General features: G+C 35.5%; 4 protein-coding genes, 1 long non-coding RNA gene, 1 other non-coding gene and 2 pseudogenes across 8 annotated transcripts; 3 read left to right on the forward strand and 5 right to left on the reverse strand.

The window, feature by feature from the left end:
- The first annotated feature begins 4,559 nt into the window (after positions 1 to 4,559).
- LOC145559496 (uncharacterized) lies at positions 4,560 to 7,502 on the forward strand. The gene is made up of 3 exons (XR_014092735.1): positions 4,560 to 4,741; positions 5,977 to 6,137; positions 7,190 to 7,502. It is a non-coding gene; the product is annotated as an uncharacterized LOC145559496 (long non-coding RNA).
- Positions 7,503 to 11,010: 3,508 nt separating this feature from the next.
- Positions 11,011 to 12,825, forward strand: LOC145559497 (benzyl alcohol O-benzoyltransferase-like). Its single transcript, XM_081620914.1, has 2 exons — positions 11,011 to 11,563; positions 11,906 to 12,825. Exons 1-2 carry the CDS (start codon positions 11,111 to 11,113, stop codon positions 12,812 to 12,814), a joined length of 1,362 nt encoding a protein of 453 aa, XP_081477040.1. The 5' UTR covers positions 11,011 to 11,110; the 3' UTR covers positions 12,815 to 12,825.
- A 3,521-nt stretch (positions 12,826 to 16,346) lies between these two features.
- On the reverse strand, positions 16,347 to 67,833 carry LOC145557386 (benzyl alcohol O-benzoyltransferase pseudogene; annotated as a pseudogene).
- Positions 67,834 to 80,740: 12,907 nt separating this feature from the next.
- LOC145557387 (DNA polymerase epsilon subunit B-like) lies at positions 80,741 to 82,016 on the reverse strand. The gene is made up of 5 exons (XM_081618568.1): positions 81,924 to 82,016; positions 81,314 to 81,409; positions 81,101 to 81,231; positions 80,900 to 80,998; positions 80,741 to 80,813 (listed from the first exon to the last, which is right to left on the reverse strand). Exons 2-5 carry the CDS (start codon positions 81,353 to 81,355, stop codon positions 80,741 to 80,743), a joined length of 345 nt encoding a protein of 114 aa, XP_081474694.1. The 5' UTR covers positions 81,356 to 81,409; positions 81,924 to 82,016.
- Positions 82,017 to 86,011: 3,995 nt separating this feature from the next.
- On the reverse strand, positions 86,012 to 86,118 carry LOC145560966 (small nucleolar RNA R71). Its single transcript, XR_014093554.1, has one exon. It is a non-coding gene; the product is annotated as a small nucleolar RNA R71 (small nucleolar RNA).
- Positions 86,119 to 95,702: 9,584 nt separating this feature from the next.
- LOC145557388 (uncharacterized) lies at positions 95,703 to 96,927 on the reverse strand. Its single transcript, XM_081618569.1, has 2 exons — positions 96,804 to 96,927; positions 95,703 to 96,448 (listed from the first exon to the last, which is right to left on the reverse strand). Exons 1-2 carry the CDS (start codon positions 96,925 to 96,927, stop codon positions 95,703 to 95,705), a joined length of 870 nt encoding a protein of 289 aa, XP_081474695.1.
- A 6,553-nt stretch (positions 96,928 to 103,480) lies between these two features.
- LOC145559498 (benzyl alcohol O-benzoyltransferase pseudogene) lies at positions 103,481 to 105,081 on the forward strand (annotated as a pseudogene).
- A 7,948-nt stretch (positions 105,082 to 113,029) lies between these two features.
- On the reverse strand, positions 113,030 to 117,903 carry LOC145558334 (protein SOSEKI 3-like). 3 transcript variants are annotated; one of them, XM_081619547.1, is made up of 7 exons: positions 117,694 to 117,903; positions 116,849 to 117,145; positions 116,689 to 116,758; positions 115,776 to 115,891; positions 114,719 to 115,613; positions 113,710 to 114,014; positions 113,030 to 113,619 (listed from the first exon to the last, which is right to left on the reverse strand). In XM_081619547.1, the coding sequence occupies exons 2-7, from the start codon at positions 117,036 to 117,038 to the stop codon at positions 113,459 to 113,461; spliced, it is 1,737 nt and encodes a 578-aa protein (XP_081475673.1). In that variant the 5' UTR covers positions 117,039 to 117,145; positions 117,694 to 117,903; the 3' UTR covers positions 113,030 to 113,458. The 3 variants fall into 3 exon arrangements, with proteins under 3 accessions (XP_081475673.1, XP_081475674.1, XP_081475675.1); XM_081619548.1 differs by lacking the exon at positions 117,694 to 117,903 and adding an exon at positions 117,502 to 117,674; XM_081619549.1 differs by lacking the exon at positions 113,030 to 113,619 and having other exon boundaries at positions 113,705 to 114,014.
- Positions 117,904 to 125,153: the final 7,250 nt, after the last annotated feature.

Raw genomic sequence — 125,153 nt, forward strand, 5'->3', positions numbered from 1 at the left:
TGGGCTAACATTTTTACTAATTATCACACGACACGAAAAACCCCAAAAAAGCGGGTTATTGTTAAGAGCTTTCGACACGTTTAGTTTATGGGTCAATACAACATGTTTATTAAATAGGTCGGGTTAGTGTTGAGATCCTCAAACCCGTTTAACATCAAACATGAACACAAAACGAGTGACACAACACATCACGTTTACCAACTCTAGTGGAAGTATTAGCATTAGCAACATAACATCAACAACCACTACTAGAAAATAAGCGATTTCCAACGAATTATTCCGTTCGAAACACCCAATTTTCCGTTGGAAAATGTGTTTCAACGGAATTTCATCGAAAATTGTAATTGTAAAAGTTGTCGGTAAAACGAACTTTTTCGATAGAATTTTCATCGAAAACACTTTTTTGACAGCATTTACACTTTTCAGCCAGAAATTTCTGACGAAATTCCGTCACAAAATGTTACAAAAAAAAAAAAAAAAAAAAACCCTACATCACCCCTACCAGCACCCCTAACCCGTACCACCACCCTATTAGACGCCCAACACCACCCACCACCCGACCACCAAAATCTCCATCAGATTCCCACTACGACCCCTATCCCCTCCCAAACCACATCCCAACCCACCAAAACCAGATCCGCACAAAACAACTAGCCCACTCTTACCCTAACAACTGGCCTAGATCCACCCAAAAGTTCCCCAAACACAAACCAAACACCACCATCACCACAATTCCCCAAACACAAACCACCAACCACCACCGCAATTCCATGATCATAAACCACCCACCACCACCGCAATTCAACCACACATTACCATAAAATTTAAAAAAAATCTCAAAAACCAAAATAAAAGAAAGAAAGAAAAAAGAACATGCCTTGAATTTCACAAACAAAACCTTGAAATTTGCTTGAATTTGGGTTTTAAAGGTCAAATTCAACCTTAAAAACTCTAGGAGGGTTTTAAAGGTCAAATTCAATCATGAAAACTCTATGCAATGGTTAAAGTTGACATGAAAAACCTTAGCTTGTTCAAACAATTAAAACCCTAGTCGAGTTTTTGTGCGTGAGGTGTTGTTGCGAACTTTTAACGGTGCGATTTTTTTAGAAAGAAAGAAGAAAGGGGAAAAAATCGAGTAGGGTTAGGGGTTTAGGTCTGGGCCTATGGTATTTTGGGGTGGAGAAGGAGAAACCCTTGAAATATAAAAAAAAAATAAAAAAAAATAAAAATAATAAAAATAAAAAAATATAGGAAAGAAAAAAAAAAAAAAAAAAGAGAGAGAGAAGGAGAAGAAGGGAAACATAGAAGTGATCAAAGAAGGGGGCTGACTGAGTTCTCGGTTAGGTTACAGAGTTTTTAAGGTTTTTTGTATTTTTTAATTAATCCGTCGAAAATTTTAATTTATGACATAATTAATCCAATAGGAAATTTCCAAAATATGAATCCGTCAGATTGTACATATATTTCGATATGATGGATTAATATTCCATCGAAATTTTCTGACAGTTTTTTGACAGAATATTTGAGTTTGTCAGAAATTCATGATGAATTATATTTCCGTCGAAATTTTCGGTTTTTCCGACAAAATTATATGTCTTTCGAAACTTGTACAACGACAATCGATTATTTTCTTATAGTTAACAACAACAGACAGGAGGAGTGTGTGGTAAGAGTAGTAGTAGTAGTAGCAGCAGCGGCAGTAGTAGTACTAGTCATGTCTAAAGAGCTACTTTGGCTTGGCTTTTGGTATATACATTGATAGTAAGTACTAGAGCTACACTGCGTTATAGCCATTTGAAAGCATTTTTGCGTAGCTATAGATTCCCATGTTGTAGCTTGAGTTAAACTTAGGCCCTGTTCACCTTATTTTTGCTAAATTGAAATTATTTTTACTGAATTGAAATTATTTTTTGCAGAACTTAAATTAATTTTTACTAAATTGAAATTAATTTTACTGAACTAAAATTATTTTTGCTAAACTTAAATTATTTTTACTGAATCTCTATTATATTCCTTCTTTAAAGTTACTAATTTTTACTTAACTGAAATTATTTTTACTAAACTGAAATAAAATTTAATAAACTGAACTTATTTTTACTAAACTAAAATTATTTTTATAGTTTTTTTTTTTTTTTTTTTTTTTTTTTTTTTTTTTTTTTTTTTTTTTTTTTTAAGTGAAGTGAACAGGGCCTTAGGCTATATCTGCAACAGTAATTATAATGGAGCTAAACTGGTAAGTTGTTGAAACTGTTAAGGTAGTTGATTGAATGAATTATTTGACAGTATTAAGGGGATAAAATAATGTACATTTAATATTTATTTGTTAGTAACCTTAATAAAGGAAAATATGTATACAAATCATTTTAGGGGTATAAATGACTACACACTATTTTTAAAAGTTTTTTTAAAAAAAGTTGTTAACATTAATGAGGGCAATTAAGTAAATAAATATTTAGAGGTTCTAGTTGTTCAAACACTATTCATAAGATTGTCCAAACACTATTAATAAAAGTTATCTCATACTTTTTAAATGTAGGGAAACGATGATAGAAAATGAGGAAGTTTATGGTTCTTAAATTGAGATGAAAAGCAACAGGGAGAGATAGCTCAAGTTGTTAGAGCTCTCTTCCAATTTCAGGAGATCTTAGGTTCAATTCTCATCACTCACCCTAAAGACTGTTGAACACCTAAAAAATTGAGATGAAAATAAAGCGAGTTACAAAGGCTTGCTTGTCCATATTATGAGCACCAGCCACGATATTTCTTGGTGCCTACTGCCTAGTACTTGATTCTTATGTCGCATATGTTGGAATAGTGTCTTAGCTTTAATTCATAGACCTTGTCAAACTAGTAGACGTGAACAACCAAGAACCTAACTAGTTTGCAAGTTGCAAGTTTCAATAATATCTAAGAAAGAACTCTATATCATGAATGTCAACTAATTAAAAACAATACGAGTATTCATTATTGGTCAACATACTGGCCATGGATGGCGTCAACAGTCAACGGCAAGAGGAACATAGATTAGGCAACAACTTCTAGTTCTAGCTTGTAAAAAAACCCAACTTCTTGACTTTTCACCATGGACAAACAATAATTGTGACTATATTCGTAGTAACTAATTTGGATCCTTGGCATACATTTTTATATAAACTAGGGCGGTTAATGTATGTGATGTGCGCCTCATAGACTCATAGCTAGTCCTGTTCGATGAGCAGTTTCGATTAGACATTATGCAACAAAGTTAATTATTGGCAACTTTAACAAGAGAAAAAATATTAATAAATTATTTTTAAGGATAAAATGTCTGCACACTATAATTATAAGTTAAAAAAAACAATTAACATTAATGGAGGCAAATAAGTAAACAAACAATTTAGAGGATTAATTGTCCAAACACTATTCAAAAGATTTATCTCATACTTTTTAGGTAGACAAGTATTGTTAAACAACAACTATTTACATTAGTACTATTTTTACTCTCCATATTTTTTTACAAATTTACTTTTTGTGGCATGGCCTTAATCCTAATGTTGAAGATTTAAAATCAATTGTATGTAGTTTTGCCTTCTTCAAATAATAAGGAAGAAATATTTATAATACTCAACCTTTGTTTAGCAAATTGGTAGCATTTTTTTTTTAACCATCTCTATTCTCTAATGCATACAAACCTTTGATCATTAATATTTTAAAATTAATATCGGTACCAATAAAATAATAAACAAAACAAAATATAGTTTTCGACAGTGTAATTTTGTTAGATTTGTTTCGATGAGTAGAATCAAAATTTTCGCTTTGTAACTTATAATTATTATTGTTTGTGATTAAATATACTATTGGTCAATGTTTAAGCATTGGATCCGTGCATAAAGCAAATAATGGGACAAACATAAAACAACAAATTTGAATGGCAATATGATAGTATAGGCAATCAATATACCTCAAAGAAAATTTAACTCTAGATTAATTAAGGGTAATGCTAAACATAACCTTAATAGACTATGTATAAGCATTAAAAACATTCATGAAAATTGTATAATATTAGGCATTCAAGACAAAAACATGCGAAGATCAGTGTAATTAGTGTATTTTGGTCATGATTTTCTAAATTTAAACAATTTTTAAGAGTATCCCTAAGCGATATATAGCATTTTTCATTAATTAATTACACTCTCTACTCTTTCTTTTTGTCCCACACTACACCAAAAACTAGATTAGAGATCGCAAAATATAGAACGGTTACCAAAGATAGGCGTTCTCCAAAAAAATATAGAACGTATTTATATAAGAGGCGTTCTGTATGTAAATACATATGTAACAGTTAACATAGTTAACCGTTCTCTATTTCTTTTTACCTAAATAATTTTAAAAAATAAATAATTATTATAGATGATATAGAACGGCCATCTTGACAACCGTTTTGTATTGTATTAATTAATTGTTTTTTTTTTAAAAAATTATTAGAAGGAAAAAATATACGGAGTAATAATTTGCCCAAATTAATTAAAGGCGGCTAAAAGGAATATTGAACCCTATTTCACTTTCACGTTCATTTTCACTTTCACCTTAACTAATACCTTAAAAAAATGAAAAGTACTGCGTGTATTGTTTATTGCTTCGTGAAACCTCCATAGTATAACCTCAGCCACTGACTGTTCGCCGCGCCGCCGTACCACCGCTCCAGCGCCGCACCACCGATCCACCGCCGCACAACTTCTGAGCATCGCACCACTCTCCTGAGGTAGGTTCGAATCTTCTTGTTATAGTGTAATTTAATTGAATTTTGATTACTTGCCAATCGAACCGCATGAATCATTCGAAATATGAAGGAAACATAATTAAATTCATAGTTTTCATCTTTTAAATTAATATGCAATTTGAATTTTAGGTGATTGACAAAAACTTCAAAGTTCTAGTTTTAGGGTTGAATTCAATCGATTGTTTGTATGCAAATATTTCAGTTGAATTGCAGTAAGTTCAATCAAATTACCCTTAATTTTGTCGAATTTACATTTATTTCAATAGTAATCAAAATAATTTTAGCCAAATTAATCTTACCTAAGTTCAATTTAAAACCCTAAGTTCAAAATCCCCTTGGAATGGAATGAAAAAACAGTTCGTTGGTGAGTTGTTAGTTGCTTGTAGAAAATAAGGAGGCAGAATTACTTACTTGTTCTTTGTTTATGTTATCCAAATTCTGGGATTCCGGGATATTTTAATGATGTAGAACAAGAATAACAATAATAGTTATTGTTGTTAGCAACCTAAGGTGAACGAGGAGGAGGAATTGGTGGTTCTTAAGCATTGTTGGGAATTCTTTAGGCTGCTCTGCTTCAGGGTTAGGTTATGTACAAAATAATGTACAATTATTGAAACAGTTTATTTTTTTTATATATAAAACTTGTTCTTTTTATCACTGCACAATGAATGATATTTGAACTTATAATCTTCAATAAGAAAATCAACAATAAAAATAACACTAAACATACGAAAAAGTTGGTTCTGCTAGGTATCAGTTCAGATTATCAGAATTTTGCACATATAGTTAAGACTTCATAGCTTTTCCTCATTCTTTTCCTGTCATTAACAACTTTAAAGGATCCAAATTGAAAAGAAATCATTTATAATTAAAAGATCGAAATAAGCTAACTTCTTTCTCAGTTTGTAACAATTTATTTGTAATTCAATATCAGTAGACAGCAACTACATGATCAAATTATTTGTAACAATTTATCTGTAATTCAATTTATTTGTCACAACACATGATCACATCATAAGATTAAGCACATATAAGCCTATGAACAAAGGTTGAATTCGAAATGCTTGAACCTGGTGTAAGAAATTTTAATATGGAAAGGTAATTTACCTGTCCATTATCCAAACGACCCTTATAAACCTTCCCAAAGCCACCTTCTCCGATCAAATTAGACTCCCTAAAATTGATGAAGTTCTTAAGCATTTTTGGGAATTCTGTAGGCTGCTCTACCTCAGGAGAACTCCTGGTTTCGGCTGCTAGAGATGGTGATTTACAGGAAGCCAAAGCGTTGTTGGAGTACAATCCTCATCTTGTGAGGCATTCGACTTTTGGTGTTAGGAACTCCCCTTTGTATTACTCTGCAGCTCAGGGCCACCATGAGGTAATAGATTGCCTCTCAGGATTTGTAAAATTCTTGTGTGCTTTTTAAATATGCAAGTGTTTGAGACTTTAATTGATTTGATGCTTAGATTGTTACTCTTCTGCTCGAGACTGGTGTTGATATCAATATTAGGAATTATCGTATTATCTATGATTATTATAATACTCTTTAATCAGTTGTAATTCTCAATAGTCGATAGATTGTATGGAATATCATTTCAACTTGCTTGTGAGGATCCTACATGCTAGTTATGTAGGAAAGAATCCTTGTTATCATTCTTTTCATTATGTTAAAACTTGATAAATGGCAGTATATAGTTTTTACAACGCACATTTATTCATGTTAGATTAGCTATTCAATCTTCTGTGCTGAAAAGAAAATACGATTTGATGTACAGACTGCTCTGATGCAAGCATGTCAGCATGGTCATTGGGAGGTTGTACAGACTCTGGTTCTTTTCAAAGCCAATGTATTTTCACTTCTTCTGCTTTAGGTTTTGGGAACTAAAACAGAATTAACTACTCTTAGGAGTGGGTGTATGCAAGTTAATTAATGCTCTGTAGTTATTTGAGATGTAGATTCACATAGCAGATTATCTTAATGGGGGTACTGCTCTTCATCTAGCTTCTCTGTAGGTTGGCATGTTTACCTCCAAGGCCCAATCCTATCATAGAAAGATATGTGATAACAATTGAGCCATAGGAAACCTTTTAATGAATTGCACAAGGAAGATCAGTTGACAGAGCTAGGCATGGCAGTGATACTACGTACTTATCGGGTTTGATAAAAGCTCAAAACCAAAATAACTATACATGTGTGTGTGTTCAATATTTCCCCTTCTAGCTAATTTTCATTTGGAAAATAAGGATGGGCTAAGAGTCAGAGTTGGTTAAGTGATCTTCTTACCGGTTTTAATCTGATGTTCAGACTCGCCAGTTTTATCTGATGTTCTGACTCACAGAGTGAAGGATTGTTGTGCTTGTTTGTATATTATTAGATGAATTTATTATATATTATTAACTAATATGTATGTATTTTACATTGTTTTGTAGTATTTTAAGCAAGTTCTTCATACATATTCTCAACAAATGAGCGATGAGCTTAGGGAAAGGTGGATTTCATATGTTACCGGGTACCATCAACCAAATGACGACGACGATGATTGATGTGAATGGTAGATCAATATGGTATTGGTATATCTAAACATAATTTTTTTTAAAAATCAACATTAACTAGGAAGGTGTTTTGATATTTAACTGACGTATTTGTTTGTATAGAACAAATTTTGTATGAATGATTCAATTTAATTGTGGTTGGATAAATTAAATTATATATATGAAGTATATTTTGATGGCTTTCATCGTACCTGGAAATATTGTTGTTAATTTTATTATACAGAAATTTATATTGCACGTATACAAGATCATGGATTTATTTTAGATAGGAAATGTGGAATTTTTCTTACAAGATAAATGTACAAGATACAGAACAGGAATAATACAACAAATACATGTCTAAAATGAAATACAAAAATAATACAGATTATTAAAATACAGGAATAATACAATATAAAATACGTACGAGGGTAATTCGAATAATTATGGCCGGATTTTTTTTTTTTTTAAAAAAAAAAAACATTAAAGAACTGTTATCTAACTTAACCGTTCTCTATTGTAATGCAATATAGAACGGTTAAGTGGCCTAAACCGTTCTTTATTCCTTCCTTAGTGTACGAATTTAAGAAGGGAAAAGAGAACGGTTGTGACTAACAACCGTTCTCTATTTGTTATTATATAAATCGCCTAAACGACCCGTTCTCTATACTTTATACATCGCTTAGCAGAAGAACGCCCCTAAGACGATCCATAAAGCCTATTATAACAGTTCTCTAAGGCCTTTTTTGTTAATAACGTTTTTTTTTTTTTTTTTTTTTTTTTGTGTGCAGGTAACAATGCAACATTATATTGTAGCTAGTTAAAAAATATAAAAATAAAATATAAAAATAAAATGAAATAAAATTAGACATTTATTTTAAAAAGAATGCACCTTTCAGTATACAATTAATATATTTTCTCTGTGTTTTTTTTAAGTGTTACAGTTTGACTGACACATAGTTTTAGGCAATTTAATTGACTTAAATAAAATAAAAGGTAAGTGGGGTAGTTGGAGTATTAAAAAATTATACAAGAAAGATAGTGGGGTTAATAGTTTATTGAAAAGTAATGAATGTGATAGGAAAGATTAAGGGGGTTACTAAATGCCACAATAGAATTACTTAGGGCGCGGTATTAAATTACTCATTTACCCTTATAACTTATATGTTTAACATCATTCCATTTTTCTCACCAACCATACTCCTTCCACCACCATCACCCTAAACACCATCACCACTACCACCCTAAGGTTGCCGGAATCACCATCACGTTAAACACCACCACCACCACCACCCTAAGGTCGCCGGAATCATCCAATTTTCTCACTATCTATCACACCAAATCAACCACTTATCATACCAAATCAACCGGAAAAAGGAAGAGGCCGACGACAATGGAATCGCGGCGTGGGAAGGGGGTTCATTTGCCGGGAAATGTGGGGAAAACACCGGTAATTTTTTTTTCGCACAAAAACCATAGTCGCGTGCTATATGCGACTCCACCACGGCATAGTCGCATATAGCATGCGATTACACCGTGGTGGAGTCGCATATAGCGTGCGACTACGCCACGGTACAGTCGCATATAGCGTGCGACTCTACCACGGTGTAGTCGCATGTAACATGCATGCGACTACACCGTGGTATAGTCGCATATAACATGCGACCGGGTACAACGAAAATTGAAAAAAGAAGTCTGACATATACTTGACTCGACGGTTGTCGTCCCCACCAAGTGCCTCCGATATGAACGCCGACCGTCGTCGACTCATTTTATATGTTGTGGGTGGTGGACCATTCAAGGTGGAGCTGTGGTGTATGATGGTCAAGGTGGAGTCGTGGTGGACCGGTCAAGGTGGAGTCGTGGTGGTGGCCCAGTCAAAGGTGAGTGGTGGTATGGGTGGTGGAGTTAAGACAAAGTTCGTAGTTAATAATGGTTGGATTGTTAAGTAATTTTCAAAATTATAAGGGGCATAAAAGTCTTTTAATACTATAGCTTGAGTAATTTCATTGTGGCAAATAGCAATTCACAAGATTAAGGGTGAGCATAACAGGGTACCCTGTAAAAATTTTAGGAACCGGAACATGTTGCAACAGGTTTCTCAAAATGGGAACCGGAACTATAATTGGGTACCCTGTACTATAATATACTCACTAACTTTTTTGCGAATTTTTTAATTAAAAAAACCGGTTGGTTACTAATTTATAATGTTTGCAACTTGCAAATAAGACAAACTAATAGTAGTTGTCTAACAAATTTAATATATATATTTTTATAATTGTAATTTTGATATTAATTATTTTAAAACCGAGTAAGAATTAGTGTATAATTTGAAATTAAGTGATACTTTTATCAGGTACAGGGTACCCTACAGGTTTCGGTTCCAAAAAATTGAGAACCTGAGGCGGAACCTATTACAACAGGTTTTCCAATTTGCTACCCGGAACCGAAACCTCTTGTACAGGTTCCGGTTCCTAACAGGTTCTGGTTTCTATTCAGGGCACCCTGATTTTTTGCTCATCCCTAGGAAAAATATAATGATAAAAAAAAAAAAAGTAGTTGTGAGTTTGGGTGGGGACCATGAAAGAAGAGAGATATATAATATTTTAATGTAACTTTTTGCCAAAAAAGAATTGTAACATCTTCAAAAACACGGTCGGAAATTAGAAGTGTAACACTTAAAAAAACGGAGGGAGTATGCATATTTAAACCTTTTCGTCTTTCTTATATTAATTAATAAACTTTTTTTTTGGCCCTATATCTATATAATAAAAACAAATCTAAAATTTTCCACATGACCATATACTTAAAGAGTTTATATAAAAAATTTAAATTGTAATTAAATCTCTCAAAATTTTAAATGAGATAAACATATCCAAAACATATTTTTTAAGATATAATCCATCCATTCCACAACGATATTCTTGTTTTTTTAACAAATATAGTCATGTGGGATCTAGTTTGATTCATCTTGGTGAGTAGATTATTAATATCTAACCTTTATAATTTTTGCTCATGTGAGATTAAATATATTTGCGCCAAACATGGGTAAAAATTTGTATCGATTACGAAAAAGGAACATCATTTTGAAACGGAGGGAGTATATAAGGTGGTGGTCCATATTAATCATATAGGTTAGAAATATAAAATGGATTACTAGATGCCTAATCATGTTCAAAAAATAAATAAAGGTTGATTATACTCCATATGGTTAATTTGCTTTAATACATGTATACTTCATATCATCATATGGTTCATATTGCTTTGAATAAATATTTCTTACTTACATAAATATATTGTTGGTTCAATTTTGACTATTCTTATGAGATCCCACGGTTTTTTCAATATTTTTTTCTCTGGTAAATACGGATGAAATGCATGCAACTTGCAATATTACTCCGTATTATTGTTTTGGTCTTTATATGAATTGCACCTATCCAACTTTGAAGAAAAAAAATATCATCCACGTACTGGCGCAGCCACGCACATGAAAGTTCAATTCCACCAAGTTTTGTTAATTATCCAATCTTATTTGCTCAATTATTTGTATTGTTCACGTGTCCTAAAACACTAACCTACCTAATCTTGACTCCAATCATAATGAATTTACTTTACTTTTTGTTGACTTAATAAATATTAAACAGCCCACTTACTACACCTATAGCCCACTTACTACACCTATAAATAGACGTGAATACATGCATTTATCTTACACCATCAAAGTTCATTACAAATTAGCTTGATTGTACTCTCATTCTATACTCCTAAGCTAGTAAAATAATCTTCTCATTCAAAACCCAAACAATCATTATATATATTATGGCTCTCATGGCACAAGATACGACTCCCCTAGTGTTAAACGTAACACGAGGGGAGCCAGAGCTAGTGTGCCCGGCTGAGCCTACACCACAAGAGCTAAAACCGCTCTCAGACATCGATGACCAAGAGGGTCTTCGATTTCAGATGCCGGGCATAATGTTTTACTGGGCTGATCCCTCCAGGGAGGGAAAAGATCCGGTGAAGGTGGTTAAGGATGCTTTGGCTAAGGCTCTTGTGTTTTTCTACCCTTATGCTGGCCGGTTAGTAGAACGGCCTAAGAGGAAGCTCATTGTTGATTGCAATGGTGAAGGCGTGCCCTTTATCGAGGCTGAGGCGGATGCAACACTAGAGGATTTCGGAGATGAAATTCATCCTCCATTTCCTTTGGAGGATTTGCTTTATGACATTCCTGGCACTGATGGAATGCTTGGCACTCCCTTGCTCATTGTTCAGGTACTTATTTTTTGTTACTCCCTACCCTGTTTCATACTATTTGTAACGATTTAATATAGGTGTGAGAGAAATGTCTAATTGTGGTAAATAATATGAAACAGATACTGTACTACTTTTTAGTACTTCATTACGAAGTATTAAGTTATTATGCGGCATACATTAACAAAGGTTGATGAATGATGTATAAATTCCATTAATTATAGTGAACACGGTAATTACTATTGATTATCTTTGGTATGTAATGTTAAGATTACGTATGTTTTCTTCAAATAAAAAAAATACTATCTTCTAGTTTAATTCTTTGATAATATGCTAACATACGACATACTCTTTGGTGTATAGGTAACCCGTCTTAGATGTGGTGGATTCATAGTAGCCATTCGAGGAAACCATGTCATCGCCGATGGCACAGGCGTAATGCAACTAATGAACGCGGTAGGCGAGCTAGCGAGAGGCTTCACCACCCCATCCGTCCCTCCAGTTTGGGATCGCGAACGCTTAACCGCGAAAGAACCCACGAATGTCACCTTCCCTCACCCCGAGTACGACCAACACGAAGAAGTTGATCACCATCATTCCGATCATGATCAAGCAGCCAACCTTGTCCAACAATCCTTCCTCTTTGGACCAACCGAGCTTGCAGCCCTTCGTCGTAATGTCCCTCCACACATCAAACAATTCTCCTCTTTCGACATCCTTAGTGCCTCCCTATGGCGTTGTCGTACCATAGCACTTGAACTAGACCCCGAGGAAGAGGTCCGTCTACTCTTCGCTGTCAATGCAAGGAACAAGTTTAACCCGCCCTTAGCGAAAGGATACTACGGAAATGCGTGTGCATTTCCAGCAGTTTGCGCTAGGGCGGGCGATATATGCAACAATGACATGGCATATATATTGGACCTCATTAGGTCTACCAAAAAAGAAGTGAATGAGGAATATATGAGATCTATTATGAACCTTATGGTAACAAATGATAGGCCTGAATTTTCGGTACGTCAAACATACGTGGTGTCCGACCTTAGGCATTTAGGGTTTGCAGACGTGGATTTCGGGTGGGGAAAACCCGTTTACGGAGGGCCGGCTAGTAACGGGTCAGTACCGGATGCAAGCTTCTTTATTACCTTTAAGAACAAGAAAGGTGATAATATGATTATGGTGCCCATTTCCTTGCCTCCTACGGCAATGGATGTTTTTATTAAGGAACTACGAGGTATGATTGACATTTACCCCTCAACATTCAACCATTTTTAGAATTTAGGCATTGGAGTGTTATGATTATTAATTTATCAATTGTTGTAGACCAAATTTATTTACATTCTTTTAATGATTTCTTGTAATTTAATTGGAATAACTGTATTGTAATACACAAAGTATAATTGAAAGAAATCCTCAAAAGTTCCGGGATTCTACTCTTTTTGTTTCTCTACTTTATGCTTGAATTATACAGTGAACGCTTAGAGTCTAATATTATTTTTATAAAAAAATAATTAAAAAATAATTAAAAAAAAAATTAAAAAGGTATTCTATTACACCCTCTGTTTTATTTTGTTAGTCTCATATACTATTTTAAACATATACCCATATGGAATATATTTCTTCTTTAATTATATTTTCATAATTCATGAATAATTAATCTATCTAATTGGGTATTTAAAGACTCAAATAATTCTGATTGATTAATATATGTGCTAGTGGATTGCTGATATGACAAATTTTTCCAAATCAAGATTAATTATTGGATTTGCTTGATTACAGCCAAATCCCATAAATAAAACAGGAAAAGACAAAATATTAATTTCAAAGTTGCAATCAAATGTCAGATTATTAAGATTTCTCCTTTTTTTTAGTGATTGATTTTAAAGGGGACCAAAAAGTAAAACAGATGGAGTATTATAAAATAATTGTAGGCCAATTTCTATTCATCTTATCTTTGCTGAATTAAAATTATTTTGACTAAACTAAAATTATGTTTACCAATTAAAACTTATTAAAAATGATTCTCTATCATATTTATTATTTTAAGTTAATAATATTTATAGATTATATTTTTTTTTTACTGAATTGAATTTAAATTTTGTTTGATTACAATTATCTTTATCAAACTGAAACTATTTTTACTAAACTGAATTTATTTTAACTAAAATAAAATTATTTTTATTACATATTATTATTTTCAGGTGACGAAGAAAACAAAACCTTAATTAGTTTTTCATCCTTATGTGCACTATTTGCACTTTAAATACAAGTATTTCTTTAAATTTATATACACTTCCTCTTTTTCATACTTGTTATCTTCTCACTTAAAAATCTTTTTGTGAGACAAAATTTGTCAAAGTCAAAAAATCAATATGAAACAAAGAGAGTATTAAAAATGTTATATTGAGTTGTATTTACTAAAAGTTAATTATCTATGCTACATTAAAATTATTTTACAAAAATAATGTTATTTTTTTAACTTAAAATTTAATTATTTTTAATAATTAAGATCTATTTTTATTGACTCGCTATTATGTTTTCATGTTTTCAAATTATTGATTTTACTAGGGGAGTCTACGCGCGTGATGCGCACGGTACAACTAACCATCGTGGGAAAGCTATGCATTTGAACCTTGGGAAACGGTCCATGCATTCCTTACCTGACTGTTGGTAGCTCACACCTCCATTCCAATATCATCTCTTACAATCACACTAAGGCCAACACTAATATCCTTATAAATTTATAAAGTGTAGCATCAACATCAATCTTTAACATACCTAACTCTGTAGAATGCTCAAAATCTCATAGAGAGATGAGAGAGGAAATCTTAATAAGTAATCGTGGATGAAAAATTTAACTGAAGTTATTGATTACGAATTGAAGTTTAATTTTTAGAGGAGAATTGAATTGGAAGCTAGTAGGCTACGTACTAAAGTCTAAAGAAGGGAAAAGACTGAGGCATTGAATTTGAAGGGAAGAATTATGGATATTGTAAATTTAAGGTTGAATTAAACATCAATTTAGAAATTAATAGTTGTAAAGAGAGCGGAAGAATAACCTCAATGAGATAGAAGATGAACTATGCAAAAGTCTATAACGATAATTTTTTATTTGGAAAAATTAGAAATAATAATCCCAACTTTGATGAATTTTGCTAGAATAATCTCAACTTTAAATTATTCTGGAATAATCCGAACTTTATGCGTTTGTCTTTTTTTTCAATCCCAAAAACTGGTGACCGGTTGAATGGGTTAAATTTTTTTTTTTTTTTTTAAAGTGACACGTTTCATAAGTGAATTGGCTAAAACAATATATAAACAAAAAAAAATAAAAACCCCAAAATCCCAAACACCAGCCAACCCCAAAAACCACCAGCCTAATCCCAAAAACAACCGATCAAACCCTGGCCTAAACGGCGACGCTAATTCCCCTCCCCTGCGCCGGTTTCCCCTGCCCCCTCCCCCTACGTCGTTTTCCCCCTCCCCACTTGCCAGTTCTTCTTTTCCCCAATCTCCTCCACTCGAAAATCGCCACATAAAACCATACCTCAGCTCCCACTCCCGAAAACCCCAAAATATCCTCCCCACCGTCAAAAACCCTAATTACTTAGGGTTTCGAGGTGGTGGGAAGAGCGATTTGGGGTTTTTGGCAGTGGGGAGGGGTTTCATTGGTGGGTTCGAAGTTTCAGGGCGGTGGTTTCGGGGCTGTGGTTTTGTGGGGAATGGGGGGTTGTTTCGGGGAAGGAGGAAGGTGGCGACACAGCGGAGGTTGTTTCACTCGTCTCCCGCCGAGAAAGGGGCGGTAGGTTGGGTAATTGGGTGGTCGTTAGGGTGGTCTGGTGGGGGAGGGGAGGCTAATTGGTGGTTTGGTGATTTTTTTTTTTTTTTAAAAAAAAAAATACCTCATCCGTTTCACAATGATGTTCCCGTTTCGTAAATCAATGCAATTTTTTACGCATCTTTGACCGCAAATATCTTTAATCTCACAGTAGCAATTATAAAAATTAGATATTAATAATCTATTCGCCAAGACGAATCAAACTAGATCCCACATGACTATATTTTCTCTTATAGATTAAGAAAAATTTAGAAGATTATCTCTTTTTAAAAAAATTCAAGGATTCCAAACAAAAACATCATTGTGGTACAGATGAAGCAATTTTTTTGGACCAATCAGGGCTTGACACGTGTCAAATGACCTTATATAGTAGGTCATTCTCTTTTGTAGACCGGTTAGGGATTGAAGAAAAAGAAGAACCCCCAATGTTCGGATTATTCCAGAATAATCTAAAGTTGGGATTATTCTAGTAAAATTCATTAAAGTTGAGATTATTATTTCTAATTTTTCCTATTTATTTTGTGTAATAATATACAATTACTACGTACGTAGCTTTATAAATTTTTAATTATAATTTTTTTAATTGTTGACTAATTAATTACTTACCTTTGTTTGATGTTGAATTAAAAAGATAATAGTGCACACGTGGCACATTAGGTTGGAATAATAAACATGTGGCACATTGGATTGAAATAATGAACACTTGACACATGGAATTGTAAAAGAGAATATAGGACGGAGACATGTGCGTATCATGGCTTGAGTTTTTAAATACCAAGTATGGATTTTTATTTATTTCAACCATATTGTTTGAGTTATTTAAAATTTTTAATACAATTACAAGAAATCTTTACAAGGATGTAAATAAATTTGGTCAACAATTGAAAAATTAAGAACCAAAATACTCGAAGGCACCTTGCAAATTTGCAATACTTAAATTCTAAAAATGGTTGAATGTTGAGGGGTAGATCAGAAGTCAATCATAGCTCGTAGTTCCTTAACAAAAACATCCATTATCGTAGGGGGCAAGGAAATGGGCACCATAATCATAGCCTCTCCTTTCTTGTTCTTAAAGGTAATAAAGAAGCTTGCATCTGGTACTGACCCGTTACTAGCTGGGCCTCCGTAAATGGGTTTTCCCCAACCAAAATCCACATCTGCAAACCCTAAATGTCTTAGGTCGGACACCACGTATGTTTGACGTACCGTAAATGCTGACCTATCATTTTTTATCATAAGGTTCATAATTGACCTCATGTATTCCTCATTCACTTCTTTTTTGGTAGACCTAATGAGGTCCAATATATATTCTACGCTATTGTGACATATATCACTCGCCCTAGCGCAAACTGCCGGAAATGCACACGCATTTTCGTAGTATCCCTTCGCTAAGGGCGGGTTAAACTTGTTCCTTGCATTAACAGCGAACAGTAGACAGACCTCTTCCTCGGGGTCTAGACCAAGTGCTATGGTACGACACCGCCAAAGGGAGGCGCTAAGGATGTCGAAAGTGGAGAATTGTTCAATATAAGGAGGGACATGGCAGCGTAGGGCAGCAAGCTCGGATGGTCCAAAGAGGAAGGATTGTTGGACAAGGTTGGCTTGATCATTATCGGAGTGATGTTGATCGACTTCTTCGTGTTGGTCATACTCGGGGTGAGAAAAGGTGACATTTGTGGATTCTTTCGTGGTTAAGCGTTCAAGATCCCAAACTGGGGGGACGGATAGGGTGGTGAAGCCTCTCCCTAGTTCGCCTACCGCGTTCATTAGTTGCATTACATCTGTGCCATCGGCGATAACATGGTTTCCTCGAATGGCCACTATGAATCCACCACATCTAAGACGGGTTACCTGTATATGATAATTCATAAAATAAAAAGAAAATTTTGACAATTACCACCTTCTGTTTAGTCCATTTTAGCAATTATCACCTTTATTTTTTTTTTTTTTGAAAATTACCACCTTCTATTTTCAAAAACATCAAAAGTTACCACCTTCTTGCCTCCCAACTACCACATGACGTCATTTTGGGCTCATTCTTTCCCTTTCCTCTCTATTTCCCTCACATTTCTCATTCCTAACTCGATTCTCATCCCCCCTTTCACTTTTTTTCCCCCAAACAATCAAAAACACTTCAATTCACTCCTCCAAATCAAAATTGACGAACAATTATTGGTGGTTTGGGGGAAAAAAGTGAAAGGGGAGATGAGAATCCAAATAAGAATGAGAAATGTGAGGGAAATAGGGAGGGAAGGAAAAGAATGGGCCCAAAATGACGCCATGTGGTAGTTGGGGGGCAAGAAGGTGATAACTTTTGATGTTTTTGATAGTAGAAGGTGGTAATTTTCAAAAAAAAAAAAAAAAAAACAAGGTGGTAATTGCTAAAATGGACATAATAGAAGGTGGTAATTGTCAAAATTTCCAAATAAAAATTAGTGATTTCTCTTTAAATCTAACTAGGTTAAGTCCCGTGCCATGCACGGTTATAATTAAACTTTACAACAAAATTTATAAAGAATGGTTTTTAATTATTTTTTATTTTTATTTTTGAGGGGAATAAAGAATGGTTGTTAATTTAACAATTTATCAAAAAAAGAATATTTGTGACAAAATAACTTGAATTTTAATTTATACCAAATGCGTAAAGGTTATTGTTTTGAATTTTATAAAAAATAATTTATTAATAGAAATTTAGAAACTATTGGGTTTTATATAAGAAAACGAAAATATAAGCTTAGGTTAGTACCCGTATATGTCTTCAAAAAAAAAGGGAAAAAAAATAAAAGGTTAGTACCCGTATACGAACTCATATACATTTGTCCTTATATTTTTGTTGACACACTTTGACCGGCATTAAATGAATATTTAGTTGATTTATATTACTTTAGGATAATTAGTATTCCATAATCAAATTTTTTAAAATGTATTTATAGTGAGTAGTAGTGGCTTTTTTTTTTTAATTATAATAATCACATTGCATAACGATTAATGTCAAATGATTAATGTTGGAGCTTGGAGGAAAAAATTGATACTCCTTAATATTTAATACCTGATTTTTAATCTATGTTTGTATACTTGTAACTACAAGATTAATAGTATATAGAATATATGTTAAAAAAAATATTAATTGAGTATAAATGGATTAGATATGTTGTCAAAATAGAAATAAGTATTATTGTAGCTTATAAAATGGAAGTCATTAAAATTTGGTAAAAAAAAAAAAAAAGGAAAGTGCAAAAAGGAGGGAAAATTATTAATGACATCGTGACAAATGTCATCTTAGGTTCGCTTTTAGTATAGGTTAATTGATGATATCTTGAATAGTCAAAGTAGTTTTGATATCAACCCAGCAACGTATTCTTATGGTATTTGCGGACAGTTTTTATTTGACTATAATAAAATTGGCCATTGTATGTGAGTGAATCTTAACCCTCTAATTGATAAAGTTCATCAAATCCATCAATTTAGCTAACTTTAAAATACACCTTATAAAAAAAAAAAAAAAAATATATACAAGATTTTTTGTCAAAAACTACCTAATATAACCCAAATTTTGTGAAAAACTACCTGTTAAAAAGAATGTTGTAGTTAAGAAACTACCTAATTGAAGGTCAGAGGTTGTAAGAAACTACCCATTTAAAGGTAAAATGTTGTAAAATACTACCTCTACCAGATTTCCACGGTTGACCCACCTCAAAACACCCCAGAAACCACCACTTTCATCTCCAAAACCAACACAATTAATTGCTTGAAATTGCCTCCACCATGCCGAATTCACCCTCCAACCGTCGAAACCACCACCTCTAACCCCAAAAACCAACATCCTGAATCACGAAATTACCCTCACCAATTCAGAATATCCTCCCACCATCTCAAAAATAACCTTGCCACCTTGAAAATCAACCCCCACAATGGTTTTTGAGGGTGTTTTGAGGTGGTCAACGCCATAAAATTAAGTCAATGGTAAAAATTCGATTAAAGGTAGTATCCTACAATTTTTTTTACCTTTTATTACTTAGTTTCTTACAACATTTTTTATTCGGTAGTTTCTTAAAAAATTTAGGTTTGATTAGATAGCTTCTGACAAAAAAAAAACCCAAAAATAAATATTATTAAATGAGATTAAAAAAAAAATCAACCTTTTTAATACACTAGAGAAGTTGATACAAAACCTATGGACCTTGTAATGTACAATGCCATGAACTACTAGGTTTATTGTTAATAAACTATAATCAAATGTTGGTATTTAATGAGATGGGAGAATCCTTTGAACTTAGAAATTGCAAGTATATGCGCTAATGGTAATTAGTTTAGTCCAATTTTTTGTTTAGAAACTGAAATTTTTTTTTTTTTAGGAAATTTTGACAATTATTATCTACTATTCTTTCCATTTTAGCAATTACCGTATGCTATTATTTTTTTTGAAAATTACCACCTACTCTTTTATAAAACATCAAAAATTCTCACCTAGTTTCCTCCCAACCATCTTATGACGTCATGTGGGCCTCATTTTTTTTTACCTTCCTTCTTCTTTTCCCTCCCTTTTCTCATTTCTCACTCGATTTTCATCTCCTTTAACTCATTTTTTCACTCAAAAAATAACCACCTAGTTGGGCCCCAATTTATTTTTTCGCTCAAAAAATGTGTCAAGGGAGATAAAAATCGAGTGAGAAATGAAAAAAAGGGAGGTAAAAGAAGAGGGAAGGTAAAAAGTAGGGTCCACATGACGTCATAAGGTAGTGGATTATTTTACAGTAGTCGTTTGAAAAATTACTACCATACTATTTTAATAGTATATAATCAAATTGGTTTAATTTTTTCACCTTATATCTACTATGCATACATATTTATTGAAAATTTTAATCCAATATAATAATAATTTTTTTTCAAGAAACTATAAAATAAGAATAAAAATTACATTTTTTTTTTGAAACCATAAAAATTACATAAATGTTGCTAAAAATTTGATAAATCCAAAAAATGTTGATAATACTATTTTATACCTAAAATTAAGTAAAATAATTAATTATCTGGAAAAAAATATATCAATTATAAACTTTATAATCATGAAAACATTATGGTAGTCATATTTCAAATGACTACTGTAAAATTTTCATAAGGTAGTTGGGAGGCAAATAGGTGGGAATTTTTTATGTTTTATAAAAGAGTAGGTGGTAATTTTTTTTAAAAAATAATAGCATGTGGTAATTGCTAAATTGGAAAGAATAATAGTTGGTAATTGTCAAATTTTCTTTTTTTTTTATTAAAAATTAAATTGAATAGGATATATGTACAAGATTGATCATATCATTAAAAATAGGAAAATTTATCTGAGACAACCATTTAAAAGACATTTTTTGTCTGGGACAACCTTTAAAAAGTTTTTTGGCAAAGTCAGACCCGTTAAAATTTTTTTTTGTTAAAGACGACCAACCCTCACTTTCAGGCCATTGACCACCGGAATCCGGCATTGACTTGCACACGGATACCCCTATCGAACCTCCTTATATTTATTTTTTTTTTTTTGCAAATCAATATTTTTTTTTGCAAAACCATACCTTTATGCCGGAAAATGGGGTTAGACACTTTTTTCGAAGTTAACTACCCTAATCCACCCACAAAACCATCTCCCTCCCTAGCCCCACCCACAAAACCATCTCCCTCCCTAGCCCCACCCACAAAAAATCACCCTTTCACAACATCACCACGTACCCCTTTAACGATGTTGACCACCCTAAACCCTCCTCTATAGCCCTAGCTACCTACCTTTTTCCCGTCCATTGTCAGCGCCGGCACCACTAGATGCGCTCCCCAAACCCTAAATTAACACACGCACCACCCTAAACCCAGATTTCGCGGGGTGGTGGAGAGAAGAGAGTTCGATTTCGTTGGTGGAGATGAGGAGGGGAGGCGGTTTCGTGGGTGGAGCTAAGGGGATGATTTTGTGAATAAGGCTAGTGGGGAGGGGCGGTTTCATGGGTGGGTTTGGGATAGTCAACGCTGGAAAATGGGGTTCCGGCATAAAGGTATGATTTTGCAAAAAAAAAAAAATTAATTAAGGTATGTTTGACTCCACTTTCCGGCATAAAGGTATAGTTTTGAAAAATAAAATTATTAAAGGTGTGCAAAATTTCTTTTTTTATATATAAATATATTTACTATATGTAGGTCGGTTTGTGTAAAAGCTGTCACATCAAATGACATGAGCCACAAAGCCCACAATGATTAAGAGTAGTACTTGGATGAGTGACCTCCTTAAAAGGCCTTATGTTGGTTCATGACTTCATGTAGCTAAGTTCAAGCAAGTTTTTTTTTTTTTTTTTTTTTTTAATTTTTATTATTATTTTTTGTTTACATACGAAATTGAAAATATGGGCATGCATAACTTAATTAATGAAGTACTGAATATATTAACCGAAAACAAGGGCGAATTCCCTGTTTCTCACCGTGAGAAACAGGTCTTGTATCTCATAGGGGTACAAACGACATTTCGCACATTATAAGTCACTTGCTGGACGATTGAGCTGGCCCAATTAATCTTACGTGTTTAGAATTCGTTTGCCAGCTGTTATACTTGCTGGCATACGCCGTTATTCTTCGACGGAGATTTGAATTCGAAACTGGGCGAATTCATGGGTAAAAATACAAGTTCGAATCTGGGCGACCTGGATTTCAAACTTTTTCTCACTGCCGAATTGAAGTCGAAGACGAAGAGGAGAATCTCCAATTTGGGCGGAAACATTGTATCCAGGTTCTCACTGACTTCTATTTCAATTTTTTGATTTCAATTTTCTGATTTCAATTCGAACTGGCTTCTTGTTTTTTCTCAATTCGAACTGGCTTGTTTTTTCTCAATTCGTACTGGGCGCTTGGTTCTTGTTTCTTCGAATGTTGTAGGGTTGAGGGTCGATTTTCGGTGATTGTTTCAATTGACAGAATTAGGGTTGCAGTTACAAGATTTGTTAGGGTTGCAGATGCAGAACCAAAGCTACAAAAGGTATTAATTTGTCCGGAATTATATAATGGAATTATTGCGATTACGCTGCTATTAAATATTGGAAATGTTGATGTTCGGTGAATGGGGTGAATTACGCTGTTGGGATGTTCATTTTATTTGATTGAATGAGGTGAATTGTGCATTCATTAGTGACGATTATTCGTTCTATCTATGTGATATTGTGTTAAATCAGGTGAATTATTGATTCATTGGTGCTCATTATTCTTTCTATATATGTGATATTGTGTTATGGTGGACTGTTCAGTTGACTGAATGATGTAATTTATGTTGTATTGTAATGTTCATTTGATGGAATGAGTTGAATTATGCATTCACTGGTGCTCATTACTCATTATATCTATGTGATATTGTGTTAATTAAATGAGGTGAATTATGCAGTCATTAATTGTTTGTGGGTAGATTGAGTTTTGTGGCAGCAAATTTGATATAATCGTTCTTCGGACAGGATTATCAAAATGTCGGCGGGGAATGGTAAGAATAAACGTACAATGGTGAGGGGTTTTGGGATGAAGATTGGGGCTGTGGTTGAAGATGTTGAAGAGGGGTATGGGCTCAGTAAGAAGCGTAAGGTATGTGAGCAGAAGACCATGCATTTGTATCCAGAATTGTTTAAGGTACTACAATACTCAATCTAAGATTGTTCTCACTGTGTTTTTGCATGATTAATGTTTACGAATGAATTAAGTATACTGTTTTTTTTGTGTGATTAGGATGACAGATTAAGTTATGGAGGGACTGTAAAAGGTAGAGCGGAGGTGATGGCTGAACATACCAAGGCATCAAGTCGGGTAAGTTTGCTTCCTGATTAAGTGGTCAGTGGGTCTAGGAGAGGAACATTAACTTTATTAATGTGATTTCATTGGCAGCCTCCTAACATGGGTTGCCGCATCGAGTCATTTGGGCGCATATGTCAGAAATTTGATGATAAGAGAAGACGTTGGGTTTGTGAGATGGGATTTGGTAGTCTTTTACATCTTGCTTTAGATATGCATTTACCAAGACAATTGGCATATTGGGTCATGACACGGATGGATCCAATTGGTGAAATGTTTAGAAGTCCCAACGGTATAGAGTTTAAGTTTTCAAAGAATCAGGTTAGGTGGGTACTAGGGATACCAATGGGTTCTAGGACTGTTCCTTGTACAAAAACCATGACCCATCATGAACATGTAAAGGTTCAGAATATAATTTTGAAGTATGGTAAATCGTGGGAGTCCAAGTCTGGGGGACAGTCTGGTCAGATCTACACGTCTGTAGGCATACCATTAAGTTCAGATATGATGAGTCGCTTGGAGGGGTACTTCGATGCTGGAGAGGAAGAGGAATTCAAGACGTTGTTCTTGATAATTGCTTTAGAGATGGTGTTGTGTCCCACTCAGTCACCCCGGCTTGCGTCTGACCTACTACCTGCAATAAGCTGTGCTATGGAGGCAGTTGAGTATGACTGGGGCTCTTTAGTGCTGTCGAAGTTGCTGAAGAGCGTACAAAGTTTTGCTCGACGTTTCTATGCTAATGGGTTTGCAAGTGGATGCGGCGGGTGTGCAATATTTGCTGTAGTATGTGTGTTTCAGTGTATTATTGCTTGTTTTGTTTTTTCTTTGTGGTTCCTTTCTTAGTAATTGCTTGTTTTCAACATATTGGCAGATATTGTACTTGGATCGGTTGGATAGGGATCCTATTCAGTGGGGTGTTTTTCCTAGAATTAAAGTGTGGACTATGCAGCAGATTGGGATGGCAGCAAAGTCGGACAAATTGTTGTCTGGCGACTACGGGAAACTTGGGGTAAGCACTTTTGTATGTTTTTTATTGCACAGTCCTTCAAACAAATATGGTGTAGAGAGGAGTAACCAATTTTCATTTGTGTGGTCTTTCCTTGTGGTGGATCAAGCTATTGGATATTGCCTATGGTGAACAACACCCAAGGGATGCACGGGATAGCGTTGGACCCCAAGCTGGAGTGAATAATGTGAGGTTTGATCTTATAGTACTACCTCCGTTTCTTATTAGTTGCAACTTTGGGGTATTATTTGTGAGATATAAAATATTCCAAAGTTGCAACTAATACGAAACAGAGGTAGTAGTTGTTTCACCTGTGTACGTTGAATCTGAATCTCTGTTGTGTGGATGCAGATGCATGATTTACCAGTGCCTGGGGTTAACTTCAAGGCTAAGCAAAGAAGGGTCCTGTAGACACCCATTTGTGTCTCCCCAAAACCCGACCCAGTGATGAGTGCCTTTCACGTCGAATCATAATCGAATGAAACGAAAGTGTGGAAAGGTCTAGTGTTGCGGAAAGTTTTATTTCTTTTTCTCTTCTCTCTGTTTTTGAAAACTTTATTTTAAGAAAACAGACAATCCAGTTTGGTTGGTCCATGATATGGGTCCAATAGTGGTGTAGTTGGATGGGGCTTGCAAAGACCTTTCCAACGATATATTATAAGCCCAATTCCGATGAATATTGAGGAATTCATGGCCAATTTACTAAACTGGGCCCGGTTTGAGTTTTAAGTACGGCCTAATGATCTAGGGGAGGGCCTAATATAATTTATCATTCCTATTGCAATTAGGAATGGTTTTAGTCTTCTAGAACATTCTAGAAGGTCTTATCATTCTTAATTCAATTAGGACTCTTCAGAGTTTTAATTAGATCAAATAGCATTTTCGACTGAAATTATATTATTTTATCTTCCAGTACGGTAAATTTATCAAATTTTCGAAAACGTGTTGAAATCCAAATTGGCGTCCAACCCCAAGCCTTGGCGCCTGGAATCAGGATTGGCGCCAGACGCTAGCATTGGCGCCTGGCGCTAGCCACTGGTCCTGGCGCCAAAGTGGTTTTGTGGTCTTCAGACTCTGTTTTGATAAATTATCTTTTTTGGATGATTTTCTCTATAAATATCATATCAAAAACTCCGTTTTCATTCACCAATTACGGATTATCAATATTCATTCACCAAGAATCTTCAATTCTCTTCTTAAAATCATTCATTCTTTCTTTTCTAAAACTTTGTTTTCTCGAATACAAAATTCCGCATTCATTAGATCTAGAAACACTTAGCCATATTCGAAGTTGCCTTCGCCCTAGACGTGAAAGGTTTTAATTTCTGAGGGTTTGGTCCCAAATCTCTCTTTCAATTATTTAATTTAATTGCTTTGATTATTATTTTCCTTGAAGTTACTAACGTGTGTATTTTGTTATTAGAAAGAGGTACGGGGCATCCAAGTAAGTACTTTAAGGGATTTTATTGATTAATTGATTTATGATGTAAATATCATGTTTAGATTGTTATTATGATTCCTAGTATCATGTCTAGGTTAATTTTAATATTAAATATGATTGTTATGATGCCTTTTATTCTCTTCCTAGTATTTATTCATGTTAGTATCATGTTAGGGCTAAAGGTTTGATTTTTAATGCTTAGTGACATGCTAGGATTTGTTATTAATCTTGTTAGTATCATGCCTAGGATCTTGCTATTTCTATTATGCTTTAATATTAACATGAACATGATTATGAGCATGATTATGATTATAATTGTTATAATTTATGATTATTATTATTATTATTATTATTATTTTGATGATGATTATTTTATTTATGGTGATATTATTATTATTATAATTATTATTCATGATATTGATTATTTATTATGTTGCTTGATATTTATTTATTGCTTGATCACCTTTTATTGAATGCTTAAAGGGAATTGGTATTTGCAATCACGCTTAATAAGATAATTAATAATCTTGTTTAGGGTTAATTGTGATTATAATTTCAAGTGATCGCCAATAATAGTTTATTTGTGCATTAATATTCAACCAACATAGATTAAACAGGTTTAGGGTTAATCTATTGATTGTATGTTAGTCAGAAAGCGCACATGAATACGAGCAGAATAAAGTAGAGGCCTATTATTAGGGCAGGTTCAATCTCTTTTAGGTTGGATTTGTACCATCATCCCCGAACCCTTATTTGGTTCATGACCTTATGGAGTTGACGATCTCTTGGATCGTTAAGGGGTGTAACCTTCACCTCGTGAACGGTTTACAAGTTCCTTAAAAACTTGTTGGCGACTCTTTTGCTCTATCTTCTTCCCTTTTGGACGCCACCGTACTTTAGTGTATGATCACAGTGGGGTTCAAGCTAGTGGGATTTAAAGGCTTGAAACTATTCCCTACAGTTTTTGGCGACTCCACTGGGGAGGATTTCTATTTTAATTCCTGAATTTGTTTCGGCAATGATTTAGAATGAGTGGATGAGACTCGAAAATTTCTAAGTATTTCATGTGCGTAATTTTGATTAACATTGTGGCATATGCATAAAAAGGTTCTCATTGGAAAGACCATCCGTAATGAGTCAAAAACATAGGATTTTACACGTAGGAAATTTGAGAAATGTCTTTCACAACTAGGACTGAAATAACACCGCGCGAAACTGGGTGATTTTATTGAGCACAGAAAGCTGCTGAGGCATGTGGGAAGTAGCGTCAGGGGCCAGAGCTTGGCGCCAAACTTTTAGCCGTAGCGCCAGACGCCAGTATTGGCGCCAGGCGCTACAGTTAAAAGTTGGCGCCAGTCTCTGTTTGCTGGCGCCAATTTCCCCCAATACCGAGCCAGAAATATGCGTTCTAATTTCGACCGGTTTTTCGTATTGTTTGCTCGATCCTACTTCCTGATTGAATTTTTTCTCACTTTTCTGAAACCCATATGTGTTCTACATATGGACAAAACCCTCTGGGAATTCATGCTCTATCTACCTGATTGAACGCTCCTGGCAACAAAGGGTACATCTGAGAGGTTGAATTCACCAAACCATGGAAGTGAGTTTTTTTCTAAAAACTCGCGGTGTTCTATCCACGCGTGTTAACCCTTCACGGTTAGGCTTCTACGCGGTGCATCTGGACAATTAACCATGGACCCTATTTGACTAAACCATATCCCGAACTTTAGAGAACTAGAGCCATGGTTAGGTTGCGAACTCATTGCATCATATTGTGCTTACTTGACTAATTGTGCATTATTTGTTGTGCATATATATCCTATGCTCCTCTTAACCGTTTGTTGATTTGTGTTGAGATTATAATTAATGACTTAAAGAACTTTGCCTAATTAATTAATTAATTAATTAATTTGAGTCAATAAAGTTTTTTCTTCTTTTAATCGGAATCGACCTAGTACGACTTTAGGCATACCCAAGTTGACTAATAATACCGAAAACAGTCCCAGACCGAGGCTCCAACATTGGTGCCAAAATCTGAGCTGTAGCGCCACTGTATGGTGTGTAGCGCCAGAAATTTACTAAAAAGTCTGGCGCCAATCACCATATTCTGACGCCAGTCCTGTCGCTTGGCCGACAGTTCGGATTATTTGTCCAGTCATCACCTAGGGTCTAATTAACCAGTTTATTAATTAATTCGGTTAATTTTCGCTGTCAATAACACCTTGTCAAGTCATTAATCGAGTGTTGGTCACATAGTCTAGCCACATGGTCATGATACGAGTCTTAACGCACCATTTACACTCACTAGTCTTAGCACACACTTTGAGTACACATCACCATGACCATGTAGTAGGTCCATGCATGAGTCGGTCTTTCCGTCATTTGAGTTGGGGGGTACATTCTATTCCTAATTCTTCATATCCTTCCATCTAAATCTTTCTTCACATTCTTCCATCTTTCTTCACCTCCTCCATCCATTGCATGTTGAATAAAGTTTGAGTCAAATAATTAACAATAAATATCCCCAATTTCCTTTTCCACAGTACTCGGTCGAGGAGAGAAGGGCGATTAATCAAGGACAACCGCTTTATTCAAGTCTCGCTTTTTGATAAACCGATTCGTCAAAAGAGGAAGGCTAAGAAGATAATGGCAACTCAAGAAGAAGTCAATGAGCTTAGGAATCAATTGGTTACCATGACTGAAACACTGAAGCTACTCACCCTCAAGGTTGATAATCCCGTGAAGCAACAACAGATGGACCTCATGCAAGAGAGCCTAAGCAAGTTGTCTAGCGATTACAAGTTTCAAGAGCTTACATCACAAGGGGTCTCGGTGGACAAAGATATTCTTCCGCAGAAGTTCAATGCCAACGACATCCCAAAATTCAAGGCAACAGATAATCCTTACTTCCATCTAAGAGCTTTCGAAACTATAATGACCATTAAGGGTATCGATAAGAAGGTTTTCCCCTCTCTGTTCCCACTATCTCTTGAAACCGTTTGCCAACAATGGTTCTTCTCCCTTGACAAGGAGAAAACCTCTACCTGGGAATCGATAGTAAACGCTTTCGTTGATAGGTACAAGTGCAATATCCAAGTTGAAACCGATCATAGACAACTTGAGACGCTAAGACAAAAAGAAAATGAAGGCTTTACTTCTTTCTTTAATAAGTGGAGGGAAACTTCCACTAAGATGATTGAAGTCCCCACCGAAAAGGAATCTGTGAGGATGTTTATCAAGAATCTCCAAGAAAAGTATTCGAAGCACCTAAAATATCAACACAATTTGAATACTTTCAAGGTCGTTTATGACATCAGAATTGAAATCGAAGATGACCTTGCAAAGCAAAAAGCTACTAAAAATAGTAACCACGGTGGCTGGAAAGGAAAGAAGAACGACAATCCTTCTTCTTCCGAAAACGCCCACTCTAGTAACAATGTTAGTACCTTTGATCTCAGTGAAGTTTTAGCCATAGATAACAAAGGATTTAAGAAGCAACTAAGGAAAGACTTCACCCCCATTGGGATGAGCTACGATACTGCCTTTGATCGACTCCATGCCAAAGGACTCATTACTCCCATTGGACCTATTCAAGATCCCGCACCTGAAAAGAGATTGCCTAGTTGGAATCCAGACGAACACTGCAAGTACCATCAAGGTAGGGGTCATACTACTGAGAGCTGTTGGAAGCTAAAGGAGGCTATCCAACATTTGATTGATAATAACAAGCTTCCCATGCCTCCAGTTAACAAGAAGAGCGAGTGATGATAAAGGAAACAACACAAGACAAGAGGCGAGCTTCAACGACAAGATTTTATGACCTCTTTTTCTATTTCTTTTTTCATTTACCCCTTCCCCAATAAGTCTAGCATAGGCACCTTTTCCTTTTCCTTTCCTTTCCTCAGATTATTTTTGTAGTCTTTTTTCCTTTCCTTTTAATAAAAATGAGCATTTAATTCATTGCATATGATCATTTCATTACATTCCAAAAAAAAAAAAAAAAAAAAAAAAAAAAAAAAAAAAAAATCCATGTCGAATTAAGCACAAGGTATACTAATGATTTGAGGCACCCCTTGTAGCCACATCATATCTCCTTTCACCTTTCAAATTTACAATCCTTTCTTCATAAACCACTTTGAGCCTCGCCTAACGATAGACCCTTCTTTTTTCAACCTACATCTACCTAACCTTGGGATGGGATGGCGTGCAACTTATGCAATTCTAAAGAAAGCTTGAGCAAATTCAAAAGATAGCAAAAGCAAAAAATAAATAAATAAAAGTGTACAAAAGGGCAAGTGTTCCAATGTCTTTGATATGAAAATATCTTCGATAAGAACACGTCTCAGATTGCGTCTCTTATCGAGTGCTCGGTACCGTGCCTGAGAAACATGAATGCCAAGTGAGTGATAGACCGCATGATCGGGATTGCCCACACTTATAAAAATAAAATAAATGCTAAAGCAAAGAGAGCTAAAAAAGAGTAGAAACTCAAGTATGAAAATACAAATATTCAAAAGCGAGGTTGCACACCTTGGGGGCTTATCTAGGGTCTTGAGCCTTTATCCCCTTCTTCTTCAGCCTTTAGCCTAACCACGTTACAACCCGTAAAAAGACCTTTTTGAGGTATACACACACTTGTGCGAGGTTTGGCTAGAGCTACGTTCGGCCTGATTTCTAACGGATACGTAGGCAACCTCCCATCGAGGTGCGGCCGTAATAAACATGCATTCATATTCACATTCACACACTTACACCATGATCATATCAAGGAATTCCCTATGCTCATCCCTATTCATTTAGAGCTAGACTTGGGGGCTTGATCCCTATATTATTAGCTTACCTAGCCTAAGAGTCACCACCATTTGACTCTTTTCAATATATTTTTCCACACACTTAGCTCTTGCGGCCTAACTTTAGTGTCACTTTCACACACTGCACATATACATGACCAAATATACTTCCCTTAGGAACCCTTTGTCATGAAATCTTAATACAACGCTGAAGCATGCCTTGTCATATCAAAATCGCTCATCAATCGTAATCATCATTGCATCACGAAGTATGAAGTGCTTAGCCTCCGTGCCTAAGTTACCCAAATGCTTTCATCATTGAGTCAACCATTGAGATAGCCTAGGATGGATTAATCCTTGCACCTTGAGAGATAGTATCAAATGACATTTGACTAAGCTCATTCAACATGCATTCAAAAACTTCGATTCTTTCTTCGCGTCTTTCTTTTTCGGGAGAAAGTCGGTACCCTCCACAAAATTGACGGAAAATTTTTGCTTTTGCATTTTTCGAGTCGCACGATCACATTACAATGCACACACGAGTCATTCACACATTGAGTCATGTCGCGCCATATCACTTTGATTTGAGTCTAATACATGTGTCAAACACTTCGAGTCGAGTCAACCTCGAGTCAGTCAATCATATCGAGTCAAGTTTATACCTTGAGTCGTGTCAAGTCGATGAGTCAAGCAACGTTAAGCCTTAGGTCAACCCTAAGATGATTAAAAAGATTGGCAAAGTTCTATAGTCAAAAATAAACACAGGTGCAGCAGAACAGGGAAGACCCTATCACAGCATTCGGCGACAGAGTCAATTCTTGGCTCCAGAAATTTTTTAGCAACGACAGAGCTCGAAGCCTCCCAGAAAGGTGATTTCGACTTCATACAGAAATTTCGGGTTCCTTGGTACGCCAGTTAGCCCCTATAAGCAATTTGACATGATTAAGTAGTCAGTTGGATTACAATTGCAATAAGTGATCGACCTGGTGAAAGATCGTCTCACTTAGCTTAAAGCGCCTAGGCATTGGCTCAAAAGCAGAAAAGGCACCGACGTATAGGTTCAAAGCAACGAAAGCGCCGACGTACAGACATAGCGGAAGCAAAGTTCGAGCGAGCTTTAAAGATCGGCAAGTGTTGGTCTTCGGTAATTTTCTTTGGAATATTATCGCAACAACTGAGGATGACTTCAAGTAAAGTTATTTTCGACGGCATTCGCTAAGATTGTGGAGGTTGTCACCCAAAGATTTGAGAAGATAGCACGAGATGGGCAGTCTTCGACGACTTTTGCTATGATTGGAAAGGTTGTCACTATGATTCAAGAAAAGGCTCAAGATGTAGCAACATTGATCGACGGCGTTCCCTAGATTGCGGAAGATCGTCAAAACAAACAGCAAGGTGGCGTTCCCTAGATTGTGGAGAGTTGTCACAAACAACTGAGGATTGTTTCAAGTGAAGCAATCTTCGATGGTATTCCCTAGGATGTGGAATATTATCAATGCGGATGAGGATTGTTTCGAGAGAAATAATCTTCGATAATGTTCCCTAGGATGTGGAATATTATCAAAGCGGAGGAGGATAGTTTCAGGCGAAGCAATCTTCTAATTTGGAAGCAGTTACAGGCGTAGCAGTTTTCAAGCGGGATGGCATTCTCTAGCTTGCAGGAGGTCATCAAAACAAATCGGTTACTTTCAGAGACGTGTGCTCGACGGTGCAAGATACGCGTTTCTTAACTCTCTTATCTGTTTAACTAACATTGGTTTGCAGGTATCGGCGTTACAAGAGTGATTTAGGATCGCAGAACGTTCTGAATCATTCTCCGCCCCTATCGATACTTTGACTTTCGTTTTCGAAACTTGCGTTTCTCCAAACTCAGTCAAAGTGGGGGCTTCTGTAGACACCCATTTGTGTCTCCCCAAAACCAGACCCAGTGATGAGTGCCTTTCACGTCGAATCATAATCGAATGAAACGAAAGTGTGGAAAGGTCTAGTGTTGCGGAAAGTTTTATTTCTTTTTCTCTTCTCTCTGTTTTTGAAAAATTTATTTTAAGAAAACAGCCAATCTAGTTTGGTTGGTCCATGATATGGGTCCAATAGTGGTGTAGTTGGATGGGGCTTGCAAAGACCTTTCCAACGATATATTATAAGCCCAATTCCGATAAATATTGAGGAATTCATGGCCAATTTACTAAACTGGGCCCGGTTTGAGTTTTAAGTACGGCCTATTGATCTAGGGGAGGGCCTAATATAATTTATCATTCCTAATGCAATTAGGAATGGTTTTAGTCTTCTAGAAAATTCTAGAAGGTCTTATCATTCTTAATTTAATTAGGACTCTTCAGAGTTTTAATTAGATCAAATAGCATTTTCGACTGAAATTATATTATTTTATCTTCCAGTACGGTAAATTTATCGGATTTTCGAAAACGCGTTGAAATCCAAATTGGCGTCCAACCCCAGGCCTTGGCGCCTGGAATCAGGATTGGCGCCAGATGCCAGCATTGGCGCCTGGCGCTAGCCACTGGTCCTGCGCCAATGAGCCAGGGCTGGCGCCAAAGTGGTTTTGTGGTCTTCAGACTCTGTTTTGATAAATTATCTTTTTTGGATGATTTTCTCTATAAATATCGTATCAAAAACTCCGTTTTCATTCACCAATTACGGATTATCAATATTCATTCACCAAGAATCTTCAATTCTCTTCTTAAAATCATTCATTCTTTCTATTCTAAAACTTTGTTTTCTCGAATACAAAATTCCGCATTCATTAGATCTAGAAACACTTAGCCATATTCGAAGTTGCCTTCGCCCTAGACGTGAAAGGTTTTAATTTCTGAGGGTTTGGTCCCAAATCTCCCTTTCAATTATTTAATTTTATTGCTTTGATTATTATTTTCCTTGAAGTTACTAACGTGTGTATTTTGTTATTAGAAAGAGGTACGAGGCATCCAAGTAAGTACTTTAAGGGATTTTATTGATTAATTGATTTATGATGTAGATATCATGTTTAGATTGTTATTATGATTCCTAGTATCATGTCTAGGTTAATTTTAATATTAAATATGATTGTTATGATGCCTTTTATTCTCTTCCTAATATTTATTCATGTTAGTATCATGTTAGGGCTAAAGGTTTGATTTTTAATGCTTAGTTACATGCTAGGATTTGTTATTAATCTTGTTAGTATCATGCCTAGGATCTTGCTATTTCTATTATGCTTTAATATTAACATGAACATGATTATGAGCATGATTATGATTATAATTGTTATAATTTATGATTATTATGAATATTATTATTATTATTATTATTATTTTGATGATGATTATTTTATTTATGATGATATTATTATTATTATAATTATTATTCATGATATTGATTATTTATTATGTTGCTTGATATTTATTTATTGCTTGATCACCTTTTATTGAATGCTTAAAGGGAATTGGTATTTGCAATCACGCTTAATAAGATAATTAATAATCTTCTTTAGGGTTAATTGTGATTATAATTTCAAGTGATCGCCAATAATAGTTTATTTGTGCATTAATATTCAACCAACATAGATTAAACATGTTTAGGGTTAATCTATTGATTGTATGTTAGTCAGAAAGCGCACATGAATACGAGCAGAATAAAGTAGAGGCCTATTATTAGGGCAGGTTCAATCTCTTTTAGGTTGGATTTGTACCATCATCCCCGAACCCTTATTTGGTTCATGACCTTATGGAGTTGACGATCTCTTGGATCGTTAAGGGGTGTAACCTTCACCTCGTGAACGGTTTACAAGTTCCTTAAAAACTTGTTGGCGACTCTTTTGCTCTATCTTCTTCCCTTTTGGACGCCACCGTACTTTAGTGTATGATCACAGTGGGGTTCAAGCTAGTGGGATTTAAAAGCTTGAAACTATTCCCTACAGGGCCGAATGCCTGAGGTGATTCTAAACTGCAAGGGAGGTAACAAACTGTACAGTGTGTAATATGTAGCATGTGTTGAACGCAATTCTAAGTTTAGAATGTGTAATGTATTAAGGGTTCTTATATTTGTTGGATTTGGATATTCTTATATTTACTTATTGGTTAATTCTTGGACAAATAATTTCCAGTTTTGTTTTTTTGACATATAATTTGTAGTTTGTTTTGTGACATATAATTTTCAGTTTAGTTAAATACTCAATTTCCAATTTGGAATGTGCAAGGGTAAAGCCCAGAAAATATGCCTGATATCTGGTTTTTTTTGGGCTTATTTTGCTCAGTTTTTAGAATGTGTAATGTTCTGGAATAATGATGATAGTTGTAGGATTTGGATATTCTGAATTACTATTTTAACTTAATTGAATATTCAATTTTCTTTTTTTTTGACAAAAGAATATTCAATTTTCAGTTAAGTTGAAAACTCAGTTTCCAATTTGTGTAAGGGTAAAGCCCAGTAAAAAAAGGCCTTGAATACTCAGTTTCCAATTTGGAATGTGTAAGGGTAAAGCCCAAAAAAAAGGCCCCTGATATCTGGTTTGTGGGTTTGCGGGCTCCTTTGGCCCAATGTATTGGTCAATTTTATTTTTGGCCTTATTTTATGTCAAATGGACTTTGTCATAATTTTATGGCATTGTATAATTTATAATTGTATGTTATAGATTTCATAAGTTGTGCTGAAGTGTATAATTTTTGTGTACTGTATGTTTTCCAAGTTTAATTGTATCAAAGTACACTTTATAGTTATTAAAATTTGAGGTAATGTGATAATTGCAGGGATAATTGTTAATTCAAACAATTGCATATTGTGCTAATTAAAACAACTTAACATCAAGTTCATAAGCAAGTTAAAAGCTTCAAGTTCAAAAGAAATACATCATCATCATAATGCCCATACTAAGGGGACTTTCTAATACATAGGTCCTTCGGGCTTCCTACAAAAGGCGATTGCATTCACTATCTACCCTAGACCCTTAATACATGATTTTGTTCACACATGACCTACTTGTCTGTGAAGCAAAATATTTCATCCCCATTCCTCATGGCCGCACCCCGAACTAGGTGAATTGGAGTAACCTTTTTGTTCTCATGAATCATCAGGATTTTGTTGGGCCTTACATTGACCTCCTCACTCCAAGCTCGAAACAGCCCGTCCAGAGAGTCGTCCAGCTTAACCAACAACTTCTTCTTCACTGACCGTGTTCGCGGCTCTCGAAGAATGACTAGCTTCTTACGAACATCCATGTTGCCATCAGCATGGTTCTACAAATCAAACCAAAGCAGAAATTAACAACTACATTTTAACTAATAAATTTAATGACATAAACTATATTTTTTTTAACCACTTTCATTCATTGATATCTTAACTCAACAACTGTGTTTTAACTCAACTAATATTTTTTTAACCACTTTCATTCATTGCTATCTTAACAACTTTGTTTTAACTCAACTAAACGACATTAAGAACTATAAATTACCGAAATTAACAACTAAAATCCAAAAACGTGTTTTATGTATTTAATTCAGTTTTACAATGGATTTAATCCACTTGAGTTGTTCACATTAACTTAAAATCCATAAAGTACTTCAATAATTAATAACTGAATAATAGTTGCCGAAATTTAAAGACAGTAAGATCTACAAAGTTTATCAAGATTAATAGCTAAAATTTAGCTAAATTAACAACATAAATAATTTAACGACTATTAACAATAAAATTTGAACGAAATTAACTACTTTAAAAATTAGATTTTAACAGGTTTAAAAATTAAATTCGTGTTTAGCAGGTAAAAGTCAACGAGTTTGAAAATTAAATTTTAATGAAATTAACACCTAAAATGACTTATAATTTTAACTTGATGAAGACAAAAGTAAAATAAAATGATTAAGTTACCCGGTGGCCACGAACCCACAGGACAACCCCATTCACAATCCCAGCCGCTATTGGATTGTGAGTACAATAAATGATCCCACGAGCATTCCTTATAATAATATCATCCGAATGACAGTCCACCCTCCTAGCATAATCATAGTAAAATTTCAGGAATGTTTCATTAATCCTAAGCTCATACTCGAGCCCTGGATCGTCGTCGTTTAGGCTGCGAATCCTGAAAGAGATCTTTGGAGCTAATACTCCAGGCCTTTCCTTCCTAAACCTTGGCCCTTTCTTAGAAACAGGCGCTGGCTTAGCAGTAGGAGGTGCCATGACAACCACAGCATCAAGTTCATCATCTTCTATCTCAACAATAACATCCTTAGAAGCAACGGACTTCTTTTGTTCAGCACCATCAACGTCCTTCATCTCCTGATCAGCTACATCCTCCTTGTTTTCTGCGGCAGCAACGACGTCCTTGTTCTCTTCAGCATTAGCAACGACGTCCTCCATCTCTTCAGCAGCACCAACGATGTCCTTGTTCTCTTCAGCAGCAGCAACGACGTCCTTGTTCTCTTCAACATCAGCAACCTTCTCTTCGGCAACAGTTCCTTTTGGTTTCGTAAGGTCATGTACAGGATCTTCAATGAGGTCAGGAACAGAACGATGAGACTGCAGTCTAGCGCGACATTTTCTTCCTCCGACCCTCATGCCACACGCTAACTGCTCCAAGAGGCTGGGACGCCCGCTAGAAGTCTTCCTTTTCCTACGTGGTGGACCGAGTATGGAAGGGGTACCATTAGGGTTAAGATTTGAAGGGGCGGAGGAACTCATTTCGGATGAATATCTATGTGTGGATGATGTTTATGAATAAGTTATTTTGTGAAGTCTTATATAAACCCCCTTGCGTAGGAATACACCTTTTTTTTTCAATTAAAATATTAATTACATTATGCACATGAGAATGAGAGTGCAAAGCAATAGTTCCATACTATATATAATATTTGTTTCCTAATTATACCACGGTCGATGACTGTCTCAATTGGTTTACATTCTACCTACACACTACATTTGGTTCTAGGTTCGAATCCCAGCAGCCGCATTTCCCATCCCCCAAATTTTTTTATTTGTTGCTTTTTACACTCCCCCAATATTTGTTTTGGACTTTTGGGTTTATAAAAAGGTAGTCCAATTTTATCTTTTTAGACATGCAATTACACTAATTGTATCTAATTTTAAAAAGTTACTTTGTATGTATTAGTATAAACAGTTGTATTAAAGATAATTACAAATCATGTCTACAATAATTTAATAATAATAATAATAATAATAATAATAATAATAATAATAATAATAATAATAATAATAATAATAATAATAATAATAATAATAATAATAATAATAATAATAATAATAATTTTGTACTAAAAGGAGTTGTCCTTTATCCGCGAGGTATTAACTAAAGGACATTGTCTACGCTTACAAAATCACATTGAGGCCTGTCAAAATTGTTTAACAGAAAAAGGGAAACATGTATCTTCCTATGAATGTTCAGCACTTCAGCTATAATCCTTTCTAACGTCCCAAAAGCATACTCGTAATAAGTAGCTATCTTAGCTTTATCTTAGGCCAAATCTTATCCTAACACTTCACATTTTACCATTTTACCACGGTGAATCCAATTTCTTTTTACCTCTCCAGTCATACTTCCAAATATCTTACACGCCAAATTGAAAATCGTATATGTACTGTTGCTAATGCAATTTTCACATTGTGATAAATCAATCAACGGCTACAATTTAAAACATCAACGCCTATAAACAAAGAAATTACTTGATTAATCAGCTCGAATTCGATTTCATAGTATTTATTGTAAGTTTATGGAAATATTGCATAACCTTACACCTAAAAGTATGATCTAACATGGTTTTAAAAAAAATATGCTTTAACAATAAAATTGGTTACTGGCAATTATTAGATGTACAATTCCTTTATTTAATATAATGCGGATTTTTATTACAAAAAATTTGTTAGAGATTACTAGAGTTTCTAGGGTTTAGGGTTTCTAGGGTTTAGGGTTTAGGGTTTCTAGGGTTTAGGGTTTAGGGTTTCTAGGTTTTAGGGTTTGTGTATAGGGAATACATGAAATAAAATTATCAAAGTTGTTACGTTTATTGACATAATTAGAGTTCATTTCGATCTCACAAACCAAAGAACAATTGAGCTTCGATGATCAGCTATATAGAGAAACAATATATGAACATCATTACTACGATCGACTACAGAGAAGAATTCGATCACCAAACAAACTATTATAATTACATTTTACTGTCAATTTTAAAATGTACAATTCTATTTTGTAATTAAGGCGGAGAGTTTAATTTTTAAAACAAAAATTAAAATGTACAATTCTATTTTGTAATTAAGGCGGACAGTTTAATTTTTAAAATAAAAAAAAGACGATACAATAAGAATTTAGTATGGCTTATTTAAGGATTTAAGAGGGTTTAGGGTTTAGTGGTTTAGGGTTTAGGGTTTAGATCGGAGGGTTTGACTTCCAATTCTGATTGTTTTAGTTTTGTACAATAAATCTGACAAACCACAGAACAATTGAGGTTCGATGAGTTCATTACTTCGATCAACTACAAAGAATAATTGGAACACCAAGCAAACTACGATTTACTACATAGAAGAATTCGATGTCCAAGCAAACTTATATATTTTTAGAAATATTGTCATTTATAAAATGCATGTACAATTGACAGTTTATAATGCAGATTTAAATTTTTAAATAAAAAGTTGATAGACTACTCAGAAACTTAGAATTTAAATTGTCAATAATTAATTTTTTTAATTACTAGTACTTTAAAATATAAAATAATTTTTATTTTTTAATCTATTGTCATAGAAATGGAAACAAGAATCCAAAAAAATTCACCCACTTCTTTCAAAAAAAAAAAAAAAAAAAAATTCACCCACACCCTTTCCAACGTTTATAAATCATACCTACAACCTACCTAGCCCTAATCATAGCTACCCTACTCCTGACTTACCATGGTGAAACAATGTCCTTTTACCAAACTAAACAATGTCCTTTTTACCAAACTCATACTTTCAAAAATCTCACACAAACATTTGAAAATCGTATCTGTAGTCCTATTAATGCAACTATCACATATTGAATTTTTATTTATTTTTTTTTACTGGACTGTCACATATTGATAAATCAACGACTTTAAATTTAGATCGACTATTCAACGGCTGACGACTGTAATTTGTTTGTGAACACTAAATTTTGTTGTTGATATATATATATATATATATATATATATATATATATATATATATATATATATATATATATATATATATATATATATAAATATATTTTGACTTTACAACAATTTATAGCTAAATATACGGAGTATATAAAAGTTTTACATCATTAGAGGTACATAAGAATTTAATTAGTATGACGATCGATCATATATAAGTGTTTGGGGTTGGAGGAGGGTTTATGGTTTGTAGGGTTTAGGGTTTGAAGGGTCTAGGGTTTGAAGGGTTTAGGGTTTAGAGGGTTTAGGGTTTGAAGGGTTTAGGGTTTGGAAGGTTTAGGGTTTGGAGGGTTTATGGTTTGGAGGGTCTAGGGTTTGAAGGGTTTAGGGTTTGGAGGGTTTAGGGTTTGGAAGGGTTTAGGGTTTGGAGGGTTTGATTTCCAATTTGATCGTTTACAACTTGAGGTGTACATTATTCGGATATACACCGAAATAGGTCAATCTAAACAGAATTATTAATTAGGATCGGATAACTATAAATCGGATCGGATTGGATTGAAATATTTTGAGAAATCGGATTTTCGGATCGGATCGGATTTTGACCTTGTTTGCATCCAATAAATAAATTTCACCGAAATATGAAGCCATGATGTTACAAATGAGGGTTGTTCATCCTAATCATGTGAAATTATTTTTATGATTACGTTGATTGTTTATAACATGCCATTCCATTTAGATTTTAATGCAGATTTAGATTTTAGTTAAAAAAAAAATGATAGATTTGCATAATAATTTACTCCAAATAATGAGTATGGATCATATATATTTAATGATTTCAGGGTTTGAAGGGTTTATGGTTTGTTTAGGGTTTGAATGGCTTAGGGTTTGAAGGGTCTAGGGTGTGAATGGTTTAGGGTTTGAAGGGTTTGATTTCCAATTTGATCGTTTATAGGACAACTTGGGGTGTCCATTATTCGGATTTGGTCCAAAAAAGTCCAATCTAAACCGAAGTATTTATTCGGATCGGATAAATTTAAATCGCATCGGATTGGATTGAAAATTTTTGAGAATTCGGATGTTTCGGATCGGATCGGATTGACCTTGTTTATGAGGATTGTTTATCTTAATCATGTGAAATTTTGTTCATGATTATGTTGATTGCAATGTATGACGCGAATCTTTAAACTAATTAGTGTATATAAATTGTTGCAATTTAATTTATGATTGTAAATGTTGTTAAAAAAAATTAAATACAAATTTTCTGGTATTAACAATTTTTTAAAATAACAAAGGTTAATGAATTTGTTTAGGGTTGTATTGGTTTGGCGCCCAAACAACGGATGAATTTCAGACCTTGTTCATGAGTGTTTTAGCTACTTTATTTGACGAAATGACAAAAGGAGGTTGCTTGTCAAAACTATGCAAAGTTGCAGACCTTCACAAAAGCAAGTACAGAGTATTATCGTAAAAATGGAAACAAGAATCCAAAACATATCCACCCACATCCTTTCCAACGTTCCAAAATCATACCTACCCATACTAGCCCGAATCATAGCTACCCTACTAATTACCATGGTGAAACCGTGTCCTTTTACCAATATCTCATACACCCATTTCAAAATCGTATCTGTAGTCCTACTAATGCAACTGTCACATATTGATAGATCAACGGCTGTAATTAGTTTGTGGAATTCTAAAATTTTGGGGAGTGTATTATTTGTGGTTATGTTTTCACTTAAAACCGTAACAATTAACAAAATCATATTAAGGGCCTGTTCCGATTGACTGAACTCAGCTGAACTGAACTGAACTGAACTGAACTGAATTGAACTGAACTGAACTGAACTTATTAATTAGTGATTTCTAACTACGGATTAGTGATCTTTGATTATTGATTATTTATTACTATACATATGTGTATATACAAATGTACATGTTAATAATAATAATAATAATAATAATAATAATAATAATAATAATAATAATAATAATAATAATAATAATAATAATAATATTATTATTATTATTATTATTATTATTATTATTATTAATTTTGATTATTATTATTATTTATTGATTATTTTTAGTATTATTATTATTATTATTATTATTATTATTTATTGATGATTATTATTATTTATTGATTATTATTATTAGTATTATTATTTCAATGATTATTATTATTATTATTATTATTATTATTATTTATTGATGATTATTATTATTAATTATTACTTATTGATTATTATTATTATTATTATTATTATTATTATTATTATTATTATTATTATTATTATTATTATTATTATTATTATTAGTATTATTATTATTATTATTATTATTATTTGGCTTTATATCATTAGCAATATCATTAGACGTAATTAAGAGCTGAACTGAACTGAACTAAACTGAACTGAACTGAGCTGAGCTGAACTGAACTGAACTGAACTGAATTTCAACGGAAGAGAACAGGCCCTAAATCAACAAAGCTAGAGGCAACTAAATCTATAAGGCAATTAAATCTACAAACATAGTAGGCAACTAAATCATATTCATTCACATAGTTATTCTCATATAAATATTTATGATATGAATACATACGGATTATGTAATGACCGACATTTCAAAGCATGTCAATGTTATCGACTAAACTAGGGGTGTAAATAAGTTGGAGTAAAATTGAAATCCAATCCAATCAATTCAGATCGAAACTCTTAAACGGATTGAATCGGATCGGGTCGGATTGAGACTTTTTGAAAGTTCAGATTAGGGTGTTTGGAGGGTTTAGGGTTTGAAGGGTTTAGAGGGTTAAGGGTTTGAAAGGGTTAAGGTTTTGGAGGGTTTAGGGTTTGAAGGGTTTAGAGGGTTAAGGGTTTGGAAGGGTTTAGGACTTTAGGGTTTGGAGGGTTTAGGGTTTGGAAGGTTTAAGGTTTGGAAGTGTTTAGGGTTTGGAAGGGTTTAGGGTTTGGAGGGTTTAGGTTTTGGAAGGGTATAGCACTTTAGGGTTTGGAGGGTTTAGGGTTTGGAAGGTTTAGGGTTTGGAAGGGTTTAGGGTTTGGAGGGTTTAGGGTTTAGGGTTTGGAGGGTTTAGGGTTTGGAACGGTTTAGGACTTTAGGGTTTGGAGGGTTTAGGGTTTTTTAGGGTTTAGGGTTTGGAGGGTTTAGGGTTTAGGGTTTGGAGGGTTTGATTTCCAATTGTCTTTTAGTGCAGTATATTTTTGGCCCTATAACCAAGAATCATTTCAATTGACTTTATACCTGATCACTTCCTCAAATGCAAATATTTTTGACAATGACTATACAATGGCTAACTTCATGGGAAACAAGCACCAAATATCTGTCAACCCATAACCGTAGCAGTTGTATTTTAACTAAAACTCTGAACTAGGCACGTGCCAGTTTAGTTTACTTTATATTTTTTTTTTTTTTGTCTTTTCCTTTGAGAGGAGTTAACTTACCTTACCAAACCTCGAGTTAACTTACCTTACCTAAGCTAGGGTGTACTATGAGTGGACTTAAGTTAACTACAGTTGCTTTTCAAAAAAAAAAAAAAAAAGAAAAAACTAGAGTTAGCTACTTCATTATCAGAAGTTAAAGTTATCAGACAGAAAAGAAACACACCCCAATACTTTCCTCCTCTCTTCCCCAAGTAATATTTTCATTTCCCACCATGGAACCCAACCAAGAAGTGCCTTACCCTCCTGGGTTCTTCCCGGCTACGGCCACTAATAACGCCAAACACTGTTTCAAGTACAACACGAACACTGAACAAGAAATGAACTTCAATGATTTTGTCTATTTCTATAGTGAAAATGGAAACTTGACCTTGCATGATGTGGAGTACGATATTTTGAGGAAAATTGTTGCCAACCCTAAAGAAGAGCAACACCGTATGGACAAATTGATGATGGTCAATGAGGCTGGTGAGTTTTTTCCGGCGCACTTACCCAACATTGCTGACGTTGTTGGTAAGCCGGAGGTGCAAGCTGCCATTCGTGAGCTGGAAAAGGATGATGTTGTGGAGTACGAGGGTACTACAAAAATAATCCCAAAATTGTTGGTAGACAAGATCGATCCGAAGCCAATTATACCCACGAGTGGCCCTGTTTACTCCCTTGGATTGGCTTGCTTCATCACGGATTTTGGGAGCTACACCGATGATGTTATTTTCCTGCAGGTACCCTTTTAATTAGTAGCCAAATAATAATTTAATTTTAGATAATTTATGTTAATTTTATTGCCTGCTCTTTGATTTAATTTAATTGCCTGCTATTTGATTTAAGTTAATTTAATTTGGGAAATTCATGTGCCATATAATGGTTGAAATTAAGTAGATTAGAGTATTAGAGTCCCATGAACGATTTTTGAATAGATATGTTTGACCAGTGAATGGTAATTTAAATTTGGTATGTAATTTGCTAATATAGATGATGGTTTAATTTTACTCATGGTAATTAAGCATTTTCATTAACTTGTTTACGTAATCATGTTGTTGTTCAAATTAAGTTAATCCTGATAATTTATGTTTTTGTTCAAATTAAGTTCAGGTTATTGTTATCATTCACTTAATTTTTACGTAATCATGCTTTAAATTTTTATCATTCACTTAATTTTTATCGTTAAGTTAATTTTTAAAGTTAAGTATATACGGAGTAAAAAATATATAAAGTTAATTCAGTAGTCAATCATGACAACTATGAACCCGTACATGATAATTTAATTTGATTGAGTAGGTTAATTATGAATATGACATTTACACACAATAGATCGAGCCCCATCCCCCAAAGTTTTTTTTTTTTTTAAAAAAACAATTTTTTTTAAACAATTGATTATAAATTTTGATCCAATAAAATAAGTTGGTTTGAGTAGCTTATAATCTGCACTACATTTAGGTGAGGTCTCCTATCATGGAGATCAATTACTCGGTTGTGAGGGACCAGTTCATCGAAGAAGATCTCACAAGCCGTTACCAATCTATCAGACTTCACCCGTTGGTAGAAGCTAACAAGAAAACAGTGGACATTGGATCTTCTGTTGTGCTATGGAATGGCCGTAGGATCACCCGTCCTTCCTTTGTCGACCACTTTGAAAAAATTGTTGCAACCCATAACCCAATTCTGATGATAGTGACAGAGGTGGGGGCAACATCCACCAATTGTGAAAGGATTCTTGCCAAACTAGGCACAACTATGACTTGGAGGTTCGATGCGGGTGGAGGTGTGCTTGGAGGGACCGTGGTTTTCTTTGACACTCGTAGGGTAGACTCAGTCATCCTCCTAGCTGCAGATGAGTCGAATGATGAGCGTGTCATGGGCACAATTACCCCAGTTGAGGTTGAACTCCCTCACTATAGATCAAAAAAATATTGTTATTATGTTATTTAATTAAATTACTAATCCTTTAATTTTAATGTCCAACACAGGTTTCTGGTGATGGTGATAGTGAGGAGAACTAGTATCAAGTGCAAACGCTGATGGGGAAGGCTGCAATGTGAAGTTAGAAAAACTGTACTGCTACGCGTACTAATCTATGTAAAATAATGTGTGTTGTTAGAGACTTGGAGTTTGCGTGTCATGGAATTGTCTTGCTATGGTTTGTGTCTAAACTTGTTGAGTTTGTGTTGTTTAAACTTGATCTGTTAATGTTTATGTATGAATGTGTTATGAGGCCCTAATTATATTTAATAATTATCTCATTACTACGTTTTGCCCTTTTAAATTTGGCGACTTATAGTTTAAACCCTATGTTTTTTAGATTAGTAACCGAATAGTGATATAAGAAAGATAAATCATAAACACCATTTAGTGATCGATTCTTAAAAAATAAAATAAAACATAAAAAAAAAAAACCTATCTTATAAAAAGTAAAAATTAAAAAGAAATAATGTATATACTTCGTTCACGTTAAATCAGTGATAATTTACACCATTTAATTTTTTTTTTAACTAAACCACCTTTTAAGTTATTTTAAATAATGTATAATCATTTTTTAAAAATAAATATTACAGATAAATCCAAGTTTAATTAATACATCAAATACAAAATTTCATTAATTTAAGAAAAGGACTCCTTTGCATTAATAATTGGACATAGTATGTTGCAATAATTCATAACTTCTAAACATAAAAAAGGATCAGGGGTACAACTCTACCAAATATATTACATTAATTACTACTACTACAACATCCTTCATTAAATGAAAATCAGACAGAATAATTCTCCTAGCTTTTAGGGTTTGAAGTTCAGTCATTACCACCATTACATTAAAGACACTATCACAAAAGTAAAACCAATTGATTTCACCGCCGAATTACATAGGTTAAGTTTAAATACTTGGCTTGAACAAGTCAATTGCACCTCTTCCCACAACATTTGAATGAAGGTTTAGTAATTCCGAGATTGGGTTTCTTCAATGAAGGTTGTGTGCCCTGTGATGGTTAGGGAAAAAAAATTGATTAAATGTACAAGATGGACTATGATTTATCTTAATATAAACGTGTTTAAGAACAAAAGGTAAATAAAGGTAAAAAGTAGTAAAAACTATGGTAATTGGATTTTCAAGTTTACCTGAAGCACCACGTTGATTACGTCAGGCCCGGTAAAGGTAGGGTGCTGGTTGATTTTGATATCCTCTGGCTTCCACAAGACTGCGACATCGCCGGAAAATGCACGAACAGGGGAAGTGATGAAACTAAAGTGGCGTGGAAGCCGACGTATCATCTCAGTGACATTTTCTAAGAAATGCCTTGTCTCAAGTAATATAATCACGGATGGCTGCATAGCTTCATAAATTATTGAGAAATTACGAAGGAAGGACTCCGTAGTGATACCCCGAACATTCCAGGTGAGAATGCGAGTGTTTAATGGCACATTGTTGACATTGGGAACCCATGGAGGGCATGATACCGGATCCAATGCAACATAATGGTAGGGTGCACGCTTCGTAGACTGTGGCGCTAAATGGTGGGGTGCACGCTTCTCAAACTGTGGCGCTTTTAAAACGGTTAAGATTACTACACTTGGATAGCGCGGAACATTGACCACTTGAATGGCGTCTGAGAAGCTGGCCATGAACAAGAACAAAATGTCGAAGTCAAGTTGAAATGTAGGAGAAGTTAGATCAATAACGGGCTCTGGATCAATTAAATGCTGCAAGAAGTAAGGAACGGTGAAATAATTCCTGAGATAGAATTCAAGGATAAATTTTGCGGTTTTAGGCAATGGATAACAATCATCCATGTGTGGTATGTGAGCCGGTCGGAGCTCATCAATGAGATCCTTTAACCGCATTTTCAAGGTCGAGAACTCAGGTGTCACATTAGTGAGATTGAGTATGAAGTTTGCAATAGTTCGTTTGGAGACATATGAGGGGTTGTCATTAGCGTCCCGGCATAATAACAGCTTTGAATCGAGGTCCAATTCCGGGGCTAAGCTACGAGGGGGGTCGAAGAAAAACAGTGCCCGACTACCCTCAGGAGTTACCGCAGCTCTGGGCATGATGGTTGAGTGCTTGGGGTTGAAGATGGGTTCTGTAATTGGGGTTGAAGATGGTGTTATGTAAAGGGTGAGTACTAGTGATTTGTAATGTCAGTATTTGTTACTAAACAATAATAAAATCCTCATGCTTCCCCACGCAAAAAGGACAGCATAAAGGAGGAAAAATTTGTTTTTTATGTGTGGGATTTCTGACTTACTCCAGTAAGGTAAAGGGAAGAGCTCTTCCACTTTCCCACTGACATAGACCCACAAAATTGCAAAAGGACCTCAAAGAAATTATATAGTACATCTATGATATATTGACAAGCTAAGGGTATTGATTTGTAAGTAGGGGTATCCAATCAAATCCAAACTGAATTATCAATTCGGATCGGATCCAAACTTTAAATCGGATCAGATTGGATTGAATTTCATTTTTAATTTGGATTTTCGAATCGGATCGGATTGACCTTGTTCGGATCCAAAAAACTAAAATAACCGAATTATAATTTTTTTTTTAATATTAATCATGTTAAACTAAACTATGTTCATCATTATAATAATATTAATAACGTAAACCTATGTTTTCAATACTGGTAAATAAATCATGTACTACTATACTTTCAAGAATTGTAATTCGGATTGGATTGGATCGGATCGGATTTGGTAAGTAATTCGGATCGGATTGGGTAAGTAATTCGGGTCCAGATTGAATTTAAAAACTAACCGAGTACCCAACTAGTTTCAAATAAAAGTAGTACAACAACAAAAAATATAAATAAGACTAAGTTAAATAGATTATGCTTCAAAGTTAGAGAATTACCATATGACAAAGAAATAAGGTACATGATCTAAATTGTTTCACTGCAACGAACACAAACAGCACATGATCTAAGTCCAACCGCGCGGATTAATTCTAGAAATCCTTTCTTTATCATATGTTTTTTTTAAAAACATTAGATTATTAAAGGAGAAACATTGATTGACGAAAGTTAAAACGAAATTTAAACAGCGTATTATTGAAATTGTAAAGATGAAAAAATTGGAAATAAACAATTACTTATACGGTTAAATGGTTGGTTAAAGATATACTTATATACGTAGTATATAAACAAAACTTGTTCACGTCTCACCTCTATCAAGTCCGACAAGTCATAAACGTAAATAAATCATGTAGTACTATACTTTCAAGAATTATAATTCGGATTGGATCGCAATTCAAGCAAAATATAATGGAGTCGCGCCCATTCTTGCATCGCGCTAAACTTTTATTTAAAATGGTCATTTGGGACCAAAATGATTTGGTGGATTGGACAACCTCGTCTATTGCTTACTCCAAATTAAATTAATGAAATTAAATATAAAGAGTCAAGTGTTTGGAATTGATTAGCAAGTATGTTGAGTCGATTGAATTGTTTAAGTATGGAGTCTTGATTAATGAATTCGTGTTGTATGTTTATTTACTTTAATTAGTTGAGCATCATGCTAGGTTTTGTGCATTGTAGCTAGTATGTACTCAGCTTTGCTGATTGCGTGCTTTTGTGTGTTTTCTTTTGGTCATGGCCTTCGCCTTTCAATGACCCTGTGATGATCCAATTATTACATTGGTATTATTGGGGAGCAGTATTGCACAGGTTAGCTTGATGATGTGAAGTTCGGGGATTTGACATACGCATTGTCAAGGGATTGGTGTGATTGAGAGTATTCGTTCTTTGTGTTGAACTTATTTATGTTTTACTACTTTAATTATGTTTTGGGACTTTGATTATTGGTTTGGTTTCAAATAAGGGCCTTTATGGTTCCAATTTGTAAGCTTTGACTTATTGGTTTTCTAAATTATATTATTTTAAGATTTAAGTTGGATTTCTACTGCAATACTTTGATAAAGCCACCGACTACTTTCAGCTAACTTTCGGATCGGATCGGATTTGGTAAGTAATTCGGATCGGATTGGCTAAGTAATTCGGATCGGATTGGATTTGAAAACTAAAAACGGAAAATTATTTCGGATCGGATTGGATTTGTGCTAAATCCAACCCTAAAACCGAATGGACACCCCTATTTGTAAGCTAAGAAAAGGAAAAGAAAGTGATATTACTTATTGGGTAACTGGGTACCCAATCAAGAATTATAATTCGGATCGGATCGGATGGGATTTGGTAAGTAATTAGGATCGGATTGGCTAAGGATCGGATTGGATTTGAAAACTAAAAACGGAAATTTATTTCGGATCGGATTGGATTTGTGCTAAATCCAAACCTAAAACCGAATGGACACCCCTATTTGTAAGCTAAGCAAAGGAAAAGAAAGTGATATTACTTATTGGGTAACCGGGTACCCAATCAAGAATTATAATTCGGATCGGATCGGATCGGATCGGATTTGGTAAGTAATTCGGATCGGATTGGCTAAGTAATTCGGATCGGATTGGATTTGAAAACTAAAAACGGAAAATTATTTCAGATCGGATTGGATTTGTGCTAAATCCAACCCTAAAACCGAATGGACACCCCTATTTGTAAGCTAAGAAAAGGAAAAGAAAGTGATATTACTTATTGGGTAACCGGGCACCCAATCAAGAATTATAATTCGGATCGGATCGGATCGGATTTGGTAAGTAATTAGGATCGGATTGGCTAAGGATCAGATTGGATTTAAAAACTAAAAACGGAAATTTATTTCGGATCGGATTAGATTTGTGCTAAATCCAAACCTAAAACCGAATGGACACCCCTATTTGTAAGCTAAGCAAAGGAAAAGAAAGTGATATTACTTATTGGGTAACCGGGTACCCAATCAAGAATTATAATTCGGATCGGATCGGATCGGATTTGGTAAGTAATTCGGATCGGATTGGCTAAGTAATTCGGATCGGATTGGATTTGAAAACTAAAAACGGAAAATTATTTCAGATCGGATTGGATTTGTGCTAAATCCAACCCTAAAACCGAATGGACACCCCTATTTGTAAGCTAAGAAAAGGAAAAGAAAGTGATATTACTTATTGGGTAACCGGGTACCCAATCAAGAATTATAATTCGGATCGGATCGGATCGGATTTGGTAAGTAATTAGGATCGGATTGGCTAAGGATCGGATTGGATTTAAAAACTAAAAACGGAAATTTATTTCGGATCGGATTAGATTTGTGCTAAATCCAAACCTAAAACTGAATGGACACCCCTATTTTTAAGCTAAGCAAAGGAAAAGAAAGTGATATTACTTATTGGGTAACCGGGTACCCAATCAAGAATTATAATTCGGATCGGATCGGATTTGGTAAGTAATTCGGATCGGATTGGCTAAGTAATTCGGATCTGATTGGATTTGAAAACTAAAAACGGAAAATTATTTCAGATCGAATTGGATTTGTGATAAATCCAAACCTAAAACCGAATGGACACCCCTATTTGTAAGCAAAGGAAAAGAAAGTGATATTACTTATTGGGTAACCGGGTAACCAATAAAGAATTATAATTCGGATCGGATCGGATTTGCTAAGTAATTCGGATCGGATTGGCTAAGTAATTCGGATCGGATTGGATTTGAAAACTAAAAACGGAAAATTATTTCGGATCGGATTGGATTTGTGCTAAATCCAAACCTAAAACCGAATGGACACCCCTATTTGTAAGCAAAGGAAAAGAAAGTGATATTACTTATTGGGTAACCGGGTACCCAACCGGTTTTGGATCGAAAAGGTTGATAATTGGAATTGGAACCACCTCCGGATCTGCCGGTTCCTACCCGGTGCCAGTTCCAATTGACAGTTACACAGACTTTTTGCTCACCCCTAATAATACTTCAAAATTACACTTGGATTGACTAGTTTCAAAGAAATAAGGTACATGATCTAAATTGTTTCACTGCAACACAAACAGTACATGATCTAAGTCCAACCGCGCGGATTAATTCTAGAAATCCTTTCTTTATATTTAAAATACTTTAACCTTTTAAAATATTTAATTAAAATACTTGAGCCCTTGACAATACATTTTATTAATACTTAAATACTTTATAAAAATACATAAAAATACGGGGTATTACAAAAATAGGTAAGTTTTGTAATAGCCATACGGTGAAATTGAGTTTAGGTGTGGCGGAGTGATTATATATAGATGAAAACAAGTAAAGGTTTGTTGGGTGATGATGTTAATTTCGAGAATGCACTTGAAAAGTTTTAAAGCTTAACCAAAGTGGAGTTATATAGTATTGCTTGTGATTTTGTGGAAAGTAGTGTTTGTCGAACCTAGTTGGTGGTTCACTCAAACTCAAAGCTATTGGACTCAAATCCTCTGCCTTGAACTTTGGCCAAACACCTGAATTTGGCCTATTGTAGCAATTCACATCTTTTTTGAAGTGATGTTAAACCTTCTTGTTCATTTTATTGTAATCATACTTAACACTATATATACTTATGCACGCTTAGTCCTTGTATCAGGGGATATGATGTTGAATGTATGGGATAAAAAGAAAGACTCAATTATTTTAGGTTTTAAGTTTGAAGTAAATTTTGAGGTGGAGATTTTCAATGGTGAGTTAATAATCACATACTACTTCCATAACTATTGTGGAAATTAACCATGCCCTTTAATCTAAGAGTCCTAAGACCAATATCACACAAATTATGAGTTCAACAAACAATAATGATTACAAACAATAATGATTACAAGACTTCTAACATGGACGTATCTATAAGACCACAATCACTAGCCAACAACATAGTACAACATGGTTGTAGAAAATAATTTCTAAATGTGATAGTTACAAATTAATTATTTGTATTTATATTTTAATACGTTTTCTAATCCAATAGTTTGTTACTTGTCGAATATATATATAGGAGTAATAATATTTTAAAACTACTTTTATGAAGTTATCATGATTTTAATTTGATGCTCTCACGGTGTCACCTCAATTTTATAAATTGTCAGGTTGATGTATATACATGTTATTTTTTCGAAATAAATTCATCAATTTGATTTGTACTATATATACACTAAATCTAATTGTATAATAAAAATTACAAAAATAAAATATATATAAAAAGTTTCTTCATTGAGAATATCCAACATCATTTTGTATATTAACATTTGTTTCTTGTGATTTTTTTTATTGGTTACAACACAAACCAAATTTAATATACTAGTATATAAATATAAAAAACGAAAAAGTCAAAGTTATACGTGTATGTGTGTATACGCTAAATGGATTGGCTAAGTAATTCGGATCGGATTGGATTTGAAAACTAAAAACGGAAATTTATTTCAGATCGGATTGGATTTGTGCTAAATCCAAACCTAAAACCGAATGGACACCCCTATTTGTAAGCAAAGTAAAAGAAAGTGATATTACTTATTGGGTAACCGGGTACCCAACCGGTTTTGGATCGAAAAGGTTGATAATTGGAATTGGAACAACCTCCGGATCTGCCGGTTCCTACCCGGTGCCAGTTCCAATTGACAGTTACACAAACTTTTTGCTCACCCCTAATAATACTTCAAAATTACACTTGGATTGACTAGTTTCAAAGAAATAAGGTACATGATCTAAATTGTTTAACTGCAACACAAACAGCACATGATCTAAGTCCAACCACGCGGATTAATTCTAGAAATCCTTTCTTTATCATATTTTTTTTTTTGTAAACATTAGATTATTAAAGGAGAAACATTGATTGACGAAAGTTAAAACGAAATTCAAACATCGTATTATTGAAATTGTAAAGATGACAAAATTGGAAATTAACAATTAATTATACGGTTAAATGGTTGGTTAAAGCTATACTTATATACGTAGTATTAAAAAATGTTTCTAAAACAAAATTTGTTCACGTGTCACCTATTATCAAGTTCGACATGTCATAAACGTGATATGTGAGTATGTGAGTTTCACAAGTATTAAGTTTGACATGTATTAAGTTTACATTTTAAAAATGCTTATAACAAGACTTGAACTGAAGACCAACATGTCTTAAGTTAATTAAGAGTCTTGCCATCTTAGATAAGTTAATTTGTGTCTTCAAATTAAAACAATTCAAATAAAAATTTCTTCAAAGTAAGAAAATGTACAAATAAAAAAAAGAAGCACAAATAAGAAAAAAGTACAAATAAAAAAAAAGCACAAATCAGAAAAGGTACAAATAAAAATAAAGTACAAATTAACAATAAAGTACAAATAAAAATAAAGTACAAATAAAATCCAAAAAATCTTTTAACCTAAATTGAACTCGTATAGTGTTTACTCTCTACAGTCAGTCAATCAAGTGTCATCCACTCATCCTTCTCCCTCTATATCCTTTGATGCGCAGTTAACGTTCTCCCTTGTGTTAGCTTCTGAGGTAAGATGTTACTTTCTTTTTGTCGTAAACCAATTTGAATTGAATTTTGCTTTCACATATTTGCTTTCTTTTTTTTGAATTGTTTGGCTTGTACATATTTCTGTGAATAATCTTGATAATTTTAGGAAATTGTAATTTGGAATTATAAATACGTGAATCTATAGTCACTGCTGATTTTATAATCTTCATATTGAGATTAACCAATATGCAAAATTAGGGTTCAATTCATTTGAATCTAGATCTGAAATTCAATTGCAAGCATTTGGGGATTATTTTACGCGTTAATAGTATTGAAAAACAAACTTACTAGTTTTATTTCATAACAAAGCATACTGGTACATCATAATTTTAAAAAAAAACATAGCAACACCTCAAAACATGGAAATCATAAAAACTAAACAAACAACTACTCAGGGGTGGGGGTCGGCCGATTGTACTTGTTTTCATTTTCTTTCAGAAACTTGTCTAAGGCAAGATGTTCTGCCTTCTGTTTAACACGGCGCCGCTCAGACCCATGTCCCACCCCATGGGCATGTTGTACGAGAGACGTGAAACTGTAGTGCTTAATTTTCTTGCCCAGGCAGAAGGGGCACCTCAATCCCTGTGCTGACTGGCGGATTTTGGTCTTGCCGTCGACTAAACGCTTGTATGGTTTTTCTGCACACTCCTCTATTTCAAATTCACTGTACACACTTTCATCACTTGAACTCCCCATATTCTCCTAAACTTTTTCTTTGTAAGATGATACTCTCTAGTCTCTACAAATGTGAGTCTTTAGTTTATTGGTAGTGAGTATTTATAGGATAGGAGGGTGAATGTTGGTACTTATGCTTTGTAGGATAAGGCAGTAGTCAAATGGTGAACTGTATTCGTCAAAAACTCTTTGAATTCCAGAGTCAATGTTAACTTCGAAGTGTTGAAAAGGGTTCAGGTCTTAGTTTCCAATCTTATCCCAAATCAGTACACGTCATACTCTTTGCAAGCATTACGAATTTTTTTTTTTTTTAAATTTTTTTTGTTAACCTTTAGAAATTCTCATTTTTTGTTTATAGTCTTAATAGAGTATCAATTTTCAAGCAATATCAGCTATTTTTGTTTTGTTTTTTTTTATTTTTTTTTTTGGTTTTTTTTTTATTTTTTTTTTATTTTTTGTTTTTAATCTTGGAAAGGAAAAAGAAAATATAATAAATTTAAATTTTTTTTTATCAATCAACGAAAACTTTAAAAGAAAAAAAAATTGTTTGGGGGTGGGGTGTTGGTAGGAATCGAACCGCTGACCTTATGCGTAGTAGCTCGACCGTGATACATTGGCCTTAAAAAATGTATATGTACCTTAAGAAATTCTCATTTTTGTTTATAGTCTTATATACAGCTGTCAATTCGGGTAAATTGGTCGGGTTTGAGTCGGGTTAGTGTGGGTCGGGTCATCTCGGGTCGGGTCAGTACGGGTTAATGTCGGGACCTATGCGGGTCGGGTTCGGGTTGGGTCATGATTGAGTCGGGTAACGTCGGGTCATACATCTTATCGGGTTTGGGTAGGATTTCGATGGGGTCAATAAAAGGTCGGGTTACATTCGGGTCGGGTAACATTCGGGTTTTTACGGGTTTAAACGAGTTAGGGTCCTGTTTGGGTTCGAGTTGGGTTCGGTTCAAGTCAGTTATTTGGGGGTTATAATCAGGTCGGGTCATTATCGGGTTCGGTTCAAGTCAATAATTTGCGGGTTATAATCAAGTCGGGTCATTTCCTAGTCGGGTCATTCTCGGGTTCGAGTCGGGTTCGGTTCAAGTCAATAATTTTATTTTTTGATTTTTTTTAAAGCTCCAAATCAAATTGCATAATTTAAAACATTTAAAAAAAATTTAAAATAAACAAGTGAATACTAAAATTTGAAAAAAACGGATCAATAAAAGGATTATTAAATTTGAAAAAACATTGGTACTTATTGTGGTTAGCTTACTAAATGATGATTGAATAACATTGGTACTTATTATTTTATTTGGGTTGATCATTATGCCATCTTTGAATTTTCTTGACTTGTAATGATGGTTGGTATGACCATTGGGAAGGAATATTGAAATTAAAGATTCTTTCAGTTACCGAAAAATCTGATTGTTCAAGTCTTTTCTTGTCAAAGTAATATTTAATTGCAATTAATATACTACATAATTTTGACAATAGCTTTGTTATATATATATAGCATAATTCTCCTATCCTGCAGATTAGCTACTGAATTGTGCGAAAAAGCCAAGTATAAATAAAAATCTTAGTAAATTGTTCAGATTATTGAATGGCAAATACTGCGATGACATTTACCATTTGTTATGAAGATCATCACAAAGATAAGCTGGTATGAAACATATAATTATTGCTTTATTATTGCTGTAGTTATGTGTTATGGTGAGATTACTTTCTGACATGTGTATGTTTGGTTGTTGCTTATATTTTGAGCTGGTATTTTGCTAATGTGTATTAATTTACAGCGTATTCCTGATGAATTTAAGAATATCTTGAATGATGGTGATAAAGGGGTTGACTTGCAACTACAACAGTATGGCAGAGTGTGGGAAGCTACAATGGTACATGAAGAAGACAGAGATGGTTGGATGACTATCTTAGCAGGTGGTTGGGTTGATTTTGTTGAAGAAAATGAGATCATGGTTGGCGATGGTCTAAAGTTTACATATAGAGGGAATAGCTGTTTCTTGGTAAAGATTTTAAGGCAATCGGGAAGCAAGAAATCACAAAGATCTGAAACTGCAAAGAGCACTGGTGGCTCGAGCTCGAGTAAGAGGCCAGGACCTGGCTCAAGCTCGAGTAAGAGGCCAGGACGCAGACCTGCTTACCATGGTAGCTTAAAAAATATAATCGAAACAAATGAATGGATTGATGACCTTGCACGTTCCTGTTCTGAGCCACATTTCAAGTTCATTTTCACTGCAGCTTACCTTAAGAAAGGAGTAATTGTATGTGCTGCTAATAACTATTACACTTTTTTGACCTGATAAAATATTTGTACTTATTCCGGTTCAATTATTGCAGAATGTTCCTGTTGACTTTGCTAACAAATGGTTAAGCAACTGTGGTGATTCAACTAATGTGCTACTTCAAAACTCTGATGATGAGCAAATCGCTGCGAAGCTGAAAGTTGTGAAGAAGGATGGTCTCATCACCAAGTGTGAACTAAGTGGTGTTAGGGAATTTACTGATCGGTACAACGTTCAGGTAGAAGAAGGTGCATTGATTAAGTTTCAAGAAGGACAACCTGCAGTGTTTGGTGTAGATCTTGTCTTAGTGTGAGCCACTAAATATGATCAACTGTATTGTTGGCTTTATTATGATTGAATGCAGTTTCAGTTGTTTTTTTTTTTTTTTCTTTTGTTGATTTTGGATCATTTTTTTTTTGTTTATGCATGTATATTCTGTTGATTGTTAATTGTAACATTTAAACATTAAAAAAAATTAATTCTCTTTAATTAAAACCAAATAAAAAATAAAATGAACCGAACGGGTTCAAAGGAATATTAAAAATAAATAATATAACATTAGCTTGTTTAGGAATTAAATTTTATAATTAGCCGTTTTGGTAAATACTTTTGTCAAAATAGCCATTTTGGTAAAAAATCCAATGCTATAGGGCTATATATAAGGATTAATTACATAGTTTATTCTCTTACAATATGACTCAATAAAAATGCATGCAATTGAAATTGGACGAATATAGCCTAATTGAAAAACTTCCATACGAGAACATGAAATTTGGCCTAACTTATTTGACGACTGTTTTTGTTTTCTTTTTTTGTACACGATGGTAGGATATTAGCTACGGAGTAGAATTGTTTATTTTCCTAAACAAGGTAGTTTAGGAAGTGTTATTAAATGTAGTGTTATGAAAATCTATCCTATTAATAACACGAATATGAAAAAGTGCATTAATTATATGAAAATGTTGTTTTTTATATTTATGTTTTGCAAAACCCAAATTAAAATACTCCATCCGTTTCATAATGTTAGTCCCACATACTATTTTTGGGCGTTTCAAAAAGATATACCCATATTGAATATATTTCATTTATAAGTTGATTTATTTTGGAATTAATAAGTTGTGGATTGATGACATGACTCTAAGTAAGGAAATTTTTACCTTAAATTATGCAATTTTGAGTTATGTTTTCCTAATAAAAATTAAAAAAGTTAAACTTATTATTAATTATGTTGTACTTTAATGTTACATTCCTAATATATTTCTTTTCTTATTTCACGTGATTGATTCTATATGGGATTAACATTATGAAACGGAGGGAGTAACAAATTATTAAGCTTTAAAATCTTAAAATCTTTATGTATTCCTAATGAAATTTGGCCTAACTTATTTGACGACTTTTTTTGTTTTCTTTTTTTGTACACGATGGTAGGATATTAGCTACGGAGTAGAATTGTTTATTTTCCAAAAAAAAAGTAGTTTAGGAAGTGTTATTAAATGTAGTGTTATGAAAATCTATCCTATTAATAAAACTATATTAAGTAAATCAGTTGTTTAATTCAATTATAATATTAGATTCCATTGGAATATGAAAAAGTGCATTAATTATATTAAATTGTTGTTTTTTATATTTATGTATAGCAAAACCCAAATTAAAATACGGAGTAACAAATTATTAAGCTTTAAAATCTTAAAATCTTTATGTATTCCTAATGAAATTTCTTGCAAATTATAAGTAACAAAATTGCAAATTATTAAGCTTTAAAATCTTAAAATCTTTATGTATTCCTAATTCCTAATTCCTAATTCCAAAATTGCAAATTATAAGCTAGAACTCGTAATTGTTACTCACAACCATAAAACAATAAAATATGTACTTATTACTCACAATATCTACTTATTACTACTTAATTGTTCAACACATAAAACATAAATTAGACATGCAACAATAACATACCTAGTAATTACTACTTAATTGTTCCACAATATCTACTTAATTGTTCAACACATAAAACATAAAACAGACATGCAACAATAAGATATCTACTAATTACTACTTCATTGTTCAAACTACACACATAAAACATTAAATAAACTTAAAACACTAAACATTAAACATTGAGCATAATTGTACAAACTAGTCAAACTTTTCGATGGTAGAAGCAGAGTGATCGTAAGCACCAGATCCATCGCCAGAAACCTCCGGAGACCAGTGATCACGGACATGATATGGAGTGTGGGGAACTACCTCCGTCGGGCTTGTGGATCTCCTCTGCCTCACTGTCCACTGCCTCGGCCTCCGCCTGTTCCCAACCGGTTGCACTCCTCCTGCAACAGCGGGTCCCTGTCTAGTAGCAACACCCACTGTTGCTTGCCCATCACCAGCCCCACCAAAAACCCTTTTCACAGCCTCCGACTTTGCCCCCTTCGTGGGTCTTTTCCTACCCCTTGTGCCCTGTTCCTTTTCTGTCAGTGCTTCATTGGCCTCTGCCTTATCTTTGTAAATTTTAGATATGGCCGTATCAACATCATCCATTTCTGACTGCAGGGATTTGCACATTAACTGGTAGTCAGCCAATTGATCTCTTATCATTTTCTTCCTCAACTCAAGGAATTGCAATTCAGAGTATTTGGGTTGATCGTGCTCTGACAGAACCATTGGTTGTTTGCCCTTGTTTTGTTTAACCATTTTTGGATTAATAGAGAAAGAAATTAAGAAATTGGGAATAATAGAGAGAAGTTATGTAAAAATGGAGAGCAAATTTAAGGGGAAATTGAAATAAATAATGGAAGTTAGATTTATAGAGAGTGGGAGTGGAAGTTATTTGATCATGGGGATGATGTCATACATACCCTTTCAACTCCCTCTTTCATTCCCTCTTTTTTTTGCGCCAAAAATGAGAGTGCAAAGCAATAGTTCCGTACTATATATAATATTTGTTTCCTAATTATATCACGGTCGATGACTGTCTCAATTGGTTTACATTCTACCTACACACTATATTTGGTTCTAGGTTCGATTCTCAGCAGCCGCATTTCCCATGCCCCATTTTTTTTTTTCCTTTTTTCACTACTCCAATATTTGTTTTGGACTTTTGGGTTTATTGGTTGAAAGGGGTGGCAGAATATGATTAGACATGAAAGGTTGCTTTTTTTTTAATTAATATATTAATTACATTATGCAAATGAGAATGAGAGTGCAAAGCAATAGTTCCGTACTATATATAATATTTGTTTCCTAATTATATCACGGTCGATGACTGTCTCAATTGGTTTACATTCTACCTACACACTATATTTGGTTCTAGGTTGTAGGGAATAATTTCAAGCCTTTAAAATCCCACTAGCTTGAACCCCACTGTGATCATACACTAAAGTACGGTGGCGTCCAAAAAGGAAGAAGATAGAGCAAAAGAGTCGCCAACAAGTTTTTAAGGAACTTGTAAACCATCACGAGGTGAAGGTTACACCCCTTAACAATCCAAGAGATCGTCAACTCCATAAGGTCATGAACCAAATAAGGGTTCGGGGATGATGGTACAAATCCAACCTAAAAGAGATTGAACCTGCCCTAATAATAGGCCTCTACTTTATTCTGCTCGTATTCATGTGCGCTTTCTGACTAACATACAATCAATAGGATTAACCCTAAACCTGTTTAATCTATGCTGGTTGAATATTAATGCACAAATAAACTATTATTGGCGATCACTTGAATTATAATCACGATTAACCTAACAAGATTATTAATTATCTTATTAAGCGTGATTGCAGATACCAATTCCCTTTTAACATGCAATAAAAGGTGATTAAGCAATAAATATAAATAATATGCATATCAAGCAACATAATAAATAATCAATATCATTAATAATAATATTAATCATAATAATCATGTTAAGGCATAGCAAGATCCTAGGCATGATACTAACAAGATTAATAACAAACCCTAGCATGTCACTAAGCAATAAAAATCAAAGCTTTAGCCCTAACATGATACTATCATGAATTAATATTAGGAAGAAAATAGGAAGAATCACAGGAATCATATTTAATATTAAAAATACCCTAGACATGATACTAGGAATACCATAACAACAATGTAAACATGATTTCTACATCATAATATCAATAAATCAATTAAAGTACTTACTTGGATGCCTCGTATCTCTTTCTAATAACAAAATACACACGTTAGTAACTTCAAGGAAAATAATAATCAAAGCAATTAAATTAAATAATTGAAATAGAGATTTGGGACCAAACCCTCAGAAATTAAACCTTTCACGTCTAAGGCGAAGGCAACTTCGAATATGGCTAGGTGTTTCAAGATCTTGTGAATGCGGAATTTTGTGTTAAAAAGCAAGGTTTAAAAAAGAATACCAAAGAATGAATGATGTTGATGAATGATTTGATTGTAGATGAATGCTAATTGATGAATAATTTGTGAATGAAAAGAGTTGATGAATGAATATTGATAATTGGTGAATCTTGGTGAATAAAAACGGAGTTTTTGATACGATATTTATAGAGAAAATCAGCCAAAAAAGATAATTTAACAAAACAAAGTCTGAAGATCGTAAAAACACCTTGGCGCCAGCCTTGGCTAGTTGGCGCCAGGACCAGTGGCTAGCGCCAGGCGCCAATGGCTAGCGCCTGGCGCCAATCCTGGTTCCAGGCGCCAAGGCCTGGGGTTGGACGCCAAACTGATTTTCCATGCGTTTTCGAAAATCTGATAAATTTCCTGTACTGGAAGATAAAATAATATAATTCCAATCGAAAATGCTATTTGATCTTGATTAAAACTCTGAAGAGTCCTAATTGAATTAGGAATGATAAGACCTTCTAGAATGTTCTAGAAGACTAAAACCATTCCTAATTACATTAGGAATGATAAATTATATTAGGCTCTCCCCTAGATCATTGGGCCGTACTTAAAGCTCAAATCAGACCCAGTTTAGTAAATTGGTCATAACTTCCTCAATATTCATCGGAATTGGGCTTATAATATATCGTTGGAAAGGTCTTTGCAAGCCCCATCCAACTACACCACTATTGGACCCATATCATGGACCAACCAAACTGGATTGGCTGTTTTCTTAAAATAAAGTTTTCCAAAACAGGGAGAAGAGAAAAGAAATAAAACTTTCCGCAACACTAGACCTTTCCACACTTCGTTTCATTCGATTATGATTCGACGTGAAAGGCACTCATCACTGGGTTTGGTTTTGGGGAGACACAAATGGGTGTCTACATAGGTTCGATTCCCAGCAGCCGCATTTCCCATCCCCAATTTTTTTTTTTTTTTTTTTTTTTTTTTGCTTTTGCTTTTTTCACTACTCTAATATTTGTTTTGGACTTTTGGGTTTATTGGTTGAAAGGGGTGGCAGAATATGATTAGACATGAAAGGTTGCTTGTTCATGTATTAGATTTTGGTGGCATGTTTATTGAAAAGTTTGTTCTATAATTAAATCTACAAAAGTAAAGTTATTTGTGAAGTCTTATATAACCCCCCTTGGCCCTTGTGTCGGAATACACATTATTTTTTTTTCAATTAATATATTAATTACATTATGCAAATGAGAATGAGAGTGCAAAGCAATAGTTCCGTACTATATATAATATTTGTTTCCTAATTATATCACGGTCGATGACTGTCTCAATTGGTTTACATTCTACCTACACACTATATTTGGTTCTAGATTCGATTTCCAGCAGCCGCATTTCCATCCCTCCCGCCCCCCCCCCCCCCCCCTTTTTTTTTTTTTTTTTTTTTTTTTGCTTTTTTCACTACTCCAATATTTGTTTTGGACTTTTGGGTTTATTGGTTGAAAGGGGTGGCAGAATATGATTAGACATGAAAGGTTGCTTGTTCATGTATTAGATTTTGGTGGCATGTTTATTGAAAAGTTTGTTCTATAATTAAATCTACAAAAGTAAAGTTATTTGTGAAGTCTTATATAACCTCCCTTGCGTAGGAATACACCCTTTTTATTTTCAATTAAAATATTAATTAAATTATGTAAATGAGAATGAGAGTGCAAAAGAAATAGTTCCATACTATATATAATATTTGTTTTCTAATTATATCATGGTCGATGACTGTCTCAATTGGTTTACATTCTATATGCACTATATTTGGTTCTAGGTTCGAATCCCAGCAGCCACATTTCCCATCCCCCATTTTTTTTTTTTAATTTTTTTGCTTTTTTCACTACTCCAATATTTTGGTTTTGTACATATACTGTTGTACAAGAAGGAGTTGCTTATATTTTCAATCTTTGGTAATGTTAATAGCCTGATTAGCAAGTATGCATGTGTTTTGAGCCTCAAGTGTGATATTATAAATCCTAGATTCAAATCATGTTCATACATTAGATTCAACACATAAGACTCAACTCATAATAGATCAGACATTAGGTTTTTGTTAAATATGATAAACGCACGAATCCACATCAGCAAACTTGTTCGCCTCCCGGGAATACGTATGCCTTCCGGTTGAAGTAGTATCCAAACTTACAAGTCACGCCCCGTTGGCCATTAGTTCCACAAGCCTTTTCTGTTTCACCACCTTATGCTTCACCACCTGTGAGTGATATGTTAAATATGATATAAAAAATAATTTAATTGGAATCACATAAATGACTGTATAAACTTACAGGTTCAGCATTGCCCTTGCCCGTGCCCTTTCCCTTATCTGTTTCGGCATTGCCCTTCCCCTTTCCCTTAATTGTTCCTGCCTTGCCCTTGATTGGTTTGCCCTTTCCCTTGCCCTTACATTGTTCTGCCTTTCCCTTTCCCTTTGCCTTTACCTTAACTGTTCCTGCAGTCGGTGCATGTTCATCCTCCTCATTCGCATCCTCTTCACCCTCCTCAGCACCATTTCCTGCATCCTCTTCACCCTCCTCAGCACCATTTCCTGCATCCTATATGATATCCAAGTCAGCTTATTCCATAAATAAAAAGTAATGACAATAAAAGCATAAATCTTACTGGGCTAGGCTTCTTGTTCTTCTTGGGTTTCTTGTAGCCAGTTTCAGCTAACGATTTGTGCCTTGAACCCTTAGGCCTGCCCCTTTTCCTTTTCTTAATTATAGGGTCCTTTATAACAGGCACCATGGCAGATGGACATGGGTCTATAGGATCAGCATGAACTGAGACTGATGAAAACGTTCTGTCTTCTTCAGCGAGTGATGAAAGTGTGCTAACTACAGGAACATGTTCCTGACTCTTCTTGTCCATACAATCATTAACAACTTTTTGAAGCTTTGATAATGCTTCAATTACAATTTGGACTGTTTGATCATTGAGCATGGCAGCAGTGTCACAGATGGGCTCGAACTTTTCCATGATTATGTTGAATCTCTGCACATTCTCTGTGTCGCTCGGATCATGGTAGGACACCTTGACCCTAGTGTGCTTACGGGGTACATCCTTCCGCCAACGGTCTAAAATGTACTTTTGTGGCAGATCTTCAACCTCGTTTTCGTCAAGAATTCTAATACAGTGTTTGCAAAGTATGCCACTTGTCTCAAACTTCCTGCAAACACATTGAACCTCCTTAGTCATAGGATAGTAAGTAACTTGGTAAAGCCTTCGCCTATCTGTAATGACCTCCTCACTAGCACCTGGAGGTACTATCCATACACGATCGATCAGCAAATACTGAATAAGGTTTTCAGACAAAACCTCCTTTCCTCGGAGGCTGCAATACATCAATCTCGAACACTCCGTTTGAACTTCTTGAAACTTGTTGTCTGTGTATAACTTTTGGAAAATTTTTTCGACTTTGAAGCCACTAACCAACCTCCTTAGGTACTTCGAGCAACGCTCATCTGCACTCACTTCATCTGACACGCGTTGAGTTAAGGCCATGTCATATTTCTGGGGAAACTCGTGGAGTTTAGTTTTGTGGTTTACGTAGCCATCAAAAAACCGATTGATGCTCTCCACCCTTTGTGTGGTCTTCATACCAGCCCAGAAATATTTCTTCATGTACGCAGGCACCCACATATGACTCTCCTTGTGGAGGCTATGCAGCCATTCATTGTCCTCCAAGTTATACTCCGCTATGAACTCAGCCCATCGGGTATTGAACTCCTCGGGATCAAAACTCTCATACACCACCTCTTTCAGGGGGCTGACAAAGTCTTGGTACCTAGACAAAAATTAATTTACCATCACAATATATACAATGTCTTAAAAAACTATGGTCTAAAACTATAACATCTTGAAAAAAACACAAATGCAAGCAAATTATATTTAACAAAACAGCACATGTGTTCTGTATACCACCAAGCCTCCTGATCATTTTGCTACTGTATATATCTGCTCTAAAGGCCTAATAGATCAGACTCCCCTTCACAAAAAAAATAACAGAAAAAATTTACTCTGGCTCTGATAGTTCATATATTTTTATCCTGCACCCAACTTGGCATATCATTAAACTATTACATCAGATTTGAAGGCCAAATATTAGCCAGCATCAGTCACAACAGATCATATATCATTAAACTTATATTGTACTCACAACAGTTCATAGATCATTAAACTTATATTGATCAATAATTATCTAACTCTTATTCTGAAGCCTGTTAAGGCCTAATAGATGAAACTCCTCTTCACAAAAAAAATAAAACAAAAAAAAAATGTAATTAACTTATATTGAACTCATACAGCAGATTATTGTACTCATTGAAGTCAGACAACACCTAATATGAACTAATAATTGCATAAGCCACTTACAGTGCGCACTTGCCAAGTTTGTCAGGGATCTTGCTCATTATATGCCATATGCACCAACGATGAATCGTGTTTGGCATGACTTCAGCTAGGGGCCTCCGCATAGCTGCCGCTTGGTCAGTCAAAATGGCACTAGGAGCTTTGTTTTTCATACAAGCTAGCCACTGCTGAAATATCCACCGAAAAGTATCGCAGTCTTCATGAGAAACAAGAGCACATCCCAACAACAACGATTGCCCGTGGTGGTTCACACCAACAAAGTTCGCAAATGGGAACTCGTACTCATTTGTTAGGTATGTTGCGTCGAAGCATACCACATCCCCAAAGTCCTCATAAGCAACCCTACTTCTTGCATCCACCCACATCACATCCTTAAGCCTCCCTTCTTCATCCAACCGTTGGGCATGGAAAAAATTTTGGTTGTCGGATTGCATTTTTCCAAAAAACTCCATCATTGCCACCGAGTCCCCTCCAACCATCTTCAACCGCTTTACCTTGTACACCTCATGTTGTAAGTCTTTGACGGTGAGACGCATTTTTTCCAGTCCTTTTCGTTTGGATGCCATGCAACCGTGTATTTGAGAAACTGGTACACCTAGCTCATAGTAATCCATCAACGTCCTCCTCAATGATGGGGTCAGGTGCTTCATGCGGTACTCCTTCATAAGCTTAGAATTTGCTGGATCAATCTGGTGATTATGCTCTAGGTGCACTGTCTTCAACACCCACAAGCCATCTTCATTCATTCTAGCATAAACACGGGCCTCACATTCACACTTTTTCGAAGTCCTCATCATACAACGTAACTGATCCTCACATACCACCCCATCAACTAAACCACCTTAACCTCCAACACCCATTGCCTTTGCCCTCTTCTTGGCTTCCCTCCTAGCCCTCATGTCTGGTTTTCCGCAACACTCACACTTCCACGTGTTAGCTATTCTTTTTTTCCTGTTGTCCTTCTTACAATTTACACCTTGAACCCTAGACACTCCAAACCCCATCTGCTCAGCATACTCCTTATAGTAGGCTTCAACATCTTCCGAAGACGGGAAGACCATCCCTTCCTTAGGCTCTTCAATTACTGTCATGTCATTGCTACCAACTGCCATATCGTTGCTACCAACCATAGTGTGAGTTGTCTGAATTGTATTCAAGGGGGATAAATACCCAACATTCATGTTAACATCTTCACTAACACTATCTGCAACAACTGTGTCTTCTAAAACCTCCATATCAATACCCTCCAACATATCAATACCCTCCAACATATCAATGTTACTCCTCTTGACCTTAACTCCACTGCCCCTATCACCAACACCAACATTACTGCCCCTTATAACATCTTCACTAACACTATCTGCAAGAACTATGTCTTCTATACCCTCCATATGAATATCCTCCTAAACTTAACTCCACTCTTATAACATCAAAAACAATTCACTTCCACCCTTCAAAAGCAGAACACCAACAGAATTATGATACAAATTGAAACAATCATAACTCTCCGAACAAAGTACGACAATTCAACCAACACGTTTTGGCATCACACAAGACTATAACACAGTTTTATAAAGTATGAATTGAATTTTTATCCAAAATCAATCAGCAATTATCAGAACTTCAAACCCCATTATAACAGATCGCATTACATATCATTATTGTACAAATTAAAACAACCATAGTCTGTGTAACTACAACCAATTTAAAAAAGTATGAAAAATCGACCAAGACAACACCAACACGCTTTTGCAGTAACAAGACAACAACACATTCTCATATTTTCCATTTTACACCCTTTAAACCAAAATCAATCACCCATTTTCAGCCAATTTGTACCATTTCAACATAGGAATGTCAACGCATAACCCCATTACTTTCAATTATTCTGATTTCGGTCTCAATTGTGAATTCAATTTGACCAAAACCCTAGAACCAGAACAACAGATCAGAACAAAAATTAACATGAAGGGACGAAGAAGAAAGAATAGAAAACTTCACCAACCTGTTATCTTCGACGGATTTCCGACAACTTGAAGACCCAATTAAGTCATCTGGGCAGGTGAGGAGAGGTTAGGAGCCCTGATAGAGTTGAGGAGAGCTGTGAGCTAATTCTGAAAGTGGTGAGAGGAGCTCAGCTAATTCTGTTATTCCGTTTTCTTGTTACGCCATTATTCAACCAATTTGACACATAAGCTGTCCCCACGAAATCCGACTCAGCATCTCAGTAAGTGGAAAACATCAAAATATTTTCAAAACTGCCATTGTGAGGAACAACCTTGTTTCTCATGATGAGCAACTGGGGCTCGCTCGAAAACAAGTACCTGTGCAATGAGCAAGGGAGTGCCAAGCATTCCATTTGTACCAGGAATGTCATAAAGCAAATCTTCCAAAGGAAATGGAGGATGAATTTCATATCCGAAATCCTCTAGCGTTGCATCTGCCTCAGCCTCGATAAAGGGCACGCCTTCACCATTGCAATCGACAATGAGCTTCCTCTTAGGCCCTTCTACTAGTCGTCCAGCATAGGGGTAGAAAAACACAAGAGCCTTAGCCAAAGCATCCTTGATTACTTTCACCGGGTCTTTCCCCTCCATGGAAGGGTCAAACCGGTAAAACATTATGCCTGGCATTTGAAACCGAAGACCCTCTTGGTCATCGATATCTGAGAGTGGTTTTAGCTCTTGTGGTGTTGGCTCAGCCGGGCACACTAGCTCTCGCTCCCCTCGTGCAACGTTTAACACTAGGGGAGTCGTGTCTTGTGCCATAAGAGCCATAATAAATGGTTGTGTAGTGTATGAAGATTATTTAGCTAGTTGTATAAAATAAGAGTACAAACTAAGTTATTACGGAGTATGAATTTTGATGGTGTTAGATAAATGCATGGGTTCACGTCTATTTATAGATGTAGGAAGTGCATTGTTTAATACTTCCTCTGCTTTTTTTTTTTAATAGTTGCAACACTTTTATTTTCACGCATGTCGATGCATGTTTTTAATCGTTAATTTGTTTAATTACCAATATGTATAAATTATAAACATTAGATATTAAAAATGTATAAGTCGAGACGCATCAAATAAGATCTCACATGACTATATTTTTATTTAAGTATAAATCATTCAACTTAATTAAAGTGAAACACATAAGTGTAAAAACACATGAATAGTGTAAAAGTCAAACTGTTACAACTTCAAAAAATAAAAAAAAAAATAAAAAATTAAAAACTGAGGAAGTATATATTTTTTTTTGGTGTTTAGTGAGCCAGGCAGGGGTGAGATTCAATCCCAAGATCTCTTGGAACCGGGAGGAAAGCTCTAACCACTTGAGATATCCCTCACTCTCTGAGGAAGTATATATTAAATCAACAAAAGTAAAGTAATTGGCTTAATTACATTTGGATTAGTTTTAAGATTAGGTTAGTGTTTTAGGCCACGTGAACGCTGAACAATACTAGCTATCTATTTTGTTAGTAGATAATTAACAAAGATGGGTGGAATTGAGCTTTCATGTGCGTGGCTGCGGGAATATGCGGTGATGTATATCATCAAAGTTGTGTGGGTGCAATTCATATAAAAAGACCAAAAAAAATTAATAATATTGCAAGTTGCTTGCATGCAATTTATCCGTAATAACCAGAGAAAAAAAAAAAATTAAAAACTATGGGAATGTCATAAGAAAAGTCAAGTTGAACTAACAAATGTAAATTAGAAAATCTTAATTTAAAGCAATATATGTACCATATGGGTGTAATCAATTTTTATTTTATTTTTTTATTTTTTTGACAAAACAATTTTTATTTTATTTTGAATAGGATTAGAGAGTTGTAATCTATTTTATATCTCTAACCTATATGAATCATATGATAAAGACTCACCACCATATCTTGACAATTTTTTAATTCTTGGAAATTTTGTCAAATATAAACGATCAATTAGCTCTAAATAAGTCAACCTTTTAATTAACTTAAAACAAGTTAACCTTTATAAGGTATTTTCTGTAAATGAGGTTTTACATTTTTTTTTTTTTTTTTTTTATGAAAACAATTTTTACATGTTAAAAACCCGTTAAATAAGGTAATATGACACGCGTCATAATTTTATTAATCTAGCTTATAAAATTCTAATTTAAACTTTTTAAACTTAATTTTAGAAAAAAATAAAAATAAATAACACCTTCTCTCTCCTCCCCTTCACTCCTTCACCGCCCCTTTCTCTCTCCTCCTTAATTAAACCATCATTAACAACACCTCATTCCCATCACCCCTTCCACCTTCAATACACCCAAAACACCTCCGATCTAACCTACACCTGCATAGACGCATAGCTACTCCTAACAACCCATGTGCTTCCTCCTCCTCTTTACACCCCTACTTCCTTACTCAAGGGTGGCTGCGGTGGCGCCTTTGCTGGAAGGAGGGAAAAGATGCGAGCTGAGGTGGAAGCTAAGAAAGTAAGAGTGGTGGAGGGAAAATGGTGAAGGGGGAAAGTGTTGCAATGGAGGTGCATTGCTGGTGAAATATGGCGGCAACCGGGGTAGTAGGGATATTTCTACAGTGTCATTTTTCAATAAATGACACCACAACATAATGATGTGTCAAGTTATAATTGGCTGATTTTTAATTTATTTTTAAAAGGCTAAATGTATTATACATGTATATATGCTTGTAAATACATGTATTTATATAAAGAATACATTAATTTCCAATTAAATACATGTATATATGCTTGTAAATACATGTATTTTAAATAATCATTTCCAAAACTTAAATTATAATTAAAATTATGAAAATCAAACTTTGAAAAAAAAAACTGCAAATCAAATACTCCCGTATTCAGTGTTCTTCAATTGACAATGGTGTTCATCACGTTAATGGCCAATTTTTTTTTATGATATCTCTCCTGGGCAATTAGGTGCAGCGATTAGATTGCAAATTCCGGTGACTCTTCCGGCGCACGTAGATCAAGCGAAGGTTCAAGGCGACGGCTCTAGGTTCCGACGAATTTTCAAGCGGTTTTAGGCGTATTTTAGGTGCGTTTTTTGTGCTTTTATATGGGTCTTTCTGAGTGGGTTTCTTGATTGGTTTTGGGGTGGGTTTCTGGTGCGGTTTTGGTCAATTTTAGGAAGGTTTCAGGCGAATTTCTCAGGAATGATATGGTCAGTTTTCTGGCGGTTTTCAGGCAATTTTTCCGACAGTCATTCTTCATCTTCGGCAACATATCCATGATCCTATTTTTAATTATAAGTATATTTTCGAAACTTTATCAATATTATAAAATAGATTTTCATAATTTATGAAATGATCGATGAACGATGATGAATGATGGATGATGAACAATGAACGATGATGCATGAACGATGATAAACGATGAACGATGATGAACAATTTTGACTTAGATGGGAATTTAATTTTATGATTTCTAATTATAATTATAAATTCGAAAATTAATTTTAATTATAAAACTAGATTTTCATAATTTATAATTATATATTTCTAACAAAAATACATGTATGAAAAAGTACAAAAAAAAATACAATTTTAATACATTTTGGACATTAAAAATAATTCAAAATGAAAAAAAATACAAAATACAAACCAATCAAATTTTGCCACATTAGCAAGTTGTGGTGTCATTTTTAAAGAATGACATTGTAGAATTTTTAGGGGTGGTAGTGGATAGGTAGATGACGACAATAGAAGGTGAAGTATTCTTTTTGGAAAAAAATAAATTAAATTTACTTGTTGGACAGGTTGTAGGTCGTCATTTGGCCTAATTAAAAATGATGTCTTATAAAGACCAACTCATTCTTAAATAATCAATAGATTGACTTATTTTGAGATAACCGTGCAAAGATTGGCTTATTTTTGATAAATTTTCCTTTATTTTTTAAATAGGAAAAATTAGTTTTATTAATCCCAAATTTGAACCATTTACTATGAATAATGGTGGCTTCGAGCTTCATCCTGTTTTTAGGTTGACGAGTGAAGACTCCCAGAGATCTTCCTTCCTTAGCTAGAAACAATACAATCTTGACTTTCTTTCCTTAAGCTTCGCATATAAGACATAGTGTCCGAGCCTTTATTAAGACGGGCGCCCGTTCCCACCACGCTCACGGCCCGGCTGGCCTGCCAGCGGTAGTGGGAATTATCCCGTTCCCTGGTCAAAGACTTAGGCAGCCAGAAGGACATGCCTTTGACTTTCTTACTTCAGACAACAAGCGAGCGTACCTTTGTTCGCTTCTTCTCCACCAAGCACGATTTTAAGGAGCTGTGCCAACTTCTTGGGTTTCGGGCGGAAAAAGCGGACGTGGGGACTCGGGTCGGAGCGCAGCGTAACTAAAAGAGCGTTGAAAGTACGTCAAAACCTCAATTGCACAGGCAAGAAAAATACAAGAACCGGGCGTAAAACCTAGCTCAAAGCACCAAAGCCCCAAAAGGGCCTCGGAGAGCTCTACCGCCCACCTTAGCAGCCTACAGCTTCTCCCTGTCGATAACTTCGTACCAAGGTTGAGGGGCATTTTCTTTCAACAGGACATATGACCAATCAATGACGACCCTTGCTCGATATCCCACACTAAATAACTCCCCCCTTCCCCACCCGATAAAACACCACCCGAATCGAAATTAAAAACATAGTACAATATAAGACTGGTGGAGAGATTGAGAGATAAACAAGTGGGATTTATTTAATTTGTTAGGTGTGGTCTGTAGTGGTTTAGAAAATTTTATTTATTTTTTGGATCAATCAAGGCTTGCACGTGTCAAGTATTCTGTTATAATTCTTATAATAGATTGTTGTCTTTTGTTCACCGATCATGACCTGATAGAAGAAAACACCCTCAAAGTTGGGATTATTAGAATATACTTGATAGTTGAGATTAATAAAAGTAATTGGTTCAGAGTTGGAAAGACTTGCGTGGACCTGGTCCATAATAATGTTATTGTGGACCCGAGATTTATACACACGCAACTGACATTATACTGAACATAGTGACCCTTAGTTTTTACATATAGTAACCTTATTTTTAACATAGTAACCTTTATTAAAACTAGTATAACGTTTAATATTATTCTGAACTTAAAGTACAACGTTATGACCCTAATTTTAATAGTGACCTTTATTAGTCATATTAACCGGTATATAAAATATTTCATTAAAATAATTAACCTCTTATAGCCTATATATTACCAAAATGGCTTTTATTTCAACGTAGAGACCTTTTTCTGTTATAGTGACCCTTTTTTTTTTTTACTAATAAAACAACCATAATTTCCCTAATGTTAGTGGTCCACAATAAATTAGTGTAAACCAGGTCCATTTAAGAATTTGTATGGGAATAATAATACCAATTTTTCCTTTAAATACTCTCTTCATTTTGAATTGTGTATCTCATTTAAAATTTTTAGAGATATAATTTGTTAGTTTAGATGAACTACTCCGAGAGGAGGGGTGAATAGTAGTAGGTTCCAATTGTTAAACTTATGTAAAATTTAAAAAAAAAAACATAAAAGGAACATAAAGAACACAGCAAGATTTTACGAGCTCGCACTACTAGAAATAGGCCTATTTCATATGGATTTGTTCCAACGGACACCTAATTCCGTCGGAAACATAGGAAATTTCGACGGATTTTTATTCCGTCGGATATTTACGACGGATTTTAAGATCCGTCGAAAATCCATCGAAAATTTCCGACGGTATATAAGTCCGTCAGAATATATAGGCTTTCCGACGGAATTTTTCGTCGGAAATGTAATTTTCCGACGGAATTAAAATACGTTGGAATATATTTTTTAAAAAAATTCAAACCCTAATATTCAGCCCCCCTTTTATTTCACCCTCAGCCGTTTTTTTTCACTTCCCCCTTTTCGTTCATTCTCTCTCCTTTCTTCTGATGTTTCTTTCTCTTCTTTCCTCTCCTTCTCCCTCCTCTTTCTCTCTCCTTCTCCCTTCTCTTTCTCTTCTTTCTCCGTCATCTCACCTATGACCGTCGTCGTCTCACGCCGCTGCCACCCCTATAAATCCCCTTGCCGCGCCAATTGTCTTACGTTTTTTATTTTATACGGTTTTTAAAGTTAAATTCGATAGTCAAAATTCTAGATCTGAAGTTTTTATTGTCGAATTAAGCCTTATTAACCTAAATTTGGTGAAATTCAAAGCTAATTTCATAATTAAAGGTATGTTTTGATGTTTTTAATGTTCTTTCTTTTGTTTTAAAGTTTTTTTTTTTTTAAAAAAATAATGGGTTCTGGTGGCTCGTTTGTGGTTTTAGGGTCAGTTTAAGGGTGGGTCTAGGGAGGTGGTGGGTGCCTCCAGGACCAAAGGCTAGGATTAGGGTAGGGTGGGTTAGGGTTGTGAGAGAAGGTTGGTTTGGTCAGGGTTCGGTCAGGTCTGGGTTAGGGGTTTGGGTGTTTTAGGTCGGGTCTGGGTTAGGGGTTTGGGTGTTTTAGGACGGGTCTGGGATAGGGTTTGGGTCTGGGTTAGGTTTTGTTTTGTGGAGTGGGTTAATTTAGTGGGTGACGGTTAGGGTTGAATGGGCTAAGGTGTTGGTAGATCTGGGTTATTGGGTTAGGGTCGTGGTGGGTCTGGTTGGTGGGTTCGTTCGGGTTAGGTGGGTTAGGGTTGAATGGGTTAAGGTGGTGGTGGCGGCTTAGGGTCTGGTTGGTTTAGATGGTGCAGTGCGTGGTGGCGGATTGTGGGGTGGAAGTGGGGGTTGGACATGGTGGTGGGTAGGTTTTTTTTTTATTTTTTTGGTAGAAGTTTCCGACAGAAATTCCGTCGTAATATTCCGACGGATTTCTTTTCTGTCGGAAATTTACGAAGGACTTTCCCGGGCCGGAATATGTCTTCTAATGCATGATTTCCGTCGGAAATTCCGTCGGAAAAGTTCTTCCGACGGAAATTCCGTTGGAAAAGGCCCTTTTTCCTACAAAGAGTTTTCCGACGATAGGTTCCGACGGAATTCTGTCGAAAACCCTATTTCCGATAGAAAACAGGGAGTTTCAGAGGGATTTTTTCCGTCGAAAATCGGCACTTTTCTAGTGGTGTCGATGAAACCTTCCAAGGCCTAACTGGAAATAAAACATTGACCCTTCTCGGGACTTTCAAACAAACTCCACTATAATAGGCAACTTTCCTAGTACAACCTATTATTACAAACCTTTCTCACAAGTTCCTCCAAGGGAACTTGCTACCTGATAGGAACCTATCCTACCCAACCTAGGTCCCACTTAGGTTCACTCATCACTCCTCGAGTGCCTACTCTCAGCTTCCTCTCTGAAGCTCACTCACTGTGCTCTCAGCTACCACTTGAATTTTAGAGAATTCAAACTCCTATACTCAAATGTGAATTGTCAAGAATTCAATAACACCCCAAAATCAATTACAACACAAAGACTCACTCTAACACATAAATGGAAAGCTACACATCATGAAACCCGAAATCAAAATGATAAAGCTTAAACCTTTGGCAAACTCATTACTAAAATTCAGCCAACTTGCGACATTATAGTAAAAACGGTCGCAATTAATAATTGCGACCGTCAACGGTCGTAATTAATAATTGCGACCGTCAACGGTCGTAATTAATAATTGCGACCGTCAACGGTCATAAGGTGGTTGTCGTTATTCACGTGGTCGTAGAAAATCATTATTGCGACCGTTTGACAGTCGCAGATTTTTTGCGACCGTTATTATTATTATTAACGACTGTTTAGAAAACGGTCGCAAAAATTAAAAATTGTGACTGGTTATATCAGCGGTCGCAATTTTTGGAATTAACGACCGCCATAAGCCGTCGCTAAAAATTTAAAAAAAAAAACAAAAAAAAAATCGCACTACTGTACTTCACATCCAGCCTCACCAACCACCGAAACCACCTTAACCCACCACCACTGCCAACCCAAACCACCTTTACCCACCACTTTTGCCCACCCTAACCACGAAAACCCACTGCCGCTCACCTGAAACCACATAACCCACCACCACCGCTGTAGGCGTCGTTCAAAGTGCGCCTACGTTAAAGCATGTGTGAATATGCTTGACACTCATAGGAAGTGGGAATTGACATAATACAATTAGGGACAAGGAACGTAGGGAGCTGCGAACAAGTTTTTAAGGAACTTGTAAACCGTTCACGGATCATAAAAGGCAACCACGATAAAGGGACAACAAAGGCAACAACGATTGACCCGTGAAGGTTACACCCCATTCATAATCCATGAGATTACTAACTCCATATGGTTCGGAACCACGAAAGGAGGATCGGGGATGATGGTACGAAGTCAGTCATGGAGTCACATTCGCCCGTATTGGCCTCTACTCGATTCTTATAGTGAAAAATGATTCATGCGATCTCAAAGGCATACAAACAAAGATTCAATTTTCTCCAAACTATTATTATGCTAAACTGGTTTAATATTAATGCAACACATAATTCTAAAATATTGTGATCACTTGATTAAACAACAAGATTAAAAAGGAAACTAAACCGGTTGTCCAAATTATCTTATTAGGCGTGATTTTCAATTACATATTCCCTTTAAACATGCAATATGGTGATCAATAAAAAATAATAGAAAAAACATTAATATTGGAAGCAATTTAACAATAATAACGTTAGTCAAATCAAATAATAAAATAACCTAATCATGATACTAGCAATAAGAAAATAAAATAAGAGTAATTAAATTAATTAATTACTCACATTCCGCGCGTTCCTTTAAATTGCTACATCATGAATAAACTGTTAGTAACTTCAATAAAAAAAAAATATAAAGCAAATTGAAACAATTAAATTAAATAAAAAGTAGAGTTGAATTGGTCTAAACCCTCAGTTAATTCTACCTTTCACGCCTTGGTATAAGTATAGAACTTTGGGTTAAGTATAAACTCCTTGATGTGCTTAAGGGAAGAATGGTGTAATTAGAAATATAGATTTAAGGCTTAGAATATGAGAGAGAAAAAGAAGAGAATGATTTTTGGTGTAAAAGAGAGGAAGAGATAATGATTTGATGATCAAGATTGTTGATGATTGAAAAAGGGGTGATATGACCTCTATTTATAGAGAAAAAAGAGGGTCGAAGAATCAAGAAAAGATAAGAATTCGAAGGATAAAACTCTTGCGATAGACAACAGTTTTTTCAGTTTTTGTTTTTATCATATCTTTTGATCCAGAAATTGGAATAAGATGAATAAGATATAGTTGGAAATCTCTTGAAGTCTACATTCTAATCCAATTAGAATCAGATTAAAATATTTTATAGAATAAAAGATATGGACGAAATAGTGAGACAATGTCAGTTTTGGATAGAGTTTGACATTTTATTCATATCTTTTCCGTTATAGCTCGGAATTGATATTATAATATATCATTGGAAAGAAAATTTCAAGAGATATCCAACCATATAAGATTAAGATAAAAACTATGAGGCAAGAAAATAATATCTGTCTATTTTTGAATATCTTTCAATTCGAATAAAATTAGAACTTTAAAAAAAAAGGAGTTTTATTCAATTTCAAACTCTTTTATCTTATCTTTTCAAAAAGGATAATTAAAATCTTTTAGAAACTTATAGAAGCTTCTAATTAATCCTAATTGGTTTAGGAATGGGATTAAATAATTTGGACCCTCCATGTGATCATTGGGTCGTAGGTAAGGTAGGCTTAGGTTCGGTTTGGGCTCAGTTTAATATTTTGGCCATAACTTATTCGTTATAACTCGGATTTGGGCTTATAATATATCGTTGGAAAGCTCTTTTAAAGCTCCATCCAACTATTCAATCATTGAACCCAGACAATGGACCAAAATAAACTGGATTAAACGTTTTATAAAAAGGACACGGAATGAATTATTTTAAAGGACACGAAATGAATTATATTGGGTGTAAAGGCACGAAAAGTGGAAAATAAGTTATGGTTTGGGGAAATGGGCTAGTATTTGGGTTGGTTTATGAAATGGAAATATGGATTTAAGCACTCCAATATTAAATACTCAACCCGACCAATAATGGCGATGAAAGGTTGTTCATCATCGGGTTTGGTTTTGGGGAGACATTTTTAGGTGTCTACAACCGCCAACCCAAACCACCTTTACCCACCACAACTCCCCACCCTAACCATTAAATCAACCGTCGCTCACCTTAAACCACCTCAACCCCACGCCGCTCACTCGAAACCACCTCAACACCGCTTACCCGAAACCACCTCAACCCAACGCCGCCCACAAAATTATAAAAAATTATAAACAATTAAGAAAATTACTCACAAAATCAGAAATAAAATTATACAATAATTATACAAATTACAAAAAATTACCCACAAATCAGAAACAAAACAATAATATAAATCTTTCAAAAATTATAAACTAAAATTACAATAAAACCACACAAATCAGCAATAAAACAATAATATAGATCTTTTAAAATTAAAAACTAAAATTACAATAAAACAATTATACATAATCAGAAATTAGAAACAATAAATCTAGATCAATAATATAACAGATCTAGAAAACCTTGACTTCTCTTAGGCTCGTTCTTGTGACGGTGGAGGTCTTGTTACAGTGTGTGGTCGTGACGGTGGCAAGCAGCGTGGAGGAGAGAGAAATCGCCGGTGAAGCTTATGATTGAGCCAAAGCTTGAATGAGCAGCGATTTCCGGCTTCTTATTCTTCAATTCTCAAGTGCTTTGCTTCATTTTTCGGCAATGGGATTTAGAGAATTAGGAGATGAGAGTGAAAGAGGAGAGGCGTGAGAAGGATAGAGTGGAGATAAGGAAAATGAAGGAAGAGGGTCGGCTGAGAAGAGAGAGAGAGAAGAGGGAGAGTGGCTGTTAACCAAAAAAAAAATATAGGGTTAGTTTGGGTTGGGAAGCTTGAGCCCCTTATATACCCTACTTTAAAATTTTAGTAAATACACAATTACGACCGCTAAAACGGTCGCAAATCTGCGACCGCCTTAAAAACGGTCGCAAATGTTATAATCTGCGACCGCCTTAAAAACTGTCGTAATATTCGCAATTTGCGACCGTTTTTGGCGGTCGCAATAGAATTGTTTTTATTTAGAATTATTTTTAACATGTATATTATTTTAAAGAAATTTTTAAATACCCTTGCGACTGTTAAATAGCCTAAAAACGGTCGCAAATCTGCGACCGCCTCAAAAACGATCACAAATATTATAATTTGCGACCGTTTTAATGACGGTGGTAAAAAAACGGTCGCAATTTGACCGAATTTTAGTAGTGACTTACTCTTAAGCACTAAGTGGTTTTCACGCTTAAAACTCTCACTTTACTTCACTGCATCATTTCTATATTTATAGAAGTTCCTCAGCTCACAAAGTAGGGTTTAGGCAAAATGATAAGTTCAAACAGAAATTCATTCTTTTCATTTTAAAACTGAAACTAAACAGATTTAATTTCGTGTTTAAGAAAACCTTTTTCCAATTAAATTCGTTTTATTTAAAAGATAAAGTTTTATGAAAAAGATAAAACTGAGTAAACCAGATTTTAGAAGATAAAATCAAATAAATACTTTTTCATAAACTTGTGATTATCTTATACGAATTAATGACCTTGCCAAGCTTTATCTGATTTCTAATAAGTCTCATGCATAACAACCAAATATATGTTTATTTCAACCTAGAAAAACAAATTTATCTTTAATACAACCTAAGTTATGAAGTCCTTCTTTTGGGTTGATATCTCGAGCTCTGCTCTGATCCTTGGTTGTTGAGGTTTGCCCCAACATTACACCGAAATCAGGTCGTTACCACCCGTTGCAAAGTTCCTCTCAGGGAACTCCTTGAAGTTCCATTTCTGGAACTCTTCTTCTGACTTTACTTATCATCATATATGGACCTTCTAAAGTTCATCTACTTCAGTTCCTACTTCAACCCCCAGACACTACAAGAAAAAGGGTAATGAGCGACGGCCAAAGTAGTCGCAAATCCGTCGCAAAAATGGATTTGCGACGGATTTGCAACTACTTTGGTTCGTTGCCAAAGACCTCGTCGCAAATCAATTTTTGCGACTAATTTTTGGACAGTTGCAAATTTAGCGACGGATTTGCAACGCCTTTGCAACTACCATTTAGCGACTAACTTTCAAATTTTAGCAACTAAATTATTGTCCGTCGTAAAATATTTGCGACGGATTAGCAACTACTTACGAAACAAATTTTTGCGACTACAAAACTAATTATTTGTGACAGATTAGTGACTACTGAGACTAATGATTTTGCAACTAACCAATCAGTCTCTAAACCAAATTTGCAGTCGCTAAATATTTGCGACTGACGATCAATATTTGAGACCATAATTTAGCGACAACCAATATCAATCACAAAAAAAAAGGTACCCACGCATAAATTCAAATAACCAAAATGTTAAGTTTATTCAAATATCCAAAACATCATCAAATTTGTATCAATGTATTAAAAAACAATATTTAACTCATATGACTAATTGTTTCAAAAGTCACCTCCCATATAAAGAAAGCTACTTCAAATAAGAACCAATAATGACGATGTAAAAAAAAATCAGTTGTTCACAAAATTACCACCAAGAAAATAAAAATCACTTAGTTGTATCACGAGAGCGGGTGACTTTAGGCATAGGAGGCTTACAAGGACGGTAACCTTGTTTGACAAGTGATACCATTTCCTGCAATGTTTTTTGCATAGCTAATTTTTCCTTTTTCCATGTAGCTTTTTCGATCTCATGATTTTCAACGAATTCCTTAGCATATTTTAAGCTCTCTGCCGCTATTTTTTGGCTTTCTTCTACCTTATTATGGTTTTCTTCTGCCATCTTCTTTAATTCTTCAACTTGAGAGCTTAATTGAGAAATCATGGAAGGAGTAGAAGATGATGCTGTAAGTTGAGAAGCAAGATCGCTCTTGTAATACATTTGTGAAGCACTCCCTAAACCGTAAACTTTCCCTTTCTTTTGCCCACCTACAACCTCCAAATAGACTTTGTCGGGGTTTATCTCAATTCCTTTGTTCTTAATTTCCTCAAGTTTTTCCATATATTCTCCCTGCATTAAGATATGTATTAGTAACTATGATCTCAAATGTTAAAACTTAAAAAGACTAAAAACATCAAAAAAAACAAAAAACAAAAAAAACAAAAAAAAAAAAAGAAGTTAAAATAAAAAATGCAACACTTATAGCAAAATAATTTATGTAAGCAAATATTGGTTAAGTCCCGTGCCATGCACGGTAATTTTTTTAATACATATCATTAGTTTAAGACTACTATTTAATTATAAAAAAACCTAATTGCAAAATAGGATGAAATTATGTGAGTAAACAAAAAATGACCAGCAGATATAAAGACGGTCAAAACAAGTAGAATGATAAGCTCACATGAGCAAAAGGGTCACTGGTTTCAGCAGATGAAGGGGGAATCAAGCATGATAAGCTCGTGCTCGTTAACATCAAAACAATAATTTATGTGAGTAAACAAAAAATGACCAGCAGATATAAAGACGGTCAGAACAAGTAGAATGATAAGCTCACATGAGCAAAAGGATCACTGGTTTCAGCAGATGAAGAGGGAATCAAACGCCGCATTCTGTACAAGAAGTCCCGTCGAAAAATTACAATTTCTTGAGAGTAATACTTTATTCTGTTTTCCAAACTAGGAAAACTAGTCAGGAATAGTCATAAAGTACATTATACTCTCATTCTACATGCTTAAAAAGCTCCATCGGATGTTTACTATAAGAGCACACCTTGGGAGAACAGACGAGGGGCCTGATAGTAATAACACTATAACATAAGAATGGACATTGGAGAATGAAATATATACAAGCAACAATAAGTCAATAAACAGAAATCACCTGCATGCATCATCAATGCTAGGAATAAATAAAAACCGGCTTTGCTCTAGTATTCGAGGATATTCAGCAATCATTTTACCAAGATTCCCAAACTGCGATCTTCGTGCAAAATTTTTTCATTCAAAGTTGTAAATGCATTAGTATCCTATAAATTATAAGTTAAAAGAGAGAAAGGAACAGGGATAAGCATTAACTCCTTACCTAAGCGAAGCAAAAGAATGAAATGATAGATTACATGGGGAAGAGCAGAAACTCCCCATGAATATGAACAAAGAAGGAACCACCTCCACAGCTTCATATCCCTCCAGAACTTCTTTCAGCTTTACCATAGTCTAAGAACAGGGATAATCGAGCTTCATTAAAATGATAAAGAAAGAAAACAGGAAACTAGTAGAAGTGTTAATATCCCATTACCTCTTCGTCATCTAGCCATATGTCAGAAAGTACCACAAACATGTCATTAACTGCTTATCTTTCCATATCATCTGTGAACCAATATTTGCATTGTTCCTGATGTACACAGGCCATTGAGAGGAGGAGAGCTGAACTAAATTAGACCTAAGCTTAATTGTAACTCTAATGTGAAGACAGTATGTAAAAAAAAAAACAAAAAACAATATTTCTGGATTCGCAATTGGCAATAGAAACCAAATTAAAATCAAAAATTGAAAAAAAAAACTCAATGATAACCCTAAAATTCGCAATTCCTAATTCTAGTTACTTACTACGTATTATTTTTAAGAATAACCCCTTATAACCCATAAACATAATCGAGAAATACTAATTCCTAATTCTAGTTACTTAAATTCGTATTATTTTCAAGAATAATTCTCGCATCTGTGATATTATCAGATTAAACCAATTTGCAATTCAATCAATAATCAGATTAATATCAATTCGCAATAGAAACCCAATTAAAATCAAAAATTGGAATAAAAACTCAAAGAAAACCCTAAAATTCGCAATTGACATAATGCAGTAAGAGAAAGATTGAATGGAAGGTAGGAAGGGGAAGAACGCGTACTTACCTGGGTGAAGTAGTGGTGGCGCAACGGCAGCAGAGGAAGACGACGGTGATGCTTGATTTGAAGTTCTGAACCTTTTTTTTTTTTTTTTTGAGGAAGAGTATGATAGTTCTTGTTTTTGACGGTGAATAAGAGTATAATACTAATTGATAATTCTTGTTTTTTTGGCGACAATAACCTTTTTTTTTTTCTTTTTTTTTAGAAATAAGGGGGGGTTTTTTTTTAATTATACTAAGGGTTTTTTTTTATTTCTTTTTAATAAATATTAAAAATAATAGTAGCGACTACCGTGTTAGTTGCAAATTATTACAAGAGCGTCGCAGATTAGCGACCGCATAGCAACTATTATAAATTCGGTTGCAAATTTTGTGACTACTCGTCTTTTTCTGTCGCAAAAATATTTTTTGCAACTGATTATTATGGTAGTCGCAAAATTCCGTTGCTAATTCACCTTTTTCTTGTAGTGGAGTTTACTAAACCTGCAAACATCACAACACTAGAAAATCCTTATTAGATGGAAATTTGCTCAATCACAACCATCATCATCAAAACCTCATAAGGGTTAACATACTACCTCCATTATAGGTTATGTGCAACGATTTGACATAAAGTAGAGAAGAAAAATGTCTAATCGTTGCACATAACCTGTAACGGAGGTAGTAATTACAATATAATAAGTTACATAGTACTTTAAAATATAGTCAAGTGGAATTTCTTAGATTCGTGGATAGTAACTTACCATTACTTATTTCGTACTTCCTCTTCCAAATAATATTGTAACAATAGGACTTTTGCATTATTCATCACTCTTGTTTAACCATATTAATTAAATAGGTCAGGTTAGTGTTGAGAATTCCAACACGAAAACAAACATGAATCAACCCGCTTAAGAAAATTAATTAATAATTTATTGAACGTATGATAAATATTTTGAGTGGGGCTAACATTTTTACCAATTATCATACGACAACGCGACATTAAACAAACATAAAAAATCTAACCGGGATACTTAGTGCTGTCAAATTTCAAACCAAAACCGTTTAACTGCCCGAAACAAACCGACCCAAATGAGAACTGAACCGATTAAAAACCGTTTTTTTGGAACCGAAAACCGACCCGAACCGTATGTGAATGAACCCGAAACCGAACCGATCTGAATAACGTTACACCGTATAAGAACCGAACCCGTTAATGAACCGAACCAGTTCTAAACCGAACTGAAATCAAACCGAGCCGAAAAAGAACCGAAACCGCTTTCAACCCGAAACCGTTTGAACCGGGATAAAAACCGTTTACACCGAACCAGTAACAACCCGCAACCCGTTTGCACCGAACTGTATATAAACCGAACCGTTTATAAACCGAACCGCTTGCAAACCGAATCGTTTAAGAACCGGACCGCTTATAAACGAATCGGATACAAACTGCTTACTATATAGATAATATTAAAATCAAGTTAAAATATGTTTTAAATGAAATTTAATTATCATAGTACAAAAAATCTTTCTGCCAAATTAATATTTATTGAAAATTTATTATCATAGTATAAAAATATCTTCCTGTCAAATTATTATCATAGTATAAAATATCTTCTTGCCACTAAAAATCCTCCTATCTGCCATAAACTGAACCGAAAAAGAACCAAACCAGTTATAAACTGAACCGAAAAAGAGACGAACCAATTATAAACTGAACCGAAAAAGAACCGAACTATTTATAAGCTGAACCGAAAAAAATCGAACTGTTTCTAACCCGAAACCGTTTCCTACCCGAAACTGTTTGAATCGGGATAAAAACCGTTTGCACCGAACCGTTAACAAACTGCAACCCGTCTGCACCGAACCGTTTATTACCCGGACTGTTTACAACCCGAACCGAATTAAAACCATTCAAGAATAAACCGAATCGATAACTATTTAAACCGAACTGAAACCGACCCGCGAGACACTTAAACGGATTTCAAACCGACCCGATTTAATACCGAACCGATTTCAAACCGAACCAAACCCGAACTGTTAAACCGTTTTTGATAGTGCTAGGGATACTTATAAGAGTTTTTGACACGTTTAGCACGACATGTTCGTTAAATGGGTCTGGATACTGTTGAAATCCTCAAATCCATTTAACTTCAAACATGAGCGCCAGAATGAATGTCAAATTAGAGAGAATAGAGTGAATAGAGTTTTCTGTGTGTTGTATTACAATATGTACGGTATATATATATATATATATACAACCTAGAAATAGAGATTAGGGCTTATACAGTGGCCCAATAGCTATATACAATATATCGCTCAACACCCCCCCTCAAGTTGGAGCATGCAAATCACAAATGCCCAACTTACCAAGTAAATACATGAACTGACTTTTACTCAAAGCCTTGGTGAATATATCCGCTAATTGGTCCGTTGTCTTCACATAAGACGGACTAATAATACCATCCTGAATCGCATCACGAAGATAATAACAATCCACTTCAATATGCTTGGTACGCTCATGGAAAACCGGATTCTTCGCAATATACAAAGCGGATTGATTATCACAAAACAAACTCATAGCACGGGGATGCGAGACACCCAAACTTAAAAGAAGGGCCTTTAACCACTTCAACTCATCAGTGGTTTTAGACATCGAGCGGAATTCGGCCTCTAAAGAAGACTTGGCCACAGTGTCCTGTTTCTTAGTCTTCCAAGATACAGGAGAAGCACCAAGAAACACCAACCAGCCAGATATAGAACGGGGCGACAAGGGACAACCTGCCCAATCTGAATCACACCATCCTGTAATATGTAAATCACAATCTGAACTCAAAAGAATTCCCTGACCCGGACATCCCTTTAGGTACCGCACCGTACGAAGAGCCACCTCCCAATGGTCTTGGCGCGGGTGTTGCATAAATTGGGACAAAATATGCACCGCGTATGCCAAATCCGGTCTAGTAAAAGACAAATAAATCAGACGACCCACAAGTCGTCGATACCGCTCTGGATCAGACAAGAAAGAGGACTCTGAAGTCGCCAAAGTATGATTCTGCTCAATAGGAGTACCTGCCGGACGAGCACCTAGTAAACCAGACTCTGCAATAATATCAAGTGTATATTTCCGTTGACATAAAAATATGCCTTCCGGACTACGAGCAACCTCAAAACCAAGAAAATACTTCAAAACACCCAAATCTTTCATATGAAAACAGTCACTCAAGTATGACTTGAATGTAGAAATCGCAGAAGAGTCATTACCAAAAATTATTAAATCATCAACATACACCAGAACACTAAGTTGAATAGACCCAGATTGCAGAGTAAAAAGAGAGTAGTCAGAGTACGATTGCACAAATCCGTACCTTTTCAGAGAGGCGGCCAATTTAGAATACCAACACCGAGGTGCTTGTCGAAGACCATACAATGACTTCAGCAGACGACACACCATACCAGGTTGAGAGCCATGGAACCCAGGGGGAAGCTTCATATAAACTTCCTCATCAAGATCACCATGAAGAAATGCATTGTGGACATCCATCTGATGCAATTCCCAATTCTTTGTAGCAGCGACAGCAAGAAAAGCACGAACAGTGACCATTTTAGCAACAGGAGCAAACGTCTCGTTATAATCGATACCTTCAACTTGATGATTACCAAAAATAACAAGACGAGCCTTCAATCGCTCTAGAGTGCCATCAGAGTTAAGCTTGACCTTGTAAACCCATCGACACCCAAGAGCTTTCTTAGTGATTACTCACAACCCAAGCTTACAGATCTTCCACATCTCACCCCCACTCCGGCTCTTGATGGGGTTAAATTTGAAATTAAACCTCAATTTATAACGATGATAGAGAGGAAGCAATTTAGTGGAGCTAAGGGTGAAGACCCAAATCTTCACGTTGCCGACTATTGTCAATATTGCAACACCATCAGGCAAGCCGGGGTCACTCAAGACCAAATCAGGGAGATCCTTTTTTCCCTTCTCTTTAACTAGAAAAGCTAAATTGTGGTTTAATGACTTAAATAGAACTGCACTTGGTATAACTGACTGGGAAACTCTTGTTTTGAATTTTTATAACAAGTATTATCCTGCAGAGAGAACAGCCGTACTACGGAGTGCGATTCAGAACTTTGCCTAAGAAGCTGATGAATCTTTATATGAGGCTTGGGAGAGGTTTAAGGACTTACAAAGAGAATGCCCTCACCATAATTTAGCACAATGGCAGTTAATCCAAGCCTTTTATAATGGCATTGGAAATTCTTCCAGAATAATCTTAGATTCTGCAGCTAGTGGGAGATTTATGAATCTTAATGTTGATGATGCAGGTTAGGTTGTTGAAGATATGACGATACACAATTCCCAATATGGGAATCCTAGAGGATTTGCTAACAAGGGGAAACATAGTGTTGACTCTGTATCCTTTTTGCAAGCTCAAATGACCTCTATCTGCCAAAAATTAGATAATCTGAGCACTGCCAATGTAGCTAATGTTTCTGCAATTAATAATAATTCTAATGAGGCTTTTTGTGAAAATTGGGGTATTATAGGTCATTGGGAACAAGATTGCAAGAGTTCCGTGGAACAAGTTAATGCCTTTCAAGCTTATAGGCAGAATAACCCATACTCCAACACCTACAATCCTGGGTATTGGAATCATCCGTACCTTTCCTACCGGAGTACTAATGTTCAAAATCCACCACCACAAGAACCACAGGCGCCACAGCAACAGCAACAGAAATATTATCATCCCAATGCTGGCCAGAAGAACCAACCACAACAAACCTCCTCATCTTTTGACCCTTCTCTGGTGGAAATTAGAGCGATGTTGGTTAATATGCAAAAGCACATGGAGAGTAGAGATGCGACAATTGATCAAATTCTAGCACATAATAAAATTTTAGATAATCAAATTGCGCAACTTTCCGCTACTCTACAAGCCCGCCAACAGGGAGCTCTACCGGCACAGCCGACCAGGCCTACGGATCAAGCATATGAAATTACTCTAAGGAGTGGTTTAAACTATGAAGGCCCCTCTATGCCCAGAGTTGATGGACCTAATTTATTAAATAATGCTAATCTTGATTCCGTTAATGTAGTTAATAGCCCTGTAGGGCTAAAGGATAATGCTAACATATCTAATTCTACATTGCAGGGTACGACTCCTGAGAAGGTAGATACTCCAGATAAGAGCAATAATGCTCCAAAGCCAGTTATCAAACTTCCATTCCCCAATCGACACTTGAAGACAAATTTGGATAAGCAGTTTGGTAAGAATCTGGAGATGGTAAAATATTTGAAGGTAACAGTTCCCTTCACTGAATTAATCCCACAAATTCCTTCATATGCAAAATCTATGAAAGAAATATTGACAAGGAAAAGGTCTATTAGTGAGGTAGAGACAGTAACTTTCACTGCAGAGTGTAGTGCCGTACTTCAAAATAAATCTCCACTTAAATTAAAAGATCCGGGTAGTTTTTCTATCCCTTGTCATATAGGCAATCTAATGATTGATAATGCATTGTGTGATCTGGGTGCTAGCGTTAGCGTCATGCCATTATCTGTGTGTTCCAATTTAAATATGGGTAAATTAAAAGCTACCAATATAACTCTACAAATGGCCGATCGTTCTTTCAAATACCCCTTAGGTGTTTTAGAGGATGTCCCCGTTAGAGTAGGTAAATTTTATATACCTGTTGATTTTGTTGTTCTTGATATGGCTGAGGATGTGCAAACCCCAATTATTTTGGGTAGACCGTTCCTTAACACTGCAGGAGCAATCATAGATGTGAGAAGTGGTAAGTTAACACTATCAGTAGGGGATGATAAAGTTATTTTTAATCTTAATAATGCCCCTAAAAGCTCCATGACTGAGGAGAAATGTTTCAGTGTTAATGTGGTTGAGAATTATTCTAACAAGCCCCAAGCTCTTGAAAAAGATCCCTTGGAGGCGGTATCTTGTGTTGCATCCCTTTCAGATGAGATAGACAAATGGCAAAAGGAAGTCGATGCAATAGAAAGAGCACTTTACACTGTTGGTCTTGGTTTCGAGGATGAAAAGGTGGAACCGATCAAGCAAGTTGTGCGATTTAGGCCTACGGTAAGCGTTCCGCCAGATCGAGTTGCAAGTGTTGAATGCAATGACAATTTGAAGCAACCCTCGATCAAAGAAGGATCTTTAGTGCGTAGCATTGAAGATCTCCCAGTCCAAGTCAAGGAGGATCCACCAGATAAGGTGAATTGGCGTCCCACAAGGCATGTCAAGAAGCCGCGTCACAGCCGAAACACCGCTAGACCGGGTGAGAAACCACCCGATCTAGTATTAGGCCAAGGGTCCTAGTTATTATACTGTGGTAAGAGGTCCGTGCGGGACCTAGATAAACCAGCGCTTGCGGGAGGCAACCCGTATCTCTTGCTTTCTAGACTAGTTTTTTTCTTTTTTTTTTTTTTAATTTTTATTTTAGAGAGGGGAGGAGAGTGAAATTTTACCTTTTATAAGTGTTTTTGTACAGGTATAGGTTTGAGAGGTAAAGAGACTTAGAAAAATTTGAAGACGAAAAGAAATCAAAGAAGAAGCTAAGAGAATCTGACCGGGCACGGGCCCGATCGGGCGAAGCTCGCCCGATCGAGCGCGAAAGCGAGGAAAATTTTCAGCTCTTAATTCGCCCGATCAGGCGAGGCTGCCCGATCGGGCGCGAAAATGGAGCTGAAAATTGGAGCCTAATTCGCCCGATTGGGCGAGGCTGCCCGATCGGGCGCGCAAATGAAGTTGGAAATTGGAGCTTAATTCACCCGATCGGGCGCATTTTTGTGAAAAATCGAGTGAAGGAAAAGAAATGTCGGGCGTAGCTCGCCCAACCGGGCGAACAAAAGGGCAAAATTTTACTTTGTATTCGCGCCCGATCGGGCAGAGCTTGCCCGATCGGGCGGAGCTCACCCGATCGGGCGCGCAACCAGACATTTGGAATTCAGCAAATTCGCCCGATCGGGCGCGCCTATTTTTGGTCGTCCCTTTTATTCCTTTCCCTTATTTCTTTCCTCACTTTCTTCTTCTTTTATCTTCTTCATTACTAATTTCTCTCTCTAAAACCTCCATTCTCACACCTTCAAACTCCCTTATTTTAAAGATCTCCTCCAATTCTTCCATCAAAACTCAAATATTTTTGCATATTCTTAATCCTTTCATCTTTCTCTACAATCTACACCAAATTTCTGCCACTTTCTCTCAATTTTTATCAAACCCTAAAAGAGAGAAAGCTTCAATTCCTACCATTTCTCATAAATAATGGCTCCCAAAAGATCTAGGACCATAAGGGGGGAGAGCTCAAGGCAACAAGCGCCTAGAATTGACCCGGAGTTGCAAGTTCCGGGATGGGAGAGGGTGGTCATCACCACCCAAGAGCAAAAACAAAGGATGATCAATCTCACGTCAAGGCAGGTAATTCCTACACGTTTTGTTCATCGCCCCACCCTTGCTAAATTAGGAATTGATAAACCCGTAGAAAAGTTGTTTAAAGGAATTGGCATGAGTGGTTTGTTTAACTTGCACTATGATACTTATGACTATTTGACCTTGGAATTTATTTCTAGTTTTAATGTCATAAAATCTAATGCTTTGATTTCTCATGTTCAATTTAGATTACTTAATAATGATGTTAGATTGTCTTTGAAAGAATTTGGCAAATTATTTGAGTTAAAATCGGATAGACCAATTGAACCTCCCCAAGACAACATTGCTGTTGTCTATCAATCCCTTACGGGGGATGCCAACTTGAACCTCCAACATGCCAAGGGCACTTGGATACAACATCTCGTGCCAAAGTTTTGGCAACGGTTTGTTGGCCTTACCATCTTTGGGAGGCATGAACCCGCCAATTTTAGGAGGGATGAGCTAGAATTGCTAGGGTCATACATGAAACCTAGGAGTGATAAGCTCAACATTGTCCATAAGATGGCCAACCACTTCCAAAGGGTGGCCAATGCGGCCGAGGCGGGTAGGTCTAGGGTACCTATTTATTTTGGTGGTCTAGTAACTCACATAGCGGTCAAACACCTTAACTTTGTCCCTAACAACGAAGGGAAGGTAGTCGGCCCAACAATTATGGACCTACCCTATTTAGGTGGCCTAAATTGGATAAATGTCATGGGAGGTGAGACTTGGTGGGTGATTCAAAGGGAATCGGGTAGAAGGGACAATGCTTTTAATTTTCCCAACCCCGCCTTGACCAAATTTGAGAAGGGGAAGCCTTCTTATACTTTTGAGATTAACGGTCAAGGTGAGGTTCAACCACCTCACCTTCACCACAACCCCACCAATCTCCCCTAGACCACTCCCCTCATCACCATTCACCACACTACCCACCACCTCCACCCTTCACATATGACATTCCCACTTCCTCAACCAACTACAACATTGACCCCAACGCCCCTTATGACTTTTCGGCTTTTAGGAGCCAATTGGATAGGATTGAGGCGGGGAAAGGGAGAGTCGAGAGTATGGTTAGGAACTTGGACACTAGAGTTGGGTCTCTAGATAGACGGGTGGGGTATGTGGAGAGGAACGTCGGGAGGGGTTTGTACCCCATGTACGATGATTATGCACGTCGGGGGGCTATTCCCCCCGAATCACTTGTTCCCGATTGGTTCCAATATCCTCAAGGAGGATACACGAACCCAAATGCCTACGGTACCTATGTGAACTACTCATCGGTCCATGGTTATGGGACCGATGTTCCTTTTGGTGGGCTTGGGGGGAACGTAGACCCTAACTACTTTGCAGGTTGTTCGGGTTATGGAGGAGCCGGTTCTAGCCATGGAGGAGCCGGTTCTAGCCATGGAGGGGGCTATTCGAGGATGGATGAGGATGAGGAGTAGGCTACACTCCCAAGTCAATGAGGGCATTGCTTGATTTGGCTTGGGGGGTGATCTTTCGCTTGGTAATTCTCTTCCTTTTCCCTTTTTATTTGCTTTCTAGTATAGTTTTTATTTGCTTTCCTAGTGTAGATTTTATTGCTTTCCTTTATGAGAAAAATACAAAAAAAAAATTGAAAAATAAAAAAATCCAAAAATACGTTCCAATGAATTGTCAATCATGCTTCCCTGTGCCCCTTATTTGAGAAATTTTGTTTTGATTCTTGGTTATTGATAATGATCATTGTGGATTTGTTGGTCATGATTTGAAGTTTAATTGTTTGGATTCCTAAACATGCGTCAATTTTGCCAACTATTTGTGAATATAGTGCCTGACTAGTTGATTTGGTTAGGAATGTGTGATAGTTCCATAGTTCCTGGTATGTCAATGAATTTGAGTATTGATTTGCAACTATGAGTAGCGTTTCATGACTTATTATTATGCACATGAGGAGGACGAAGGCATTCATTCTTTTAGGTAGCCTTCAGAGAATTTAGATACATTTGTTCCCTTCTTGTTACCCATGTTGTTGCTTGTGCCCTTTTATTGTTTATTATTTTGCCACATTACAAGCCTATATGAGCCCTATTGGTTACTAGTCCCAAGCTTGGCTTGGGGGAGCTATTAGTTGGTGAGGTGAGGGAGTTGTGGTGTGCACATTATTTGCACAATGTGGGAATAAAAGAAGAGTGATTGTTCTTTGATTTTTGATTGGAAAATATTGATATGTTGTGTTTCAAAGTTGAAATTTCCAATATGAGTTAAAAAGAAAAAAAAAAAGAGCAAAAGAAAAAAAAAAGTTGTTTCATATGTTCAAATGTTCTATTTGAAGGTTGTTCAAGAAGAAAAAAAAAATCAAGTTTGAAAAGGAAAAAAGAGAATGAGTTCAAAGTTTGTATTTCACTCAAGTTCTACATTATCATATTTTATGAGTGAAAATTGTAAGTGTTGGGATTGTTTATATTGTTTGGAGTTTTATTTGGTGGATTCTTGTTGGAGTTAGTTATGTTGATGGAGATGTATGATCATCATTTATTTTGATCATGGGTTTATTAGGACTTGGCTCCCTTAATGCATAGCTTTTCTCTCACATACTCCCAAATTTATCCTACCATTTACCCTAGCCTTACATTACAAGCTTTAAAGACCTTCCGACCTTGTGCATAGAGTTGTGTGAATGTGAAAGTGTTGTTTATCAATGCAAGTTATGACTTGACATATTTCGAGTCGACTAGTAGGTTGAGCGTTCATTATTTTAAACACAGGAGAGTGTGAGATGGGTGGGCATTTTTCACAATTAAAGGGGTTGGTTGGAGAGCGATCGAGTACATCTTTTACTCGCCACATAAATGAGAGTTGAGTGTGTGAGCACTAGTCTTGAATTCTATATGCTCTTGTGGTTTGCTCTATTTGACAATTGTTGGGGAGGAAGGGTGATTGGATGAATAAGATTGATTGATGTTGAAGCATGCTCATTAGATTTGCCTTGAATCGTTTGTGCTTGATTTGATTATTGGGGTGAGGCATATTTTATATGTTCATTGATGAGCTCTTTGCTTAGGGACAAGCAAAGGTTTGGCTTGGGGGAGTTTGATATGTCCATTTTATATAGTAATTTACCCCCGTCCCTTGGTCATAATTAGTAGTGTTTTTGGCTCTTTCGAGCCACTTTTATTGCTAATTGGTGTTTTCTAGTGTTTTCGTAGTCTTTGTTGAGTTTTGTAGGGAATTGCACCTTTGGAGCATTTTCTCGGGTTTTTCATGGAGCGACTACGGGAGTTAGAAGGGCACGGCCATCTTTGAAGCCCAAGGTCGGTTAGAGTCATCGAGCCGGTGATTAAGGGCTCGGTAATCGAGATACCGAGGTACTTAGACCGAGTATTCAAGACCCGAAGAGGAAATCCGGATTGGGCCGAGAAATCAAGCCCAATCGAAGTCTGAGCCTCGAAGTGAAGCAAGGACCCGATCGGGTAAGGATTAGCACGATCGGGCGCGGCATGCATGGTGCTGGTGTGTGGCCTAAGACGCGCCCGATCGTGCGAGCATCTAGCACGATCGGGCGGCGCTGCTGAGAAGGGGCACGAAGAAAAAGGCGCGCCCGATCGGGCGGCCTCTAGCCCGATCGGGCGCGTGTTTTTGTCAGACCTGATTAGTTTAGTTTGATTTTTGTTTTGAGGAATGTTTAAGTACGAATTATGTACGTAATTTTATTTGACCTTCTTTTTTAGATTTTCTCTCTCTACTTAGGATATTTCTCTCTCTTAAATTCTCTCTCAACTCTTGTTCTTAATTACTTCCATTAATTCAGATTTCCTTTGGTAACAATTTATTCTCTTTTAAATTCCAGCTATTTCATTTACTTATTTGATTATGTTTTGTTTTATTTATTGGATTAGTTTAGTTATGATTATGTGTGAGTAGTTTCATTCTAGGGTTTATGGGGATCCATAATTAATATGAAGGGATAATTTGTTATTATTGATTTTTGGTATTGCATGACGATTTCTTATTGAATTGTTTTAATTCTTTGCAATTAGATTATGAATCGAGCAGATGTAATTTGATTGTGAATGTTTAGCAATATTGAATTGATGAATCGAGTAGATGTTAATTTAATATTAAAGGCTATTTTTAATAGGAACTTAGATCTAGTAAATTGCGAGAGCCTGTTAGATCTATGTTGATTAATAAATTGCGAGAGCCTGTTGATCATGTTGTTTCTGCAATGTTGATTACTAGTTATTATGTTTTATCCCGGAATATTAATTATTGATGAACCTGTACCCTAGGCCTTCTTATTATTGTTTTTCTCCCTAAACTTATTCTTCGTAGTATAGACTTTATTCCCAAAAATATTGGTTACTTAGATAATTTAGATTATAATAATCAATTAGGATTAAAAAGACTTGTTTCCCTGTGGAGTTCGACCCTACTTCCCTATCTACTTTAGTTAGAGGACTTAGGTATTTATTTTTTATTAGGGGATACGACTTTACCCTGTTAGGGCAGCACTAGAAACCGCAGGGGAGTCGCGGTCTAGGCTGCCGGCAGTAGCAGCAGCATGCGGCACAGGGGCAGCAGTGGCAGGGGATGCAGGGAAGCCGCCTGCAGCGCTGCTGTCCGTGTGCTCTGGCTCAAGAGAGCTTTCACTCACCTCAAGAACACTCTCCAAATCGTCCAAAAAATCAGTGTCAATGTCCCTAGTGTCGTGTGGTGCTTCTATAGTACCCACATGAGCATCACCCGCCTTTGCAAACGGAAATTCAAGTTCAAAAAATTTCACATCACGTGAAACAAAAATTTCTCCCGTCTCCAAGTCATACAATTTCCACCCTTTCTTGCCGTGTGGATAACCCACAAACACAAACTTCCTACTTCTAGGAGCAAATTTGTCACCCTTAGCCTTTTGTTTATGAGCAAAGCAAAGACACCTAAACACTCTCAATTCATCAAAATTAGGTTCCTTGCCAAAAAGCATTTCAAAAGGTGTTTTATTATCTAGTAATCGAGAGGGAGTACGATTAATTAAGTAAACCGCACCAAGAACACATTCACCCCAAAAACCAATCGGCAAATCACCCTGAAACATTAATGCACGACTCACATTCAAAATATGTTGGTGTTTACGCTCTACTCTACCATTTTGTTGTGGGGTACCAACGCAATAAGTTTGAAATAAAATGCCATTTTCATTAAAATACGGAATCATAGGTTTGAATTCCGTACCATTATCACTCCGCACACATTTAACATGAACATCAAATTGGCATTTAACCATAGCAAAGAAAGAGCAAAATGAAGAATGAACTTCAGTCTTATCATTTAACAAATAAACCCAAACACCTCTAGAAAAATCGTCAACAATAGTCAAAAAATAATGAGCACCACAAGTAGAAGATGTCTTATATGGCCCCCATAAATCACAATGAATCATTTCAAAAATTCGGCTAGCCCAACTATCACTATCCGGGAAACTATCCCGTGATTGTTTAGCTTGTGGACAAATTTCACATGCTTTATTCAAGACTTTGCTACTAGAACTAGTACTAACAGCAGGTACTAACTTGACGATTTGATCCGATGGATGCCCCATACGACGATGCCATAGCTCGAATGTAGAAACCGCCGGAGTTGTCACCGCACATACTGTTGGAATCCGCCGGAAATAGTAGAGTCCATCATTTCGTTCACCGCCTCCAATCAGGCTCCCCGAGTGTTGGTCCTGTATAGCACATAAAGAGTCAGTGAATCGGACATAACAATTTGAATCATCAATCATTTTTGACACCGATATTAAATTGCAATTTAATTGAGGGACAAATAAAACATTCTCAAGAGTGATGCCGTCAGCCAAATACACTCGCCCCTCTTTCGTAGCAAGAGCTTGTGTACCATCCGGAAGACCAACAGGGCACGATAACATAGATTGTACATCCAATAAGCAAGATGCGTCACCGGTAACATGATGAGAGGCGGCGGTGTCGATGATCCAAGATAAGGAAAAAGACTCACCAATCATTTTATCAGATTTATTAGTAACCATATTCAACAATAGACGAACATGCTCGGGTGTGAACTCGGATAGAGCCGAAAGAGTGTCCGATGATAGAGCATCACCAAGCGGGCTGCCCACAGCATTAGCACGTGTCGTGGGCTTGCTGTGAGCAGTAGCAGGCGCGGCAGCAGCAAGGGACGGCAGAGCAGCCCTGCTGCCAGATGCAGGGGACGAGCTGCTCGACTGCCCAGAAGACGTAGCATGCCCTTTCTTCCCATATTTCTCGACCCACCATTCGGGATAGCCGTGCAGCATGAAGCAACCGGAGTTCTCATGGCCATGGCGCTTGCAATGAGTGCAGTACAATTTAGACTTATCAATCCGAGTTGGTGGCTAGGAAGTTCTGCCGCGATCAGAGGAAAGGGCAAAAATATGTCCATCATCCCTCTCCTTGGTAGCCTTGGACTGAGCAATGCCACGAGACCTTTCTTCTTGAAGAAAGGCATGATACGCACGATCAAGCGTCGGCGGTGGCTGTTGAGACAAGAGATTGGTCCTCACAGCCGCATACTTTTCATCATCAATACCAATCAAAAATTGGTGTAATTTTTCCTCTTCTCTGTCAAGTTCGTACTTCGCTGCCACATTGCAAGTGAAATTCCCATATTCACATCCATGGGGAGGCTTGAGGCTAATCAAATCATCAAAGAAACCCATCAAAGTGTTATAATAATCCTCAACAGTCATTGATTTCGACTGTTTGCAATTAGTGATTGAAGAACGCAATTGTTGAAGCCGAATCCCACTGGCCTCGCAGAAGTGCTTCTCCAAATAATCCCACAACTTTTGTGCTTCCTCAAAGTATGGAATAGAAGCCGCAAGTTTCGGGTCAATGGCTCGCAAAATCCAGGATACAAGCATAGAATTGACAGTGTCCCAATCAAGCTTCTTCTTCTTCTCCGTTGGTTTGGAGATGCTACCATCAACAAACCCATATTTCCTTCGAGATTTCAGAGATAGGGTGATAGCCCTAGACCACGCAAGATAATTCTCACCCTTTAACACCACATGTGTGATCAAATTGTTAGGTTGATCTCCTACGCCAAGATAGAAAGGGGACAAAGGATCAATTTTGCCGTCTTCACCCATTGATGATTAAACAGTAATGAAGAATAGAGATTAGAGTAGATATTAGAGTAGAGATTAGAGTAGAGATTAGAGAATAGAGAGTAAAAAAAAAATCGAAAAGATTAGGGTTTAGAGTATAGAGGCTCCGATACCATGTCAAATTAGAGAGAATAGAGTGAATAGAGTTTTCTGTGTGTTGTATTACGATATGTACGGTATATATATATATATATATATATATATATATATATATATATATATATATATATATATATATACAACCTAGAAATAGAGATTAGGGCTTATACAGTGGCCCAATAGCTATATACAATATATCGCTCAACAATGAATGACACGAAAAATCACATTTGCCAGCTCTAGTAGAAGTATTAGCAGTAGCAACATCAACAGTACAACAATAGGCAGAAGGAGTGGTAGGAGTAGTAGTAGCAGCAGTAGCAGGAGTTGGAGGAGGAGGAGTACTAGTCATGTCTAAGGAGCTCTTTTGGCTTGGCCTAATGGTATAAATTTAGTTGATGTCTAAAGAGCTTTTTTAGCTTGGCCTTTTGGTATTTACAATGATGAAAACTACTAGAGCTACACTGCTTTATAGCCATTAGAAATCATTCGGATATTTCGAAAGAAATAAGTGAAGGGCTTGCGTAATTTTAGATTCCCATGTTGTAGCTTGAGTTAAACTTAGGCTATATTTGCAACACTAATTATAATGGAGCTAAAATTGCTAAGTTAGTGTAACACCTCCGATTTACTAACTGAAAATAAATAAGAATTAAAGGAAAAATAAACAACCTTTAAATAAAATTGCGGAAGCATACACCTAAATCGGAGGTATTACCGCCACACTCAACAACCTGTCAAGTGTTAAGGCTTACAAAAATCCCAATAATTACAACTCAATAACTCTAAGTGAGCTATTTGTACAACTTTATAAACTCGTTATAACAAACTAATCGAAACACTTGAGCTCCTTAGCTACGGTCACTTGATAAACCTGCTTAGAAAATCTTGACTGCTCTCCATTAAGGACAAATTCCAAAATAGATCGTCGCATGGCCACCATAAGAAAAAGACATGGCCGCAAACACAAGTAGCAAAACAAAATAACACACACATCAGCAAAAGCTGAGTAATCACCACATATCAGAATATAGAGTATAATTGAATAATAGACAATACTAGCTCAATTAAACAATGTAGTTCGAAACTACATTACACATTGTACTCTGAAAAAATAACCTTTATCAACTCAACCTCGAATAATAATACGAACTTTTACTCAATTAACTCATATAACCCATAAGTATGCCATGCTCTTTGTTTTATACCTATCCTTGGACATGGGTAATTCGAATAAAACCAACAAGTATAAAAACTTGAATACTCCCAATAACCAGAAAACACCTTGAACCAGACCACATACGGGCCAATTCCCACTGTAGGGGACCATAGAAAAATAATTAATAAAGATTGTACCTCATTCTTAACTTATGATCATTATCTCATTACCAACATGTCAAGGACTAAGGTCTATAACGCCGAGCCTCAAACCAATAACAAAATAATAATCTCAACCTTTTGATCTCATACATCGATCAAGTAATCTTTCACATGATAATAAATTCTCAATATTGGCACATGTTCCCAAATAATATAATAATTCAAACTCGATCCAATTGTAATATATCTCAACTCTTATAGGGCAATCATACTATTTACCCAAATGTAATCAATTCTCAACCCAAAATAATACTCTGCATTAGTAACCCTAAAACCTCAATATAACAATACTCCCTAAATAACAACATTAAAAACCCTAACACGAATAACACAATAATCAATTCGAAAATTAAATCATAAAATACAGTACAACAAAAGTAATACAATATTCAATATCAATCAAATCATATAATACCATATAATAATCAATTATATACATGTACAAGATTACAAATAATAAATCATACAATTCATATATAATAATAAAAAATATAATACAAACGACTCCAAAATAAGTTCCGTATGATTACCTTTTGTAAATAAATAGATCTAATAGAAGGGGGAAATGCCGCAATTACATGCACATGAGTACTCCGCAATTGCTACTGATCACAATTATACGCATCACTCAAAACTTTGAATGCATCACTCAAAACTTTGGAATAAAAATAAAGTGGTTTTGACTAATTAATGATCATGAAGATAAATGCTTATTCTAATGCTAAGATTAATAGTAGGCTGCAACTATAAAGCCACAAACAAAGTGGAGTAAAGAGAAAGAAGAGAAAAAAAAAAAAACTAGGATTTATAAATCAAAACGGCTGCAGAATATTTTTGTATCAAAAACTTAATAGGGTTAAATTATAATAGTTTATATACCCTTAAAAATATATAATCCTATTTCAATTAAAATAGGGTTTTAAACCTCTATCAAATAATAGGATATAAAATAAAAGATACGAAATAATATCTGATTTTTATGCTTTATAAGATACAAAATTCACGGGTATTACCGTTATTGAAAGTGAAAAGGTAGTTGATTGAATGAAGTATTTGGCAGTATTAAGGGGCTGAAATAGTTTACATACATTTACTTTTAAAATGTTAATAGATCAAATAGAAAATTTATGATTCTTAAATTTAGATGAAAATCGAGTGTCTGAGATAGCTCAAGTAGGTAGAGCTCTCCTTGCGGTCCATGAGATTCTGGGTTCAATTCTCATCACTCACCCTATACTCTTAAAACACCAAAATAAAATTGAGATGAATATATATTTGGAAATTTTGCAAAAAACCACCTTTTATAAGCAATTTTTTGCAAGAAACCCCCTTATAATTTTTTTTTTGCAATGACACATCTTAATCAAAATTTTTTTTATAATGTCATACCTTAATCAATTTTTTTTTTTTTTTTTTTTTGCAATGAGACACCTTTGGCCGGAAAAGAGGGTTTGACCCTATTTTCGACGTTGACCAGACCACGTGCGAGACATGTGACCTCTTAAAACCACTCTCCAATTACGCCAACCACCAGAACGACACCGAAACCGACTTAACCACCCATCAAAACCGCCTTACCCACCCACCACCACCGAAACCACTCTATTTGGTGGCGTTTTTGTGGATGGTGTAGTTGGAGAGTGGCTTTAAAAGGTCCTATGTCTCACGTGGTCAAGTCAACGCCTAGAAATAGGGTCAAACCCTCTTTTCCGGCTAAAGGTGTGGCATTGCCAAAAAAAAAAAAAAAAAAAAAAAAAAAAAAAAAAAAAAATTGATTAAGGTGTGTCATTGCAAAAATAAAAAAAAAATAAAAAAAAATAATTATTAAGTGGTTTCTTGCAAAAAAAAAACTACTTATAAAAGGTGGTTTTTTGCAAAATTTCCTATATATAAAGCCAAATAGATACAAAGACTTTTGAGTTTGTCCCACCTGGTTCACAATAATTTATTAGCTCCAACTACGTCCGGATCTGACTCGGGTAGCACACCTGGTTTATGGTAGGTGAGTCTCCCAATACGAGTTTTCTGCATTTGGTAGGTGAGACTCGAACTCGAGACTTCCTTAAATGATATCAAGTTGCTTACCATTTGATTCAACTCTTATTTATTAGTTCAGATACAAAGACTTGCTTGGCCATATTATTTGCACCAGCCACGATATTTCTTGGTGCCTAGTACTTGATTCTTGTATCGCATATGTGATAATGTGATATGTTGGAATAATGTCCTAGTTTCAATTCATAGACCTTGTCAAACTACAGAACTAGTAGACGTGAACAACCAAAAATCAAACTAGTTTGCAAGTTGCAAGTGTTCAATAATATCTAAGAAAGAACTCTATATCATGAATGTCAACTATTTAAAAGCAATACGAGTAGTCGTTATTGGTCAACTTACTGGCCATGGGTGGCGTCAACCGTCAACGGCAAGAAGAACAAGATTAGGCAACAACTTCTAGTTCTAGCTTGTAAAAAAAACCAACTTTAGCTTCTTGACTTTTCACCTTGGACAAACAATAATTGTGACTATATTCGTAGACTCGTAATAATTAATTTGATTCCTTGCCATACATTTCTTATATAATAAGATTGTTAAACAATGACCAAACTAAGCTTTGACTTGGTCTAGTGGTAATATTGTCACTTTCTATTCTTGAAATTGGGGGTTCAATCCTCACTAGAGACACTTTAAGAGTGGAGATCTGTTACTTTTCCCCCTCACTCTCAAATGGACCAAAAAAACCATGATGTTTGAGGTCTGGTCAGGGTAGTGCTTGTTACTTTGTATTTGCGCGATATTTAATGAACATATTTGACCGTAAATATCTTTGGCTATGTCGTATGAGTAAAATTTATATGAAAATTTTATAATAAGGTGAATCTAATAAAATCCCATGATAATTTATTTCTATTGTATAAATTATAAACTATTAGTCGTTTTCTCTTTATTTTTTCTCTGTAGAGTTCTTCAAAAAAGTGTTTCATAGGTTGAAAATAGTCAAATTTCTCCAAAAAAAAAATTGGCTATTTCCGACCCTTTCCCTTAAGTTTCTTTATGTTTTTGTTATTGAATTCAATAAATTTACACTCTTTGAAGGAAATAAGTATCCCTATACTGGGCTTGACTATAGTAAGTGTTCCAATGGTGGGTTTTGTTCTAGTGTTGTTTTTATTTTTGTTTTTTAACTTAGTATGGTACAATTAGTTGTTTCACTGTAAAGATTAGTGTGGAATAAAAAAAGAGGTTAATCATTCGATTACAATCAGATGAATCAGACGAAAATTTTCTTCATGGTTACAACAAATCGATAAACCCCCTAGCCGAAGAAGGCTGTAAATTACAGCGATATGAAGGAGGGTAGGAAGAATGCACAATTTGTAACAACTAACGATCACAGCTTTGCTGAAATGATGTTTTTAATTATTTGATTTAATTATCATGCATTATTAGATTTGAATCTCTTTGTAGATCAGATGTCGTGTGACTTTTTATTTATAAATTAAATCAATCTTTACTCAAAAAAAAAATTATAAACTATGGTCACACTTATTTTAATTTGACTACATGAATAGTAAGTGGGTTGAACTTTCAGAAACTGAGGTAGTATATAGTTTGGCCATCTTCAAATATTAATAATAATGATAATAATAATGATGATGATAATAATAATAATAATAATAATAATAACAATAATAATGTATTTATAATACGTACTCTATCTTTTTTCGCAAAATGGTGGCATTTTTTTAGTTACCATCTCCAATGCATACAAACCTTTGATCATTAATATTTAAAATTGATATAAGTACTAGTAAAATAATAAATAAAATCACAAATATATATATATATATATATATATATATATATATATATATATATATATATATATATATATATATATATATATATATATATATATATATATATATAGTTTTGCGGGATTTTAACAGATTTTTTTCGATGTGTATTACAAATTTTGCTTTATAACTTTTAATAATTATGTCTGATTAAATATATTATTGGTCAATGTTTAAGCATTGGATTCATGCATAAAGCAAAATGATCCGTGCACAAAACAAATAATGGGACAAACATAAAACACAAATATATAATTCTTGTACTCCATATATATTTAAATGAATTTAGATTCTCTATAATTCCAATTTAGATTCTATTTAATAAATAAATAATGATCAAATTCCAAATAAGAAAAAGAAAAAGAAATGGAGAGAGAGTAAAAGATGGCTTTAAATATTGAAATAAATACAAGTTTTTATTTTTAACAAACTAAAAAGCAATTTAAGAGATTCAAGAAACAGTTTTAAGGTTTTGAAATCAAATGGAGTAAAATATGTAAAAGAACATTTTTAAAAATATACATTTTTATGCACTATATATAAGAGTTTTGTTAACCTTTTTATTATTATTATTTTTTTTAATAGTTGTTAACCTTTTTATAAAGGTGGGGAAAATATGCATATTCAGTATAAAATATATGCATATTTAATATTTTCCATTCTTCTCATTTTAATTAAAAATTAAAGAACTTCTCATTTGACCCTTAATTTAAATGCAAAGTATATCAAAACAAATCTAAAATTTCTCATATTACTACATTTTGAAGTACTTCAAATAAAAGTTGTTAATTGTAATACCTTTTTATAAGGCAGGGAAAATATGCATATATTCAATATAAAATAAATGTATATTTAATTTTTCTCATTCGTCTCATTTTAATTAAAGAACTTCTCATTTGACCCTCAATTTATATGCAAAGTATATGAAAACAAATCTAAAATTTCCCACATACTATATTTTGTAGTACTTCATATCAATAAAAATTGTTGATTGTAATTAAAAAAAAATAATGAGACAAACAATCCAAAACATTTTTTAAAGATGTGTGTAAGGTGGTAGTCCGTATTAATTATAAAAGTTAGAGATATAAAATGGATTACTAGCTGCCTAATCATGTTCAAAAAATAAATAAAAGTTGATTATACTCCATATGGTTAATTTGCTTTGAATACATTATACATGTATACTTCATATCACCATATGGCTCATATTGCTTTGAATAATTATTTCTTACTTGCATAAATATATTGTTGGTTCAATTTTGACTATCCTTATGACATCCCACGGTTTTTCCATATTTTTTTCTCTGGTAACTACGGATGAATTACATGCAACTTGCAATATTATTATTTTTTTTGGTCTTTACATGAATTGCACCTACCCCACTTTGAAGAAAAAAAAAATCATCCACATACTGGCGCAGCCACGCACATCACATAAAAGTTCGTTCAATTCCACCAAGTTTTAATTTGTTAATTATCCAATCTTATTTGCTCAATTATTTGTATTGTTCACGTGTCCTAAAACACTAACCTAATTTTAACTCCAATCATAATGAATTTACTTTACTTTTTGTTGACCTAATAAATATTAAACAGCCCACTTTACTACACCTATAAATAGACGTGAATACATGCATTTATCTTACACCATCAAAGTTCATTACAACATAGCTTGATTGTACTCTCATTCTATACTCCTAAGCTAGCTAAATAATCTTCTCATTCAAAACCCAACCAATCACTATTATGGCTCTTATGGCACAAGACACGACTCCCCTAGTGTTAAACGTAACACGAGGGGAGCCAGAGCTAGTGTGCCCCTGTGAGCCTACACCACGTGAGCTAAAACCGCTCTCAGACATCGATGACCAAGAGGGTCTTCGATTTCAGATGCCGGGCATAATGTTTTACCGGGCTGATCCCTCCATGGAGGGAAAAGACCCGGTGAAGGTGGTTAAGGATGCTTTGGCTAAGGCTCTTGTGTTTTTCTACCCCTATGCTGGCCGGTTAGTAGAAGGGCCTAAGAGGAAGCTCATTGTCGATTGCAATGGTGAAGGCGTGCCCTTCATCGAGGCTGAGGCGGATGCAACGCTAGAGGATTTTGGAGATGAAATTCATCCTCCATTTCCTTTGGAGGATTTGTTTTATGACATTCCTGGTACTGATGGAATGCTTGGCACTCCCTTGTTCATTGTTCAGGTTACCCGTCTTAGATGCGGTGGATTCATAGTGGCCATTCGAGGAAACCATGTCATCGCCGATGGCACAGGCGTAATGCAACTAATGAACGCGGTAGGCGAGCTAGCGAGAGGCTTCACCACCCCATCCGTCCCCCCAGTTTGGGATCGCGAACGCTTAACCGCGAAAGAACCCACGAATGTCACCTTCCCTCACCCCGAGTACGACCAACACGAAGAAATCGATCATCATCATGATCAAGCCAACCTTGTCCAACAATCCTTCCTCTTCGGACCAACCGAGCTTGCAGCCCTACGGCGTAATGTCCCTCCACACATCAAACAATTCTCCTCTTTCGACATCCTTAGTGCCTCCCTATGGCGTTGTCGTACCATAGCACTTGGACTAGACCCCGAGGAAGAGGTCCGTCTACTATTCGCTGTCAATGCAAGGAACAAGTTTAACCCGCCCTTAGCGAAGGGATACTACGGAAATGCGTGTGCATTTCCGGCAGTTTGCGCTAGGGCGGGCGATATATGCAACAATGACATGGCATATATATTGGACCTCATTAGGTCTACCAAAAAAGAAGTGAATGAGGAATATATGAGATCTATTATGAACCTTATGGTAACAAATGATAGGCCTGAATTTTCGGTACGTCAAACATACGTGGTGTCTGACCTTAGGCATTTAGGGTTTGCAGACGTGGATTTCGGGTGGGGAAAACCCGTTTACGGAGGACCGGCTAGTAACGGGTCGGTACCGGATGCAAGCTTCTTTATTACCTTTAAGAACAAGAAAGGTGATAATATGATTATGGTGCCCATTTCCTTGCCTCCAACGGCAATGGATGTTTTTGTTAAGGAACTAAGAGGTATGATTGACATTTACCCCTCAACATTTAACCATTTTTAGAATTTAGGCATTGCAAGGTGAATTGGAGTATTATGATTATTAATTTTTCAGTTGTTGTAGACCAAATTTATTTACATTCTTTTAAAGAATTCTTGTAATTGTATTGGAATAACTTTATTGTACTACACAAAGTATGGTTGAAAGAAATAAAAATTAATCTAAGAACGTTTTACAATATATTCGGGGTAATTGGTAAGCTTATACTTTCTCTGGGTTTTTAATTTAATTCTAAGAGTCACTTTTACAATTTACTCGATATGTAATATGTCTTTGAACTTCGCCCAAATATTTGATGCCTATGTAGGATATAAACAAACTTTCTGCCTTTATTTTTATTTTAAGTGCCTTTAGCCAAATATATCTTTTATTAATATTAATATATGAAAATATATTATAAAAAAGTTAACATTGAGTATATATACATTGAGACGTACTCCGTATATAACAAGTACTCGTGCCTATGTTTAACGACCTTATTTAATTTATATACCGTGTTTGATTAACTATTAAAATAATATATGTATAGTGTAAAAGGCAAATTAGAACACTTACACTTTGTTTGGATAAGAAGAAATGGAAGGAAAAGAAGAGAAGAGAAATGGATGTTGGAAGTTCTTGATATAAAATAAGAGGGATGAGGAAAAACAAGAGAGAGAAAAACAAATGAAAGGGGAAAATCCCACATTGGTTGGGGGGAAAGGTTTTTCCTTGTTTTTATATTGTAGTGCCTTAACACTACTTAGTTGAGTGAGTGGGAGTTAAGTGTTACTCCACACACACGCGCGCGCCGAGCCGAGCCGACTTGGGTCTTGGGGAATGCGATGCGCGGGCGTGGGTCCTTGTTATCTTTTTGGAGAAATTTTATTTCCTTTTCTTTATTAAACAGAATATTCTTTTTTGTCTGTTGGGAATATTCTTTTCTATCTGTTGGGAATATTATTTTCTGACTGTTGGGATTACGGAATTAAGTCAGTCATTAATCCCTTGATTATAGCTGACTAATTAATTCCTTGTTTCTTGCTTCCGTTGTTGACTGGTTGAATGAATCTGGTCGTTTTCTTAGCCAGATTCGTCCCTCGTTTTACGTTTCTTGTCTCCCTTCTACTGCCTATATATACTCGTTGCTTTTCCAGTCAAAAATACACAACACATTCAGTTATCTCTCCTCTCTAAAATTATCTAAACACGAGTTTCTTCTGTTCTGTTTTCTGGGCAAGTATTATGAGTTCCAGTCGGGTTTGTGAGTGCACATAAACTCCGGCGCCGTGCTTATCCTGGAGGGCGACCGCTTCTAGTCTACTGCACCGGGAGGTAGCGCGGAATCGTCTTTTAGGTCAGTGGTTTTCCACGACGCGGCTATTGTCACTTTGGTTCACGCATCAACAGATAAGTAATTTCTGTTTTATTGCTTAGTAGTATAACAATCTAAAAGACGATTATGGCTTCCAAGTTTCTGATTCCTGATATGTCTAAGTTAGAACCTCTAGATGGAAAGAATTATAAACGTTGGGCTGTTAGGATGCGTTTTTATTTGGAGCAAATTGATGTTGCATATGTTCTTGATGATATTGTTGAACCTGATGATAAGGATAATTTGTCTTAAAGTGATGTTAAGTTTGATAAGGATGATAGAACCTGTAAGGGCATGTTGTTGCATTATATGTCGAATAGTCTGTTGGATATTTATATGGGTTTTTATCATGCTAAGGATATTTGGGATGCTTTAGAGAAAAAATATGGAACTGATGATGCTGGTACTAAACGTTATTGTGTTAGTAAGTGGTTAAGTTTTCAAGTTGTTGATGATAAGCCTATTATTGATCAGATTCATGCTTATGAGAGTGTTTGTATTAATATGGCTGCTGAAGGTCTGTCTATTTCTGATACTACCCTTGCTATTGTTCTGATTGAGAAACTCCCTCCCTCTTGGAAGGATTTTCGTAACCAACTCATGCACAAAAAGAAAGACCTAACCTTAGAGGAACTTGCTTCCCACCTCAAAATCGAGGAGGAAAACCGTATCAAAGACAAAACCCCTTCTGTTTTTCCTTCCTCTTCTTCTGCCAAAGCCAACCTTGTTGAACCCAAATCAAACAACCAGTCCAAAGCCAAAAACAGTAATCTTAAGCCTAAAGGGAAGATTCAGAAGTACAAGTTTAAGGGTACTTGTTTTGAGTGTGGTCTGACTGGTCACAAGGCTAAGGATTGCAGGGTCAAGAAGAAGAACAATGGGCAAAGTCAAGCAAATCTTATTGAGGATTCTGACGTTATTGTTGTTGTTGTTTTAGAAGCTAACTTTACAGGTAATGCTGCTGAGTGGATTGTTGACACTGGAGCTACCAGGCACATCTGCGCCAACAAGGACATGTTCACTACCTATGACAAGGTTGAAGGTGAAAATGTCTTCATGGGCAACTCAGCTTCTGCTTCTATCCAAGGCAAAGGGAAGATCGTTCTCACTCTCACTTCTGGAAAATTGCTTACTCTGACTAATGTTTTGCATGTTCCAAAAATGCGCAGGAATTTAATTTCTGGTAGTTTACTCATGAAAGCTGGACTGAAGCTCTCTTTTGATTCTGATAGATTAGTTCTTACTCGCAATGGGGAATTTGTGGGGAAGGGATTTTGTAATGGGGGGCTTTTTACTCTTGATGTTAAAGTTGACACTATGAATAAGAATGCTAGTACTTCTTCTGCTTATATTGCTGAGTCTATTGATTTATGGCATGCTAGATTAGGTCACGTTAATATTGATTCTGTTAAAAGGCTTAAACACTTAAATTTGATTCCAAGTTTTTCTAACACTGATTTTTCAAAATGTCAAGTTTGTGTTGAAGCCAAATTTACAAAGAAGCCATTTAAATCAGTAGATAGACAGACTGAAGTACTAGAGCTTGTTCATAGTGACTTAGGTGATTTTAATAATCACGAAAGTAGAGGGGGTAAAAAGTATTATATTACTTTTGTTGATGATTGTTCACGTTTTTGCATGGTTTATCTTCTCAGGTCTAAGGACGAAGCTGAGGAAATGTTCCTCAAATATAAAGCTGAGGTAGAAAACCAGTTGAACAAAAAGATCAAGAGGGTTAGGAGTGACAGGGGTGGTGAGTACAGCCCTGACACTCTTAAGGCATTTTGTGAGCAACTTGGCATTGTTCATGAGACAACGGCTCCCTATTCACCCAAACAAAACGGTATAGCTGAAAGGAAAAATAGAACTTTAAAGAATATGATGAATTCTATGCTTATTAGTTCTGGGCTTCCTAATAACATGTGGGGGGAGGCTATTCTTTCTGCTTGTCATGTTTTGAACAGGGTTCCTCACAAGAAGCTTGACAAGACTCCATACGAAATATGGAAAGGTCGAGTGCCAAACCTGAAATACTTGAAAGTGTGGGGGTGCCTAGCAAAAGTAGGCATACCTAGTTTCAAGAGGGATAAAATTGGTCCCAAAACTGTTGATGCTATTTTTATTGGCTATGCTTATCAAAGTGCAGCTTATCGTTTCTTTGTTAAAGGTGCTAACAACTCTTATGCAGGTGGTCATATCATTGAAGCTAGAGATGCTGAGTTCTTTGAGAACATTTTTCCTTTAGAGATGTCTTCTTCTAATGATAGTGAATTGCATGCTAGTAGTTCTGTTAGTTTGCCTATTGCTAATGCTCCTATTACTAACGATGATTCTGTTTTAGAGCCAAGGAGAAGCAAAAGGGCAAGAAAGGAAAACAGTTTTGGTCCTGATTTTATTACTTCCTGTTTATCTGAATCTTCCTTAATTGATGATGATTTTGTGCATATTTTTGTTTTGGAAGATGATCCAAGAACCTATGATGAGGCAATGAGGTCAGTTGATGCTGTTTTTTGGAAAGAAGCAATTGATAGTGAGTTACAATCAATTCTCAATAATAACACTTGGGAATTGGTTGAACTTCCTAGAGGTTGTAAGCCCATTACTTGTAAATGGATCTTTCGGAAAAAGTTAAAGGCCGATGGATCCATAGACAAGTATAAGGCAAGGATAGTGGTAAGGGGTTTTACTCAAAAGTTTGGCATTGATTATTTTGATACTTACTCCCCTGTTACTAAAATTGCAACCATTAGGACTTTAATTGCTCTTGCTTGCATTTTTGATCTTGTTGTTCATCAAATGGATGTCAAAACTGCATTTTTGAATGGTGACTTGGATGAGGAGATTTACATGGTCCAACCTGAAGGGTTCGTTGTTCCAGGACAAGAGGAAAAGGTTTGTAAATTAGTCAAGTCATTGTATGGGCTTAAACAAGCTCCAAAGCAATGGCATGACAAATTTGATAAGACTATGACTGGTAATGGTTTTCATGTTAATGAAGGTGACTCTTGTGTTTATTTTAAGCATGATAGTCATGGTTGTGTAATTATTTGTCTTTATGTGGATGATATGTTGATTTTTGGGACTGACTTGGATCGAGTAAATGAGACAAAACAGTTTTTGAGTTCGAATTTTGAAATGAAAGACATGGGTGAGGCAGATGTGATTTTGGGAGTAAAAATCAAAAGGACTCCAAAAGGCATTTGTCTTAATCAGTCACACTATGTTGAAAAGCTTCTTAAAAGGTTTGACTCATTTAATGTCGATCCAGTTAAGACTCCATATGACCCAAGTTTCCACCTAAAGAAAAATAATGGTGATCCAGTTAATCAGTCTGAGTATGCTCGAATTATTGGTAGTGTTATGTTTCTAATGAACTATACTAGACCTGACATTAGTAGGTTGAGCAGGTACACTCATAACCCAAGCAGTGATCATTGGATTGCTCTTAGGAGGTTGCTTAGGTACCTTAAGGGTACTGCGGATTGGGGTTTGCACTACTCCAAATTTCCTGGAGTTTTGAAAGGTTTTTGTGATGCCAACTGGGTATCCGATAATGATGAAGTTAACTCTACTAGTGGCTATGTCTTAACCCTTGGTGGTGGAGCTGTATCCTGGAAATCTTGTAAGCAATCTTGTACTGCTATGTCTACTATGGAATCTGAGTTTGTTGCTCTTGAATTGGCAGGTCATGAGGAAGAATGGTTGAGGAACATGCTTGCAGATATTCCGCTGTGGGGGAAGCCAGCTCCTTCAGTTGCACTTCATTGTGATTCGCAAGCTGCTATTGCTGTTGCTCATAACCATGCCTATAATGGGAAAAAGAGACACATCCGTCTGAGGCATAAAGCCGTCAGAAATCTGTTGTCTGAAGGGGTGATATCACTGGACTATGTTAAGTCCGAAAAGAACATTGCGGATCCGTTAACTAAAGGCCTATGTAAAAAACTAGTTTTGGAAACATCGGAAGAGATGGGGCTAAAGCCCGTTGTATGAATTGTGAAATAGTGAACTCCTACTCACCATGAGTTCAAAGGGGAACATTATATAATAATTCGGAAGCACATTTTATTTTTCTTGGACCATCTCTAGATATTATACATGTTCAATTGTGTGGCTCAAAGTGACGGGTCCCTAACTCCCTATTGAGTTCAAGACGAAAGTCACTTGGTAGGTGAGGGATCATAGCTTGATGTCCACTATGTGTTAATTCAAGTCGCGAGACATTGACACTTATGCAATTGTTTTGTTTTGCCCAGAATTCATCTTTTCCTTCCGTTCTTTTTCATATCTTCGAACCTGTGGGGGATTGTTGGAAGTTCTTGATATAAAATAAGAGGGATGAGGAAAAACAAGAGAGAGAAAAACAAATGAAAGGGGAAAATCCCACATTGGTTGGGGGGAAAGGTTTTTCCTTGTTTTTATATTGTAGTGCCTTAACACTACTTAGTTGAGTGAGTGGGAGTTAAGTGTTACTCCACACACGCGCGCGCGCCGAGCCGAGCCGGGTCGGGTCGGGCTCGGGCTCGGGCTCGGGACTTGGGTCTTGGGGAATGCGATGCGCGGGCGTGGGTCCTTGTTATCTTTTTGGAGAAATTTTATTTCCTTTTCTTTATTAAACAGAATATTCTTTTTTGTCTGTTGGGAATATTCTTTTCTATCTGTTGGGAATATTCTTTTCTGACTGTTGGGATTACGGAATTAAGTCAGTCATTAATCCCTTGATTATAGCTGACTAATTAATTCCTTGTTTCTTGCTTCCGTTGTTGACTGGTTGAATGAATCTGGTCGTTTTCTTAGCCAGATTCGTCCCTCGTTTTATGTTTCTTGTCTCCCTTCTACTGCCTATATATACTCGTTGCTTTTCCAGTCAAAAATACACAACACATTCAGTTATCTCTCCTCTCTAAAATTATCTAAACACGAGTTTCTTCTGTTCTGTTTTCTGGGCAAGTATTATGAGTTCCAGTCGGGTTTGTGAATGCACATAAACTCCGGCGCCGTGCTTATCCTGGAGGGCAACCGCTTCTAGTCTACTGCACCGGGAGGTAGCGCGGAATCGTCTTTTAGGTCAGTGGTTTTCCACGACGCGGCTATTGTCACTTTGGTTCACGCATCAACAGATAAGTAATTTCTGTTTTATTGCTTAGTAGTATAACAATGGACACTACAAGAAAAATCTCTTTTCGTAGCGATTATTTCGTAGCGATTGTACATTCGCTACAATATGCAAGTATGTTTGTGAAATAATTAAGGATGTCGTATCATTTTTACAATCGCCATGGTTTTCCCATATAAAATCGATACGGAAAACATAATAATACATATCAACACTATTTTTACACATTTATATAATTTTGAGAAATCATATCATTTACAATCGCCACTAAATCCTAAAAATCGATACGAAAAACCTTTTCAACACTAGATATATAAATATTTTTTGACAAAGAATACATAAAATATGTCATAGCTTATTGGTGAAACATTTAATATAAGAGTTTGAGGTTGCATGTTCGAATCTTGTAAAGATCATACGCATGAAGGGGAAGGAGAGGGGGGGATCAATTTTTCCTCTCTCTTTAATAACCATAATCTCTCCAAAATTGGAGAGATTTGGAGGGAAAATGGAGCTCACCTCCCCCTCCCTTTTCTTTTCCCTTCCCTTCCTCCATTTTCCCTCCCCTTCTTTTCCTTCCTTCTTTGCTATCCAAACAAAGCGTTAAAGAAAAACATGGAAGGATCAAAGGTCTGTATGTTTGATCTTCATAGTCAACCATTTTTGCTTCAATCATTGAAATTGAAGAGGAAGTTTCATCTAACGTATTGCTGGACAAAAATTTCTCTTTTTTTAGATGCACTAAGCTTTTTTATTATTTAAAAAAAAAATAAAGAAAAAAAAGAGAGAAACATTTACATGCGGGCTTATAGGGCATTTGGACCATTGAGGGTGCCGAGGTGAACTGCATTAAGAGGACAAATTGGACAAATTACTTAATTACTCAAGGACCACTGCAGTAAACATGTGAATCGTGCTGATACATCGCAACGTTGACCTTCGAGGACTTCATCAGTCATTGGGCTAGCGCTGCCTTGGCTGCATTCTGATTTCCATGCAACAAAATAGGGCATGTAACGTTAAAATATGCATTGAATCGGCTAGTCATTTACGAATGATCCAATACAGTGTATGTATGCTACAATTTTCTACATAGACTTATTTTTGGAGATGGACTTTCTTCCAACCTAACGCTTAATATTTCACTTGAAAAGATGGGGGATAAGATTCGAACCTGTAACCTTTGTATCACGCTGGTTCTAATACCATGTTAAAAGATCATCTAAATCAAAAGTTTAAGCTAATGGTTGAAGCTCATGAATATGTGTCAGATATAGCCAACACGTTGTAGTGAGCCACAAATATCATTTTTTTTATTATTTTTTTTTTTAGGTTCTTAACTTCTTATTACTATTTCTTGCATCCTCTCAACAAAATAACGTCACCATTTGACTCTCCCTTTTTTATTCCCCTCTCTCCAAGTACATCACTAGATTATGGAGCTTGGACATTGACAAGCAATTCAACCAGAAATTTCAACAATTATAGGAGAGGCAACTAAAACTTATTAGTAATAGGGGGCTATTCTTAAGAAGAACAAGGACTTCGTAGTCACCTTAAAAAATACGGAGCAGATAAGTTACTCCAATCTTACTACAAGTATAAGTTCATCTCATACAAGATTTTGCACCGAATCTAAGCCAACATTACCTTGGACAACTACAGTATACAGAGTACAACATATTAATAATTCATGTTTATGGTACATTGATTGGGACATACCTACATATGCTCATAAATTCTAGGAGAAACATTTCAGAAGAATAAAACAAAACTTTCTTTTTTAGACAAAAGAATTTAACAAAGAGACAAGATGCTGGTTGCCCTACCTTTTTTACTATTACAGTACAAGCTAAGCTATTTGTGAGACAACATACAGGACAGCAGTAGCAGAAAATTTGGAATGATACTTTCACTGCATAGCTACAATCTACTCTACATCTTCAGGGCACCTAACATTTGGAAAACAGTTCTGTATATCAAAGCAGTAGGACCACCTCAGCTGTACTTTACCACATACCTCAACCCCTAATCTCCCAAGGATTTTTTCATCTCAAATTTCCCTCCTTTTTTCTCATTTTTACAGATTCGTCGAATTGTCCCGCCAACAATCTAATGGCTGCCATTCAGACCTGTGTAAAGAGTATCTTGATGGTCCGAGAAGGCGAGGACTTACAGTTTTACAGCAGGCAATGTTAGTTCTCTTTGGATTGAATAATAATCCGGGCTCCTGAAGCCAGCCTGTTAGGATAATACGAAGTGGAATTCAGGCAACAAAAAGATGTGAGCAAGAACTAGTTGCGAAAAAATGAGTAGGAGTTGAAACTTAACTTTCTTCGATTTTAATGATCTTTTCCTGAATCTCCTCTTCTCTGAAGGAGTTTACCCTTGTTGACGGATTCTTCCCTGAGGAAGTCTCTGACATTCTTTTACTGCCACCATTTGCCATATCATGAGATATGATACGTGATTCACGGCTTCCATCAGAAGACACCCTAGGTTTGTCTGAAATGGGTGATCTCAATGACTCGCTTCTTGGCTTGCTTAAAGAGGTTTTGATGGACCTTGGAATGCATTTAGTCTTTGTTGAGGTTGCCTCTCCATTGTTATCAACCGAATCAAATTTTTTAGAAGATCTGAATGAAACAATTTGATTATTATCACTTAAGCACAACTCCTTAGTAACATGATTTTATAGCTTCTTCCCAGCTTAAGCTGAGATATAAGAACCAAATATCAAGTACAATTAAAAAATAATGCAAATGCAAAATTGATATTACAGCTGATAACATGCCTGTTTCCGTTTCAGATTTGACTAGCCTATCATATCTTTTTTTGGTGCAAACCAACTGATCATGTCTAGATGTTCAGTACGATCTTTGTATACAGGACTAGTGTGTTTTGTTGACCTCTTTTTCTTTAGCATGCTTCTTCAAAATCCACCATATGACAAGGAGATTTATAAAGGCAATTGAGATATTGGTTTTTTTTTTATTTACATTAATTTTCATGGTCTTTTAAGGACCAGAACCAGAGGTTCTGTTTCACCATCAGACATATTTCCTAATTTGCACGATTAACTCATCTTCAAGCCCAAACTTACCCATTTTACAAGACAAAAGGTGTTTTCTGGGTTTTCCCCTCTCAGCATGATGTACTAATGAACCAAGAAACTACAAACTAGAAGGTAGATTTAGCTAAAGAACTAATCACACACAGCCAATAAGCTTGAGGATGAGAAAATTGAAGTATGTTAGTACACTACAATACACTAATACAATATTATATATGCTAGTTTTAAAGAAGTGTAAATTGAGATATAGACGTATAGTCTTATTACCTGTCAGCATTATACGAAGAAGACCGTTTAAGAGTACGCCCGTCCCCTTGTTCCTTGGGCATTTTAGTCTCAACCAAGCTTCCACTAAAGTACTCCTTATCTTCCAATCTGAGACCCATTAACCTTGAATTGTCTGACAAACAGTCAAGCTCACCTAACATAACCGAAGTAGAATATAGGGGGGAAGGAAATTTTGAATCAGAAAATCTCGGTCTGTAGAGAGGTATCAGCCCAAAACTATGATCTTTCACTGATATTGACCCACAAGATATCAGTTGCATCAACATGTTTGACGCTTTCATTTTGTTGCTGGATGGCATCTGCATGCCTTCCGCTTCAAGTCTTCTGAAGCTATTAATCTTACTTAAATCAGACCTGATTAAAGATTCCAATGTTTCAGCTTTTCCACCAGATGAAGATGCACTTGAGGAAGTTGGTGGCGAAACAGAATTTCCACTTATCTCTGGATTCTGTTTTGAGCTATCAGCATGAATTGGGTTGTCCTCGTGATATTCACCATCTAATGTCCCATCCTCTGTAGAAACACCTCGAGTACAGGTTTCTTTCTGATTAACTTGTTTCGGATTTTCCTCAGTCTGAGTAGAAGCATCGGCTGCTCCTTCACTCTTTGGTAACTTGTATTCTGTCAGACTTAAGGAAGCACCCCATGGAGAGTGGCTTCCTGCTCTTGAGTCAGGAGAAACAGCTGAGGAACCTGAACGTTGAGATGGAGGAGATGTCTCATCTTCATGAGGATGCTTTGTTTCTTTGTCATCTGTGCTCTTGTCATCCATGCTCATGGAAGGGGATGTATCCTCGTTACTTCTACAAGTAGGTGGTTCAGGCAACTGCTTTAAGTTGTGCATTCTGTAAACAGCTACTGGGCTGAAACGATCTGCAATATTGAATACACCAACTTTCATTAATATCACTGTGATTAGTATGTGACGCCAAATTCTTCTTTGTCTCAATTTTGATAATTAACACCTGTCAACAATGAACTCTATAGTTTCATAGCATTAAACCTTTCAACAAGCTACTCTCAGTGAAATTTTACCTGAGTTGGAATCTTCAATGATCTCGGAACCCTTGAGAATATACTCATCTCCATGAGCCGGAAGTATGAGATCATCTTCACAGAGATCATGCCATACAAACCCACTCTTGTAGCTCCTGTGATGGTTTAAAGAAGCAGAATGAGTTGAAAACTCCATAACAGGAACACTTATACTCAAGATGAAGTTAAGTCACGCAATAATCAATAAGCCATAAGTAAATTCTCTTTGGTGCCAAGTAAATTTATAATTTTTTTACCAGCAAAAGGTAATGACAAATTGACAATGATCCATATTAGCAAGGAGAGAAGGCATTCGTTTACAAACAAATTCTCTGCTCAAAACATCATTAATCAAGATTTATAGTAACACTAAGATCTTAGTGTTCACTTGAATGACTATTACCATAAATAATAAATCCTATGGGCTACAGTATCGTCAATTTGAGATTAAAAGCTAAATGTGAGCATCTTGTCCTTGAATAAGTTCACTATTCATTATTGTATGCAAACATCATAAGAAGTAGACTAAAAAGTATTAATAAAACTAGCAAATAGGTCTAAAGTCGATAGTGCCAATAACCTCGTCTAAGCTTTAAAAAATCAGAACACATTTTTTCTACAGAAGCTACAGAAATTAAGTGTGAGCATGTTGTTTGTTCGCTATTCAACTGCGTATGCAAATAGCATAATTAGACTTAAGTATTACAGTAATAAAGCTAGAAAATTCAAGTTAAAGTCGACAGTATCAATAAACACATCTAAGCTTCAGAACACATGATTGTGCAATTAAAAGTCACAAAGACATTGGCTTTAGTTAAATCAACGCAGAACATCTAAGTATCCTTTTAACCCTTTTTTCTTTTATTAGATCCCCAGACAAGCAACATGTGCAAAAGTGATAATGTATGACTACCTTTTAGAAGACCATGAATACATTGAAGCCATGCCTCTTCCTCTAAGATTGTTAAGCCTCTCGATCACATCTGCAACAGAAACACGAACACACTTGTATCGGCATCATGTCTCAATAACTACGAATTTTGCACTGTCTTAAGTAAATTTAGCAGCATTACCTCTTAAATAGAGACCATCAGAAGAGGATATAGGAACCTCAATGAAATGAGGATGTTCGAGCTGTCGATTTCGACACAGATAATAAACAACCGGCACTTTACGATTCTGCACATACTTTGGCGACCTCTCCTTCCACACTTTTGCTCTCTCTGGACTCACTTGCCTGTACTTCTTCATCCTTCCCTCCATTTTCAACTTTCTCTCTCCTCTTTCTCCCTCTATTATCTCAAATCCCTAACAAAACTTTGCTTCCAAATCCCAACCAATTAAATGCGCAAATCTCACTCACATATGAACTATAAATCAAAAATCAAACACATAAAATAGATATATTAACAACAAATTCTTCAAAATTTCGAACTCGAATCAACATTTTCGCTAATTACGAGATAATTCATACACAGATACTGACCAAAGTAATGCAAATCTCACTCAACGCGGAACTAAAATTCAAAATCGAACATAGATAATTGCCAAACTAACATCAAATTCCTCAAAAATTACAGTTCAAATCTCCTTTTTTCACCAAATTCAAGCTAATTCGTACATAAATATTAGCCAAATTAACACAAATCTCGCTTACAGCCGAGCTTCAATTCAAAATCAAACAAATAATTAGCATAACAAACATCAAATTTTTCAAAAATATCACCTGGAATCAACGCCTTCACCAATTTCAAAGCAAATATAGAAACAAAATCAGCATCAAATTAAGAAATATACTAAACAAAAGTATACAAAAAGTGGTAACAGAAGAATGAAAAACTGCAGAAATTGAAAGATGAAAAGAGAGAGAAAATGAAAAGGAAAATGAAAAGGAGGAGAGAGAAGAGAGAGAATGAACCTGAAGAGAGCAGAGGAAAGAAGAGGGAGAAAGGAGGTGGTTGGAAATGGTGGTCATGAGTACCAAAAAATGGGGTGTTGACAGTAAATGCGGGAAAGAAGCAGAGGGAACTGAGCACTGAACAGTACCAGTACAGCACAGCAAAGGTGTGTCTGAAAGGTTCAACACACAGAGAGTGAAATTTGAGAAGGAAAGGGACCAACCGGAGAATGAAGGATTCTACCAATCCAAATGCTTTTAATTCGAGGTTTTTGTTGTTTTTATGTCCCGTCTACCGTTCCCCGAATGATAGGTCACATTTTGCGCGTTAATTATTAAATTAATGTAGCTATAACTATATTACATTCCTATTTCTCTTGATTATGTAGGAAATAAATGCTAAAAGTAGGAATATAATTTAGTGACGAAGGGAGTAGATTTTAATAGGTCACTTTTGTTTGAATCTAGTTTATTAATTTCTACTCACTTTGCATCATTTTTTATATTGGTAATATTAAAGTAATGAAGCTATAATTTTAAATTTATTTAAAGTATACTTGAAGAAATAAGTAGAACTAAATGCTTCTTTATTCTTTGGAAATTTTAATTATTCACCTTTTGTTTCGATTTGGTTTACTAATTTCTACTCAACCTGCATTATTCTTGGTAATCTTCAAATGTTTTTGTTTAGTTTTTTTGGCCCAAACAAATCTTTAATGTTTCATTTTGCATGCCTTTATATAGGAAATTTTCCCTTTTATAAAGAAGGTGGTTCTCAAGTGTTAAAATTTGTAAAAAAAAAGGAATGTGTTTTCTATTGCATAAAATTGTGTAAAAATTCAAAGACAATGATGATAAATTAATTAACCTAAAATTTCTTTTAGTGTAATACAAATGTATTAGTACTAATTTAGCTGATGTATAAATGTTTATGTTAGCTAAAAAAAAAAACATTACTTTCACAAAGGTTCATGGGCATAGTTTAATTATATATGATGTGTATTTTATAAAGACAATGAAATTTCACCCCTACTCCGTCCTTTTCCTCTTTGGTGGTAGGGTTGTACAAAAATCGGAAAATCTAAATTGTTCTATATAAAATTTTAAAAAATTAAACTCAACCTAAAAAGGTGATATTAACTAAGGGCTTGTTTTGACTTACTGAACTTAGCTGAACTAAATTGAACTTAACTGAACTGAACTATTTATTAGAAAAGCAAGTTAGGATCTGAATTGAACTTAAATTAAGCTGAAGAGAACAAGTCCTAAATTAAAATGGTTCGTATTAATATCGCCCTTTTAAATGTTTTTAAAAGCTGAATCGAAATAACGAGTAACTAACTAAATTGACTTAAGATCATATATACATAAGTTGAATTGCAATTTGCAAGACAAATATCCTTTTATTGATACGTATTTGTAGAAATCTAAAATCTTTATCGAATTATTAAACGCGAATTTTATTCCATGCATTTAATTATCATATATGCAAATTGTATTTATTAATTGTTGTGTTTAACCTAGACTGCAATATAAATTCAACCATTATGTAGGTGAATCAAATTAGAAGGAAAAAAAATGTCAAAATTATTTTTCAAATCCTTGTTTTGTGAAAAATCATTTCTTCAAAAAAAAAAGTTATAAACAACCTCCTAGTTTAAAGTTTTTATTGTAGATATTGCAATTCACCACCTTGTATAAGAAAATAAGCTTTGACTATCAATAAGGTGATCCAAAACAGAGTGAGGGATAGATCAAGTGAATAAAATTACTCTTCAGATTTAAAGAGATCTTGTGATCGATTCTTATCACTTGTCCTTGTAACTTTTTTTGAAAAAAATAATCAAAAAATAACGATTACCTAAAATAAATTAATAGTCCATAGATGTAGGGATGAATTTATACTAGAGAATGAAGTCACTATATGAGTACATGACCTTGTCCAAAGCCTTGGACCTAGTTTTAGTTGATTGGGTCCCTTCCCTTTTTTAATGCATTGTTTGAAAGGAAGGAATAAGTTTACATCATTTGGTTCTTTTGTCTTTTGGTTTCTTGTACAGTACATTATGTTTTTTAAAATTAATTTAATTTAATTGCTTTAAGTTCCATTTTCTTAAAGCTACCTACAATGTTTACTTTTGGTAAACATCACACTCTAATCCTTTTTAGACTTTTTTTTTTGGAATAAAGTCCACCAAGAAATTTTATGGAGAAGAGTGAGGCCTGAAGCTACCATATCTAGTGCTTCTAATTCAACGTGGGTTTAAATTATTGTGTCAATTAACTCAATTATAACAATAACTAACACAACTACAAAGTGTTTCTTTTATTTTTAATTTTTTCCTTGGATCCTCATATTTTATGAAATAATTTACGAGTCATTTATTTATATTTCGAAAATTAGTATTGTTACTGTACTATGGTCTAAGTACTACGGCACATGGTCACTAATAAAAGGTGATCATCAATTCTTCAGTGCTTGTTCGGACATGACAAGATTTTGATCCCAAGTTTTTGTTGTGTATCCCGTTCTCCTTGAATTGGTCTAGGACTCCAGGGAGAAGGGAGTACTGGAATAGAGAGTTCCCCACAACGTATTCTCTCATGTCGACTCTATGCCTTTAAAACTATGTTTTATTCAGCTAATCACCTTATTTTTAATTATCTGATTTAATCTAAACTACGTTGTCTAATACGAAGTATAATCTTACATTATTTTTTGTGATATAATTTTACTAGGGATAAGCAAAACTATCCGATAGTCCGATCCGAAAATTTAGGATAACCGATCCAAAAACATTTTTGGATTGGATGTCTGATTCGAAAATTTCGAATATCGAATAACAAATTTTCAAATTTCGAATATCCGAAAAAACCACCCAAACCAACAAACCCTAAGTGCCCCAAAAGCCCAAATACCCAACCAACAAAACCCCTAAATCAAAACTCTTGAATCCCACGCCCCTCCCTATTTCTTTTCAAATCTCTTTCATCTTCACCACCCCTTGTAGGGAATAATTTCAAGCCTTAATCCCACTAGCTCGAACCCCACTGTGATCATACACTAAAGTACGGTGGCGTCCAAAAGGGAAGAAGATAGAGAAAAAGAGTCGCCAACAAGTTTTTAAGGAACTTGTAAACCGTTCACAAGGTGAAGGTTACACCCCTTAACGATCCAAGAGATCGTCAACTCCATAAGGTCTATAACCAAATAAGGGTTCGGGGATGATGGTACAAATCCAACCTAAAAGAGATTGAACATGCCCTAATAATAGGCCTCTATTTTATTCTGATCGTATTCATGTGCGCTTTCCAATTAACATGCAATCAATAGGATTAACCCTAAACCTATTTAATCTATGTTGGTTGAATATTAATGCACAAATAAACTATTATTGGTGATCACTTGAATTATAATCACAATAACCCTAAACAAGATTATTAATTATCTTATTAAGCGTGATTACAAGTACAAAATTCCCTTTAAGCATGCATAAAAGGCGTGATCAAGCAATAACATAATAAATAAATATCATCATCATAAAAATAAATTATAATTGAAATACTCATGATAATAATCATAAAAGAAAATAATCATCATATTAATAATAATTGAAATAATTATCATAAATAAAATAATCATCAAAATAATAATATTCATAAACAGTATAACAATTACAATCATAATCATATTCATGTTAATATTAAAGCATAATAAAAATAGCAAGATCCTAGGCATGATACTAACAAGATTAATAACAAACCCTAGCATGTCACTAAGCAATAAAAATCAAATCTTTAGCCCTAACATGATACTAGCAATCATAAATATTAGGAAGAACATAGGAAGCATCGCAGGAATCATAATAAGCATATTTGATATTATAACCTTTTCCCTAAACATGATACTAGGAATATCATAATAACAATATAAACATGATTTCTACATCATAATATCAATTAAATCAATAAAAGTACTTACTTTGATGCCTCGTACCTCTTTCTAATAACAAAATACACACGTTAATAACTTCAAGGAAAATAATAATCAAACAATTAAATTAAATAATTGAAAGAGAGATTTGGGACCAAACCCTCATAAATTAAACCTTTCACGTCTAGGGCGAAGGCAACTTCGAATATGGCTAGGTGTTTCTAAGTCTTGCGAATGCGGAATTTTGTATGAGAAAAACCAAGGTTTAGAAAAGAGAGAGAGAGAGAATAATCAAGGAAATCTTGATGAGAGTTGGTGAATGATTAAGAGAGAATTAGAGAATTAATGATTGCGAATGAAAACTGATTGTAGGTGAATAACTTGCGAATGAAGAGAATTGGTGAATGAAAACGGAGTTTTTAATACGATATTTATAGAGAAAATCAGCCAAAAAAGATAAATTAACAAAACAGAGTCTGACGCTCAGGAAACAGAGCTGGCGCCAACCCTGGCTAGCTGGCGCCAGGCACCAGCACTAGCGCCAGGCGCCAAGGCCTGGGGTTGGACGCCAATCTTGATTTTAACGCGTTTTCGAAAATCCGATAAGTTTACCATACAGGAGGATAAAATAATATAATTTCTTCGAAAATGCTATTTGATTTTGATTAAAACTCTGAAAAGTCAACAAAGTCAACTTATCAATGCTAATTGAATTAGGAATGAAAAGAACCTTCTAGAAGAATCTAGAAGACTAAAACCATTCCTAATTGCATTAGGAATGATAAATCATATTAGGCCCTCCCCTAGATCATTGGGCCGCATATAAAGCTCAAACCGGGCCCAGTTTGGTAAATTGGCCATAACTTCCTCAATATTCATCGGAATTGGGCTTATAATATATCGTTGGAAAGGTCTTTGCAAGCCCCATCCAACTACACCACTATCGGACCCATATCATGGACCAACCAAACTGGATTGGCTGTTTTCTTAAAATAAAGTTTTCAAAAACAGAGAGAAAAGAAAAGAAATAAAAACTTTCCGCAACACTAGACCTTTCCACACTTTCGTTTCATTCGATTATGATTCGACGTGAAAGGTACTCATCACTGGGTTTGGTTTTGGGGAGACACAAATGGGTGTCTACAGAAGCCCCCACTTTGACTGAGTTTGGAGAAACACAAGTTTCGAAAACGAAAGTCAAAGTATCGATAGGGACGGAGAATGATTCAGAACGTTCTGCGATCCTAAATCATTCTTGTAACGCCGATACCTGCAAAACTAGCGTTAGTTAAACAGATAAAAGAGTTAAGAAACGCATATCTTCCACCGTCGAGCACACGTCTCTGAAAGTAACCGATTGTTTTGATGACCTCCTGTAAGCTAGAGAATGTCATCCCGCTTGAAAACCGCTACGCCCGTAACTGCTTCTAATATAGAAGATTGCTTCGCCTGAAACTATCCTCTCCGCAATGATAATATTCCACGTCCAAGGGAACACTATCGAAGATTATTTCTCTTGAAACAATCTCCATCCACATTGATAATATTCCACATCCTAGGGAACACCATCGAAGATTATTTCTCTTGAAATAATCCTCATCCGCATTATGACCATCTTCCATGCCTGAGGGAATATGATCGAAGACAACTTTGCCCGAAATTACCCCCAGTTGTTTGTGACAACTTTCCGCAAGCTAGGGAATGCCGCCTTGCTGCTTTAACGTTCTGAACAAAGAGCTTCTTTTTCCCGTTGTGATAGTCTTCGAAAAGATCACTGCTTTTTAATATTTGCTATGCCAGTACGTCGGCGCTTTGCTGCTTGTGAACCAGTATGTCGGTGCTTTTGCTGTGATGACAATTATGAGTGATTTTGACGAAGCATGCTTCAGCGTTAAGATTTCATGACAAAGGGTTCCTAAGGGAAGGTATATTTGGTCATGTATCTGTGCAGTGTGTGAAAGTGACACTAAAGTTAGGCCGCAAGAGCTAAGTGTGTGGAAAAATATATTGAAAAGAGTCAAACGGTGGTGACTCTTAGGCTAGGTAAGCTATGATGTAGGGATCAAGCCCCCAAGTCTAGCTCTAAGTGAATAGGGATGAGCATTGGAGATCCCTTGATATGATCATGGTGTAAGTGTGTGAATGTGAATATGAATGCATGTTTATTACGGCCGCACCTCGATGTGAGGTTTCCTACGTATCCGTTAGGAATCAGGCCGAACGTAGCTCTAGCCGAACCTCGCACAATTGTGTGTATACCTCAAAAAGGTCTTTTAAGGGTTGTAACGCGGTTAGGCTAAAGGTTATAGAAGAAGGGGATAAAGGCTCAAGACCCTAGATAAGCCCCCCAAGGTGTGCAGCTTTGCTTTTAAATATTTGTATTTTCATACTTGAGTTTCTACTCTTTTTTTAGCTCTCTTTTATCTTTTGCTTTAGCATTTATTTTATTTTTGCAAGTGTGGGCAATCACGATCATGCGGTCTATCACTCACTTGGCATTCATGTTTCTCAGGCACGGTACCGAGCACTCGATAAGAGACGCAATCTGAGACGTGTTCTTATCGAAGATATTTTCATATCAAAGACATTGGAACACTTGCCCTTTTGTACACTTGTTTTCATTTTTTATTTTTGCTTATTTTTTGCTATTGCTTTCTTTTGAATTTGCTCAAGCTTTCTTTAGAATTGCATAAGTTGCACACTGTCCCATCCCAAGGTTAGGTAGATGTAGGTTGAAAAAGAAGGGTCTATCGTTAGACGAGGCTCAAAGTGGTTTATGAAGAAAGGATTGCATATTCGAAAGGTGAAAGGAGATATGATGTGGCTACAAGGGTTGCCTTAAATCATTGGTATACATTGTGTTTAATTCGACTTTTTTTTTTTTTTTTTTTTTTTTTGCAATGTAATGAAATGATCATATGCAAGGAAATAAGTGCTCATTTTATTAAAGAGGGAAAAGAAAAGAAAAACTACAAAAATAATCTAAAGGAAAAGAAAAGGTGCCTATGCTAGACTTATTGGGGAAAGGAAAAAATGAAAAAGAAATAGAAAAAGAGGTCATGAAATCTTGTCATTGAAGCTCGCCTCTTGTCTTGTGTTGTTTGCTCCGACATCATCCAGTCTTCTCGCTAGCTAGAGGCGATGGGATCTTATTTGCCTCTATGAGATCTTGAATGAGGTTTTGAAACCTGTAGCATTCATCATTAGTATGATCGCGCCCTCGATGGTACTTGCAATAGGAGTTTGGATTCCATCTCGAAGATCGATTTTCTGGTGTTTGATCCTCGGTAGGGCCAATTGATTAATCCTCGATCATAGAGACGATCAAAAGTAGCATCGTAGGTCATTCCAATGGATGTGAACTCTCGCCTGGGTTTCCTTTTAGATCCTTGATTGTCCATGGCTAAGACATCATTATGGTCAAAGGTACTAACATTATTACTATAGTGGGCGTTTTCGGAAGAAGAAGGATTGTCGCTCTTCTTTCCTTTCCAGCCACCGTGGTTACTATTGTTAGTAGCTTTTTGCTTTGCGAGGTCGTCTTCGA

Source organism: Chenopodium album, chromosome 9 (genome assembly GCF_948465745.1).
Source record: "Chenopodium album chromosome 9, dcCheAlbu1.1, whole genome shotgun sequence".
NCBI classification, from domain to species: domain Eukaryota; kingdom Viridiplantae; phylum Streptophyta; class Magnoliopsida; order Caryophyllales; family Amaranthaceae; genus Chenopodium; species Chenopodium album.

Bases quoted from the DNA above. Each gene is read 5' to 3' on its own strand.
- LOC145558334 (XM_081619547.1), bottom strand. From the start codon at position 117,038: ATGGAGGGAAGGATGAAGAAGTACAGGCAAGTGAGTCCAGAGAGAGCA. The intron at 115,892-116,688 runs GTAGTCATACAT...AAACCATCACAG, and splicing joins TATTCATGGTCTTCTAAAAG to GAGCTACAAGAGTGGGTTTG. The intron at 114,015-114,718 runs GTAATAAGACTA...TGTTTCATTCAG, and splicing joins TCTTCGTATAATGCTGACAG to ATCTTCTAAAAAATTTGATT.
- LOC145557388 (XM_081618569.1), bottom strand. From the start codon at position 96,927: ATGACTAGTACTCCTCCTCCTCCAACTCCTGCTACTGCTGCTACTACT. The intron at 96,449-96,803 runs GTGATTTTTCGT...CAATGGGTGAAG, and splicing joins TTCTACTAGAGCTGGCAAAT to ACGGCAAAATTGATCCTTTG.
- LOC145559497 (XM_081620914.1), top strand. From the start codon at position 11,111: ATGGCTCTCATGGCACAAGATACGACTCCCCTAGTGTTAAACGTAACA. The intron at 11,564-11,905 runs GTACTTATTTTT...TTTGGTGTATAG, and splicing joins CTCCCTTGCTCATTGTTCAG to GTAACCCGTCTTAGATGTGG.
- LOC145557387 (XM_081618568.1), bottom strand. From the start codon at position 81,355: ATGTTTGTGGTACTTTCTGACATATGGCTAGATGACGAAGAG. The intron at 81,232-81,313 runs GTAATGGGATAT...CCCTGTTCTTAG, and splicing joins TATGGCTAGATGACGAAGAG to ACTATGGTAAAGCTGAAAGA. The intron at 80,999-81,100 runs GTAAGGAGTTAA...TTTTGCACGAAG, and splicing joins CATTCTTTTGCTTCGCTTAG to ATCGCAGTTTGGGAATCTTG.